The 144179-nt window shown below is 37.5% G+C and overlaps 2 protein-coding genes across 2 annotated transcripts; one reads left to right on the top strand and one right to left on the bottom strand.

The window, feature by feature from the left end:
* Nucleotides 1-50403: 50403 nt before the first annotated feature.
* Nucleotides 50404-83730, top strand: ITGA4 (integrin subunit alpha 4; the record flags this gene model as incomplete). Its single annotated transcript, XM_082285425.1, has 28 exons — nt 50404-50588; nt 50678-50799; nt 56721-56827; nt 56924-57053; nt 58394-58461; nt 59112-59241; nt 62663-62748; nt 63084-63143; nt 63237-63374; nt 64033-64144; nt 65297-65391; nt 65767-65857; nt 67230-67275; nt 67645-67799; nt 69130-69284; nt 72389-72538; nt 73815-73891; nt 76155-76305; nt 77012-77110; nt 77552-77631; nt 77977-78063; nt 78656-78746; nt 79431-79538; nt 79801-79920; nt 81406-81525; nt 82046-82144; nt 82354-82473; nt 83357-83730. The coding sequence occupies 28 exons, from the start codon at nt 50404-50406 to the stop codon at nt 83447-83449; spliced, it is 3075 nt and encodes a 1024-aa protein (XP_082141551.1). The 3' UTR covers nt 83450-83730.
* A 3221-nt stretch (nt 83731-86951) lies between these two features.
* CERKL (CERK like autophagy regulator) lies at nt 86952-137764 on the bottom strand (the record flags this gene model as incomplete). Its single annotated transcript, XM_082285476.1, has 13 exons — nt 86952-87033; nt 87866-88041; nt 89244-89340; nt 92277-92385; nt 92469-92494; nt 92834-92902; nt 93161-93338; nt 94415-94489; nt 100591-100733; nt 103581-103644; nt 108560-108691; nt 116004-116246; nt 137542-137764. 13 exons carry the CDS (start codon nt 137762-137764, stop codon nt 86952-86954), a joined length of 1617 nt encoding a protein of 538 aa, XP_082141602.1.
* Nucleotides 137765-144179: the final 6415 nt, after the last annotated feature.

Below are 144179 nucleotides of genomic sequence, written 5' to 3'. Positions count from 1 at the left end.
TTTTATTTAAGCAGGGCCAAGTTGCATGAACAGATCTGCCCTAGAGAAGTTTGCCTCTTTTAGCATGCAACCCAGCGCTAATGCTCCTTTTTCATTTAGGTTTTCAATTTGGATGAATTCCAAATTACCATTTATTCCAATAGAAATGCAACTAATTACACAAAGCATCTTAATAAAGAATGGAAACAAGATTAAAAGCCCTCCTCCTTCTGGTGTCTCAATGTGTAGAATTTATAAAATGCAGAAAGGTGCTTAATTTCAGTTGTAGTTAAGCCTCTTAAATGACCTTTTATCTGTTTTTTACTGCTAACCAAATAAAACTGTATTCAAGTTAAAGGCAAAGTATAATCACCTTGTATGCATCTATTACACAGGGTTTTCCTTACTCGCTGTTTTCTCAGACTTTGAGAAAAAAATTGAGAGGATCTTCACATATGGTGTGTTCAGAGCACCTATTCTGACCTAGAAAATTCCTTGCCCTATCTATCTTCAAGAGATAATGCCCTATCTTGCATACCTGAAGAGATAAACAAGAACACGACTGGGGTAAAAGACAGCAATAGATATTTTACAGGTCAGCTTAAGTGACTGCAATCAAAACACAAATTTATACAGCCTCTAGGAGCACTGTCCAGTTGGATAAGACAAGTTTCAAACGAGCTCTTAATGGTTACACAGGTATAATGATCCTAAGCAGAAAGGAGAATGAGGACAGTTAAATTAGAAAGGAATTATGACAGATGAAAAAGAGTAGGGAAAGAAGGGATATATAGGGAAGATAAATGTTATGTGAGTCATAAAAACAATGACACTAGTATAACTAGAGATGTGAAGATGGTGACTGAAATACCAGAGGGAATAACAGACTCTGCAAGTGAGCAGGTCTGATGACAAGTTTTTATACTTGAAGTTACCCAACGTTTACTACAAAGGTCAAAGTATTTATTTTTCCCATGTAACTATTGCCCACAGTCAAGCCTATATAATCACGGATTTGTGCTGGCAAGAACAGATTGTGAGTACAAAGGAAGGGGATATTTCCTTCTGCTACCTCCTCCGTGCCACAAAGAAACTCTGGCAGGATCCAGTGAAAACAGTCACTGTACACCACAGCAGATCGTTTACGCAATGCTGAAGAGTCAAACTCAATCTGTGCTGGAGGAACCTCTCTTAAACTCATGATGTGTTGAACAAAATACATTGTGGTGGTCAAGCAAGTAGAAAAAAATCTGATACCGACCTAAATGAGAGAGATATAACTCAAGAGAAACTGCTGGAAACATCAGAAAACATTATAGCTCGACATTAAATTAGATTAAGGATGTACTTTAAATCAGACAATCTCTCGCTCTGAACGTTCATGTATTTAAGAATTTTCCATTGATTCGAAGGCTAATTGTGAATGGGTGTTACAGAAATTTATAGAATACCACAGAAAAATTATCTGGCCACACAGCAGGATCACTGCAGCTGCTGGCCTTACTCCTCCTGCATTCAGTGTCTGTATGTCCTTTCACAAATACACAGCACAATGTTTGTTTCTTTCCTGGTCGATTATTCAGCTCATGCTTATATGCAGCTTGGTCAAAAATAGCATCTCCTGGTGCTGCAGCAAGTGGGCATGTAGGAATTTTAAAGAGGTCAAAAATGGGATGTGACCAAGGTTGTTTTGTTCCGCCTATGTTTAGCTTTCAAAGGGTTCACCATGGGAAACACATGACTATACAGAAGAGATTTCCAAATCTCACTGAAAGAGCTAGTGAGATTGAACAGGGCCTTATACAGACATACATAGACACCAGTAAGATTCATTGTATTCTCTGGTATACATCCACTTTACAGCAGTGAGCATTTGAAATAGCTAAGAGTTAGGAAGTACATAAGACAAAAACAAAGGCTTTTCAATTATTTTAGTCAATCTATTGCTTTTAAACCTTTGAAAGTGTCGATTGCATTGCCAGTTCATAGCGGGAAAGCAGTACCAAATAGACTTCAATTATTCTAGGGGAATTAGTCTTTCAATCTCAGGACAAATAAGAGGATAGCACAAACCAGTGAAAAGGATCTCTTTATCTATAGAAGGCAAAAATTGGTTAGTTTTATCTTATATTTCATAAGCATCACTTCCTCAAATTTGGGGCACTGCTAGCTGGTAAGCAGCTATTTACAAAATCAGTTCACAGTACTTTCTGGTACTAAACTCTTCACTGGTCTTTGCAGGGCTGTTAAAGATGGAACAACTAGGAAATCCCACGATCTAACAGCATAAAGGTCAATAGCTGGGAGTGAAACACAGTAGAAATATGGCAGAGGCTACAGTTAAATGGTCAACTCATTATAGAGCTTCAGCTTTAACCTTTCAGTTCCCTCGCCCCAGCAGTTTACAGAAAGCATGGCCTTTGTTTCCACAACAGCTTCCTTAAAACCTCAATATTCCCACTCTCCCCAGCAATATTATTATCACAGTAGACAGGATATAGCTACTAATAACAATGTTATGGAATTTATGCAAGTGTGGCATTTTTTATTGTAGCATAGGCTATGCCCATCTGTATTAATATTCAGTGCTAATACAGTTCTCACTAATCTCATTTATGGGAAGTAAGGCAACATCAAAACCACTGTGCACATCTGCAGCTGAGTACCCACTGAAGAACACCACCTCTGTTTTTAATAGTGTATATAGTCTGTCTTCATAAAATAGTTTTGGATTGTTTTGTAAGATCTAACACCGCAGTTGCCTGTTCCCTTTGGGCAGTTCTATATACTTTTATTTATTTTAAAGATCCAGCCAGAATGCGTAACTGACACCTCCGTCAGCCCAGTTCTGCAAACCTCTTCCAAGTGTTCCTGAGAATCTGCAGAACTAAGAACCTCCAGGGCAGGGCATGTATTCAGACCATCAGTTTTTTACTGCAGATTTTCATGCCAGTGGCTGTTTCAAAAATACCCATTCTCTGTTAATCAAGCTTCCAAGACATTGAGAACTAACAATAAAGTTTCTCTAGAGACACATAAAATGGAAACAATAAGTGCTATGAAACAGCAAATTTTAACATCGCTGTTCTTGGACCTTGAGAGCATCCTTTTAATCTCCCAGTTATTTTCAATATTGTATCAGCTGGTTTTTCCTGTCATGTTTTCATCTGAAGACACTTCAGGAAATACAAATTGTCCCAAGAGCTTCTGGACTTTTCCAGTGTGTGAATCATATGAAGGAAAATTGAACATGAACTGACTAGTGCTAATACATTATTTTCTCACAACAATTGCTCAGCTATTAATTATTTTACATGAATTAATGAATGTTTACATGATCTAATTGCATGTTAGTTCCTTTCATCTGAAAATTAATTTTAAGAAATATTTTCCATATGTGTGAAGAAGAATCACATTTATTAAAAATTTCAGAAATCTGAAATTCATATCTAGTTTTACCTTCATCTTGAGAAAATATCAAAACCTCACTACTTCATCCAATAGTGCTATAGTATTTTAATGATAAATCTACATTTTACATTGATCTTGGAATAGATTCTATTTCTTTTTCAAAGAACTAAAATTTTACTTTGGTAAAACAAATATAAAAGTGTCACATATCAAGAATCATATCACGGCTACTGAGTTCTAGTTAAATATATAGTTGTAGACTGAGTTAGCTGCAAAAATTGCATTCATAAAAGCAAGTAAGATAAAAATACATGTAAGTTTTTTGTGAAGGCAGTTTTTAAGGATGATCAATACAAATAGATGAGTCTACATGTAAGACTATTTTAACTCTGTGTGGCAAAATTATAAGAACAAAAGTTAATGAGAGTTCAAAGACAAAGAAGGGAAAGGATCCTTGGTGTTTATTTAATACTAGAAATAGTATCTCAAATTTATATAGCACAGTAAAGTCTTCCCAGCTGTTTTATGAACCAAGACATCTGTGAATGTGTTAAACTGTCCAAAGATAGTTCACTTATGCAGTGTTAATATAGCTCTGCTTATCATCTCAATAACAAGTGGAAATCCCACCTGAAGAGTTATCTCAAAGCAGAGAGAAAACTGCACTAAATGCTGATTTGACAATCAAGTAAATTATTTGATTGACACAACCATTTTCTAAAAAATAATAATTAATACTGTCAGAAAGTTTCTGAAAATCACCACTTGCTCTTTTTATACTGAAAGAGGGAAATGGCACATAGCTGGCTGACTAAAGGGTGCCCAAAAGTTGTGCTAAAGCTCTCAGGAAGTAAGAAGCAGGGAAATACACAAAGACCAAGAAGCTACCAGGTAGCGTTTGTAAATTGTCCATGTAAAGCATCATAGATTAATTTCAGTGAGGGGCTAGTTCCTGGCAGTGGGATCACAAAGGAGAAGATTATCAAAACCATTTAAAGTCTGTGAATAGAAGTAGACTGAAGCTGAAGCAGTGGGACAAGCTTGAAGGAAACAGCAGCCTCTGTGTTCTTTGAGGGAAGATAGGAACACCAGCAGCATCCCAAACACTTCTGGGACATCATTGCATGGCTGGGCACCCTCAGAAGGATGCTCAGAAGAAATATGAGCAGTGGAGATGGCAATCAAAGCAAATATTATAAAAAGAAAAGGAAAAGGCAGCAACAAGGTGACATAGCCACTCCTCAGGAGTGATCATTTTATGATCTAATAACTGTATCTCTAGTGTTTTCTTTTCACACCATCACCTATCCATGTGTAATGTAAAATAGCAGACATTTGATCCTTGTTAGAACTTTGTCCCCTACTAATTTTGTACTAAGGGATAACTCCTGTTCAATTGTTCACACAAAACAGGCAGCATGATCTCTCTTCCATACCAACTGGGGCTGCCTTGAAGACTGGCATCACAGCAACACCCTAATGGAACAGGCTGAGATGCAAAATTTTTCCTCTCATCCCTCCTGAGATGAAAATGTTAATACATAGGTTTTTTGTAGATGCCAGACCACTGAAATTTGGCCTCTTATTAAAAGGAAAAAAAAAAAAAAGAAAAAGAAAAAAAATCCAACAAAACCCAACAAAAAACCTAGAAGTTGCTGTTGACATAGGCTAATTGCCATGTGGAAGGAGCTGAGGGGGAACAGCTACAGCCAGTGCCTTCTCCAGATGTTGCCAAGAATTACTTTTGCACACTTATCAAGTACACATGCAAGGATGTATGTAGGCTGTAGGATGCTGTAAAAGATGTGGCTGGAAGTGTTAGGGTAGCACTCAAGTGTTTAGGTAAGATGTGTTTAGCTTTTCTATGATGAGCTCTTTTGAGTAAAACACCACTTGGAATGGAGTTTAAGGGCTAGATTGCCAATGGTTAAGCATGAATTAGTGATTGGTAGTATTTTTTGGAGTCCTCCTATTTTTAGAATGTCCTGTTCTCCAATGAGAACTGAGTACCTTTCTAAACCCTTTGATACCATCACTTTATTCTGCCTCCTTTTTCTGTTCACACCCCCTTTCTCTTGCTTCCCATCTCCATACTCTTTTTGTCTCCAAACAAAACCTCATTTCTTTGAGCTTTATAAAGGTACAAAAACTGTTGTGGTATTAATGTGACATCTAAGTGTCAATATTTTATCTGTTTTATCCCCTCCTACCCAAATCGTCTCTTTGTCTTACCTATTCAACTGTAAGTTCTCCTAGATGGAAAGCTCCCATACCCTATCTGACACAAGTAGTGTAATTCTCAACTGAAATTCCTTGGCACCATTGTAAATGGTAATGTTAATAAAATTATTATCTTGGACTTCCCTGAGTATAAATATGGATAAGAACATAACACCAATCCAATCTTATAATGAAAAAGTTTCTCATATTCTCTCCTTTTTCCCCTCCTGCTCATTACTTTTAAGTAATTCTAATTTAAGTAATTTAAGTAATTCTACCAAAATTATCCAATTAAGGGTTTTTTTTCAAGCACTGTAGATTTTGGAGATGTAACTTATGCAGGCATTTCTTTCATTTTTTTCTATGTATCTTTATGCTGGTTTTGCCTGCCTTTATTGCATATACCTTCTCAGATGGAAGCTGCTGTCACGTGCATTTCAAAGCACTTGACTGAGTCCTGGAGAATTCACACACAGCTATGCTGCACAATACTTCCTCATCAGTGACAGATGGCAGAATAATAAATACAAGAGATGCCAGAGGAGAGTCACTGGCACTAGGGAATGGTCCAAACCCTGTCTAAGGATTTCCAGCCTTCTGAGCTTTCAGGCAATACACCTAGAAGGTGCCACTGTGAATTTATCAGTTGCATCACTGATTCACTGTCTCCATCAGAGGACCAAGACTCTGCCAGAGCGTTGCCAAGCAACACTGTCTTGGGCTAAACACAAATATAGGTGCCACAAAGGCTTCATGATTGACTGAAGTCCATTTTCTTCACACTGAGAATCTTGCCTTCAGTTACCAAGCAGGTCCGCATTGCCCTAAAAACTTTGCTGCTCAAAGCTCTGCATGGGATGTGTGGCAATTCAGATCCCTAGCTGCAATGAGCTGTAAGTCACTGCTGCAGAGTGGTGTAAACAAAAGGCCTTTACTCAGCAATTCTTTTTTTGCTAGAACATTAATTCAAATCATCTTTTTGATGCTGCTGCCATTTGCTAATCATACAACCAGCAAAAGATCATCTCTAGGCTTTCGGCTCACATGCTGCATATAAAATTGTAATAAGATCCATCATTGCAGAGTCTCAATCTATGTCACAGAGCAGCAAAGCTAAATAGGTATTTGCATTCATTTGTTTATTTCCAGCTGTCTTGATAAATACCAGTTCTTTCCAATGCTATTCCTTAGCACCATTTTGAAAACACCATGAATGAAAAAGTCTTTTTTGGAAGGGAGAGGCTAATAAAAGAATCAGATTTTATGTACCTTTTTATTACAGAGAGCTTAGGCAATATGATTTATTTTAGCGAGGTTGCTCTTGGTAGTATTTTGGTTTTTAACGTTAGTGACTGGTTGTCCATTTTTACCCGAATTATTCACAAGGGTGTTTTGTTTAAAAATGCACAAAGGTATCTTATTAAATAATGTCACAAACATGAAGTTCATTATTATGCAAATGCCATCCTCAGAACAGATTTGTTAATTGCAACTCATTTGCATAATTAATGAACTCTCAAATGAATAATGCCTTTGCAGATTTGTGCAGCATTGTTTTAAAATAAATTATAAAATACATGTCAAATGAAGAGTGCTTCTTAGATTCCCATAGCATTGTTTGAAAATTAATTACCAAATGCTTGTCAAATTAAAATGAGTTTATAGTTTTTACAATGTTTTTTTAAAATTAATCACAAAATAAAATGCCACCATAGTAAAGCAAATAACTTGTTCTGTTTTTTCAAAAAAGAAATGTGGAGAAATAAATTTAAACTTCAGTTACATTGTTTGTTATACTGGTCCTGAGTTTTAGGCATTTTGTCAAAGTGCTATGATTTAACGAAGTTGGTAGCTGTTGGTATGTTAATGTTTTAGTAAATTGAGATTAATTTACTTATATTGTGTTGGATCTCTAATAGTACTAATGATTAATGATAGTGCATGTAAAAATATTGTGCAGGCAAGGTCATGGTATACTAATAACAAAAAAGCGTGGGCTTCCACGAACTGTAGATTCACGCTAGTTTTTATAAAGGGTTATGTACCTCCAACAGTCATTTGGTATCTGAATATTTTTTAAACAGTGCCTTGGACCAGAACTCTTATTTCTTGTCATTTAACTTATATTTCCTTTTGGTTTTTTTCATAGAGAAAAACAACTAAAAGTTCAGGAAGCTAAAATTTTCCCTGCATTCATAACCATACAGTCTAAATTAAGTCAGATCCATCCCAGGAGTTCAATGCTACAGCTTGATATCCCTTAACTTGTCTCATATTTTAAAACCCAAATTATGGATGATTTTCCACTAGGAGACACAAAACCTTAGGCAGATTCTCTCCTTTCTGTAAATAGTGTTCATTGATTCTACGGCAAGAAAAAACCTTTATGTTCTGAGTACCTGAACATCTCTGTAAATGATAGAGGATTCGAATATACTGTTAGGTGAAGCATAAAAAGGCTATGAAGGCACTTTATTGTTCTTTAAGATTATCCTTGCTAGGTAAAGAGAAAGCTTTAAACCATTTCACAACCCTCTGAGCTACGTTAAAATTCATCCCAAACAATCAGTAAGGTCCACAGCCTTTTTTTAAGGCATCCTGGAGGAGGAACCATTCCTTTTTTACATTGGCCATAATTCTTAAGAACAGTTCTTTTCTTTAGATGCTATCTTATTTATGAATTTACTAAATCCCAAGCAGTGTGTTGGTAACACAAAAACATATACATATATATATATATGTATACATATACATATATATATATTTGTGTCTGTATATGTGTAAGGAAGTATCATTTGAACTTAAGAAGTTAAGGGGAAATTTCATACATTTTTTAAAAATCCAGTTCCTGGAATTTACTCTGGGTTATTTAAGGTTGTTGATGACTGTGGTGTGACAAATGAAAACAAATGTGGAAAATAGATTGAGCCATTTCAAAGAATTCTTCAAACAGACAGTTCTTAGGATATAGCAGTAGGTTAATAGATACCAGGGTATGTGATGTGATCAAAGGGAATCATCTTTTCTGCCCTTCCAATGCAGCAGCCTTGGGATTTGTGCTTCTAAAGAACTAATAGGGGTTACCAGTAAAATAGGACGAGCCCTCTCTTGGGTTAAGTTAGTTTAAACTTGAGGCAATGAGATTTGTTTTCATACTCTGTAAAACAGACTAAAAGCACACAAAGTACACAAGAGATTGCAGTAATTTATATCAAATGAGGGAGCACCTTGTCAGAAACATTTTTCAAATATTGGAAGTAACGGAGGTCAAACGATAACCAAATGAGGGGTACAGTAATAGGCACACACACTTGGTCATGAAGACGACAGAATGTTCTGTGCCTTCAGATGACCATTGATGCTGCAGCAGTACTGCTGCTACGGGAGAAGGATCTGTAAAACACAACAAAGCTGCTGCAGAACAGGCTTCTGCAGACCTTTAGTGTGGTGTGGTGTGGTTTTGAACAGTGAATAACCAATGAAATATACTGGGGACAGTGATCAGAGGTGATCCACTGAAACTCTGAGGTGATACTGATTACATTCAAGAAACTCTTAAGGTCTTGATCTTAGCTGTCATCAAGTCAATAGCAGGTGTGAGAGCTTCTAATGAAGAATATAGCCACTATCACTTTAAGTTAATTCACTTGATTACTCAAGAGCTGACTAGTAGTGTATGAGTCATCCATCACCATGTCTGTTGCCCTGGAGATTTAAAACATTTAATGTGTTGTTGCTTCAGTGAGTTTCCTGACGTACAGGAAGTTTATGTCTTTGCATTGAGTACAAATAGAGAATACTAGTCAGATTAAATTCCTATTGCCTGTCCTTCAGACTTATCCCAGCCTCTTAACACCAGGCAGGAATACTTCCTCAGATGATACAAAGCCTGTTTGATTGCCACAGAGAACTGGTCTGCACTAAGCAGTCTGGAAAGAGCTATCAGTTTTAGAAATTTCACTGGACTAAGAGGAAATGTTTCCTCTTAGGAGTGTCATGCATATTAAAGGACCCTGGATTACTTTTTATTACAATATGCATTCAGTGGTTATAAATCCTTGTTTACAAATCCATTTTGCATTCCTTGTTTATAAAATCTTCACTTAGACAAAAGAAAAGAACAGTTTAACCTAACTTTGCAACAGTGTCTTCTTTCTTCCTCCTTTCATTTGCAAAATAGCTATAGAATTTCTGCACCATGGGGCATAAAGTTTCTGGACATCCAGAAAGAGGATATATTCTTCAAATTGTCCAAATGACTGAGAAAAAAAACCATTTAGGCTGTCATACGCTGGTGCAGGTCACACTGCATTTCTACTAATGCATACTGCCAACAATGCTGTGTTGACAGATATGCCATCCAGATCATAGGTAGCAGCCTATGTGGATTAAAATATAACCTTTATAAGAAAATCACCTCTTTACCAAAAATACGATATATTGCAACAGAAATGAAAAGAAACAAAGATGAATATGACACACTTTATGTGTACACATATGTACTGATTAGTAAAAAACAGCTTGCAAAGATTATGGACCACCTCAATCTTGACTAATCGTTGGAGAAACCGGAGAATAAAATCGTTAAGGATCTTGCCTGGAATATTAAAGGCAGTTAAAGAAATAAGATCAAGATCTTAATCAACAAGTATCTTAATCATGTGTGCTCTGTCTTGATTTTACATCTTCAGTGCAATGAGAATTCTAAGATGGTAGTTCCTTCTCAGCTAGAACTTTCTAAATTCACCAGTGGTTTTGTGTGCATTATTATAAAAAGTAAAAGTTTTTGTCTAATATTATGTAGCTGACTTTTCTGTTGGTGTAAAAATTTACATTAATTTATATGAAGTTTTAAAACACACAATTACGGCTGAAATAGAATTTTGGCTGTTAGCCATTCTGACTTCAGCTTCAAAGCAGTCAGTGAAATTGCACCAATCTGGTAAGAATGAGACATGGCACTGCTATACTGCTATTGTACAAACATTTCTATTACTCTTTATCTTCTTCTATAAATGCCAATTTTTCTTGCTTATTTAAATCTTCTTAATCCAATATAATTCAATGAGAATACCATTAACCAATCTATTATTTATTTCCCCTGAAATTTGTATGAGTGAAGGACCAGCTTTATTGCCGTTCAGCAGACTGGAGAGCAAGCCTGTGGAAGAGGCTCTGTCACCTGAGAGGAAGCAAGCTGAGCATGCGCCAGTGGTGCGTCCTAACGGCACACGTGGCCAACAGCATCCCATCCAACCCACCCGACCTGGTGCAACGTTTTGGAATCAAAACCAGACATGCAAAGGACTTCATTCTAGTAACTTATTCTTTTAACTTGCTTAGGGAAAGAAATGCAGGGAGAGATGTTGGAAAACAATTTTTTTTGTTTTTAAAAATAAACAAAAAAACCCTCGACCCTCTTCTTAAAAATAATCAAGGTGCAGATTTCTCTATGAGTTATAAACAAAGTGGAAAAGGATTTTTAAATCTCATAAGAACTGCAGTGAACTAGTTATATAAGACAATTCAGTGCTCTGGAAAATAATAAAAAAAAATCACTGAAGGAATTAAACTCTAATAGACCTGCCTTTAGAAAGTCACACATCCAATGTCAACTATAGAAGGATTACAGGGGAATTATTCTGCAGTAATCTTCAATTTATAATCACTTAGTTTCTTTTGGATTAGAGTCAGTCCATTTCATTAACCTGTAGTAAGGTTTTTTCCTTTCTTGCATTTTAATCCACTCTAGCCTGATTTACAAAGATTAACTTCAGATTGAAGTTCTTGAGATCCACATCCCTAAATCAGAATATTGGGCTTGGAAACACACAACTCATAAAATATGTTCTGAATAATGGCTCCTTTAAATTTTAGTAATTAAAAACATATCCATCTGAAAATTATTGATAAACAAGTTTGTAAGGACATCATTCCTCTCAGACATTCCAAAACCCACTGTTGAACCCAAAAACACCCACCAGATTTGAATATTAATTTAGTGACCTTGAGGATAAAAACTATTCATTCTGATCTAATGAATTAAACAATAATTAATGAAGATATAAATATACATATATATACAAGAAATAAATGAGAATTAGAATGAGAGGTGAACAGCAAGCCAGAGAGCTCCCATTAAGTAATAAAGTCTGAAAGAGACCATGATTAGCTTATCTTTCATAAATTGAATGAAAAAGTATACAACTATGTAGTAAGACAATCTCATTCTGCTTTCAATTATTGTGGTTTAAATTCAGTCAAACATTACTGAACTCCAGTAGACTGAAGCTGAGTACTTGAGAGCTCCTGATCTCATATATTTTAAATATTAAAATATACCTGAAAAGAGGAGGAAGATAGCTGCATTTTGAAAATGTAAAAAGAGTTCTGATACTTATATAATTGTTCCTATGGATGGTGATGATGGATCAATCAATATTCTAGTTCCAGATGTTATAATACATCTTCATTTGTGAAAAAAGAAAATCAAAAGGTGAGAATGCTGTTGTGCTAAGACACTGTGCATTCATTCTAGCTGTATTGTATGTAACCTTGATAGTTCAGCTTTTCTATAATGTTTGCAATGATGGATACTTCCTTCCAAAGTATTTCCATTTCACAGTAGTATTTGGATTTCTAAGTCTTTTCATACAAAATAATAAAGAAAACATAAGCCTTTAAGCCTTCTGCAAAGATGATTGACATTTTTCAATCCAACCTGCATTTTTATTCTAAAAGTCTTGTACTAGAATGTAAATGGATTACCAGTTTGCTTAATGTATTTTGTCAACTGAGATAATTAGAATTACAAAAATAAAACAGAACTCATGAACTGTCTTAGTCTACACTGTTGTCAGTGACAAACATTGTAGGCTTCAGCGGGTATTTTTATCTGAATCATTCATATCTTTGCCTAGAATGATGTGAAATGCAGCAGGATCATATTACAGAGAAAGGATGCCAGTTTACAATCACGTACATACGAAAAAAACGACTTGAAGCAGAAAATTCCCTTTATATTTTTCATTTTACATTGGGTTTTGGCTCTGCCCCTGGCTGACTCCAAAGAGGCAGCCCCACCTCTGTGTGGCTACAGCAACACCATGATCTTCTCTTCGGTGCTGGATGTTGCTGTAGGAAGCCCTCAGTCTGCTGTTGCTCTCCAAGTCTTTCATATCCAACCATCATCCTCTCTTTGGAGGCAGGCGTCAATAAAACACCTGAGTCTAGGAGGGCTGTAGAAAACCAGCTGACCTGTGTACTAATGGGGTCAATTCTTTGCCCAGGGAATGTATATCACACAACGGCACCAATGAGCAAGCTCCCCTTTCCCCTCAATGAGCAAGATGCCCTTTCCCCTCGGCTCTCAGAATCAGACAAGTGAATAGCTTGAAACACAGAGGTCCCTTTTCTGTGCTCTCTGCTCAAGGGATTCACCTTATTTTTTCCTCCATCCTTTGACTAATCAGTAAATCCTGTAGACCTACTGCCGACTTTTATCCTGGCGTGGGGGTTTCCATGCCTATGGAGACTGACTTGTCATGCAAAGCCTCTCATCAAATCTTTGCTGATCACAGCCACAGCATGTGCATCAATAGCTGTAAGAGTGCTCAGGTCACATTCTGACTGCTTTAGGGGTGTCACCAGCAACAGCTTGATGCAAGGTGCACAAGGATTTGCTTACAGTTAATGCTGTAAAATCTCAAAAGTTCCAAAAAGATAAGTCTAATGTGTTTGATCACACAGAATGTGAGTTTAATATGTGACTGTAGATGAATTGTATGGGGTTGGTGTCCGTGATGGTTTTGTATGAGGCCAACCACCTGTGTGTGAAAGTGCCTCTAATGAAAGTTAATGTATGGTCTGTTGTGTCCTGTATGTGCTGTTTAAACTGATTTTACACAAATAATATTCTATATAGAGGGGTTTTTTTCAATTAAAGATTGTCTTTTTTTTCAAAATATAACAGTTATGGCATATTTCTTTCTTCTTTGTATATGGAGACATTATAGAAAAAAACTGAAGTAAATAAATATGAATCTGACCTGACATAGGGAAAAGCATGTCTAGCAAGAGATGATTTAAATTAAAAATATTTTCCAGAGAATTACAACAAATCATTGTTTTTCCAGAAAGTTAGCTTTATATGCAAACCCTATACTACCATTAAAAAAGACTTTATTAAATCTGGGATAGATTTTATTTTTCATTTGGGAATAAAAGGTGAAAAATAAAAATACCAATTTTTCAAGGAAGAATCAAAATAAAATATTCAGACCCAAACCCCAAAATGTTTGATGGGTTTATATTTTTCATGTGAATATATAGTCATATTTATTTTCTAATTTTCTTCTATGAGACAGAAGTCAAATGAACGTATTTTCAAGAAAAAGGCTCCATATTTTATACTCGAAAAGATTATCAAATATTTCACAGTGTTTTGTCTAAAACTTCACTGTCAAAGTTGGTACATTTTCGCGTATTTTTACTTCACTAAATTCATGTACAAGTTAATTTAGTTACAAAAGAAGACTTTTGCCTGAGAAAATTCCTGACCCACCCAAACTCCTGTGAGCTCCGGGATGAGACATTACTCAGGCAAATGTCTTAGCTGCTACTGTAGATTAGGCTGAGTTGGTTTGGGATCAGGGTTGGTTTGTGGGTTTGGTTTATGTGGGGCGTTGGTTTGAACTTCTGGAATCACATCCCGTAAATTACCTGGTCGTCTTTAACAAAACACTTTTTCCATAGTAAAGGTATTTTGTTATTGGAATTTCCGCAGCTTCAGGCTAAGCTAGTGTGAAAAATAAAACAATTTGGAGCACCAGGATTCCTGATATATTGAATTCCCAATATACTGGATTCCCAAACTCATCAGGAATATGACTTATCAGGAATAAGCCTTTCTCGCATAGAGAAGATAGAGATTTTGACATGAGCCCCTACATTCTAGATGAACATATTGGCCACTTGGTTATTTGTTATTTGGATAGTTCTCAGTTATGTTGTTTAATTTTAAAAATTTGAAAGCTCAAGGTTCTGGGTTGTTTTCTTTTTCCCCAATGTAGAATGAAGGCCAAATGCTTGAAATCATTTGCAAAACAGAATTCTTGTTTTACAGCCAATCTCACAGCTGACTTCACTGGAGTTATTTACGTGAATAGGGGAAGCAGATTTTGACCACAGTAGCTGTGTCTAGACTAGTAGACTTAAAAGTGCCAGGGAAATGCTTCCAAGCACTGGAATTTGATTGTCTACACTGTTAAATTGTTAAAAGAGTCCCTGACACACTCCTGGCCTTTCCCAGATAGAGCAGTTCCAAACAATTCTCAAGAACGCTTCCCCATAGGTAACATGAACACAAACACCCTTTGCACACAGAGACAGTTTCATAGCATGGATGTGGGGCAGTTTGCGCTATATGCCAGCGAGCAGTCACAAGTAAGTTTAATTTACTGGTGTAGAAACAATCGGTGTTGATCAAAAACGAAAATCAAAATCTTGACTTTCTCTCCATGAAAGGGAAGAGAAGGGGGAAAGGGTGGGAAGGGGGTAAAAAACAATTATCTAATTTAAAGAACCAGAAATGGAGTATCACCTTCACTTATCTTCTTGATGCTAGGAAAACCTGATATTTCTTCTGACCTTGTACATGCTTTATTTTTATTTTATATATGTATATGTGTGTGTGTGTGTGTGTATGTACATATCATATTATTGTTTATTTTTATCTAATTTCTTTATTTTCCTACAGACAATTTAAAAATGCATAGGTTTAATTCATTAATAAGTTTCTCAACAAAAAGTGAAGCTATATTAATTCTGAGCAGGTCTTTGTCCAACCTAAATATTCTATTGAAGTTTCTGTGCCAAAGGGCAAAAAAGGGGGCGCTTCAAATCCTTCTCCTCCAAATAACCTATGGTCAAGAGAAAAGAGGCTTTTCAATAACAAGGATCAGCTCAGTCAGGGAACTAAAAGCTAAATTGTGTCCATGTCTTTGCAGAGATACAAGGGCAGAAGGGCACCTTCAGGCATTCAGTCTCTGCACAGGGTCGAGAACAACGGCAGAGATTGTACTCTTGGACTGACAGGACTCTGCAGGGCCAAAGCTCCTAGAAATGATGTGAGAAGTGGTACGCCCTCTCACCCGCTTTACTGCACCATGCATACGGCTGGAGTTGAAGCAGAGTTTTCTGACACCTAAGTACTTCTTTTGCATGTACTGATCATGTTCACCTTCAGGATTCCTAGGACTGCATTGACTGTGTGGCTGTGGAAAGTGTCTGAACTCTCCATTGCCGCTGCTGTTGTTCAGGTTCCTTTCAAGGACCCTTCTAGAAAAGGCAGTGTGTGCTATGCTGTTAGAAACAGATTCCTTGCAGTGGGAAGGTCTGCTAAATTCAGTTTGAAGTGGTTCACAGAACCAAGATCAAGATTCTGCTTTTCCTTTATCTTTCTTCTAATTGGAATGAGGCAGCACCCCGAGTAAATGCCCATTGATGGTTTCCCATCTGTGCACTGCAATCTATGCCACAGAACTGCTTTCTGCCTGGGTTTGGGGATGAAAAACAGTAGCCTAGAAAATATCTATCTTTTCTGAGAGCACAGGACAGCCTGAGTAAAAAGGCTGCCTTAAATAATGAAAGGTCACGTGAATTAGTTGTTTTGAGGATTTCTCCAGCATTTCAGAGGGAATTTATTTCAAATCATGTATATTAATAAAGCAAAGCCCATGGTGTTTCCAAGCATGCTTGGTGACATGTGCAGAACTGCCAAATGGTCCATTATTTCTAAAAATTATGTGTCCCAAGGCGGTAGCAAACTTGTTTTCCAGACTGTGGGCATCAGTTTATGTGCTACATTTAGCATGTCCCTTTTTCTTGCATTTTCCAAGTTAAGTTTGGTTTTAAAAATCCCATTCTTCGAGTAACATTTCTTTTTTTTCAGAATATATCCTAAAGTGCCTGCTTATTCTATGTTGTCCACTAAGCTTTAGCACAGTTCAAGATGCAGAATGAAAAAAGTGAAGTCTAAAAATTAAAGATCTGAAATGTAATGGCTGTTATAACAGTACATAAAGGTCTATATTGTAGTCAAAAAATAAGATATGGCTGCACTTTTATATGCCCCCTGTATTTTATCATGTTAATTATCTGTTCATTAATACTGGTGAGAGCAATTATTTTCTTTAGGGGTAGAGCATTACAAATAAATCATGGTGCCTGAGGATTTTTAGAGGTTTTGCTTTTGGTTTTAACATCTACTGGATTATTTTTTACTGTAGTAACAATAAGAAATTAAGAGACAACATTTCAGACCATCTACTTAGAAAAAAACAGAATTTCCTTGCCTAAGGAAAAGATTTTAAGGAAGTGCACAGCATTTAATTCAGTCAAAACTTCCAGTAATGGTATCCTGCTAAAGACAAAAATACAGCGTACCACTGACCAATGCTTATCAGGATTTTAGATTTTATACAAAAGCAGGAAAAAACCAGGCACAATAATGCAACAGGGCAAATCATTCTTCTTTTCAGATCCAGGGGCTACTTGTGAGCATGTCAGCCATGTTGGTAGTAATTCAGAAGCTAAAATGTATGCATTTTCAATTTTAACAGGCCTGCACTTTGGTGCAGCTGACCTCTACCAGGTCAACCCAATTATAAAGCACTTTCCCTCATGAATTTTGTATTCATGAAGAATCATGAAACAGATCTCAGCTGGCCCTTCAGCCTATAAACTAGAATTCAGGGGACCTTGTTTGATCAAAAACTTGATGAATAATTTACCAAATATCTACACTGTTCTCAGCATAGTGTGCTCCTTCCAGCTTTTAAACAGGTGACCTTACAGTTTTATAGAGCAGCGCTTGATGTAGCAGACATATCTCTGGCTTAATATCTGACTTCAGGAAAGCCCCTCTATCCATTTCTCTGCCTCACTGATGTTCTGTGACATGTGTGAGCACACAGACATTAACTCTGCCTCAGTTTCTTCACTTTATAGACAGAGATAAGGCTAATGACCTCTGTAAAGTTCTTTGGAAACTGCTGATATGAAAGATTATGTATAAGTGCTACTCATGCACAATTACTCCTCCTTTTCCCTTTCTGGAGATTTTAGTGCCTCAAAAATAAGGAAAAAATAAAACTTTTATATTTGTAAACCAATAATGTGGTAGAAGGATGAATGCTTGGAGTTGATCAGTTCTGCCCTCACCAGCAGAGCTGATAATAATCAGTCACTTATGTGCTATTTCACAGCTGATACCTCCTCCAAAAAAAAATTAATTGCAAAAGTTTCACAGATGTCTGCAGCAGTTGACCAGAGCTCTTGGGTTATTGCTTGTCAGACTATTAATGGGTTTGGCTAACCATGACAGTCATTACTTTCCCCCTCCTGCGAGCTACTTTCTGTGTAATTTATGCATAGGTTTTGCCAAGATTTGACAACTTTCAGGATATTAACATAAAATTAGACTGCAGAGCTGAACAATGGGTGGCATTAAAATTAGCAGCAGTGGAAACCCATCAAAGAGAATTGGTTTCTCTCCTGCTTTGCTTTTAAGTTAATATTTTTTTATTTATTTTATCTTATTATCATTTTAGAAGGAAGAGTAAAAAAATAAATGCTGAAAACTGTTTTGTTTTGCTAGGTACCTTAGGAACCTTCAGAATGTGGGAGAAATTTCAATTAGACAAGATGCCTGGCAGCATCTTAAACAACAGCTAACCTGAAATCAATCACAGAGGAAGAAAAGTTAGAAGTGTTTTTTTGAAAAAGGGACTTTAAACAGAGCAGAGTCTGCTCCACACAGATTGTTTAGTGAATGCCATTACAGAATGCGATGTGTGTGTTAATAAGTAAGGACATCTGGTAACCAGCTTTTTTCTGATTCATTAACTGACTGCTTCTGTGGCCACAGGGCTTGATAGGGAAGGCTGAAAGACTTTTGCTCATAGAAAATGGGACTTCGATGTATGCTTTGTTCTTTTGACCCAAGTGTATCCTCTAAATTTTCTCATATGCCTCCATTACAAGTATTTCAATTTGAAATCTAGGAGGAAACACTTAAAAGCTTAGAATGCTTCCTCCTATTTAATTGTACAGAAAAAGAAGTCATACTTTGTATTCCTTCATTGATCTACAATAATTCACTCCATCAACACGCATCAGTAAATGATGTTCTCTACTTGTTAGCATTTACCATGACTATGTTTAAATTCTATATTACTCCCCTCTTTCTCAGTGTTCATACGTTTTCAAATATGATTCATTACCATGGATGGAATATTTCCGAAAAAGAATTTAGAAATCATTGCTTTTTTGGAACACTCCAATTTTTGCCAACCCAGTAAGGTTGTTGCTTTTTTTTAAACCCTCCATTAACAAGCTCAGACAGAGAAAGTAAAACCATCACACTGTTCATATCAATGCTGTTTTTCTTCATATAATACAAGTGAAACAGCTCCAAATGCTCTAGAGAGAATGATTGAGCAAAAGAAATCTAACTTGATGGTACATGTTGAGGGATGAAATGGACAATGAAGTTTCCATATGTTGTTTTTACACAGTAATTAGAAACTGTCACACACCGTTTCATTTTTTAGTTTCCTTGGGCTTATTTGCATGTATGCAGCTTTCCTTAGAGCAGAATTGCAAGCATCAAACTGGCACTCAGTTGAAATCTGAGGCAGTGATACGTGGGCCTCTTCCACCTTATGGAAAAGAAGCCAGCGGCAGGTACTGTGACGGCCCAGAGCACAGCTCAGCAACAGCCAGCTGCAGCCTCACTCACCTCTGTGCCTCTGCTAAATTTTCTTTTCCAGGCTGAAGTAGTGGCCATTCCTGTAGTGTGAGTCTGTACATTCTTGGGCAGGTGGACTAGCTTTTGTTCCCAACAGAAACAAGGAATTTAATATATTATTATGCATGCACATTCAGCAGGAGTTTGGCTCCTCATTCCCTAAGGTCCCTTTGGAAATCCTTACACAGTTTCTGAAGGGCAAGACAGGCAAACAGTGCTCTGGCTCTCAGTTTTCCTCATGACTACATGATGTTGGCTATTTTTTTCCAGCTCTTTGGTAACGATTCCTTTCTATATCTTGATAAACAACTGGTTCACTTAAAGCATCTGAATCTGGCCCTCAGAATTAGACCAGAGAAGAAAGACCAATAAAACTATTTGCAATTTATCTTCTTTATCCTGCTGGTAATGACAACTGAGAAACTGGTCATACTGAATGTTTTTTTCTAAAATAAGGGAGATATATATGTACTTTTTAAGTCAGCTAAGAAACTAAGTCAGTGTGTGTGTTGTGTAAGTGGGTTAATATTTTCTGTCTCTGTTTTCCAAGACTTCGTAAAATCCCAGAAAGCTGGATGTGTATCTCTCTTGTCCATGCAAGACAGATTAGCCCTCTGGATTGTTGTTAAATCCTAACGCTTAAAGGATCTATATAACCCTGAGAAGCAGGACTGTGAAAAACATCAAAGGACATTGATTACATTCACGGTTATATCTGAGAGGCAGAATTCAAAGATCTACCACGAAACTACTGGTTTTTAAACACTGAACCAGATCCCTGATATTACTGATGCTCTTTTGTTCATTCCTGACTACAGCAAAAGTAGGGGTCTTTTGGGAAAAAAAGAAGTCTAAATAAAGTTTTTCAGCAATCAGAAATTACTTGTACTGTAATAGCACTGAAATGCTCCCCTTTGTCAGCTACTCTGCAATTTCCCAGAGATCCCCATCTTCACGCTCAGTTCAGAGATGGCTCTAACATAAATCTAATTCTTCCATACAAATGAGCCTTTGAGAAGAATAGGTCATGCTTACTCATAGTGATTTAAAACTGCATAACATAGATCTTTACTTTCATGTGTATTTTACTGGATATTTTTAGTTTTGACTTATGCTATATTCAAACTACAACTAGAAGTTTGTTTGAAACATGGAGGCACAAATTCTCAGAAAGCTATGAAGATAGGCTATTGATTTATACCAGCAAAATACATGGATATTATACTACACAGGGGCTTTCAAAGGCAGTTACAGTACCTTGCTTTATTTTTGCAATCAGTAAGACAATGAAAAAAATTCAGAAAGGAAAATTTTTAAATGGAAAATTATGCAAAGCTAGTTTGAGAGATAGCAGATATTGGTCAGTACAGTGGAAGGCATGTCATTGGTTATAGCACAGCTGCTGGAGGTGACTGTGTTGGTATCTGTAGCATGTTGATGTGAGAAGTGCAAAAATGAATCTTATTCCTCAGGAGAATCCTGCATATGTCACGTATATTGTCTCATTAAGCCAATCCATTTATCAACCCACTGAATGCCAATTAAATTGCACAGGATGGTGCAGGTATATGGTGGGCTGATGGTGCCAAACTTTATTACAGCTGAGCTTTTCTGGCTCAGTACATTCCTGCATAGCAAAATGGCAGACATATCAAAGCCAAATTAAATGTTCTTGAAATAATGCCTTTAAAGAGGAAGAAATGCCACAGTCTGGCACAAAAGAGTATGAAATGTAATGTCACTTCTTAGTGTACTTTTAGTTCCAATGAAGATGTCACGGCTCAGATCCAGCCAGTGCCAAATGTCTTCACAGCGTGCAAATTAGATCAGTGTAATTTCATCAGGATGATGATCAGACTCTGTTGCAGTTCTATGGCTGCATACACAACTTCTGCTGACTGCTGCAGTCGGATTGGCACAGCTGAGCTAATGCTGCCATCCTCAGAAAGAGACAGAAGCTGATTTTATAGCATTCTCTTGATGCCAGAGTTCAAAGGATATTCCTAAATCCTGGGAATATGTTGATTATTATTTACTCTGAAATTTTGACTCAAAGCACTCCCCTTTTTTATCTCTGACCACAGTAACATGAATATCTTTATTCAATATATTCCTGTTATACATTGTCAGATGATCAGGCTTTGACTGAAAGTATTTCAGCTGTTAAAATGTGAGCAACAATAATCTAGGCAAGAAGTACATTCTGTTCCACAGCTTCAAGGCAGTGGCTGGTAGAAGATCTATTGCTTTGAGACAGGTCTAAAGCCTGTGATGTGAACACAACCTCTTTGGCAGTATTCTTTAAGGGCCCTAACAGAGGTACTCTGTTGGATTTAGTATCAGTCACTTAGACAGTATTTTTCTGACTGTTCTCATGACTCCTTTGCTGGAGGTTATGCCCTGTATAGCAGGGATGGGAGAAACTAATATTTTTTTTCAGTTCCCAATTCACAATTCACCATATTAGCTTGCCTTGTTAATTCTGAACCCAGCATATCTGATCTTCTGAATCTTTGGATATCAACCCTCTCCTAGAGTGGCTGGTGCACACATTTTCTTCTGCTAACATGGTATGAGGCCAGTAACCCTCAGTTCTGCGGAAGGACAAACAGATGGGAAAAGTATGGGTTTAAAAAGACTCAGCCTGCCTGCTGCCTTTTTGTATGCCAGGTCTCCAGGTATGCAACATGAGCCTGGTTCTTCTCATAAATATCATTGTTGTACAGCAAGATCAAATCAATAATTTGCTGATAAATGCTTTCAGAAGCAGGAACATGGTGTTTGGTTCTAGATAACAGAGCCAGTGCCAAGACACAACTTGTATATATTGAAGGTTTGGGTTTGCTTTAGCTTTTTGCGTGGAGAATATTATACATTAAATTGCTAGATTTGGTGATTTTTCTTCCCCTAAAGCATTTGGTAAAGAGCAATTACTTACACATATAACAGCTAAAATCCCCCAGCACCATGGCACACAGCCATTTGAGGCAAGTTGCCAAGTCTGTATCTTCAATTAACCTTCACATATCCCCCCAAACTTGGAACACTATCAGAAGGCTATTATGTTCAAGCCTTACTCATGTGGTGAGCACTTAGACACTGAAGTTGAAATCAATAGCACTGGTGGATACATGATTGCTCATGTATTCAGGTTTGCACAAGCAGACTTGACTTTGTAGCAATCTTATCCAGTCTGAATCAGGGAGGTGCAGAAACTTGCAAATACACAGCGATTTCAGGATTTTGGCACAGAGATCAAGTCCATTGTCCGTCATACAGCATCTTTCCTTTACCTACTTGGTCTCAGATAGCAGCCACTGAAGGTGGGTGAAGGGAGAGGAGCACAGCAAGATTTGGATATCCCATTAAATCTTTGAAGTAGCCACTGATTCCAGTAATAGCTCTGTGTTCACCAGACGTACTGTGCAAATGGGTTGCTCTCCCTGGAGATTGAAACAGTCTCTATGCATCCCAGATGTTCCTAAGCAGTTTGCATACCCTCCCCTGTGTGCATTTAATTCTCAAGATGGATGGAGATGGAGCAGAAATGGGAAATGAAATAAAAAGTCAGTTTTGGCTCTGAAAATGTTACTTATGCTCACATGGAAAATGTAAAGCTTCAATAAAAGCAGATAAACACAGTTTTTATGTGGGGGCAGACAAAGGGCTAAATGCCCAGCTGGTACAAACTGGCATAGCTTCACACTGAAGTTGATCAAGCATAGTGCAGCTTGTGCCAGCTGAAGATCTGGCTTACAGTTACTGCTCAGTATCCCCATTGTGTGGGTGAAATCCTATCCGTCTAGGACAGAATACGGAAACCAACGATGGATATATCATGTGCAAAGGCTACAAGAAGCTCGTAAGATTCAGCCTGAAAAACTTACACAGTTTTTAAACCTCATGAATGCCATTACAAATGACTAGAAATTGAGAAAAAGTACTACTACACAGAACCTGAAGTCCAGGGGATGGGAGTGGGTGTGTGAAGAACTTCTACCAATAGAATAAAGGGAAATCAAACTTAATAAATGTACATGTTTTTATATATAGTGAGAAATGCTTAATCTGAGGCACTTTTACTCGAATATTTCACATTTGTGGTCTAGAGGATCTACACTCTGAAGCAAATTAGATCTTTCAGCTGAGACAAGAAGCAATTTGCCCCGCCTTTGTGTTTGTGCACCTACCCTAATGAGGGGGGTAGCACCCTAGGCCGCTCCTGGGGCATGCCAGGACCCAGATGCCGAGCTTGGGAAGGCTCTAGCAGCAACATCTGGCTGTGTGGCGAGGTCTAAAGGCAGTTGCGCTAACAGATCTGGAATAGCCCCTGGGTCTGGGCTCACTCATGCTCTCCTAGGACACATTTTCCTTCTGCTTACCTTTGTTTTGTCAAATGTGTGGGGTTTTCTTTTATTACACGGTAGAGCAATATGGAAAGGCTTTCTATCTCATCAGCAAGGATGTTTCCTGTATAGTACTTCTTATTTTCCCACAAATCCTTGCCTCAATAACTGCTGCCCATGTAAATTCTTGCCGCTTGATTTTTACCTCCTTCATTTATCAAAAAATGCTCTGTAAGATCTAAGTGCTGACAGAAAACTTGTGACATGAATTTTTCTTCTCAGTTTTAAACAAAAAAAATGTTTTTTGACAAATCAGTTTGCTAAAGCTGAAAAATGAAAAAGCAGTATCTTTTGATTACACTTATATTTTTGCACACATAGAGGTAGAATTAAGCAATACTGATTGTGCACTAGAATTTGCTCAGGTTGCTTCTGTTAATACAAAAACACCAACAAAAGGACATTAAGCTATGAAAGTTGCCACTACATTAGTAGTTGCTCCTACATTACGTTAGAGGTAAACTCTTTCATGCTAATCTTATGTCTGTAAGCCTTTGCTGTGCATTGTATATGCAGTACAAAACTTATGAAAAGACAGATCCTTACATCATTAATATAGAATGAAAAAGTTAAGGACTTCTGAATTCATGGGAAACATTTTTCCTGTAATTGCTCAAAATGTACATATATGACCTAAAAAATTATTCCAAGGGCACAAAGTCTGTTCCATCTACACTTGTGTGCTTCCAAAAATTCAGAGTTTTCTTTGCATCCTTTAATTTACAACAAAAATTTTATAAAAATGGCAAAACCTTTTTAAATAATATCAGTTAGGCTTAAAGGGATCATGGCTTAGGAACTCACCAGGTAGGCTAAATAAAATCTTATTGTTATTATTTTATATTATTTATCAATTATATTATTTATATATATTATTTATATATAAATATATATTAATTATATTATTATAATATATTATTAAATAATACATGAATAGGTCACTAGCTTTTGGCCCTGAGTGAGCAAGAAATATGTCATTGCACATCTAACATTCACTAATATTTAATAAATTAATGTTTACAGTATTCGACTTTTTCCACAGGCAGAGTACAAAAAGAAATATCATGGGATGGCATATGTTAGTTGTAATGTTCTATGCACTGCTAAAGGTATTCAACAAATTTTAATACAAGCTGAAATTTGCTTTCATAAGCCTCTACATAGCAAACAAAGAAATATATGATAGAAAAATAACGCTCCAAGAATTGCAGGTTTCTAACGGCAAAAAATTATTTTTCCCAGTAGTCTTGTGGGAATGAAATAACTGTGATAGTTATAGTTCTGTGGAACTAAGGAGATCTTCCTCTTCATGGATCAAAAAAAAAAAAAATTCAAGAAAGCATAAATCCAGAAAACATAATCCAAGGGAATCAGAAAGGACATGTGGATTAATATGGAGAAAAATTAATTGGAGCATTAAATGTTAAAGAAAGCATGAAATGGATAAACAAGAGATCTCTAACTTAACATGTTTTTTAGGGATTTATGTGCAGCTCTGCTTAGCTACAGGCAAATTCATGGGCTCAGGCTCAGTTTTTCTTGAATTTAGAGTTAAGCTTATGGTACATTTAAGTACCCATACTAGGGTTATGTCATGTGTGAAGTGTCAGAGAGCTGGAGCTGGGCATAGAGATGGTGCAGTGATAGCCATTGCCATGATACTGTGCTGTGTTTGAAACGGTCTCATGGAAACTGAGTTGACCATGACAACCTCATTTATACAGATTTGTAATTGAGCTAATTAATAATCTGGGGTTATCACTAAAAATAACTCAAAGAAGAGTGAGAAAGAGTTGCTATTAGTCTGTAAAATATAGTTACACAGATGAATTGGAATCTTGGGAATGTATTTACTAATAAACTGGTTAGTACAGACCCCCAGCAATTGGTCCCTTGCATCTCAAGGAGGAATGTAGCCTGCTGTTCACAATCTCCTAGTACATGATATACTAAGCTTTTCCACTTTTTTCATGCATCTGTGGGTGGGTAGATGACTGAGAGAAGCCATTTATTCTAAATGAATTCAAAATGACTGGAGCTAACTTCATAGGGAAATGAACTGTGGAAAAGAATTTTGGCACCGAAAAAATGGTAAGTATGTCTGACAGATTTTTCTTTATTGTCCAAACACAGCTGAACTATAATAGGGTAAATGATTAACTACAGTTAAGAGGTGATGTCACTAATTTTTAGCATATAGGAAAAAATACATTTACTCAATGCAAAGGAATTTATAACCAACTGTTACAGTCTTGCCAGTCCTTAGCTACACAAAAAGCATCAAAATAACTCCAAAAGAGTAAGAATAATGATCAAAGCTTCATCCTGAAGGAGATTTCACACTAGTTTCCCTTGACAAGGGAAAGCTTATCCTCATAACAAAACTTGCCTCTCTTCCAGGAAAAACAATGAAAGCCATGAGTTCAATTCCCCTTCTGTGACATATTGAAGAAGCATGGCACTAACCCCAGAGGGTGTGGGGGGCCAGCCCTAGGGAGACTAGAAGAGGCAGCCACATGACCTTATGGATCAGCTAAGAGTATTTAAATCTGCTTCTTGTCATAAGTGTCGACATCTAGGTGATATTAGACAGAGCTTTATGAAATAAAATCACCTCACTTGCTGCTCTCCATATTGTTTTTCTTAAATAATGTGCTCCTGTGACAGGAATCTGTCCAAATCTCTTTACAGAGTGGTGCCTAGTCAGTGGCCTTGCCACAAGCCCTGACAAAGCAAGTAGCAATGTTTTCTTTATAGCAAATCCAGATACAAATACATGTACATTACCTGGTCCACAGCTATTCTTCTACTTCAGAGAACCTACCTCTGCCTGATGAGCAGTGAGGGTAGGTAGGGACTTCAGGATCACCCTTAGTGATCACAAGTGTCTCACATTCTTGAGATCAGTGGACTGAACTTCATCACAGGGCACACAACAAAGTCCTACTTTCAGTACATCTGTATTGTTTAATTCCACTGTAAGGAAAGCAAAGGTCATAGTAATGTATATTCTAATCCTTGTCTATTTCTATTTATAGTTGTTCTGCTCATCTCATTCCTCTGATATTGCACCAAACAGCAGAATGCAGCCTGGGGGGCTTTTTTATGTTAAAAGAGTCTCACAAGACTATTGAAGACATGAGCAAAGCCTGTCCGACTTTGCAAACATGGATCCAACATTTCCATCTTAGGTGCACCTCCAATTTACATGACTGGAGCTAGCAGTGAGGCATTCATGACTATGATATGACCACTCAGGGCATCAAAATTCAGGTGATTTGGAGAAATTTTCACAGAATCCTTCTTCTTTCCTGGGCACACATTTTCCTGAAGGTTTATAGGGGTTTCAGATTTTATGATTTCTATTCGCCCAGAAAATAAAACAGTTAAGTATATTCTATAATATTTAGAGTAGGACTTTCTTTTTTAATTAATACGTACTATAAATTAACTTAGTCCATTGACTGACACACCACATTTCCCTTATTTACAGTGTTGCATCTGCTAACAAGAGTGGTCTCATTGATGCATCCAGCTCTTTAAGACTGTTTTGTTACATAAGTACTCTCCAAACTGAAAATTAATATGAAATGTTGTATTATGTCCATCTTTCCTAAACTAACATTCTTCAGCATGCCTCTTTGGTTAACGCAAAGAAGGCACGGATTACTGTCTTTTCCATTGGGTATAACAAGGGGAATACTCTGTCATAAAATGCTAGTTTGGAATGTATTTGGCAGATTTATGGCGATGACTCTGGAAAATGCTGGGTTAGAGAAGTAATTTCAAGCACTCTTTTCAATTCAAGCAACTTGACTGCTCTGGGGAATTTCCTCTTGTTGGTACCAATATTGACTATATAAACTACAGGGAACTTGCAGCAAATACTTGGATGTGCACAAATGAGCTTTCACAAAGGTCATATAAAATAAGCCACTGACACTTTATGATTATAAGTAACAGCATCAGATCTGCTGTTTATTAAATATGCTAGATCCAGGGGAACTTCACTTAAAACATCCTTGTGAAGGAATAAGAGCTGCAGCATGGCTCTGCTCTGTCATAACCCTGAGGCTGATTCACACAGGCTCTGTCCCTGCCACAATTTATTCTAACTTGATGGCCAAGAAGATCAGTAGTGAGACAGCAATAACATAGTTATCATTACTAAATTCTTTTTTCCCTTGGGCATTCCAGCCAGAATAGTTGAGACTTGAAGTGAAAAGCTGACTTCATAACTTTCCAATTTCTTTGATCCAGGTCAAGAAGGGAATCAGAGTAGGAGCAACAGAAAGAGTATATCAGACAGTGATCCTCTTAAACAGAAACAGCCATTCAAGCCCACTCTGGGGCTGGCCTGCAGAACCAAAAGAAAAGAAGCTAAACATGCTGGAATACCTAAGAAAAGGACTCAACTTTAAAATGTGTGATTGATTCCTGAAATTGTTGTTGAATTATGCAAAGCAAAACTATTTCATGGCCCCAGCTCTACTGGAAACAAAAACTTGCCTCTGTCTGGAATCATCTAAATTAACATTGTTGTTTCTTTAAATACTTTTATATCATTTATAGAGACTTGACTGTCATATTTGGTTACTCTAAGGTTTGAGGACAATATACAGATGCTTACCATTGTAGTCCTGTCTGAGGTTAACAGGACTCTGCATGGTTAAATATCACTCATTGCCTTGACAGTATATAATACACTTAATTCTTTACACACAGATCAAATGTTAGTAAGGAAGAACATCTGTTTCTGCTCATATACTATAGAAAAAACCCAGAAGATTAAAAATTAGTAGCAGAGTTGCAAAATTTTCTCTCAGAGCTTAAGCAATCATAATGTTAGCAATCCCTTCTTTTCTGGGTTGCCTGGGCTTTATATTTTTTTAATATTTAATTTCTGATTCATTACTTAATTCTCATTTTAAATTAAGCAGCAACAGATACTCTTGTATACTGAGTAAATATATTTTATAGTTGAACTGTTTGAAACTTGAATAGGAAAATAAGATACTTGAAGGTCCATTCAGTTCAATTTAGGAGTGTCAGCCTATTTCATTCTGTCATGGGGCACTAAGAAAACTGCAGCAGCAGTGACAGAACCACATCACTCAGTGGCACAAAATCTCCAATTAGTCTACTAAGCAAAATGGCTATAGCAGGTACATGGTGATTTCTGCTCTAAGACTTCTGTTCCACAACACGTCACACTACACAGATACACAACTGCCAAGGTCTTGTGCCATGACTCAAGTGAGCACCAACAACCAGTTGAGTGCTTGCTCCAACAACCAACACATCCACATCCACCCAGACTTCAAGGTACAGTACTCAGCCTCCGGCTCAGACTTCTGCATGGGGTTAGACTTTGAGGAGGTGTGCCCCTGTAAATTATTTTTCCGTGATTTACTGATTTCTAAGCTGAATGGTCAGGAAAAGCCACCAATGGCCTCATTAAACCACTTGACCCCCTAGCACGGTCATTAAAGTGGACAGGTGGGAATCTCTGGAGCCAGAGCCTAAGGATGAGGTGAGTACATTAAGTGGGCCTTTGTCTGCCTCTGCAGGTCACTCAGCTCTGTGGGCTTCCAGCCTTCCCACTCTGAAAGGCAGCAGCTGTGCAGTAGCCAAAGTCCCCATGGCAAAGTGGGTGAGCTCTCTCAGGGTCAAGGTCCCATCTTTGAGGCAGCCCTGGCTCCACAGTGGCTTTGCTGCATGACCAGGGAGGGATTCACAAATCCAAGGAATCATATCTCTCTTTTTTATTTCACCTGTGAAAATTATAATGAATATTCAAAATTTCAGTCCATTTGACCAAGCTAAAACTGCATGTCTCAACAGAAAAGGATTATCATGGGAATTTTCTGCCCAGATACAGTAACTTCTGTTTGTGATTGAGAGATTTTCTTTCTAGCTTTTCCATGTATCACATTTTTTTAACATATATGTCACAGATACTGATTTACTGAATTAAGGTTTTTCAACAGTAGCTAGTCTTTTTTAAATTCAACAGGAAAAACTCCAGGGTCTTGCCTCCACCATTTATCTGGATTGTTTAAACAATTTAAAATCACATTATTATGTAATACATGTTCCATTTATCACAAATGGTGGTAATTTAATTTAATATAGTAGCTCTGCAGTTTGCATTTTTTTATAAATACTTAACAAGTAACTTTACAAAAATGTTCGTGCTTTTTTTCTTCTCATTAATATTTCATTGTTGCAACATTGTTCAGTAACAAACTAAAGTTATTGTGTAGCAAGGAAGATATTAAACATTTTATAAGAGGTTTTATTTGGTGAGTTAGCCAGGTATTACCCCCTAGATAAAATTTCATCTGCAGATGAAATACCTTCCCGTGTGTCCTTCACTCCTTTTTCCACCTACTGCTACTGTACTACTGTATTATACTTATGTTAAGAAAAAATTGCTAGAGATAATGGAGAAAATACTGTATCAGCCTCAATGTTATCTCTTCTTTTTTTTCTGTATCTGCTTCCTATTCAGTACTGGAGTCGTACTTAGAGCAGACGTCATCTGGACATTTCTCATGTAGGGTAGAAGGTTATCACGTAGATAACCCCAATTAGTGTAATAATGCCTCAAATTTTTGCTTATAAAATGTTTTGTCTTCAGAGAGGAAATGGACCAGTGTAGGTAATGGGAAACATTCCTTGGATAAATAAGTTGTTTTCCTTTCTTCTTGTTCAAAACCAAGGTGGCTTGCACAGTTTTAGATTTATTCCATTTACTCAGGAAAGATGTCATCTCCCTACATTTTAGAGGGAGCTGGTGGTACTGAAGCCTTTATCTTGGGCTGCTTCCACCTGGTGCCATTTCTAACTCAGGGGTTCATGACCTACCCAAACCTTTGAGTTAGAAAACCATTCCTGTGGTTTTGGCCCATTTAACTGCATCTTCATTTCTGTTGATAGCAACCATAATCATATCTGTCAACAATTCTGAAACAACCTCTGAACATACCAAAAAAGTACTATATACCAGAGATCCTGAACTTTTTCCTTTGCCCCATTCTCCCACCCATTTTATTGTGTCCTTCAGAAATCAGCCCACTTTACCACTTACATACAATAATCTCTTTGTTCTTCACTTGAAAACATATATAACTTTCATTTATAAGCACTGCTTCTGCTCAGCAGTATTTAAAGAATTTTAAGCCTTCTTTTTCCCATATTCAGCAAGAAATAAATTCAGTACTGATTAAGAAGCATTCTCAGTATTTTTATGTGTAGTGTTTTCATGCTATGTTATAGGTCTTATCCAAGACCAGTAAATAGAGTATTGGTTACGTTTTCTTTTATTTCTCTGTGATAAGAGAATAATCCTTCAGATACACTTCGTAAAACTTTTGAAAATCTTGTATTTTCATTCTATAAACAAGTTTTTCTAGCACGTTCATTAGACTGGAGGCATAGACAAGAGGATATTAAATTAACCACGAGATTTTTTTTAAGTACTCAAGGGATACCAGGCTACATCTCTAAAAAGCTTGCAGGAGCTACAGATGTGTTGCAAAAAAGTTAAAAAATCTCATTTTATTTGTTTAACTGGAAAGTAATTGTTCTTATGAGTGGGAATATAACATAGCAGAATTTTTCCAGTGAAATGAAATAAATATTTGTGAAAAAAATATTGGGTTTTTTTCCAAAAGCTTTTGTCTGTCAGGATCCAACCATTCATATAAATGGAGACCCTTGCAAAGCTATTTTCTGTTTGGGCTTTGTTTACATCAAACTTCTGGTTACCCAAATCCCTATGGAAAGGTCTAGTGTAAAGCATGGCTGTTGGATTGTGAAAGAGCTCTGCAACTGCATTAAAGTAACACTGAAAACAAATAGAGGGGGGGACAAAAAAGAGGAAAGAACTATCTTGAATTTTCTACTTACATGAAATAGATTTTATAATTAAAATATTCTTGTGATTTTAATAAGCAAGGCAACTAAAACAAGATACACAACAGTGTTTTGTAGATTTTTCAACTCATAGGCTCATTTGAGTTTATGCTCCTGAGTTTTCTAATGAAAACTAAATTCTACTGAAGCCATTTTTTCTGTAACAAACCATCCAACCATACTGTTGTTTGTAACTAAAGTCTCTCAGTTACATCCAAGCCCCTTCACAAATTTTTAGCCACTGCCAAGGTATATAGGAAAGAAAATGCTCAGTCTTCCAAATCCCCAGGCCTTACGGAAAAATGGCCTGGAATGACTTTTCCCTGGATCTTTTCAAAAAGCATTCAGTTATGTACTCTGTAGGGCAGCAGAGTTTAGATTCTCTCAGGGCATAGTTTGAGGCAAGCCAGAAGACAGTAGGAACAAAAACCTGATAATAGGAAATAAGAAGCATTGGTAAAAACTAATCTTAAAAAAGACATTCCATCCCTTCTACTCCCTTCCCTTAAAAAATGTCACCAAAGCTGGAAATAGAATTCTCTTAATTTGTTTTAATTAAAAGTTTCAAAATAAGAGGAACAATTATGTTGTATTGTTTGAAAACAGTGAATTCTGTTGTATGAATATTGCTGTACTGAAATGGGAGTTTTAAGTTTGGGTGCTTCACAATTTTCCCTGCTTTGTACAGGCTGAGCTGATGGTTTGCCTGTACCTTCCTTAATGCATTTTATACCATTTAGTATAAGGTCTTTGCAGGACAGAAGCCTTTTTTCTAGCACATCACTGGAAACAAGCTAGCTAGTATCTGCTTATTTGAGCATGAGGAGATAGATGAAGTCAAACCACATGTTTGAAGAAAGATCTATCCAAATAGAAATAGTTCATTTTAGCTGCTGAGTCACCTCACTGCTCTCTGAGATGGTTAAAGTATTTGGCAAATTCATGTTACAAAAATTCTTGTTAAGAAGAAATTAGCTTAAGAATCTAAAATCCTAGCAGTGTGCAAGCTTTATTTTTCCATATGCCCCACAGCAAAATTGCTCTTGCTTTAATCAGTTTCACCAAGACCAAAAGACCAAAAGAAGCATGAGTATTTTGGCATTATATCCTCCTGATGGACCTGGTTTTGCTGAAGTTAGGAAATCAGACTTAATTCAGTAAGTGCCTAACTTTGGTTCTGTTGCTTCAAATATACTCTGCATAATAATAGATGAGAAAAGTATTGTACTGTACAAACAGAAGATACAAGAAGCTAAGAGACTAAGCTTAGATACAGAGTTAAGATTCTGAGTCTTTTCAGGTTTCCCCTACACATGCTATTTATTGTCGTAGCTGATACAAAAATCCAAAATGCCTTGCCTTCCTGCTGTTGCTGTGTTATGCTATATGCTATGAGAATGACTGAATTACAATATATTTCAGTTAGTAGGGGAAAATATAAATTTGCAATGAAGTGAAAAATATGCATCACAGAACATAATAAAGAGGAAACCCACTTTGTTTTCTATTTTATGCTGTACTTTCAACTCAAGAACATTCTAATCTGCATTGAAAGAAGATCACAAAACTGAGAACTGTTTTAGTACAGATGAATGCCTTAACAAAAATACCATTTACTAGCAGAAGTGGTACTTTTTCCTTCAAAGGAATTTTCCCATATTCATTCTGCTTAAAAATTTAACTGCATGAAATTTACACTAGGGTATCAAAATTAGTAAACTCCCACCATATGATATCCTGATAACTGAGATGCAGCACTGTATGGCAGTTCACCTTCAGAAGAAGATAAGAGAAACACCATTTCTGTGAAGTTGCAGTTGACACTTTTAGTATTGAAAGCTGTGACTATATGAAGAAAAATTACTCCACATGGATATCAGAGCACATGTAACCTTGAATGGTCACCCAGGAACAGGGTCCACAAAAGGAGCAGCTAAGTAACCCTACCATTCACTACATCTCTAACACAAGATGATAAAAATTATTAAGCAAAGGTTTTTCATGCAACCAAGCTTTAAGCCAAGGATGGCTGTAGAAGATCTGTGTGTGATTCAAAAGATGAAAGGGCAAACTTGTGTAGTATGGAAAAAAGGACAAACAACATCACTAGCTATTGGCTGAATATTGTATTCAGTACCCATAATAATTAAAGTATGTTAACGAATAATTTATGCTACCCTACATCTCTCAGATCCTACAATTTTCATTCTAAATTTCTGAAATTTCATGCTTAAAAGATGTCAGATAATTTGGAGTGCTCTCCAGTGTACCTTGGCTCCTGAAAACAAAAACCTTTAGGAGTTGAAAACTGGAACCACATGAAACTGACAAGAAAAGCACACATGAAAATATTATACATCTGGCATTTTTGGATTAATACTATCACCAAAGAATGTTTTATTGTACACACAGCTAGAGTTGCTCATGTTGTAAGGAGCACATTCTTGACTTGCTATCTACGCCTTATTTGCAATACAGAAATGAATGGCTGAATATGAGAATTGAAACCTCGTCATCTTTTCCCTTCTAGCAGAATTGGATGAACATTCAAAATTAACACTGTTTACCACATGTCATTTTTCCTGTTAGAACTGAACCACAAATGAATAATGATTTTACAAAATTTGCTTGCTATTCATCACTGCTCATTTGTCCAAACAAATTACTGCCTATGGATTATCTGAAATGTAAGGCTATTATTTGCACATAATTATATGTGATAGATCACTCAAGCCACATGTTATTTAGCTGTTAATTAGTTGATCTCTGTTTCATAAAAGTGAGCATACCTGAAAATCATTTACCTTTAGAATCCCTAAATCATTAGACAGATCCAATTCCTGGGTTTGGGATTGGAACTTTTTATTATTTTATATTAAAATTTTTTAACTTTGTGTTGAGGGGATAATATGACTAACTAGCGATATCTTTCCTGGTACTACATGGAGACGTCAGATTTCAAAGCTCATTCTGGTCTGAGTAAGCTGCCTAACAAAATTTTCATTTCCTTTTTCCTTGACATAGAAGTCTCAAGCATCAGGAGAGACATGTGCTTGATCCGTTCGCACACGCTGCTCACAGATCCTGATCTCACTTTGATTACCAATATGCGCATGCTGGTCTCCCTATATCCCTCCTCAATCCACACCATTTCAGACACCTGTTTCATGCTTAGCTTGAAACTTTTGGCCTTTGAAGAGTCATACCTAATATTGTTCTTACTTTGCTCATTTTCCAACTCATTACACCTGTCCTGAATAAAAAAAGCAATATGTAGTGATTTCCAGTACAGTGGGTGTAGCCCAGTAGTGGTTACTATACTAGTGGTTACTAGTTCCAAAGGCTGTAGCCCAGAGTCCTGCTGGAACCCTGGGAATCTCAAACACCCAGACTCCTCTCTTCCTGCCAATGAAAACTTGGACAGAAGGCAGAAAACGTAGATAAATGTTAGCTTTATGATTGTCTCTACAACAAAGATCCTCAAATATAATTTTACTGATGAGTGGTTGCAGACTTTGCAGTACCTATTTATGTTTTCAGCACCTAATTATTTCTTCTTTTCAGCAACTACCTTGAGAATGGGTTTTAACGTCAGATCTGCTGCATGGATCTGAAAGGGTTACACATGATTTGTACTTGGAGTTCCTCACAGTTGTTGGACATGATATTTATGTTAAAGTTACTATAAGCAGTCTGCTTCATCTGGCATTTCATCCTGGCCTCTGACTTTCTGTTCAGGCAAAACATTCTCTTCAGTCAATGATACTTTTGTGGAAGAACTAAAAGTATGAGCCCAAGACTTCCTTCCACTATGTTACAATGGTGTATCTATACTTCAGACAGAAATGAAACACGGTTTTCTTTCTTGTTAATATGAAGAAAATTGAAGCAATTTTGTAGGCTCCTTAACATAAAATCATGCAGGCCAACTACTAGTAATACTTCAAGAAAATATGCCATTTATTTCTTTTATATGGAGAGTCAATATGATATTCAAAGTATTTCTAATATGATTCAAGTTAAAACTATCTTGACACAGAGATTTCAATCTATTTCCTTAAGTAAGCACTTTAGGTGAGTATTTTCTTTAGTATTCTCTAATAGTTCTTCTTTGTTAAAGAAAAGATTCAGTGGCAACATGCTGTGGGCATTTCCTCTGATTTTTTGGAGTCATTTCCAATGCTTTATGATTATTACATTTGTATGGGACAATGATTATAGCATAAGAGATTACTGAAACACAATTATTTTTAGACATCAGGGAGTTGTACATTGTTCCTGACTGCATCTGTTAAGATCCTGTAAAAACCAAGCCAGATGCTGCGTGGTATGCAAACACTCTGAGTTGCAGAGATCATATGTGCAAAGACTACAAAAATACTCTCTAAAAAGTAACTGTGATTATGATCAACATGACAGGCAGCTAAGATTGAATTCTGTCCATTTAAATTGCATAATCCACACAGTTTTATGGGAAAACTTCAGCTGTCACTGAAACTGGTCCTACTTGTGGCAAAATTGCTCTCAAATATTTAATGTCAGCAAGGACTGCTAACAGAGGCAAGTGGAGGAAAATATTTTAGAAAGATAAAAATAAATACCTACTGCTCAAGGAGTGATTGGAAATAACTCACCATACCAGCTTCTCAGCAGGTGTAAATCAGTTTAACTCCACTGACCTCTCATCCCCAACCCTCCCTCAGGCACATACCATTTACCTTTGAGACATGGAATAAAAGTCTGCAGTCTGCCTAACAAACTGTAGTGCTGCATCTCATAGTTTTTAATATATGATCTGCATGATTTACTATGGTGTATTTCTCTACAAGTCACGGCTCACTGTAAGCTCTGCCGGCTGTTCCAGCCTTAGATGGCAAACACTTACTTACTCCTACACACATAGATTGAAGTCAGACCCTGTGCTCAACTGATTGGATCCAGAGCTGCAATTTTGATCTAAATACCAGAACCGTACATGACACTTCCTTTGTGCTTATGAATCTGTGCTTCAGATATCACCCCAGACTTAAACAAACGTTTCCCTACTTGCAAGTAGCACAGTGCTTGCTGCATTCTCTCTTTACAGTGACAACAGTCCTTGTTGAAAGACAGTTTGCCATGTTTAATATGTAATTTTAAAAGATGCATAAGCACCAATTTTAACCCTTTTAAAAGATAGTTATTTTGCCTTTCCTGGACGTATGTGTGTGTATACAACTGCATCTATAGCTACATCTGTATCTACATTCGATATCTTCCTGTATTTAAAGTGAAGGCCCCCAAGGATCGATATAGAGCATACTGCTCTTTAATATTTTCATAAATTGTCTGGATGATGGGATCAAGTGTACTCTGATGAAATTTTCTGATGATACCAAACTGATGAGGGAAGTGGGCATTTTGGAAGGGAGAGCCACCCTGCAGGAAGACCTGAATAGGCCAGAAGAGTGGGCTAACAAGAACCTTGAACCTGGGAAAACATAATACAGGAGCACAATGCAGGCTGGGATCTCCCTGAGGAGCAGCTCTGTGAAAGGGACCTGAGGATCCTGGTGGACAAGCTGCTCAGTGTGAGTGAACAGTGCTGCTGCTGCTGCTGCCACGGCAAAGAAAGCCAGCAGGAAGGACACTGAGCTGCATCAACAAGGGCATCACCAGCAGAGAGAAAGAAGTCATTATCCCACTCAGTATCCCAGCATTATGCTTCTCCTGGAGGTGCTACTTCCTGGTCACACTTGGAATACTGGACTCAGTTTTGGTCCCTGATACACAAAACAGGCTGAAGAGGGTCCAGAGAAGGGCCACAAAGATGATCCAAGGACTGGGAAGCCTGCCATATGAGGAAATGCTGCAAGAACTGGCTTTGATCAGGCTTAGGGGCAACCTTATCACTATGTTCCTGTATGTAAAGGATGGGTATAAAGAAGATGGAAATCCCCCTTTTACAAGGACTCACATGGAAAAGACAAGTGGTAATGGTTACAAGTTTATCCTGGAGAGATTCCAGTTGGACACAAGGAAAATTTTTCACAATGAGAACAATCAGCCATTGGAATAGTCTCGCCAGGGAAGTGATGGATTCCCCAACACTGCACAATTTTAAGATTCAGCTGCACAGGGTGCTGAGCCATCTTGTCTAGACTGTGCTTTTGCCAAGAAAGGTTGGACCAGATGATCCTTGAAGTCCCTTCAAATCTGGTATTCTATGATTCTATGATTCTTTGACTCATTACAGTTATAGACTCCAAACAATTCATGATTGTAAGTGAAACGTTTTTGTTTCCAGATTACTCTTTTTTTCTCTGAAATTTTAATGCCAATACTTCTTTTTGCTTTATCTTTTGTAGAAATTAATATGCAAACAAAGGAAAAGCAAAATCCCTTGTGAATAATTACCCATTGCTTATACTTGACAGCAGACATGAATAATGATTAATAGAAAAAAATTACAATAAAATAAACTTCAGGGAACACTAACATTTGCACTGAGATTTCCATAAGTCAACTTGTTCCATTTAAGCATGAAGACATTTGAAAAGCTACAATTCTCTTCTCTCGTGGAAAGCAGGCCCCTACTATTAACTTCTGGGATTGCTCTACCCTTCTCTGAAGAATAAACCTGAATTCCAGCAGTCATTGCAGCCTCTAATGATTTAAGAAGCACTGGATTGCCCTTTTTATAGAAAAGAGCAATACTTTAAAAAATATTTAGCATTTTATGGCTACATCAAACTGAGTGACTGTGACTCCAGTACCTGTTTTGGAGTAGAATTGTACTACTGGACTGACACATGTGACTAAACAGAGCTATTTGGCTTCACAGTCTTCACAAACTGTATCTAATAGCATTTTCAAGAGCTAAACCATGAAAGGAGAAGAAGCAGCCAACACAAGATGAATATTCAAAAAGCTTCTGAAAACAGAGATGATGATACAAACCTAAGTATAATTTCAAAAAAAGTAGACATTGCTGATCTTAAAAACCAGAGGTAAATAAAAGAATGGATCTAGACAAGAAGAAAGCTAGAAAAGTAATGCAGGTATTTCTGCACGTGACTCAGTTGGGTTCAGAAGGTTACTACTGTATTCATGAAGAGATATACCCAACTCGGGCTTTCCAAAATACAAAAATTTTGTCGATTATGAGATTTGCTCATTTATGCCTTATTTACTGTCTCAGATAAGCAATAATTTTGAAAATGAGTAAGTGGTAAATGGTCAAAATTATCTGGAACAGATTTCTTTTTAAACTGATAACTGCCCTTTTAACTCTATATTTTCATACATTTTATGTTTGTAAAGACCTTTAACCTCGGCTTTGAAAGATTTACTGCCAGTGCATGAATCACTGGGACATGAGAAGGGCTATTTATTGACTTGTTCCTCATAGTAACTGCAATAGATTTATAGCAGAAACAAATTTTTTTCAGAAAGAGATGTACAATATTACACTTCCTTCTACTTCAGAAGAAAAAAAATGTAACATCTTTTCACAAAACAGAATATTTATAACACTGATACCATGTAGTAAGGACATTATAACACACTGTATCATCTCAAAATAGAAATATCTTAGGAAAACTCATTTAACTTTAGAACGTATTTTTCATACATTGTGCCAAGTATTTATGTAATCATATTTTAAATAAATATGCCAGAACTTTTGTGAAGGTTTTAATTAGAAGATCAATTTTCATTAGCTAGAAAACTTACAAAAAACAACAAAATCACACTGCAAAGCACATTAATCTGATTTTATCTAATGATTATGCTTCAGTTTTCACCCAGTCCCAAATGAATACACAGATTGTGCCTGGCTGAAAACAATGGAAAAACTCCATTAGCTATTAAAAGAGGTAAAATTTCAAACCGAGTCTAAGTTTGAACAGTGAATAGTATGGGCAAATCTCTGCTTCATTAAGGGAAATGCCAAACAGCTTTAATGGCTACTGAGGGTCACAGAGACATGGCCCATTGCTGAAGATGTCCAGCCTGTGTTAGCTCTAGATCTGAGTTTGTTTTTCTGTGAAACATACAATTTTGTCTTAGTTACACAAAATACATATTCAACATCTTATTTTTATCCATCTGTGATGACACTTAAATTCTGGTTTACTTTTCTCTGAACTGCCTTCTGGGATGTCAGTAAGCAGAGTTTTATTTTAGATCAGCAACACTCATTTCTCAAAACAGATATTATGTCTTATTACCCCACAGGCATGTCTGTGGTGCAAACTGTATGCTCATTTATGGTCAGGTTTGTACATGGAATAATCCTGACTTGGAGAATAAAGAGAGAATTGTGATTCAGATATGTCACAAGAAAGAACAAGGCTAAGTTATTTTTGCTGTTTTCTTATGTGGTAGGTTAATAACAACATAATTTTTCATATAAAATGAAAAGTGCTATCACGTAGGATTTATAATGATGTTTAAATATATGTGTGGGGTTTTTATTAATAATCTTTTCACTTGCTCTAAAATCACGACCATAAAAAGATAACTGTATCTGTCTGAAAGAAGAAAATCTTTTGTTCTTAGAATTATGATGCATTTTCATATCTCTAAGCATTATGTCATAAATCCTGTTCTGTAGATTATCCACTCACCTTATCTCAAACTGATAAAATTCACATATAGAGGACAAGATCCCCAATTGTTTTTAAATTCTGCAACCCTCTGTACAGCCCCAGAAAGGATTCTCATGAGGAAAACATACTAGGAAAGGTCTACCAGAGGTGAGACCACAAGATAAAATTCTGAGATTGTAATAGCGGTAAACCCCAGTGAGATATTTGTATAACCAAGAGCTGGAACCTTTGCTTATACATCATATGAGAAATATAACATCACTTTAAAGTCTGTAAAAATCAAAAATGTGTGGTTTCTTACTGTTTAGTTATGAAAAACTAGCTTGATTCTTCTGCAGGTACTAGACCTTGATTAAGCCCTGTTTTATCATGACTCTCATGGTAAACTGCACAAAAAAAAGGGTTAAAAAAAAGTACTAAATTGTGTTTTATGTAAGAGAGTTAAATAGAGAACATAGTTGTGATATGATATAAATTAATTTACATATACCTTGAAAATTATCCTGAATATTGGTTATACCTCTAATTTTACAGCCCCAGTATCTTTACACTGAAAGCAGTATTGAGGAATTGGAAAAGGTCTGGAACTTTGTGTTGAGTTGACTTTGTCTGGCTGCCAGAGAGCCACTTAGCTGCTCTCTCACTGTCCCGCTCAAAGAGGATAAGGGGAGAAAGTATCATGAAAAAGCTTTTGGGTCAAGATAAAGACAGAAAAACCACTAGCAAGTCACTGGCATGAGGAAAAGATTGCTCAAGTTGTAGAAAAAAAAATTCTTTCCAGTTAAAATAGATTTGGAGGCAAATTAAAACATCACCTTCCCCATCAAACACTTTTGTCACCCACTCAATTTCACTCTTTCATTCCCAGGTCCCCTATATCCCCCAACCATATCCAAGAGGTGCAGAGGGGATGGGGAGTGTGAGGTTGCTATGACTACACGAGAGCCCCATCCTGCCTCTCCCTCCTTCTCACATTTTTCCCCAGCTCCACTGTGGGTCCTGTCCAGGGGCTGCAGGTTCCTGTCCATGGGCTGAAGTTCCTCTCCATGGATCCCAGTTCTTGTCAGGAGAAACTGCTCCAGTACAGCCTCCTCAGGGCCACAGTTGCTGTTACGAGAACCTGCTCCAGCATGGGTGCAATTCCTGTCACTGGCTACAATGTGTGCTCTACAGGGCCGTGGTTCCTGTCAGGGGAAACCAGCTCCAGCATGGGCAGTCCATGGCCACAGTTCTTGTCAGGAAAACACTGCACCAGCAATGAGCTCTCCAGGGCCAAAGTTCATTTCAGGAAAGCTTGCTACAGTGTGGGCACTCCACAGCCAGTAGTTCCTCCTAGCCATATTCCCTGGTTCCAGGATGGGGTTCAGGAGGAGCCGCAGCTCCAAAAATGGCGTTTTGTCCTCCCAGGCCGCAGGCGAGTCTCTGCTCTGGAACCTGCTGCGCCTTTCCCGCTCCTGCCCTGCCCCTGCTGCTCGCAGGGTTGTTCCCTCACTCTTTTCCCCTCACACATCACCACCTGAGCAGTGCTTTGCCCTTTGTCAGGGACTGTCAGAGGTGTTGCCAGCATGGCTGCCTGGCCCAGCCCTCAGGGGCCACTGAAGGAGCTGGCTGGAACCGGCTGGAGCAGGCCGGAAGCGGCCAGAACCGGCTGCGTGCAGCGCAGGGTGACCCCCGCCTGGCCCACAGGGTGCCTGCAGCCGCCCTGGTGCCACTGCCCTGCCAGGCACGGCCTAAGCGGCCTGTGGCAATCCCTCAAGGCTCAAGGAACAACGCCTTCCTTGCAAGGTGTCATGGATTCGGCCAAGCCTCTTCAGACTCGGGACAAGATTGGGCAGAGCACAGGGAACATGAGCAGGACATGGCCACCCCCTGAGCTCCCCGGCGCAGCAGCTGGGGGAAATCAAATACAGCCGGGGAATCAGCTCCCAGACAAAGCTGGGAGCTGGTACAAACTCAGTCTCTGGGTCTCTAAAGAGGAGCTCATGTACAAGCTGAACCTTCAGTTCACTAAAATTCAGGGCCATGCTACAGCTGCACGTGTGCCTGCATGATCCTCCAGGACATGAGTGATTTTCTCACTGGAGTTATTAAACAGCCAGTTCCACTGTGTTTTCTACTCCTTTATAAACGTATATGCAGAGAGTAACTGATCTGTGTATCTGTACAGATCTCCCCACAAAGACACAGATCAGCAAGTGTAGTTGGATGCAAACTACCACTATGTGCAAGACACACATATGGCCTTTCCTTAACTTTTGGAAGTACTGTTACATTAAAAGGAAAGAAAATTATTCCTTCCTTAGGAAATCACCAGTGTCTATTAATTACATTTTTTTTATAAGAAGGCTCCTTTGCCAAAATTTGTTAAAGCATCTTATTTATTGTGTTGCTGTAACACACAATTGTTTTGGGAGTGATGTATCTTAGCCAAAAAAGCTGAATATCAATATTCTTTGGTAATTGAAGAAACAATGCACTCAGGGTATTCTCTTCTCAGTATAGATTACACTGTGGTGCACCTGCTCTGAAAAGGGGGAATAACATTTTTTAAAATTGATCCCAATCTATCTAAATATTCCCAAATATCTAGAATGTGTAAACTTTTAGAATAAGTAAATGCAAAAGTATGAGTATGCTATGAATGCTCAGGTCCATTTTGCAACAGAAGACATAACCCATGGAATATGAGATTAAAATACATATGTACATAGTGTATACACGTATATTGGGCAATAAGTCTACAGATTTTACAAGTGCACAAAAGGCCACATACATTTCAAATACACCCAGCTATGATTACAACATTTCAGAAATAAACTGACAATTAAGCCATTTGATAATTAATCAAAACCAAAACCTAAAAAAGAAAATATAAAAGCTACTACATGCAGTACTCTAAAACAGAGCAAGGACAACTCAGAGAAACTTTGTCAAGTAGAACAGCAACTCACTGGGTTATTTCATTACAAGTTTTATAGCAACCTCTAACATGGTTTATGGTGTCCATTATATAGATTACTATACAGACGAAAAAAAACAGTCAAACAAACAGGCAAATAGACACAGCCTACTTTGGCAAAAAAACAGGAACCAGGACAACTAAGTTTAATTGCAAGTGGATGAACTCTTAGTAGTATATCCTCAACATACTTTGTTATCTGCCTAGTCTCAATCCTACTTCATTTTCCTTCAATGAGACTGTAACTTGAAAAAAATTCTCTTTTAAATTACATAACAATGATACAGATTTGGTCTCCTTAATGTTTAATTTGTCAGGGTCTAAACTTTTATTGGACCTGATAACTATGAAATCACAGATACACAGCTGGCAAATAACTACTTACGAATGTAATGCCAGCACTAAGGGCATTTTAAGTTGACATTTTAACAACTAGAGCTCAGATAGCTTGCCAGAAAGCTTTTGTTTTCCCTAATTTTTAAAATATTTAAAAATAAATCCATGAAGACATGGATGGGTTTTGGAATCATACTAAGAGTATCCATGAAAGGAGTACTAGAAAAATATTAATATACAAACATAAGATACACAAAAATCTAGAAAAATATTTTCTTTTCATCTCTTCCGAAAAATTCCAGAAGTGTCCTGTTTTTCATATGGCTATACAAAATCACCCAGTTTTCACTGCCTTCTACCATAATTCCTTCTTATCATATTTTTGTTCTGGATGTAGCTGTAGCTTGTCTTAGACTTTTCTCTGCAACTCTCTTGAACTCTCAGGGCTGGCTCCTGTTTTGAGATGCCTGCTTCCATCCTCACACAGATTAGGAGTTTGTGCAGTAATCATTTTGTGCACATCTAGGATTTCATGCTAGCATCAAAGAAATGACCAGTTGATGAGAAATATTTTCAATATACTCTCTCAGGAAGCAGAATCAGACATAATGATTACCATCCTTCACAAAGGTGACCTGGAGTCCATATTCAGAGGTATGATCTCATTGTGATGCTGTCTGATGAAGCACAGTATCACATCTTGAAAAATGTATGTTATGGTATACTGAAGACAAGACTGAAATTGGAATGGCATTTCCTCCAGATGTTTCCTTTCAACAGTTCTCTTCCAACAACTGTTTCAGTTTGGGTTTTTGGTGGATTGTTTTTCAAGAAATAAGGGGGTCTTGTGAGGTATTTTTCCTATCTGAAATACAGTTGTCACTGCTGAAAGAACATGGTCCACACACAACCAAAACCTTTCTAATTTGGGGGCTGTTTTCACAGCACTTACTTTTTCTATGGTCAGCATCGTTTGAGTCACAGTTTCCAAACTATTAATCGTACAACCTGCACCAATCATGGACCATGCATATTTTTTTGTTAAAAATCATTAATAAAAAACATTAAAATAAATGAGAGAGACAACAAAGAACACTCACACTCCTCTCAAAATATTCAGTCATTTAAGTGTCCTTGTATGGACACCTTTGGAAAATAACAATTAATATGTATTAATATAATAACATTGTTATATTGTATTGACATATGCACATACTCAAACTCTGACACAAATTGAAACTATCACTGATGGTAAGTGCTACATAAATTCATACCTGAGTACAGAACTGATCCTTCTTTTCAGCAAAACTAATACCTACTTTTTTAAATAACCAAAGCTTGTGCTTTTACCTCGTTCTCTGGTTTATCTTGCTTAGCAGATGCAACAGACCAATGTCTAACTTAAAATTGCTTTGCAGCTAAGAAATAAATCTAGACAAAGTTTTTTCAGATTCTGTTCCATTCCCACTGCATCCAATCTCATCAGCAGACGTGTGGAACCCATGGAAGAATATAAATATGAAAAAACCAGAAACATAATATCAAGAAATGGTCAGGATTTTTTTATATGTAGAGATGAATATGTTGAAACATTAATTATGGGAAATTAATTATAGGAAAGTGTTGATTTAAATAAATTATTAATTTTGAAAACAAAAAGAAAACTACATCATATTTTATGTTGAAATTCTCTGAACATACGTATTTCCTTTTCATCTTAAAATAACTATATCTAACTAAAATATTTGTTTTAAAAAGTGATAATAATGAAAAAATGCTACAACTGTGCTGGGCCAGACTTTTGCAAAGGAAAGCACAGAGATGGTACATGAAAACACTCTTTGTTTTAATTTCAGATGGGAAAGTTTCAAAAGCTCTGCAATTCCTTTGGGATGGAAAAGAGGTTACTGCCCAATTCTGCTCAGAACTGGTTATTTAGTTGTGTCTGATCTTGCAACTCAAGAATCTTAGACAAAATTCTGAGAAAGAATAAAGGATATGTGATGCATTAATCACACATATACATATAATTATTAATTTCCAGTCCTATCTATCTGTAAATCAAAATGCAGTTATTAGTTAAGCTGTTGTTAATGATAAAAATCTTTTTGTTTGCTTCTCCTAGTCAGATTGCCATAGTCATTGTCTGTATGACATTATTATTTGTTTAAATATTGGAAAGCTCTTTTGGGAGATCTGTCTTTACTTCAGCAGCACAATTGTTCAAGGGAAGAAAAAATCTTCTTTAAAATATTTCCTAAAAAGTTGAGTTTAAAGCTGATTAAACTAAAAGATTGTTCCTCTTTAACTGATTCTAATTGAAATTCAGATCTCTAAATAGAATATAAGCAAAATGATTAAATTAAGACCCTTGCTAACATTTGCTTCTTTTTGGTGCCTCAGACATCTGTGCTTAATTATCCTTGTCAGTGGACAATATAACCTCTTCATGCAGGCTCACATGTATCTTACAGCAGAGGGAAGATGAAGTTTCTTGAAGAGAACCTTAGAGGCAAATGTAAGAGTGTATTTATTTGCCTTCTATAATTTCTCAGATGACAGCATATGAATAATAGACTTTGTGGCCCATTGCCATTGTTGGGGAGCAGCAGGGGAGAAGCTTACAGGAAAAACAAGACATAGTTATGGTCTGACCAAACTCCTAGATTTTCCATGTTTCAGTAAATCAGAAATTAGAAATTTCAAATTTGAAATAGCACTATTTAAGTATTTAGACGATTTAAAAATTAAACTTTCAAGTCTTTCTAATTAGGAACAGGAATTCAGCCATGGATTGTTTTTATTTCTAATTCAGAGTAGATTTGGAGACACTCTTCCACAAGCAGTGATAGGCTTACATGACACACAGGAGACCAGGGACAGACACAGCTGAAAGCAGCCATATCCATGAAGATGTTTAGCAACATGTGCTTTCATGTATTTACAACACAGCAAAAGCAGCCATGTGATCAGTTACCCAATGCCAGTCCATACACAGGACTTAATTGCCTTCCAGCTTCAGGAGTCAAAAAGGGTGTAATATATGTTCCAAAGAAGAAAGCTGACATTCAGAATCAGTATGTTCTTCCTTCAGTGATTATCTTTCCCTTCTCATCAGCATGTATTACAGGTAAGCAATGATGACAGAGCGATTAAAGACTGAAACCACTGTTTTTCCTAAATTGAACAGCTATGGGGAAGACAAATTTTTTGCTTGTTTGTTTTCCAGTAACTTTCTTTCATACTCCGCCCAAATGCAAAAGCTAACAAATTAAAATCTCAACAGTAGCTACTACTTCATAATTGCATTTGAAATATTAAATCTTGAAGGACCATAAATGAACTTTTATAGAACTTGTTCATATGATGTTTGTTGACATTTAGCACCAGTAATTCTGGTTTACTCTAACATAGCTCTTTTTTAGCTGGGACTCATGCAGAAGAGTATTTCGACCAAGATCCTTGAGCTCCAGCAGGAGATCAGTGCTGGGGAAATGGATTTCTGCTTTGTTTTAAGGTAATGTGTAGGTTTTAACTTTGCAGACTTGCCACTTCTAGAAAGTTAAGGCTGTTACCTGAGAAAGTTCCTAAAGCTGCAGCATCAGTTTAAACCACCCTATAAATACAACCAATACAACTGGCCAGCCACAAAATATACAAACTACAAATCTGATCTAGGTTTGGGGGGTTTTGCTGAGTTATTTTTAACCCAGATCACTTCTCTGATGTGGTTAACTGCTCAGACTCTGAACACTATTGATGCCTTTTCCTGGTCTTAAAATCAAGAGTCAAACACGGTTAGAAGGGAAAAAGGGATTTTACCTTGGTGTTTATTTTAAGGATCCTTAGGTGCACACGTCCAGGTCGAATGCACCAAAATGCACACCGCAATGCACACCACAAATCACACCCCTAAAAGACCTGGTATAACATTACAGGTCTTACTAATTAGCATATCTATCAAAAATTCCCCAGTGAGAGGCTTGAATGAGCCCCCCTCCCCAAGCAACCTTCCCCTGGATGGTTCTATCTTGGTTTACAGAATGTGTTCTGGAGAGGACTTTGGGGTCTGGGGCACACTGATCCCTAGCTACGAAGCTTCTAAAATGTTTAGTCTCTTAGCTGAACAAACAAGTCTAAGAATGTAGGCAAAAAGCACTAAGAATACAGAAGTTGTAAAAAAGGTATAACAGGGGTATAAAAGAAAAGGCAAAAATCTTCATGGCATCGCTATCAGTGTAACAGGGGCAGCAGTATGATTCAAGAATGAGCAGCAAGAGATGAGGACAGTCAGATGAAATGCATACATCTGCTATAAAAAATGCTGCCAAACTGTGGACTAATAAAATTAACAAATCATCCCACTGGCTCCTCTGAAATTGCCTTAGACGGTGAACCAAATTCAAGCACAAGAGCAAGTCACTGCAATATTTTCCCTGTAGTGTTATTAACCCACAGAGGACTGTGGGAGATGTGCTGTTCTGATTGCATAGCAGCAATATGTTTTGGGGAGAATTTTTTTTTTAATTTCAGGATAACTGATATATAAACTGATATATAACTGATATTTGATTTGCAAATACAGGTATCTGGCTTCCAGTGCTGGTTCCACCTTTTCTGCAAATTCTCTTAATCCCTAATTAAACTCAAGTTCTCCCTCCATTACTCCATATTGTCAGTTGCACTTATTCTGCTCTCTGACTGGTCCTGCACCTGAATGGTACTGAAACCTGCAAATATTTCTCAAAATACAGATTTCTCACTCTCCAGTAATTTATATTCCACTGATTTCATTGATGCCTGGTGGATTATGATCACATCCACTCTAGCAGAGTCTAGGAGACAACACACAAATTTCTGATAGGTGAGGTACAGTTCTCAATTTCATATCATAGCTGATAAGCAGCTATTTATGTGCCAATAATTGAATCCCACGACTTAAGAATCTACCTTCTTCTGTCAACTCGGAACCCTGCCACCATCTTAACATCACAACACGGCTCCTGCATCATGGTGGTGCAACCATGTTACAATTTCTCACCAACTAAACCACAATTTAGCATTTCAGTTCTGAATCATGCTTGTTTTGCTGCTTTGAAAATGAGGGGGAAAACTCCTTGAGCAGTAGAAATGCAGATTCACAGCTGCTGTTGATTGTTTTAACTCCTTTGATGTCAGTAATTGGAAGGAAGATGAATAGCAGCTGAGGAGCTGTTTGACTCCTTTACACAAAACAGCGTCATCCAGAGAAGCCCTCTGATGGCTCTAGAGATGAGGACTTAAAAAAAGATACACTGCTGACTGACTGTCAGATCTTCCACTGTGCTGATCTCATTCCAGAAACTACACATCTGCATGCGGTCAGGATGACATGTTTCACTCTGCATTGCCTCAGTGTCCCACTCTGGTAGTTGCTCAGCATTTTGCAGAAGTGTTAAATTTTCCACATTTCCTCTAACTGAATGAAATGAAACAAGGGTTTTATCCCAACAATCTTAAAATACCATGTTCTGAATTTCCATTAGGGGATGATAGTCTGCCACCTCATGTTATTTCTAATGTGTATAATATTTGATAGTTGAAATCATACTGGATTTTATTCCAGACATACTAAGTAATCTTTGTAACTAAAATTTTCATTTTAAAGTTCTGCTGTTCTTGTTCCTCAGGTTCGAAATACCATTATACATAGGTTACCCATATACAGGGATTATTATAGCTACAGGGAAGGCCTGGTATTCAAAGGACTTCAATGAGGCAAGGTTTGCAGATAGAAGCAACAGCCTTGATTTCAGGATGAACACAACTCAGTATGAGCTTAATCAAGAGTCAGCAACTGATTGCTGAAAACATGCACAGTAAAGCTCCTTGCTAAGATCAAGGGAGCCCTTTCAAGGCCTCCTAAATACCAGATCTCTTGCACAATGCTCATTTTCCTTTGTTCCTTTGCTGTCTGGAGTCATGGCTGCTAACTTTGTCAGCAACTGAAAAACTGAACAGGAATGTGAAAAAGTTACTCCAAAATGTAAAAGAAGCCATGGGGGGTTGTTCAGACTACATCACACATGAAAGGAAGGAGACATCAGCAGCGAGCAGTCTTGCACAACATGGGCAGGCCAGGCACACTGTGCTCTGCTTCTGCAGCACTGGTTTCAGGAACCAAATACCCCCCAGCGAGGGACAGCAAGGAAGACCCCCTCAGCACAGCGACGGTGGAGAAGGCTTTCAATACAGGGGTACTGGGATTTCTTCCTAAATCTAAAAGGAAAACTCAATATTCTCCACACTTCCTTTCCCAGAACACGGTCCTACGCTTGGGTGGAGCTGCAAGCCCGGTGCTAGGCGGGAAATTTTAGGACGAGTTTGCAGTATCTCCCCCCTTTGCCGGCCCCGCCGGGCAGGTGTGTCGAGGTGAAGCGAGGGGGACGCGGCCCTCTCTGCCCCGCCGCTGTCGGGATGGCCGCGACCTAGGGGGCCGTGCTCTGCCCGGTGACACGGGGTCTCGGGGGCCATGTCCCTTCCGCAGCGTCCCCGGGGGCGCGGACGGGGCGGGGAGAAACCCGACCCCCGCCGCTTGAGAAGGGAGAGGGGCTGCAGCCGCGCGGGAGGAGGCGGCGGCGTGGCCGTGCGACTCCCCCATTCGGCGGGGACACCCCCAGCCCGGGCTGCGGGGAAGGCGACCCAGGGCGGGGCAGGGCGGGGCGCGGCGCGGCGCTGCCCTCCGCGAGAGGCGGGAAGCCGGCGTCGGTGCGCTGCCGGCCGGCCGGAGCCATGCGGAGCTGCGGGAGGGCGCGGGGCGCTGCGGGCTGGGCCGCCCCGCTGCTCCTGCTGTGGCAGTGCCTGCCGACGGCGCGGCCCTACAACCTGGACACGCAGCACGCGCTGCTCTTTCGTGGGAGCAACGGGACCCTCTTCGGGTACTCGGTTCTCCTGCACCGCCACGGCGAGGAGCGATGGTGAGTCCCCGGCCCGGCCGCCCCCGCGGGGGCCCGTCGCGCCTTGGCCCGGCCGCGGCTCCCCTCACGCTGCCGTCTCTGCCCCGCAGGCTGGTGGCGGGCGCGCCCCGGGCCAGCTGGCCCGCCAACGCCTCGGTGGTCAACCCCGGAGCCATATTCCGGTGCTGGATCGGGGGGAACTCCAGCGGGGAGTGCGAGCAGCTCCAGCTGGGTGAGTTGGCGGTGAGGCGTGGGTGGGAAGACCGCTGCGCCGGGCGGCGGCCGGGGACCGAGGGTCGGTGCCCGCCGCGTTGCGCACACCGCTGCTCCGCTCCGCTCCACTGCCTAACGGGTTGTGCTGGGCCCTTCTGGCTTAAACTGGCTTCTGCCTCTCGCTGAGGGGTGAAATCAGCGCTACTGCCCAAGGACTGTAGCGGCGGCATCAAGAGAAAACATGCACCAAAGCTTGATTTGGGGAAGTTAGGTGTGACAGCTGCCCCTTCCCACAGCCGTTTCTCACCTTTCAGCCTCCGGGTCAAAAGCCCCATGAGAGTTTCGGTCTGACTCCCGCACTGCTCTGCGAAGAGCTAGTGCAGCTTTCAGGGCAGTGGGCGAATGCAATACTCTTGGGGATGGGAGGGCGGAAGTATATGCCTAAATCTTGTTTTCTTTGGCAAAGCCTTTCTTTCGTAGAAGCCACCCTAAAGTAACTCCGAACCACAGTTGCCTTGCTGATGGGTTCTCCCTGCTTGCAGATTTATTGAAAAATTGAGTTTCAGGGGAACAAGGCTATTTTTGACAGAATCAGTTTTTACAGGTCCTGCATTTAAGGTAACTCCTCTATCTCCACAGTCTCCATACTTAGGCGATGTAACTGGCTACACTTATCCAACTTTCAAGTGTTTGACACTTGTTAAAAAGGAGAAGGTTTTGCAATGGCTTACCGTGTGAACATGTGTGAATTGCTTTGGGCTCTCTTCCTGTCCCACTCGCATACAGAGCTGTTCACTCTATTCATATACTGTGTAGAGAATCTTCCTCAACTTTTACTCTGCCACCCTCTAACCAAGAGTATCCCATCCGTTGTTATGAGCCCAGTAAGGATTAGCGCGGGAAAGGCCCTGCTATCAGAGTATTTGAAAGCAATAGTGCGCCATGAACTGGTGGGCTGTCAGGGCAGAGCTCAGCATTCTGTGATAAAAATGGTAAAACAATTATTTCTCTACATGTCTGTGTGTAAAACTTAGAACTGACAGGTTCTGTCCAATTGTTTTGCTACAAATGGATATAAGAGTTATATTTTGTAGGTGGGCTACAAAAGCCTAAGATACTTCAGTGGTGTTTTTCTTATGGTCACACAAGAAAAAGACTAGCAGTTGCCACTAGAAAGAACGGCAATTAAATTTGTACCAGCCCAAGTAGCTTTTGCGGGGTTTTTTGAGTAATTTCATTCCAATACTATATCTATTGAAAAGCTTTACATAAATAAGAGCTTTTTTTTTTTCCGACTGCTTGCTTGTGAGAGGAGGCTTGCAAAAAGTCAAAGAGGTCAACTAAAGTGAAATAGAATATGCTGAGAGTCAGTAAACCCCTATTCTTGGATTGGTGGTAAAAATAGTCCTTTACTGTGTGAGGAAAGGAAAGGAAAGGAAGGCTCGAAAGTTTCAGGTTCTTTCAAAACCACGCACATCTGCAGTGCCTCTCAATTTACTCATTTAGCCAATGGAGAAACAAAAGCTCCAAAGAAATAATATGATGGGTTTTTCCTCAATAGCTTAGGGGATTCTAAGTGAAATGATGCAACAGGCATATGAAAATGTTTATGCGGTTCCAAAGGCTTAAGTTAACATGGCCTCTATTCCCAGGTTCAGAGGCTGCAGGTTTACCCAATGTAGTTTACTGTCCTGTCCTTTTTAAAAAAGTAGTTGCACCACATGAGATTTTTGCAAACTGTAGATTTTCTTTACTGCTAGATGACATCTTTGCATCACTAAGGTTCATCTGTAGCATTTCTGAAGTTAAATAGATGCTGAAAAGAAGTGCTGTATTGTAAAACAGGTCAATGAGGTCAATGAAGAAGCCAAAGGCAGCTGTGGTGCATGGGATGTGAACGAAGTGGGGTAGTATCTGAGGTCACAGAAATACACAAGGGAACTTGCAATTACGAAGCAGAACTTAATTGTCTCTCATCTAACTCATACAAGTTTGGGTTCTGATCTCACAGAATAGGGAATTTCCTTAGAAAAATGTGTGGTGATATATTACACTGCTGAACAGGCACAATGAAAATTAAGTGTTTCTGTCTTGCTCTTAAATTATTGAAATCACATTTTGTTCTGGTAAAAGCATGTTTGAGGTGGTAAGTTTCTAATTGTAAGTCATAAAAATGTGGAGGTGATAACAGGCAATAGAAGTGACTTTCCAAATGTTGGGCTTCTGTAATAAATGGATGTGAATTACTTAGAGACGTAAATATGTTAAAATACTTTGTGTTTCCCTTTTGCTAAAGTGGCCTTGAAACTGGCATAACTAATTAATGAAGGATTCATGAACGATTAGGAAGTCTTTGATCACACAAAACTGCTGTTGTATTTTTATATGTCACAAGTTCCTATCTGCTTCCTCAGTTGCAAGAGTTGCTGGGAATAGTCTTATGCTGCAGTCACGACAGTGTCTGGGATAACTCATTCAGACATATTTTAGAGAATTTTAATGTTGTTCAAGGTGTTGCAGGCCCTGGGCTGGTTGAAGAGCTGAAAAGAGCCGTGAGTTTCACTAGCAAGTCTTTGTCTTCCTAGCCTCTTACTGGCACTTTTGTATCTCTCTCTGACTGATGAATAGAAAAGTTTTCAGTCTCTTTTCGAGTTCTAGTACCTCTGTTTATGGTATCAAGTGTTCCAGACTGCAGACTTATTTGTATTTGGAGTATTTTTAAATAATGGCTTATGTTAGATGCAGAAGCTTGTAATCAAACTTCAGGCACAAACACAAAATACAGTGCTTCAGGCTGAAGCACTAACTGTCCATCTTCTAGTCTTGAATTTCACATCCTTGCCCATGTCAGTTTGGGGTAGTCACAGATTATGGCAGAGGAACTTACACGAAGTTCTTTAGACACTTTGACCTATTGAATTTTGGACTTACAAAATGTTACAGAAATTCTTCAATAGCACTGGCTCTCAGATTTGAAACAGTGATTGACTGGCTAAAGTATATAGGAAACAATATGTGCTATTTTCCATCCAGTCTAAAGAAAGAATTAGTTTTAACTACAAATGAATGCAGGAAATTTAGTGCGTACCGTTTAACATAAGGCCAGAAAGCTCTGCCTGCAGTTTCAGTCTTTCTCCCTTCCTTTAAGTCTGTGCTACAATTAACCTGTGAACAAATTGCCCTCTAGCTCCCCCAGCTGAATCATTACAATGGTAAAGTGAGCAGTTAATGGTTTTCCCCAAAAGGCAGAGCTGTGTTTGTTCAACTTTGATTTTGGTAAGTTTGGTTTTTGGTAGTTTGGTTTTTTTATGTCACTTGCATTGCTCATACCTTGCAAGTGATCTCTTTCAAATAGCCTTACCTATTCCAAGGAATATGAGATCTTCTGGACCTAGGTCTGTTACAGAAGTATGGAAAAAGGTGTCATTTAAAAATGTTTTGGGTAGAAGTTGTTTGAGGGGTGTAAGACAGATAAAACCTGTCAGATCTGTTAAAAGAGAAAATATTACCTGGGTGAGTAAAAATAGACTCTGAGACCCTGACATCTGGAGCAGGATATCAGAAGGCTTATTGCCTTTGCAGTAGGCTTTGTAGTTTTCATCAGTTAGCAGGAGGACCAGAGGAGTTCTTGGTGGATAAAATGGATCATGAGAGGCTGTTGGGCATGGAAAACACTGGAGCAAGTTATATAAGACTGGTTTCTCAGACGACATTGCAAACCTCTGTATAATAATCCTTGAGGCCAAAACCAGAAGTGGCTTTATAAGTTGTGACCTTATTTATATGCAGTTGCATTATTTCTGTGGATGTGTTCAGTGGGGATTATAGCAGGAGTGTATCTTCCAGCTGTGTAATGTACACAGGCATGGGCAATTACTTATTTCTCAGTGACTTTATGACAGCACGTGCTTCTTTTCCCTGAGGCAACCAAGCTGCCATGTCCTCTTGAGCTTATGCAGTGCTGCTCTGTTGCTTGTGCAGAGAACTGCATTTTCTCATTTGATAAAGCTTTTATAATGTCATACCCTGAGCAGGGACTCATCAGGGTGTCTGGGATGTCAAGTTCTCACTTCTCTCTCCCACAAAGGTCTGTAATTTTCAAGGTGGTTGAATACTTGCCAGCCAGAGAAAGAGAGGAAACATAAGGCAGCAGGTCAGCAGAGGGCCAAAATAATTCTGAATCAACATATACTGGAGCAAAGGAAAAGGGGATTGCAATCCAATGAGTGTCAAGGAATGGTGGTGCTTTTTCTTTTTACAAACCTCTGAAACAGGCACAGAAATGAAGCACTAAGGCTGAACTTACTCATCTCTCACATCATCATTTTCTGGTTTTATTTGATTTACTGATAAAAAGTCTTAATCGCTTGGGATCTAAATTCATTGCCCTGGTCTTCTCTACTTCCATTTCCTGCAAATCCACATAAAAGCAAGTCCCAGGTAAGTCATTGTTATAAGAGGATGGAATGCATTGCTAGAAGGGAGTTACCAAAGTGCCTTTTGCAGTTCAAAGGAGGACTAATTCTTACATGTGGGAGTGTAATGGAGTTTTCTTTTCTGAGGAGATTTCAATCAGGTTAACATGCTCTATAATTCAGGCAAACTATGGAAATGTCTCCCTTAGGAAGTGAGGAGTTTTCCATGACATAACTCCAAAATTCAATTCCAAAACTAAATTCTAAACTTGTTTCTGAAAAGTGGTATATATTTAGTACATGGAATTTCATATCTCTGACATTAGCCAATAGGATAATCTATGTATTCATTTAAACTCTCTAATGCATTGGACAGTAATAAATGCCAGTTCTGCGGTCAGCACGGGTGTTTTGTTTGGTGGCTTAATTGTTGAAGGCTTTTTGGTGGGGCAAGGAGTGAGAAGGTGTGGGGTGTGATTTATGTTTTCCATGCAAACAATGTCCCATCAGCATTAGCACTCTGTGGTCTGTACTGGCATCCTCTTCAGGGTAACTAAACTCACCCTTAAACCTCAAATATTTTGGGTTCACCTGTAACTATTCAATCTGAGAAAGTCTTAAAAATTATGCAAAAGAATTTTTTCAAATGACATAATGTGTTTCTTTATTTTATAAGATTTTTTTTTTTTTCATGAACTGACATGCTGATGCATGGAAAATACTGATTCAATAATTTGATAAATGCTTATTCATACAAACATCTTAAAAATGAAAAGCTTGCTTTATATAACTTAGAATAAATGTGTAGCTTCTCCTTACCCTGGGGACCATTACTACTTTCCAGAAGAAAGCAAATACTTGCTAACTTAGCAATACTGTAGCCTTTTGGGGTGTGGGGGCAGAGTTAGAAGAAATTTGCATGTCTTCTCTCAAGGTTTTAAAAAATAACTCTTCTTAAGAACAAACACTAAGAGCTGCTGGTGAATAATTGTAACAGTGAAAGTAGAATGCAGAACATGCATAGGTAATGATCTGACACCCCCAGCAGAGATTGCAGATATACAACCTTTATTTGATAGCCATTTGCAATAGAGATTATTTTAAGGTCTGCTGTCAACAGATATGTAGTTGGAGAGATGTTTGCTTTAGACTAGAGTTTAGGTGGCATTCACAGGTGTTACTTGTGTTTCTTATGAACTTTTAGGCTGAAGAACACTTACAGAGACAGCCTTCACCAAAACTGAGTGTAATGTCACTTTCTATCTTAGTAATGATGGAGAAGCCAATCCTCCCTGCCAGCCTATCACATTCAGAGCCAGTATGCTCCCTTTGGCTACCCACAATCATACCTTTGCTCAAGAAGAAAGTAGGAAGTCTACATGGCCTGTGTAAGACAGAGACAGAGGTCAGATCCACCAAATCCGAATTACTGCGTTGTCCCCCCAGAGTTCTTGGGTGCTCCCGTTAGCCACCACATTGTTCTTCACTTCTCCCTCTGTTCAGAGCATTGGTCCTTGTCTCCTAGGCAACCCCAGTGGAGAGCGCTGTGGGAAGACTTGTTTGGAAGAGCGTGATAATCAGTGGCTGGGTGTCAGCTTGTCGAGGCAACCAAAGGAAAGCGGCTCTATCGTTGTATGTATTAACCACTGGATCTGCGTGTCTTGGTCAGACTGCAATGGCCTTTCGCATGCTTCCATGTCAAATGCTGTGTCTGTTTTATATCCATAGGCTTGTGGACACAGATGGAAAAATGTGTTTTACGTGAAAAATGAACACAAACTGCCACATGGTATTTGTTTCGCCATCCCTTCTGATTTTCGAACTGAGCTGAGCAGGAGAATATGCCCATGCTATATAGGTAAGCAGAATGCTTGAGTCCTTTTGTAGGGAAGGGTGAGATACACAACTGGATGGTACAGTTTGTGGAAAGCCTGTGTTGCTCTGAGCAGGTGTTCTGCAGCCAAAGGTTTGGGGGCTGAGTGCTGATTATATGAGCAGTTGTGATGTAAAGATGTTTATCAGTTTAAAGAAAAACTGCTTTCAGAAGTCAAAAATAATTTATATATAATAACAGGGCATCAGAATAGCTTTTCCCTGGACTGCATTGCTGAAGGATGTGTGCTTCTCAAAAACAGGCCAGTAGAGGACATCCTCCTTTCCTTTACTCTTGTCATTTGCTTGCTCTGCTCAGGAGAGTCACACAGCAGAGCAGCAGAAATACCTGCAAGTGATTGTTGCCATCTGTTCCTTAGCCTTTGATACAAAGGTGCGGTGGTGCCTGTCACAGCATGTGTCCTTGTCCCTTACTTGCCTTCTGCCAAGCCTGCTGCTGTGGCATGAGACTTTCAGGGGTCTTTCCTCAGAGAACTTCAGGAGCAGAATAAGAGTCAAGACCTGAAGCTAATAAATGATTCCATCCATGCTTTTCCATTCTTATCTACCACCCACCCAGGAGAGCAATCTCGTGCCCTGATCTCATGCCCTTGTGTCTTGCCACTGCAAGGATCAGCTGATAATCTGACCTTTCTGTGCAGAGAGTGATGCCATCAAACATCCCACTGCTTGCTTTGGAGAATGTTACAAGGGATGGTGAAACCATGCTTTTATCTTTAGAGACTTTAGGTGTACAAATCTATGTATGGAATGAAGGGTATCCTGATGGCAGGCAGTCAGCAAAGAATTGCAGGAAACCAGAGCTGGGACAGAGTGTTGGATTGCTGAGGATGAAAGCAGTATGTCAAAGACTGCCATAAAACGAACACTTCATGGCACCAGTGGAGCACAGGGCAAGTCCTGTCAAGATACATAATTCTGTCAGTCAGAGTGTGCCAGAATTACAAAGTGGAAGGGTATCCAGATGTGGTGCTCAGACTATTTGGGTGTTTCATTCATGGAACAATTTTGAAAGGAAAGTATAGCCTTTAAAGTCACAACATTTCAAAGGCAGGTATGATCAGGTGATACATAGTGTTTTGAGTTTGTTACAATACTATATTGCACCCAAAGGCCATAGAGTGGAAACCAGTGTTTCTAGTGTTATTACAGAACTGACAACCAACTTTTTGGGGGATGGGGGGATTGTGGTTTTTTGTTTTTTTTTTTTTCCCTAAGTTGTCTCAACTTCTGTAAAAGGCCTGGTAACAAAGCTCTGGAACTACATGCTTCTCATCCTTTTTAATATTTCTTGCGTATTCCCAGATCATGCACGAAAGTTTGGAGAAAACCATGGGTCATGTCAGGCTGGAATGTCTAGTTTTTACATTGAGGTGTGTATTAAAGATACCAAACATTGCTCTGTTTATATACTGACTTTTATGTATAATATGTGAAAGTGTATATGTAAATGCAAGCATCAACGCCGTATTTTATTGGGGGAGGGAAAAATCACTTTTCTAATTTTTTTTTTTAATTGAATCTTGCTATGACTTGCATGATAATTCCCAAGTAAGCTTTTAACTTTTATTCTCAAGAATACTTTTACACTTTACTGAATGCAAAGTTATTTTTCATCTGGAAAAAAGGCATGGATATAGCAGAGGATGAAATTTTATTATTTTATTTAATCTGCTTGATGTAACATTAGTAATGCTTACCTTCTTGCTTTACAGAGTAATATTCTATATTATTTAATCTCCATTCCACCCTAAGATTGTAATTTCTAAAAAACTCCTTTGAGAAGAGAATATCCTGTTTGTTTTTGTTCTTACAGTTCAAAGCTTTTAATAACCATATTTTTACAAAGTCTGGAAAATATTATCTGTAATCTAGTGGTAAACCACAGTGCTGAGCCAGATGCATCTCCAGTAGCATTTCATGGAATTCACAGGAGATCTAAAGAAAAGCATTTTACTTGTTTTGCTTATTTTCATGAATATTTCAATGTGAATAATATGGCTTTGTTTTACTTTTCTTTTAGGACTTAATTATAATGGGAGCCCCTGGATCATTTTATTGGACTGGTTCTGTTTTTGTATACAATACAACTGCGAATACAATCCACGCTTACACAGATTCAAATAACCAAGTAAAATTTGGCAGTTATCTAGGTACTTAAAATATTTAATACTTTACTAAAATATAAGCTAAATAGCTGGTCTTGGGATGAGTGCACAGTGTTTTTCAGTGTTTTCACTATTAACCCCAGAAGCAATGGTTTTAAAGATGTGTTCTGATTTTGTTAAATATTATTGAATTATAAGGCTTCCTCTCTGTTCTTTTTATGAGGAAACTTCTCCAACATTGGATTTCTGTTCTTATCATCTCTCCACTGACTTTTAATCATTTCTTGATTTAGAAGGTAGAGATGCTTCTGATTAGCAATGGTTTTCACTTCACTCTTAAGTCCGAAATGCTGCCAAGAGCTTTCACAGAAAAAGACAATGATTTTACATATAAGAAAAATCTGAAAAGATTGTTACAGTGAAAGCTGCAAGCAAGTCTTAATTGCATTGTCAATAAGGGGAAGTATGCTATGACCTTTAGAGACAAAGTTTCCTCCAATAGTTTTTTTTTTTTTTCTTTTTTATTCCAAACATATCTTGGTCCAGATATGTGGGAAGGCAAACCTCGTCTATGAATGTCTGCAACCAAGGCCATGAAGTTCTATTCGTGTACCTATATCCAAGTAACAAGCTGAATTTAGGGCTACAGTTTGGAAAGGTTTATTCCAGAAAACATCAGCAGCTTCAGTCATCTCACAAACACTAAGAAAAGCTCATCTTTCCTTTCTGAAGTCCTGAGCAAGAATATTTTTGCTTGTGACCATTGGTTTTTGCATTTTCCCATTCAGAGTTCCGGTTCACGTGGATAAACATTTCCTGTTTCTGATTCCACTCCTCTGACAATAGGAAGTTGGCATATGTTATGAAATAGCTGTTGTGAAACATAGGCACTAACTAACACTTCAGAATTCAGTTCTGAGCTGCAAAGGCCGCAGTGCCTCTGCGGGAAAGTCAAGCAAAAGAGAAGCTGTGTGGTAAAAGGGGATCAGGCACGCAGATCCTTAGGGTCAACCAGTAGCACTTCTAACCTTTCACAGGACAAAAGAAAAGCTTCAGAGAATGCTCCAGCTTTCCAGTAATAATCAGCAGAAAAAGTACTGCACCTGTCTGGGGAAAAAAGTTCATTCCAGATTTCTGCTTCTGCAAGTATAAGAACGAGAATTTCTGTAATGAATGAGTCAAATCATTTGACAGCCAGAAGCCAGATACAGGTAAATGGGTGAAAACCTGCATAAGGACTATGTTGGAGAGAGTGTAGGGAAGGCCTTTCCACACAGATGTGGTCTCTCTTAGTTTCCTTGGCCATCCAGAACATGAAATTAGCTGGAGTTTGCTTCCAAATACTGCTCTAGTGATCTGGAGCATGTTGGCTCAGCACAGCCATATGTCTTCTAAACTTGCCCTTCTACAGGAAAGTAAAGAAGGGCACCATTAACTCATCTGTGTGTCTTTACAGTAGCAGCTGTGATAAACCTTTAATTTTGCATTTTCACGCTATACTTTAACCTCTGCTTCCTTCCTTCATAATAATCCATAGTGTGGTTGAAAGAATTTAAAGGTACCTTTCTTCCCCTCCCTCAGCTTCTGTCCCATCTTTGTGATTGTTGAAGATAAAAACTTGTTCAGGGTTAATTCTGTTACCAAATTTTTTTTTTAGAGGTCTGAGTTTGTTTTTTCCTTAAGTAATGAATAAAATTATCCCTACCAAGTGGTGGAAGAGTGTGACCAGAGTGTAATTCAAGCACGTGATTAGATACAATTATCTATTTACTCTGTTCTTCTTCTGGTAGGGACAAAGAAGTTGGCATCTTTATTTATGTTTTTCATGACACTGTTAAAGAGTAATAATTAAGAAACTAGAGACTACAGGAAGTGCAAATGTATTGTAGCATTTTCCATATGTTGGAAGAAACAAAGCTGTTCATGTACCAGACAACTGAAAGAAAGAAGGAACTTAGAAAGACATTCGTAATACATAACTCTAGGTAATATTTTCTTCACTACTTCAGTTTCTACTCTTGGAGAATTGTAACTGACTTTTATAAAAGGAATTTTCTAAGTTATTCAGTCTTTCAAATCAGCTGGCCCTGATGAAAGAGTAACCTAGGGTAATTAACAAAGTGCCTTAAAGAAATCATAAAGTAAAAGACAGTTCCTTTTAGAAATCTGAGGATGACAAGTAACATTTCAGAAAACTGAAACTGTAGTAATGGTAAAGAGAAGAAAACTATGGAGTTGGAAATAAAACTTCGTTTCTCTATGCCTTTAAATTTAAAAAGTGTCAGTTATGTGATTTCCCCTCCCCTGCCAAACATTCTCATACCATTAAAGAAAAATGAGGACTACACGATTACTGTAATTTTTGTGTATGTTTGGCTTTTTTTTTAAGTTCTTAAGAATTTGTAATGTTTAAACTTTAGCAAAACCAAAATAACTAGAAAATAAATGACAGAGGAGGTAAATTAAGGTTTATCCTTAATTTTTTGTTGAGTAAATAAAAACTAGGTGTTGACCTTCAAGTGATAAATTTCCCTGTTCATCTCTTTTAGCTTAAAATATGAAAAGAAAAAGGTGTCTTAATGAGAACTTGAATTCTAGGCAGTTATCTTCACAGATTAAAGATTCAAGGCTTGTTCTCATCTATCCAAGATGATTTTTCCATTTTCTCTGCGTGCTGTGAACATCGGCAGTCATTCAGTAAATGCAAGAGTAGCAGAATATGTTATCTGTCTTTCCTGTTTCAGCTGAGCTGTAATGTATTCTGGAAAGAGTAAGGATGACTTGTGCAGCTACAGGTTAAGATGTTAGCCTTTGTTTTGCCATTCTGTGTCTGGATGTCTGCAGCAAAATATGATCCTGTTTAAGATCTGTCTCCACACACAGAAAGGCCTTGTAATGTTGATTTATTTACAAAAGCTACTGTAATTGTTTTTTATTACATAATCAGTCTTTTGCAATTCATTCTTGACATTTTCATGTGTTGTGTCCATGGTGCTCTGTGTGTATGTGCATATAGAAGTAGCACTGCATTTAGTTTTTCTTCAATCCACCTACAATAGTCAAAGAGTAACAATTGAATCAAGTATTACCACATTGTAGTGCATGTACTTTTGATCATTTTTATTTGTATTAATAATATGGACACCTGACCCGTTGCAGAATATGCATTAACAGAAGGTGTTTGCAATTTATTTTATTTTCTTTTGAAGTATGGCAGATAATTGAGTTCTTGGGAAGAAATTAGTGTTTCTGACACTTTTTCTTGCTTGATGGAACTTACTGTTTGTATTGACCTTTTACTTGCACTTCAAAAACTTTCTGTTCTTTTTTCATTGCTCACTTGCGTGAGGTCTGAATGTCAGACTTACAAAAATTTATGGTGTTGACAGATTTTATACAGCATGCTCCCATTCTTTCTTTGTTATGTAGCATTTCCAGTATTGAATAGTGCATTTCTAATTTGCAGGATATTCTGTTGGAGCAGGACATTTTCTGACACCATCCAGTACAGAAGTAGTTGGAGGGGCTCCCCAACAGGAGCAGACTGGTAAAGTAAGTGATTGTAATATGGTTTGAAGACTATAACCACACAAAAACACTCATGATCTTCCAATTTAGATTAATATATTAAAGACAGGTATCAGATATGACTTCTCATGGGGGGGAAAAGTTGAAGAGGGAACCAGGGTAGATAGTCTAGGTAACATTGATATGAACTATGGTGTTAAAAAAAGGTGTGCAGGTAGGAAATAGGGGATAGCTGTACTTTGTGATATTGTGCATTGTTTTGCTGATTCTATAGCACCTGCTGTAGAGAAAACACTGAGAAGTATTTCAGATTACAGTTTTCTGAATGCCACTTTTTTTTTTTGTTTTTTTCATTTTAGGCATATATTTTTAGCATTGAGAAGCAACTAAATATCCTATTTGAACTAAGGGGTAAAAAGGTAAATGTTTTGTATTACTTTTCTGCACCTTGTAACTTCTAGCACGTCTTCATCAAAATTCAAAAATAATAATGATTTCTTGTCTGCACACAGCTTGGTTCTTACTTTGGAGCTTCAGTCTGTGCTGTGGACCTGAATTCAGATGGCTTCTCAGACTTACTAGTTGGTGCTCCAATGCAAAGTACCATCAGAGAAGAAGGAAGAGTTTATGTCTATATTAATTCAGGTTCTGTAAGTATTTTCTCTGAAAAACACATGGCAACACAGCCGTTCTGGTTTAACAGGCTAAGAGGAAGAGTTTTCCTCTCTTCGTATCCAATATTTCAGGATGTGGGAAAAGCAACAGTAGAGCTGTGATGGCTACCCAGGAGGCGTGCATAACACACCCCCAAAGGCTGTGGTGTCAGCTGTAGCACAGTTACAACTGAAGACAGACTGGGTTGGTTTCCTAGGAGCTGTAGGTGGTGACAGCCTGTTGCTGCAGCCCCTTTCCAAGCTCTTCTCCACTACTGTGCTTCTCACTGAACTGCCGTGTGAAGAACAGCTTATTAAGCCCTTCAGAAACAAACAAGGAATGAAACATTTGCCTGCTGTTACTGGTACCTGTCAGGAAAGAGACGGGTACTCCTCAGCTTTGCAAATAAAGTGACTGGACAGATCATGCATTAAAATTAGCTTCTTTTTTCTGAGGTTCAGTAGTGGAAGTGCAATCACTTTAATATTCTTACACTAAATACCATAAAATGTATTTGAAAATGCTTGCTTCTACTCCAAGGAATTTGGTGGGATTATATATCTACTATCCAAGGCAGTTTTAACATTTTGAGTAATGTTCCAGGTCACCTGGAAGATGCTCTGTTAATGTGCCATTGACTCTGTTTCCCTTCAGGGAGCAAAGATGGTAGAACTGAACATAGAGCTCAGCGGGAGTGACTCCTATGCAGCGAGGTTTGGAGAGTCCATAGCCAATCTAGGAGACATAGATAATGATGGCTTTGAAGGTAAGAATACAAAGAAAACCAATTTCTCAAAAGAGAAATTGGGTAATATAAAGTATTTTTTCTGTAGTAATTAAAAAGCAGAGCAGAGCCAACTTCTTTAGTGATCTAAACCATCAGTATCAGCCCTGTAAAGATAATGGTGTGTGTGTTGGTGTAGTATCTGACCTCAAGAATGTGTGTGTAATTTTAATTGGCATGATTTTAACTTGACTGTCCCATTTTCCTCTCACCAGTAGAGAGACATAATGTGTTTTGTGTGCTTTAGTTACCACAGTATGGATTCAGTCAATGTGGATTCAATCAGGGAATTGTTCAGTAAAACCAAACAGTCAGAAGCTTTGTGTTTCTTGTGATTTTGGTTTGGTGCAGCATAAAGTATTTCTGATTTGCAGGTAGTTCAGGTTTTGCTTATTTGTAAATGCAAGTTTGCAGTTATTAATAGTGACTTTCAAGATGGTTTAATAACCTCCCCCTCCCCCCCCCCTCCCCTGGCTATTTCAACCATGGGGGGCTTTGGTAAGGGCTGTTGAGGATGGATTGGTGAGTAGGTACATTCATTCAGTTTGTTATGAGTTGCTGCACCCCTCTGGGGTTAAGTAATCTAGGCATAAAACATATCCCTTTGTACCAACCAGCTACCTTCATTTCCTCATTAAATGCCTTTTCAAGCTCATTATTGACCGTTATGGACATTTCTTAGAAAAATAAATGTTTCATTTTGGCACTTTATAATAAGAGTACTGTATTTCAGTGACCTAACCCATGTGGGAAGAGCAGGAAAACCATCACTGTTCCATGAATACAAGGCTTTTTTTTTTCTTTTTGTAAAGATCATGATAATTTTGGCTATTTGCATGGTAACCTTTTAACCTCTTAAAGGTCAAAATTAGTATTGCTAGAAATAGACTTCATCTTTAACATAATAGCTGTATTTGATTGTTGCTTTTCATACATAGTAACTAAGGTAGAATCAGATTACTGGTCTGTTTTGGTTTATATCTTTGTTTGCTTGTATCTATGTTCAACACTGCCTTTGAATTCAGGCAAGTGAATCGGGTCTGGCATTGCATGCATCAGGATTTGCATTTCTTTTAACTGTTCCTTGTTCATATTTCCTAGTGAACTGATCATTGCTAAATTTTTTTTCCACAGATGTGGCAATTGGGGCTCCACAAGAAGATAATCTGAAAGGGGCTGTTTATATATACAATGGGAGGAAAGATGGAATAACACCATCATTTTCACAGGTGTGCTTTTTTCAATGCAAGATACCCAATACAGAAAAACCCTAAGTTTAAATCTTAGAGGGTTTTTGCTTCATTTAACACTGACCATCTGAAGGACTTTAAAAGACTTCAGAAAATTTTTACATGGTCTGTGATTTCCAGTCATAACATAACCTGTAAGAGTGAAAAAAATTGTTTTGGGGGGCTTTAGACAAGGTTTAGGGGATTTTACATATTCAGTAATTGAGGAATGTTATTTTCAGGGTTATACTTTCACCGTTAAGTCCATAACTGCATTCAGCAGCAGGATTGTTGTGCTAACATTTTTCACTGGAAATTGTAACTCAGAGATTAGTTTTCCAAGAATAATTTTCTCTTTTACGTTCTTCTTCTCAGAGAATACAAGGACAAGAAGTCAGTAATTCTTTAAGCATGTTTGGACAATCCATATCAAGTGGCATTGATGTAGATAACAATGGTTATCAAGGTAAATTAAACAATTTTGTTTATTTTTCATTTTTAAAAGAATATAAATTCATAGGGAACAACCCTACTGTGCTACTTGATACTTTTAACAAAAGCAGAATCTGTTATTGAGATGACATGTCACATCTCATATTTTAGGAAGAAAAAAGAAGAGGTAAAGCTGAGGCCAAGCAGTCAGTTTTCACGGTCATCTAACTATTATTTAAGGCCTGATAACAATGTAATAGTATGATCATAGTGCACAAAGAGGAAGAGAAATGTGATTTATATTTTTAAAGTAGCTATCTCATCTGATAATGTCACAGTGAGCTGGTTTGGGCACTGGAAGCGTGTTTGTTGTCCAGACTAGTGTGCTAACCTAAATATATTGCTGGCCTTCCCAGAGTCTGGATTTTGACAGGAGTCATGGGCTCCTTGACTCTCAGAGTGAACAGCACTTTAACCTCACATAGGGCTCATGGCTGTGAATTAAGACCATTGTGGTGTTCTTGTTGCCATGACAAAGTAATGTTAATTTGGTGTAAAACAACTTCACTTTTTCCAAGTATATATTAATTGCTTTATATTTCATCAAAACATTTTGACATTTTGCAGACAAGTGTGATGTCAGGGCAGGTATGTCTGTCTGGCTCTTGTGGATGTAAAAGCACAAGGTTACCATGAATTGTGTGTCGTATATTTGGCTCTGTCCACAGAAATGTTATCCAGGTTAATTTGTAATGCTGGGCTAAAAGGTAAGTGACAAGTAGTTTGCTGTCAGGTCAGCTGTTGGTTACTAATCTGGAAGTCACATCCTCAGGCCCTTACAGTCATCTGACAATTCACTTTTGCTACCTCATTTGAGAGGTATATATACTGTCTATATTTATTTCCTTCTTGCACGATTAGGTGTCAGTCTGGAGTAAAGTAAATACTTTTTTCTGTCTCTCTCTATGTATAATTTCATACATAAATAGAGATAAGCAATTCTGTTTTTTATATATATATATATAAAACAATGTGCATGTATAGCAATATTGAATATCTGGATGGAGAAGAAGGCAAGTATCTCCTATTTAGCTGAATTGTCCTTCAGTATCAACCACTTAAACCGCTTTTCTTTGATTAAGAAATCAAATCATCACATTATCAATATCTGCAAGTCCAGGAAATTAGCATGCACCATTAATGGACAGTGGACAAGTATTTGAGGATCCATCTTTGAGTATTAGCATGCCCCTTTTAATAAAAAAAGGGAAAATGGTGTTTTAATGCTGACCAAAAGGTGAATATGCTATAACGTGCTTGTACCTGACAAGTAATTCCTGTTGACAAATTGTGCTTATTGATTTTTTTTTTTTTTTTTTTTTTTTTTTTTTTTTTTTTTTGTGCAGATGTAGCCGTTGGTGCATTTTTCTCTGATTCTGCTGTGGTGTTGAGGTGAGATTGCTCCATTTCACTGCTTTTGAAGACCATATAATTTAACTCAATTTTTTAAGTGCAATTTAATAAAACTCAGTAGTGTAATTTAACCTCATTATATTCTTGATGTCTTGAACTTCAGTCATTAGGCTCTAGAAGGCTCTACAAATGAAACATTTAAATAAACACCTTGAAAAAATGAAAATATCATTCTGAAACTTACTGAGACAACAAATAATGTACATAGAACAATTTGAAACTATCTGAAAAATGCAGATAACTTCAAAATTATAATTCTAAAATATAAAAATAGATTGTCAGAGATGGTTAGTTTTTGCAGCTATTTCTGGCCACTATTTGTGAACACTTACTCTTTTCTATTCGTAGAACAAAACCAGTGATAATTGTTGAAGCTTCTTTAAAACATTCTAATTCAATAAATCGAACTAACTTAGACTGCATGGAAAATGAGCAGCCTGCCACCTGTATGAATTTGAAGATATGCTTTACCTATAGTGGACGAGAGGTTCCTGGTTATATTGGTAAGCTACTGGAAGAAAAAGCCAGTATATGTATTCATTTTAAATGTACCTATTTACAGAATAATGCTACTGGTATTTAATAGACCATTAATCTAAGTTCAATATAAAATGAAAAGCTGAAAACTTTTTTTATGTCATGATTACCCTATAACATCAAGCCATTATGCTTCTGTTCAGTTTAGAATAACTTACAGCTACTTTGAGAGACAGCAGCATTAAAAGGGTGATATTTAGGTGTTCTCTAACAGCAGTCCTCCCAGGCATGGACTAAACCAGATGGGACTCCTGTGGGATGCTGTCTTCAACTTAGCAATAGAGAGAAGACATTCCTTCATAAACCAGCTCAAGCAGCTGATAATGCAATTGTGGGACATTATGTGAAACAGAAGGAGTTCCACCAAGATTACTGAAAAATAAATCTTGTATTATATTTTATATAATGCGTGTTTTGCTCTTGGCAAAACCAGGTATTGCTAGAGGCAATATCTATCAGAGGGGATATTCATGGAGAATTAATTTAAAATAATTTACTGTCTAAATTTGACTGTATTGCCTGAGTGATTTTAACCTACTTGTCATGTGCTATTTGTAAACTGCAAACAGCCCTGCAAGTACATGGTATATAAAATTAAATTGCTTAACTCTTCTGTGTGAGAACATTCAATAACCTTTGGGAGCATGTTACAGAGAACATATGCATTGATGACCTGTAAAGTTGTCTTTTGATCTTTATCAGATCTTTTGAAGCTCATATTCCTTTTGAAAGATGAGCAGTCAGACTGGGTCACCCTTGCTGGACTTTTACATAAGGCTTTTTAACTTAAAAAAGAACTAGTAGAAACTGTAGATAACCTAACTCTTGGCAAAAAATTTAGATGTTATAGATTTGTAATGCTCTGAAACTTGCTTGCAACTTGTTATCATAGCAATTCATACTAACTTAAATAGAAAAAACAGTGAAGTTAAACAGTATTTGTCAGTGTGTGTTGACTTAACTGTTGTAATTTACTGTCAGCCCTGTAACTAACTGAAGTGGGTTTTCTATAAACAGATTTTGGTAGAAAACTATGAATACAACCTGATAAACTATCCCTGATACGAAAGCATGTATCAGGGAACAGCCATGAAGCAATCAATTTTCAGGGTACTAGAAGTTTTTATTTCATATGGATTTATGTCAGAGCATTTTTAAGCAGAGCATTTTAAAATGGATGTTACAGAACATACTTATGGAAGTGAGTCAGAAATTGTAATTTCTACCATAAATTCATTAAAATTGTAACACTTAAAGATTTTACAACCTTTACTTTCCCTGGGTTTTATTTTGTAGTATTGCTTTATAATCTGAGTGTTGACGTGAACAGAAAAGAGGATACACAAGCAAGATTTTATTTTTCCTCCAATGGAACATATGATACAATCTCAGGAAAAGTAAAGATTTACAGCAGTATTACTGCCTGCAAAGATCATCCAGCATTTATGAGGGTAATGTAGTTTTCAGTATGTATTGTCCTGTAAATCCTTTGTTCTCTTTTGAAAAGCAGACCTGCTGTAAAAGGACCTACTCTGTTTTCAACTACATCACATCATTTTGGAAGTAAAATATTTGTATTCAGATCTTCCACAGTTAATATATTGTAATTCTGATGGTTTTTCTGGGGAAGTCAGTGGGTCTGCCATCTCTTACATTGGTGACAACATGCATTATAATAATAATAACCACAGTGATGAAGTTGGACCATGAGCATTTTTGAAATTTTTTTCATCATTTTTATGGATGACAGATCACACTTAGATTGAGGTTGGTTTGGAGCAACCAAGAAGATATGATATAACATGCATATTCTGCTGACTGTTTCTGATGGAACTTTCCTATGTACTGCTTAATGCAGTATCTTAAAACTTGTAATTTTTGTGTTTTGTCATTTGTAACTATTTCAAAGAGCACGTGTATGGTCTTGCTCCTGTTTTTATTGTGAGCAGATAAGGTAGACTTGGCTAAAAAAGAAAGAACCCACTCCTGATCTACAGGAAGTGACATGAAGACCATTGCTAGAAAAGTCTGTAGTTCAAGGTTTATAGTGTGGTGTGCTTTGTGAATTTGCTGCAAGGAGCCAAATGCTAGCAGGGTGTGAAGAGCACTTGCTTGGGCTTGCTTGATTTTTTTTCCTTCAAGGAATGCAGCCCTCACCCATAATCTGAAGGTGGAAATGGGGTAGGAAGATCCCTCATGAGAGTTCCACAAATGAATTTAGAGCTGAACAATATGAAGAATGTGCACTGTGCTGAAAAAGTGACCTCTCTACTTCTCTGCTTACAAACGTGAAACCTGCACAGACATGTCTTTCTCCTGGACCAGATTAGTAGTGAATGTGGTTACAGTTCTCCCTCTGTGATGGTGCAGAGACAACTTTGCTGTAGAAAAACTTGCTGATAGCAGTGCTTCAGAAGAGAAGCCACTGAGATAGAAGGTCTGCCAGAGCAATGGGCACAGCAGGAGGCTGTTGGAGACCTGCAGGGTGTTGGCCGGGGAGGCCTGTATCAACACCAGGAATAGATGGCACCAGCTGCTGGGTTGACTGTTGGTTTCTGCAGAAGTAGGGTTTGATCCAACAGCCACCACCCTTTGAAACTGAGCATGGTACTGACCCAGAAGTAAGTTAGTAAGAATCTAGTCAGTAAGATCTTAACTGCCAAAGTAGTCTCAAAGTCACTGTTGCCCTGGAGGGTATGAACTGTTGTGTTCATGCTTGATGTATCACTCTGAGAGATGAATGAGGGACTTGTCTTGAAAGTGGAAAAAAACCCCAATAATCAGGACAAGGATATAATATTTTTAAGGCTATTCAATGAACAAGAAAAAGCTAGTCACTTTTATTCTATCAAACATCTTAGAAGCTTGTCTTCCAAAACAAAAATTTTGGAAAAACTTCGAAGCCCTAAACCACAACTAACAATAAAAATTAGTGGACACAAAGGAACCGTATTTTATTAAACTCAGAAAAAATAGACTTATCTCCTGTCAGACCTTATTTAAGGGGGAAGAGAGAGGGAGTATTTAGATGTAAAGGGGAAATAAGGGCAATAAAATAATGGACTAGTTTGCCTAGACTTTTCTTAAAAATCCTCAAGGTAGCAATTCTGTGACCTTTTGAAGCAAACATCTATCAGGGTGAATGGTGCAGTTGATCCTGTACAAAGGCTGGAAAATAAATATAATTTTCTACAGCTACAAAAAAACCTGCAGGGAAATATTCTTGCATGTATTTTTCTTCTTCCTTGGTTTCACTTACTTTTTGTTTATGACACCATTAGAAGCAAATTCTTCATCATAAAGCTTCAGGATAGAAAGGAAAGCTTATGTTACCTACTGGAAAATTGCCCAGATGGATCTCAACTGATAGTTGCACCTAAGTGAATGTTGCTTGCAGGAGCAATGGCAAATTGCCACTTACTTTGTAAGAGTTTTGTAAACTAAGAGAGATGTGATTGACAGCTGACCTTGTACAGATTGCTGTACCAGCATTAGCAGGTATTTGTGTAGGAGGAAGGAATTGATTTGCTCCATCACTTCCTATACTCGATCATTAGTATTTTTTTCCTCCATAGAATTCAATTTTCTTTTTACTTCTTAATTAATAGCATTATAAGCATCTCCTTCCACCCACTGAGGTTTCTGTGCTTGTATGAAGCTCCTAAAGTTAAGTAACTGTGAATGTCTGTCAAGTACAGTCCTTGCAAGAGACAATATAAATTTTATGTATTTTGAGTAAAGGCTAATTAATAGCTAATTAGTATAATGGAAGTAATATAAAGCAGATGCAGAGAAGACCTTGTGGAAAATTATTGTGAGTTAGATAATATGGGATTTGGCCAGTACAAGCTTGCAGATAAGAATTAAAATAGTGGCCATGTGGAAGGACAATCAGTCTCTGTCTATGCCCTAGACTTAGGCAGTAATTTAATCAGGTTTGTTACTGTTGGTGCTTCAAGCTGTTCAGTTTTCACAAGTAGGTAGTTTGGGTTCTGGTCTGAACATTGCTATGCAGGCAAGGCTTCATGTACAAGTAGTCATTTATTGAGGAGTTCAATCTTTTTAATACAGAATGGGAAATAAAGAGGCAGAAAAATAAAATGCAGTCATGACCTGATTTAGTGGTACTGTGGGAGAACTCATATTCATAAATACCCATGGGGTTTGTCTGGCCATATTCCACTGGTTGACTTTCTCCATTTTAGCCAACTTTGCCTATTTTTCTACTTGGGCAGTGCAGCATTTCATAGGTGTGTGAGGCGGGATTATTGACAGAAGTAGGCTCACTATTCAATAAGCTTTCTCCTCTTGGAAGAATCATCTATTCTGAAATGCCTGATGCTGTCATTGAACATATTATGCTTTTATGCATTTCTGATTGCCTCCTTCAGCAACAAAGATGTCTGGAAAAGTATATGAGCCATATGGAATTATTTTACATATGAAAAATAAGCATTGCTGTTTTAGTGAGTTCTAGGCAGCCTTATAATTTTAAAACATAAGCATACATGTTTTGTCTTATATGATTAACTCATTAGGTTTCCAATTTTCATAGAAAGATGTAAGGGATATCTTGACTCCTGTACATGTTGAAGCAAGTTATCATCTGGGGCGTCATATTCTACAGAAAAGAGATGCTCAAGAATTTCCACCACTTCAACCTGTTCTTCAACGCAGGAAAGAAAAAGATGTTATAAAAAGCAAGGTTAGTGTATGAGTTCTCTAAAATAATAACCTTTGCAGAACTTGTATACAATCTGTATTATGATTTTAAAATAAAAAAGGTATGTGCAGAGAACTTGCATGTAGTATGTGTGTAGTACTATATGCCTCAGAACACACATGTATGAAATTCACTCTTTGAAATATCCATTCTTTTTCAACAGTATGAGTCTCTCTCCAATATAAAGTTATACTTTAAAATTATTTCTGTGTTAAAAACACAATAGTGTGTTGGTATTGATCTTGAAATGTTTGAAGTGTTGATGTTGCTGGAATATTAGTTCTGTGAAGGTATTGCAGGTTTTCAAACACAAAGTTTGTGAGGGAAAAGAAAGAGTGTGTTCTGTATCCTTTAGTAAGTATGAAATTAACCTGTTTTCCCCAAAAAAACCTCAGCTTATTAAGAGACTTTGACTTTAGCGAAAGTCAGAGTGTGCTGAATTTTTAATTTTTCACAAATAGTTAGCTCTCCAGGAAAGTGGTCAGAGCACCAAGCCTGTCTGAGTTCCAGAAGCATTTGGACAATGCTCTCACGTATGGGCTGTGACTCTTGGGGATTCCCTGTGCAGTGCCAGGAGCTGGACTCCGTGATCCTGATGGGTCCCTTCCAACTCAGCTTTCTCTGTGATTTGTGTAACTGAGATACAGTTGGCCATAAGAACTCCTGAGATACGTAAAAGCTTCTTTTAAAATGGCGTGCTTTGACTTCTTGTTTTCATTCAAAATTCTGTTTTAGAAACCTCAAACTTATAGAGACAGAAAGAGGGTGATGTTGAATACAGTGACATAAATGTGCTCTGTAACATATTGATAGCCAAGGCATGGACACCTGCAACTCATGGTGTCTCTACTCTCATCAAACCTTACTAACTATGATAAGTAAAGGCTGTGTAATGAAATTAGTGCAAAAATTAAGTGTGCTGTATCATAGGAGAAACTGCACAGACATCAGTTCTGGATCTTCTAAAACATTCTGCCCTCTTTATGTACTGCTGTAAAAAATTGTCTGAACATACACCCACAGGTTTAACTGTGAGAGACAGTCTGGAAAGCCTCTTCACTGTTACTCTGGATGCACAGAATGTGTTTGGAAAATGGAAAATCATAGCCTGATTGAATTGTATGTTAGGAGTAAGAGCTATTAGAGACTTCCTGATGCTTAGTTACTAGGTGATGGGTTTCTTTCTTTGGAAATACTGTTACTCACTATAGGAAGCATAAGACACTGAAGTGCCTTTTTTTTAATTTGGCTTTTACAGTTTATTTTTGCAAGATTTTGCTCCCAAGAAAATTGTTCAGCTGACTTGAGAGTTTCTGGAAAAGTTGTTTTTCCAAAGTAAGTATAACGTAGCTTTCATTTTTTTGGACAAGACCCAGTAAGATTTTATCTTAATTATTCCTTACTCTTTTGTAAATAAATAACAATAATTTGCAAAAGTAGACTATGGACTCCCTAAGAATATACAAGAAGAAAAGTTGTGCTTAATTGAAGACTATCTTTAAATCAGAAATCTTCCAGGAAATGTAGCAGAAATATATATAATTGAAGAACTGTTATTGCATAATTAGAAGATTTTACAGCTCATAAAATACATCTTCACAAAAACATCAATTTGTGCTCTACACTTCATGTATAACTGGGCTAAGATAACACTGCATAGTGCATACTCAATAGGCAGACATTGTAACTATTGGCAAATTGACAAGTTATTGGTTATTGCTGCTGCTCTTTCTGGAGATACTGTACTTGCACTGTACAAAGTCTCAATCAACAGTATAAAACTGAAGATGTCATATTCTTAAGCAGAAGAGCCATTTAACTGTTTTAAGTTGTATTTTATCATCACAACTTTTTCTTTATTTCAAAGTAAAAAATACAGGTAGTTGGTGTGCAAAAAGAGGAATTGTACCTGTTTTAAATCCCAGACACTTAGATATTTTACATGTGACCTGGATTTTCTTGTCATTCATCACTTTTAAAGTTGCTTCTACTTAAATCAAAATACTAGGTTGAACAACCTAAAATGGCATCGAAAGATGCTGACAGTCACATAATGCAGACTAATCACACCTGTATAATCCTGAGCAAAAACTTTGTCATCTTCATAGATTTCAGAGTAAGATGAGTATTTTTCTCCCTACTTTAACACCTAGCCTGTTGCACGAGTCTTAAGCCCTTTCATTTTCTTAGGCTGGATGGTTATTTTATTTAAACACTCATAAACTTTTCAGAAAGAATGATTGTGCAGAATTTTCGTTTGTGACATTAGCAATGCAGTTTTGTAAGTACTTTGAAGCTCTAAGAAAGGAAAACAGATTACAATATACCTGCTTGACATTAGGCACCAGTAGCAGATTTGCAGTGTGAATAAATAGTCTAAATATCTTGATAAAGTGTTAAGTATCACCTTTAATTACCTTGTGCCCCTGGAATCTCAATTAAAAACTAGTTAGCTGTGAAGTGATAATTTATTTTGTCTAGACAGAATGCATTCATTATCCTTGAAGAGCAAAGCAAACACCTTTGGTTTTAAAAGAATGAAATCAAATAGGAATGGCAATGCAATGCTTTATTTACTGAGTAACAAGTCTTCATGCATACACTATCATGTTTTGTTTAAATTGCTTCGATTTTGGCCTGCTCTGTAAATTTCTAGTCTGCATCATGCATTTTTTAATGAAGAATGAAATATGATTACCAGGGAAAAGCTTTAGTTCAAGCTTTGTTGTAGTCCCAGATGTGCACCTGGTACTTTTGTGTACTTGTGTGTTAAGCTGGGAGGCATCTTTGTGACAGCATATTGTTAATGAGCTTGGCTTTAATGCATGTAAGAGGAGTGAGTGGTGGGTATATAAGTAGTAAAACAACGTTCAAATTTAACCTAAAGTTGACAAGCTACCAAAATGTTAACATTGTGTTTTTCTTTAATTTGCTTTTGTCTTGGAACCTATCTGCTTAGGCAGTGCTTTTGCCTTCTGTTGCTTTTATAAGTGCCAGCTTCTTTCCCAAAGGTGTTCAGTGACTAATGCTTTGGTTTCGAGCCAGAATATCTGATAAATGTCTATTTCTAGGCACCCTTTCTACAAGTCTTAATTAAACTTTAATGTCAAGCTGAAGTTTACTTTTAGCCCCTGATAGGGTGTCTGTACTTGTAACATGATTATAGTACATTACATAGATCATAAAATAGGCATGTTTACTATGCCCCTTTTCATATTAGCTCAATCCCAGATCTGGAGTGCAAAGAGTGAATGTTGAAATAATGTGTGAAAATACTGTAGCAGTGGTACATTGCTATTCTGGCCTGTAAAGGAAAGGACTGATCTCGTAAAGGCCAAAAGCCCAACTGACTGATGACAATTTTCTTGCCCTCTCATTAAGCAGGTCAAGCTTTTAGAGGTGCAGTGCTGCAGTTGACCATCATATAACTGGTATTGTACCTTAGTTACAGAATTGAGTAAAACCTTCCCCTTACATCTCCAGCTGGGCTTTGTCAGAACCAACTGAAATTACCCAAAAGAGCAGTGGGGGAAAAGCTTTGCATACAGGCTATGTCTAGAATTACTTTCCATTTATATTATGGTAATTATTTTTATAGGCCTCATGATAAGAAAACATACCTTGGTGTTGGAAGTGTGAAGACTTTATTGTTGAACATTTCTCTGCTTAATGTTGGAGATGATGCGTATGAAACTGTCCTTCACATTCAGATCCCTAAAGGTCTTTATTACATTCGAGTTTTAGAATTGGTAAGGAAAAAAATCTCTCAAACAGTAGTCCTTTGATATTTTTATTTTTCAGCCAGGCATTTTTCAAATTATGTTTATGAGTTGTTGAGTTTCTTTAGATACTGAACCTACATCCCTTCATCAAAAGCTGCCAAAACATCCGTTTTTAAGTCCTTAAGACTTCTAGCTACCTAAATCAAGTGCAATTTGATCAATACAGGTGACTTACATAATTTCAGTAACAACTAAAATAATTTAAAAAAATGTTTTAAAATTATTTCAGGGTGTTATGGCTGGTTTTTGGCTGATGATCATGTTTTCAGTGATCACAAGGATCTCATGGAATCTGCTTTTTCCCAAATACACTGGCTTATAAAAAGTCATAAACCTAATTGGGCTCTCTTTCTGCCTTTTAAAAATAACTGTTTGCCTTGTAAAACAATCCCCCAGGTCCACCTTTGTGAGGTTGGCTTTTCATGTGGGTGGGTCGAGATCTGCTGCATGTGCCTTAGGTTCGGTAAAAGCGAGAAGCAGATGAAGTAACTGATACAACAATCAATATAATCTGTTATGTTAAAGTGGTGATGGGTGTCCTGGGTATTGGCATCAGTGAAATAACACCTGGTTCAGGAAAATACAAAGCACCCAATTTTAGTGTGTACATGTAAATTGAAATGTCCGGAAAAAAACCCTTTTCTAACCATTAGTAATTTGTCCTTTATTTTAGGAAGAAAAACAGATACACTGTGCAGTATTAGATAAAGAAATTAATGCAGTGACACTTGAGTGCAGTGTTGGCTATTTATATGTAGATCACAACTCAAAGGTAAGCTATAAATGAAGTTCCTAGACTTAAAAAAAACCCTGAATACGTTATGAGGATTTTCATGGGGGAAAAACCCCTTTTTTTCCGAATCTCTTCGTCATTCCAAACTAACATCTTTTACCGTGTTGGTATCTGTATCTCTCCTGCTCCTTTTAAAATGAGTTGCTTAAACACTCCTGCAATAATTCCTTAAGGGACAACAATGTTTGCAAGATGCATCAACTGATTGTGCTTGGCTTCTAGACAAGTGAGCTGACTAATGCTATGGACATATGTGTTAGGTCAATAGAAAGGGAGTAGAAGACACAAAAAGCAAGTATTTTCTTAGTTCTGAATTTTTTAGGGCAGGAAATTCTAAATGAGTTTAATAAGATACTTGAACTGAAACTGTGTCAAGGTGCACTATCATTTAATATATGGAAAATTTTATGTGTTCTACAGCTGGATTATAGTTTCCTCTTGGATGCAAGCTCGTTAACCAGAGCAGAGGAGGACCTCAACATCATCATTAATGCTACCTGGTAAAGTCTAATAAAAATTGAATGAATGAGAAATACTACTAGCTTTGGAAAACAAATAAAGGAACACTGGAAAGGCTTAGCAAAGCATGATTGCAAGAAAGTACATTGGTTGCAAAGCTGTAGAGACAGAGAAATTACCAAGAAAAATAGGTGATAGATATTTAAATAATGAGCAGGTTTCTGCCTGTAAAAATGTGGGGGGCTTTAGTGCCTGACATGTAGTTACCAATTAAATATTTTTATTTTAATAAGCTGAAAGGTCTGTTTAGCATTTGTTTACAGAAAGAGTGCATAGCATATGATGATACCTTCAATACAGATTTTTCTCACTTTGCATTTTTGTAGTAAAAATGAAGATGGGAACATGTTGCTGGATAACATGCTGACTTTACCTATACCTCTAAAATATGAGATTGAGTTAAATACTCATGGGTAAGTCACCTGTTGGTATACCTGCACATCCATACAACTGTTGTCTTGTTACTATTCTAAATTCACAAAGTTTTTAAGCAGAAGTGTGACACAGCTGACAAAATCCTGGGACTACTCAGCTCAGCTATCCTGCACTCTGACCCAGACACTTTGAAGAGTTTGTTTCCCCTATTGTAAGATGAGACCATTGGTATCTATGGTGCTTCATATTTGTTCCTTAACAGACTAATGTTTTTTAAAAAGTGGAATATTTTTTATAGAAAGATGTATTTAATAAGAGCATAGCAGATCCTCAGATTCCTTGCTTAACATGAACCATACTCTGGTTTTCTTGTGGGACATTCATGGAGTGTAGTTTTGGGTGAGGATTATGACTTTTTATGATTCATCTGCCTTTTTGAGAGGAAAGAATAAAAATGTGGAGGGTTTCTATTCCAAAGGCAGATGATGTCTACCCTGTGTTCCTAGATTTACTTAAAAGCAAACTTGGGTATTTTCTTACAACTAATCTTACTGGAGGCAGCTTGGAGCAGAAAGTTATGCTAATGATATATAGCAATTCTGTTTATTAACAATTTCTAAATTGTTGTAGGTTTGTGTCACCAACCTCATTTCTTTATGGAGCAGAAGGGAAAGATTCACCAGTTACATGTATGAAGGAAAATATCAACTTCACTTTCCATGTAAGAGTTTTCCTTTGTAAACCCCATCATCCTTGTTTTGAGGGTTAATGTTTAGTGTATCTAATGACAGTCTAGACAGTCAGTAAGGAAACTTTTAAGAGTACAAGGGCACCATGAGTTACTTTTGTGCATTAGTGATGGGAAGTTGCTGTTAATCCCTCTTAGAACACATTTTTTGGCCTGGAAAATCTTCCACTGAATCATCAGAGAAAAAATTCTTAACACAAGCAGGATTGAAAGTGGTAGAGCAGTCCTGACTTGCCACTTTTTCCTTTCAGAAACAATTTGAAAGGAATTATGGTAAGAAAAACGAATTAGGAGCTTCTTATAAGAGTATCTATAGCATCAAATTTGTCTCCAGTGGATTAAAAGCAGGAGTTTGGACATAGATCTCTCCTAGTTCCTTTTGCATACTCCCTGGCAGGCAGTCTGTATGACCTCAGGTACTCATCACAGATTAGCACTTCTTACTCATCAGCTTTGGAGGAGTGAAGGGTGCAGTAAGCCCACAGAATGAATGAGCAAAATGTTAACACTCCTAGCACAATCCACTTTCATGACAGCATAACAGACCAGCTGCTACCCCATTCTGTGAAGTTTTATGTATTTATAGATGTATATTTTTGTTTGTTGAATAGGTACTGTTGAAGCTTTAACTGTGTAACTCTACCTCTTCCCCACAAGGTTATCAGTGCAGGACCAAGCATGTCTCCAAACACCAGCTTAGAGATAATGATACCGAATGCTTTTCCACCCAGGGACTCCAAATTATTCAACCCACTGGATATCAAGGTAAGCAAAGGTTACTTAATGTATTACTAGCTGTATAACTCTGTGAAAAAGAGAAGCAGAACAAAGTCAGCTAGGTACTTAGTCTGTGTTTGATTTGCTAGCCATGGTGAAGCAGAGTGAACAAGGATAGGATCATCTTCAGCCCCAAGTGTTTCAGAATTCTGGAAATAAAATTTACATTTTTTTTTAACCTTTCAGAAATCTTTATTCTGATTTTAATCTGATACTTAAATTCTAATAATGACGTTATATTTATTTCCAGACAACAGCTGGACACTGCTCCTATAATAAATATCCCAGAAACTGTGACACAGCAGAAAATAATGAAAACATATTAAAGGATGTCATCACTTTCTTTTCAAAGCCTACTAAGAGGCACATGGTAAGGTCTGTCTTTTGGCATCAGTGGGAAATGACTGTATGAATGAGCCTTGTACAAGAGTGTATCTTATATAATAAGGTCACCAGAGCCATCTTCCAAGGATGTGTGGTGGGACCTGTGATAAGTTCAGGGTAGTCATAAGTGACTTCAGTGAATGGGGTGAGAACTGAGCTGAGAAAGTTGATTAATGACACATTGCTGAAGTCAGGATGGATGACAGGCACCTACAAAGAGCTGCCAAAGGGGTATGGAACTGAGTGAGTGGGCAAACAGAATGGCAGAGGAAATTCAGTAACAAATAGAAAATGATGCATCAGGGAAAAACAGGCTTTATTTTAATTACATGAAGTATGCAGATCAAATATTGATTGTCTTTTCCACATCAAAACAGTGCTATCAAATATAACTAACAGGAGCTAGGTAAAAAAACCCCAAAAGAGTACTTGTGGTGGAAGTTCTTCCTGACAGGTGTTATGAATGTTAGAAATAACTGAATTCCAAGGAAGACTATACAAGTTAATGGCACTGGAAGTCAATAAGAATTACAAAATATATGGAAACCATTTTTGGCTGGGAAGCTATTAAAAATATTTGGGAGGCTGGGAGAGTACCATACATGCCTGGCCTGCTCCAGCTCATCCCTCTGTTCCTGCTCACAGACCTTGCTGGACATCAGACCCTTGACTACACAGTCCAAACCAGAACTGCTGTTTTAGCATTGCATTGCTGAGGGTTTGTCCTCATAGAGATCTGTTTCCTGCACCTTGTCTTTGAAAAAGTACAATGTTGTTTAATCTGTCATCTTTAAAAAAAAAGCAAGAACAAAAACTAAAACAAACAAAAAACCAACAAAAAAAACCCAAACCCAAGAAAAAAACCAAAACCACCCATTTTTTTAAATATGTTAATTGGGGACTTTTAAGTAAGTGCATTACAGGGAATCAGACAATGATTGAGATACACCTTGCACTAGAATATCCAGTCAGTACATCAGCATGGTAGCCTTGAATAAAGAATAATGATAAAGATTTAATAAACATAATCATGTACAGCCTTGTGGTTTTGTCTTCTCCAAAGCTCTGTGAAGTGTGCTAGTTGTCAGTGTACAAATGTTAAGGATCAGCCAATTACACTGTTTGTACTGGATAGCATAGAGTCATTTATCATTATTGATAAAAGCTAATTTGAAATAAATGTGTAAAAATAAACCTTAAACATATAAACAAATTATGACGCTTGTTCTTTTCCAGTCTTAAAATAATCGAATTTTTGAGAAAAATGATGTGTTTTGTATAACAACTAGGCTGGTCTCTTGTTACTGTGCCTTTAACACCACAGGAATGACAGGGATGGATGACAACCTCAAGTTACACCCTGAGTTTTCAATAATAAACATGAATCTTTTTGTTTTGGTCAGTTCCTGATTGTCTTTATAATCTTAGCACTAAAGTTGATTAAGTTTTAGTCTTTCCCTCCCTTGTACAGTACTGCATGAAGAACGACAGCCTGTGCTTACAAATACACTGCAAGCTGGGAAACATGGAAAGTGGAAAAGAAGCGACTGTTCAGTTGCATCTGGAGGCTACTCCTTTACTTTTAGAAATGGTAACACATGAATTTTTCATACTTGAGGGGAATATTTCAAGGCATATTTGCAGTATTCCCTGCATATAAATTCTAGGTGTTAGTATTTGTTTTCTAGCAGTGAAACATGATTCAAACATGATTAAATCTAAATCTTTTAGGTTTTAACCTATTTTATGTTGCCAATGCTAAGGCTTAAGGTGATGTATGAAAACCAAAAATATGTATTTTAGTTTGTCACATTATGGTGTGCATTGCTTTCCCTATTCTGGCTGGGTTATATAGGATGGGGATTTAATTTCAACTCGTAATTGTATTTTTCTAAGAAAAGCAGTGTGGATGTGGACTTAAGTAAAATCCAACCTGGCTTCATTCCAGCTTCTGGAACTAATTCGTTTTGTGCTCAGAAAAAGGCACCATTGTGTGTTTGTGTGAAATTGTGGTTATGGCAGCAGCTGTGTTACCATTTTTGCTGGGCAGGAATCAATGTGTTTAAATTTTTTTTTAAAAGATAGAATTTTTTTTTTTTTTTTTTAATCAGGATGATGCATCAGTATTGAAGTTTGAAGTGAGAGCAACAGCCTGGCCAGAAAAAAATGCAAAAGTTATTGAACTACATAAGGACAAGCAAGCTGCATATGTAAGAATTCTCTTATGAATTTGTGATAAACATGTTGAAGTAGAAAAACCAACAGCGATTAAAATTGTAGAATGCTATACATACCTATACACAGGCAACGACTAGACTGTTAATTACTTGAAAATTTAATTAATTTTCATAGGTTTTTTACTATCTTTTAGGGGAAAAAAGCCCAACAGTTAACACTAAGCTTATTTTCTGTTTTTCAGGTCTATCTGGAAGGAGTGCACCACCAAAAGCCAAAATACCATGTTACTTTGCTAATTATTTCCCTAGGCTTGATAGTTGGTGTTACCTTGTTTTTGATTCTTTCATTTATATTATGGAAGGTAGGTTTTCAGTATTTCTTAGTTGCTCTCAAGTCAGGAATTCATACTATTGAAGGATTTTTGGATCTGGGTTAAAGCAGGTTAAATAATAAATAACGTTTTATTATGATCTGTCTTTTCTACAGAAAGAAATTCCTCTTGTAACTTGGGGTTTTTAAAAAGTATTTCTCTGGGTTTTTTTCGTTTCATCTTCTGCATATTCTACATTTTCTATTACTCTATTTCTATCACAGTCCCTTTACAATGTTTTATGTGGCATCTCATGTTTGCAAATGATTTATGTAATTTAATGATATCAAATGGATCATTTTTGTGGGATGGTGCTCCACATTTAATGTCACTTGACACATGATGACTGGTAGTTTAAAACATGGTTTCATACCAGTATAAAATGTTTAAGATTTCAAACTGCAACATAAATACTAAAAAAATTCTGTGCATAAGTAAAAGAGAAAACTAATAAGAATGCAGCTCCTCTGACAAGTGATTAAGAGATTGTTAACTTCTTTACCTACATGGAGACTTTCTCTATCCATCATTTTTACATGGACATGTAGAAATGAAATAAATTGAACAGGAAAGTTTTATTACCATTTTACATTTTCAAAAGTACTGAATTCTGTGGACTGTTAAAGTTCACAAGCCTAAGTCTTTACTCCATGCAGGAGAGCATTAGCCTCCCAAAAAGTAAAAGAAGAAAAAGCAAACCTGCTTTTTTGATGGATGAGTAACACTTGATTACTTGGTATGACAAAGCACTGATAAATACCATACTTCATAAATGCCACATATATGCATTTTTGTTTTAATTATTCTTTTATATGGTTTTGATTTGATAACAAAGATTTGCTGACAACAGATTATGACAAATTATGTATTTCAGATTGGCTTTTTCAAAAGGAAATACAAACCAGTCCCTCAAGACACGAACAGAAGAGACAGCTGGAGTTTTAAAAGTGGGAACAAAAATGACTAAGAAGCCAAATAAATGTTTGATTTTAAAATGAAGAAATTAAAATTCAGGTTAATTCACAGGAGAAACAATCTAGGCCTTGAGCTCACTTGCTCTTACAAAACATGCTTTATTTCCTTGAACTGTGTGGAGGATACACCTTACAGTACTGTTGTTCTAATATCAAAATAGTAAACCAGTCTGTTCTGAGGTCTCACAGTAATATTTGAAATGCCATATATATAGATCTGGTTTCAAACAGACAGAAGAACACTAAAGATAAAGAGAAGAATTACTTACCAGAAAGAAAGTAAAAATTTTTGGCCAATCCTGGAAAGTATGATCTCAAGCACATTAGCATGAGTTATTCTATTAATTTTAAAGTTTCAATAATATTTTGAGCAGGCGTTCAAGAAGAAATCCTCTCTCATCTTGCTTTGGCATTTTACCAAGGGTAGATTAGCTTAAACCAGCAGGACTGTAAGCAGAATGCACAGACATAGAAAATGGTTCTCAGAAGCTCTGGGCTTCTGCAGGTCTCTGTGTAAGCTTTGGCTTCACAGGCACAGCCACATCACTGAAGACTCAGACACCCAGGCACGACAGAACCAGGAAAGCCAAAGGTGGATTCAGAGCAGGGAATTGTGTGGGGTAGCCTGGAGATGCAGCTGTAGAAAGATTAACATATTGGAGATCATAATCTGTAGCCATCTTTAACATGGTACTTGCAAGCATGACAGAATTACTTGTTCCATCCTTTCCTCAGATAGTGCTGCCATAAGGCTTGGGACTTCTCCAGTGAATTATTTCTATGTGGGTTTTTTTTTAAAGCAAGTATTTATTTTTATTTATTTGAAGATTTTTCTATAGTACTTTTAATAGTATTTAGTGCTGGCATTCTTCCAGAACCTGAAAAAAGAGACAGGCTTCAGCTGACAAAACAGAGACACATACCCAAAAGACTCCAACTGCAATGGGCCAAATTTTGCCTTTAGCTGTGCCACCCTTTACCTGAAAGTACTTAATAAGGAAGTCACTTGGAGAGCCAGCTTGGGTTCCTGGGAAGGTGTCAGATAAATACCATCCAAACAGGCACCCTCAGCAGCCACTCGGTGGAAAGGCAAATGACTGAACAGAAACATGGATCAAACCACTGCTCTGCTACTCCAGGAAGCTTCTTCAGCTAGCTAAGTTTGCACTGCCACCTAGCTTTGGTGAAACAGCACAAGCCAGGGAAAAAAACCTTCCTTTGCTCCCCAGAAGAGCTGGAGAATGTACACCTTCTTCAAGAACTGAATCTCTTGCAGCAGAAGGACAGAGTATGGCCCTGAGGCCAGGCCTTGGATGTCTTTCTGACCTGCACAGAGAAAGGAATGTCATCTGTACAAATGCTTTGAAGCTGCACCACCCTCTGGGAATTAGCCTGAAACTCAAACCCACAGAGAGTGCCTTCAGCAAGCGCTTCTGCCAAGAGAGTGCTTGGTGCCATAAAAGCCATGTTGCCCACAGATTCCAAAGGTATTTGGGACCATTTTGTAACTTCCTTTCACTTCATTTGATGCCAAAGATGTGGATCACTCCAAAGTATGTTTTCCTCTAATAGCTACAGTGCAAGGACTGTATGAATGTGCATATATTTTTTTTAAAAGTCAAAATAAAGTATGTCAAGAATGAAATACTTTCTTGCAAGTCTATGAAACTGTACCAAAAAATGCTTACCTTCCACATGGCTTTAGTGAATTTTTGCACTTTAACCAAAAAACCTTTGAACAGAAATTAGTTTGACATTACAGCATACTGTGAAAAATATACCTCAAATACTGGAAGAAGCATTCACGTTCTTTTGAGTACAAGCAATGCAAGGAAGTGAAACCAAAGCATTTTATTTATCTTTGAAATAGTTTACATAAGTCAGTACATGTGATCATGATGCCTTGGAAATTGTACACTTTCTATTCAGATCTGATTGTTAACATGTAAATAAATGTTGGCTACCTGTTCTTAGGATACGAAGCAAAATTATGAAGCTTTTATAAACCAGGTCGACAAAAAATGAATGTACAATGTCCTGATGGTGGCAAGATTATAAAGTATTATTCGATTACATTTTATTAAAAACCCAAACAAGTTAACATGAATGCTGTTTGTTCTCCAAGTTCAATTATTTTGTTAAATTTCATTTAATAAATAACATTTAAATCTACTAAATGGTGCTGGAATGCCTTTTTAGACAGCTTTAAGATGCTTAGTTTGAATTGCCTTAGCATGTTAAAAATATTTGATGGGATAGAGTATGAATTTTAACTGGAGACTGGTCCCTGTGACTTTGACAACAGGTAACAGTTTGGGTCTAGGAGCCAAATCTTCATCTGCAGTACTTAAGGTGCAGTACTTTGTCCTGTGTATTTATCACAGATGAGAATTTTTCACAAAAAGTATTTAAAATCACCGTAGCTATAGATCTCTTGTAAAGGTTTAAGCCCTTGACTTAGCACCATCATACAAGGACTGGATTTCACATTACCCTTGACTGCTTCCTGAAGAAAGCACCTGAAACAACTCATTCTTGCCCTGAAAAAATTCAGTTTTCACACCATTATTTGTGCTCTGCCTTCTGAACGATTCCTAGATCAGTGACCAGGAGAACATTCATTATCCATGGTCCTGCAGACTGAAAAACACACTCTGCTACTTTTCAACTCAAAGGAAGCCAGTTCCCAGAAAAATATAGTCTTATTTTGCTGTCCTCTGAAATTATTGTATTCAATATTAAGTAAGTTACCAAAAAAAACAAACACTCAAAAATTGTGTTTATACCCTATAGGGAGATTATAAAAACTTAACTCCGAATTATTTATCATAACTTTAGTCTCAGCAACAACAAAAACTATGCTGAATAACATTTCAGTTCTAAGATAGAGAAAATATTAATTTTATACAAAGAGCAGTTTTTAAAATACATTTTAACAAAGGAAAGCTGTATAAGACATCAGCATATTCTCTTAGCTTATTTGACTAGAAACATTTTGAGAGCACATGTATTAAGGCAATATTAAAAATCGTAACTAGAAGTACTTGATTAAAAAAATAAATGCAAAATAAATTAATTTTTATTTTGCCACCACTCTTCAACTAGAGCTGGTGAGTAGAGGTATGGTTCTTCCCTGTGCTGAACTGAGTTACCTGACAATGGGGATAGCAGCAGCAGACTTAGAAGTATCTCATTCTAAAAAAATCTAGACTATAATGAAAACCAAACTTTTTTCTATTCTGATGGACACTTGTCTAATCCCAAATTTGTAAGAGACCAGTATAATCAATTTTGTTAAAGCCTAACAGCTCCTATACAGTTAAATACAACCCAATAAAAATATATCATTTAATAAGAATTTAAACCCAGAACTTGAACAAACATCCCAATCAAGCTTCTGCTACAACTGACATCAGTACAAGTCCAGCACATTGGAAGGCTGTGCATAGAGGTGAGAATAGGATTCTTTATTACAGAATTTCCAGTGTGTCCCTTCTATATGCAGTTGCACGTTGCTTGGGAACTCTCCAGGTCATCAGTGTTCACTCCATAGAGATCAATAAGTTGAGGATGCACACTGTGAAGCAAGGAAGTCAAACTTTATCCATCAAACTTCATCAACTTTTGCAATGGGTGTGCTGCTCTTTGAGGTTGGGGAGGAGAACAAATATGTATGAGCTTTTATATGGAAATAAATCAGAGTGAATTACATTTTGGCAATTCCTATAGGATCATCTTTAGAAGAATATATTATATATCCTACAACATGATCTACCTTTTATTTCACATACCAGACTTACTCTGATCTGTGTGCCTTCAGCTAACCCTGTGTGCATTGCAGAAAAATGAGCCAATGCCCCCTTAATTCCACGGGTAATCCTCCCATTTCCTATGTATTTGTAGTCTCGTTCTTAGATGCTGGAGACTACAGAGACTATTCTCAAGCAGCATTAAGTTTTCCTCAGTTGAAGAACTACATGTTTTTCTTAACCTTACACATGCTGCTTTTCCAAGTAGCAATCCCTGTCCCAAAAGGAGCTCCTTATGGAGACACATTATATACATCTGTTCTCCTCCAAGAATCGAAAGGGTAAAGTAACAGGAAAGAAGAAAGAAGAAGCAGTAAAGTAACAAGAAAGAAAACTGGAGTGGAAGCTGATGGAGGACCAGGATGGAAAGGCCATGTGAGTTACAACAAACCTTTCCAAAGCTGAGCACAAGGCAACCAGGCAGAGGCCCAAACAATGGCAGAAGGGCCAGACCCTGCAGTGCACAGCAGCTCTATTGTAGGAGCATTAAGAACACCTAACTTTGGTGCCATCTGTGCTCTACAGAGATGTAACACATCTAAGATTGCAGCACTACTCTGTTATGGGTATATGGTCCTTAAATGGGATATTTGACCTTACCGAATGTGAACTTCTGATGCTTCTTTCATTAAGTCTCCATCTATATTCCAAGGGTAATTTCCTTCTGCAGAGGCAGCATTCAGACGCATATTCTCCTTGGCATCAGGTCCACTTTTAAGCCTTGGTTGTACTTTTACTTCTTGAACTGTGTAGGTCTCAACAAAGGGAAAATTGAACTAAACCAAACACAGATAGACATTAAATGAAGATGAAAGATACAGGTGGCAGCTTAGAACAAAACGGGTTACTTGAAATTTAAAAACTGGCTTTTTTTTTGTTCTAAGTGGGAACATTTAACTCAAGCTTTGACCACATGAGCCATTATATATTCCAGCTAGCATTTATAGACTAATGTGGTGTTTTTTTCTAAATAGTGCCTCAGAAAAAAAACCAGTAGTGTTCCATTTGTATTCCCATATTGGACTTGATCAATCTGCAGGTAAGGGGGTATATTTTGCACATATCAAATATGTGAAAGTCCAAGCAGATTTTTTCTTGTGCTCTGTTCATTGTTACCAGTAATCTTGTCCAAAACCAGGCTACTTAGAATTCTAGTAAATGGTTGTCTTAAGCTTAAAGGACAGCCCACATCTCCTTGTCTGATTTGTAACTACAAAAGACAGAAAAGCAAGGCCTTCTTCCAAAAGCATAACTGGAAAGTTTAAACTATTTCCTCAATTCAGCCATTAGTGCTGTCACCTGGAATTGTCACCCATCTCTCCCCCAAACTCCCTGACTGGAGATGAACTCAAACCCAAACCTTCCTGATAAAATGATTTCACACAATCCCAGAACATTTGAATGAGTACCAGTGTCCTTGGGCCATGCAGTGGGTCTTTAGACAGCAATAAGGTCTGTGTTTGAATGCTTCATTTTTCTCTTCCAAGACAGAATAATGACTACAATTTAGAAAAGCAGTTCTGCAAACATTCATAACTAGATGGAATGCATCCCTGCTAAAAATCAATGTTCACAACCTACTGCTACCAGCACAGCATGCTGTGACCTGCTGAAATTAGCAACTTTACCAATTTCTGACAAAGTTACATGATGCTGCCCCAGTTGCACATTCTTGATCTCTGTACTACACAAAATTCAGACAGCATGCATTTCCTTATTGTGGTGAAAGGGCTTTACACCCATAAAACTATGGTACAACACAAACACATTTTAAACCACAACAGATGGACTGAAATAGGCTAATCTGTATTAGTCTAGTGATTTAAAAAAAGAAAAAAAAAATCAGATAAAAAGGGGCTAATGTATTCTGACAGGAAGCTAAGTCTCCTTATGAGGATGCTAACATTAACTCTTGCAGCTTGTCTACTTTCACGATTAACTGTTCTTTTTATAATCACCAGAAAGAAATTAACAGTACCTGATTTTCTACACTGGTGTATCTTTTCAGATGCTTTATAAACTCTGTTCGAGAAGTATTTTGTACAACAATAAGAGCCATGCTTCCATTATTCAACCTGAAAAGCAAACCAAAGAGATAATTCATTAATTTGGAAGTATAACAGGCTCTTCAATAGCCTAGATTAGAAAGAATAACTTTTAAAAGCCTACAAGAGTAAATTAATAGAATAGTCTCAATGGTTTTTCAAATCCTTTTGCTGACCCCCACTCCATGGATCAATACAAATTATCCAATGAAGTTATTTAGCATTGATATATTTATAACATACACTGTAATAATAAATTGTAGTCTTTTATCAATATCCATCATTTCTTGAACACAATACACATAATCCAAGAAAACTTTGCTTTTCTACTTAACAGATGGTTTTTAAACATCGGGGATCACAAATTTCTATTTTTACTCTTCTCTGCAGCAAAGTATAACAACTACCAGAAGTGCTGTGAGGCAGAGCTGTACCCAGAAGACATTGCCATGGTGCATGGAAGCCCCCCCAGCACAGACCCAGTGCAGATGGGTTGCCCACCCCCTCCACCAACACCCACACTGCCCTAACAAAGGGTGCCATCTTCAACTGTGCCACTGCTCAGGCTCTCTTAGCAGTTCTTCGTACAGTTCTATTTTTACATTTCACAGAACAAAATGAAAGTTAAGGACTAAGAATTTTGTGTGAGATAAAACAGTCGTGTACTGGAGATGAAACAAGAAGAGCCCCCACAGTGCAGATGCTCAGTGGTTCTCAGTATCTGGTCACCATGGGTATTTTAGCATCTTTGAGAATTGGGGTCAGACAGTGAGCCAGCATCAATTCCCACATTCCTTAATGGAAAGTACCTGGACACAGAAGCTAACAACTGGAACATCCATGCAACCATGCCTAAGTCCCATTTGAGTTATAGAGACAAATCAGTATTCAACAAGAGTATCTGGTGAACATGGCAATGCCTGCTGAGACTGCCTTCTGGAAAGAGATGCTCTATTTCCTGTCTCCTGCACATATATGCATACATATATTTATTTACTTATTCAGCATATATGTTTGGAAAACATCTCAAGAGTGTTTAAAAAAATTACCTCCAGCCTACCAGCACTGGTAGCAATAGTTCAGATAGCTACTGAGCAGCTGCATCAGGAATGTTCTCAGACTATGATAACAGCACTGTCTGGGAGGATAATTGTTACATAAACATTGAGCAAGTCACCTGGCACAGCAGTACTTTGCTGATTCAGAAAAGAGTGATGGTGACATTTAAAAAGTTGCCTCCTTATCTTATTTGTTTCAATGAAAGGGCACAGCAGACTATTAGGCATTCAGCACTAGGGCCTTTCATCTTCAGGAATGACAAAGAATTCTCATTAATTCTCGAGGAAGCCCCATCTGCAGTGAAGCACAACACCTATGCTGTGAAAAACACATCCCACAGGGCTCCCATAGTACAGACAGTTAAATGTATCTGGACATGTTTCTGCAAATTTAGACCAGTGTAACTTGTGTTACAGGCAGCAGCCAAAGCTTGCATCCTACTTCAAATGTCTTCATATGGCAGAAACCTCTTGGGGAAACAAGAGAGAGAAGAAACCTAGATGAGTTCCTTCCATAGTGGGTCTCGAATCTCTAACAATCAGTGCAACATTTTTGTTTCCCATATTGAAAAGACTTACAGTCAATTCACTATGACAAAGGAAGCTCCTGTTTGAGGAGTCTACCCTTCCTACACTACTAGCTGACCACACTTTAAGATTATCTTTTAAAAGAGATGAAAGAACAAAGGGTGTTCTTATATTAAAAAAAATAGGGAGATCACTGAGCAGCTACACCAGGAGAGAAACGGCTCATTCATACCTGCGATAATTGCATGAAGTTGTCACAAAATTCCCTGTCACTGAGAAATGGGGCAGAACAGATGGAAAGAGAAAGCAAAGCTAAAATTCTCATCAGAATTTTCCAACTGACTGGAATATAAAAACACTAAATGCAGAACAAAGTTCCTAAGACAGGACAGCATCAGAGCACTATCTTGAGGAGTATGAGATTAGCGGGTGGTAGCAAAGAAAACTTCTCATTAAGAGTTTAATAATAAATAATTTGGTTCTACATTGTATCCACGAAATCAAATTCTACAAGAGAAGCCAGTAATTTTGAAGAAAAATACCTCATCAAATTCTTCTCTAATTTTACCTAGAGACAATCTAATGAAACAAAAGAGACTCATTCCATAAACTTCCCTTAGTGTTGGGGGTTTTTGGTACGCATTCATGCACACACACAGGTCTCTGCATTCTTCTTTGAGGGAGCATTTTGTATTTTGCATACAACTACAAAGTTTGTACTTGCTATTCTGCTTAATTGCCAACTGGATACAACAAGTACATATATTTATCACCTAAGACCTGTTGTGGTCACCACAAAGAAGGCTCTCAACAAGGAGCTAAAGGCAAAATGAGTCAATGTCAACAATCACATTACATAGTCCTTTTTTTCCCCAAACTGTGCATGTAGAAGCTGCATTTCTCAAGTTCAAAGGAAAACAAAAGAAAAAATAACAATAACAAAAAGACAAGTGTGACTTTTAGTCCTTAATAACATGAGAAAGACTTGTATTTTATTTTTGCTGGCTGTAGAGCAGAAGACAAGGGCCACTTTTATATTTGAAAAAATAAAATAAAGTCCAAGGGTGAAGTTTCCCCATAAAGCCAAATCCTATGACAGATGACTGCTCGATGACTACTACTTAAGTCAGACTTGCCAACTAATTTAATCACAGCAATTATCCACTCATAATTCTAGTTAGACTGCTTGACCTTATTTGCCTGATCCAAAAACTGATTACAATTCCTGGGATTATCGAGTCTGCTGCAGTCTCTGCTCCCTCCCCCAGCCCAGAGGGACTAGACTACCTAAACATAGGCTCATATTCTCAGAAAAGCCAAGGTCTTAAGGTAAGATGTCAGAATTTATAGACATGACTAATTCTCTAAACCCATACTGACCTCGTATTAGGTGCCAAGCCTCTTGGTGCCATTGAACACAGACAAGGGATTGCCATAATGCTCACATTCAGGAAGTGACCCTGAATTTTCTGCCATTGATCCTTGCTACCTAAATATAACAGAGTAATTTTATATTACTCCAGTTAACTGGCCATGGTTCACTTTTAAAAAATCCTAAAAGCAGAAACTCACCTTTTTTAGTTTTCTCTTTCTTCTTTCTAAAATGGTGGAAACATGTAGGTAAAAAAATTAAAGTCATTTTTTGCACATTTAAGCAACACATACTTTAGGAAAAAAACAAGATATTAGTGGACCTGAACAAATCAATAATACTGAGTGGAAGACTACCTGGTAACAAAATCCTCTACAACAGTCCACAGGAAACACTTTACACTGTGTACAAGTTTGCAGTTGTCAAAATAAATATTTTAAGATTATATCACCTGTTGATTAAATTTGAACAAAGTAAAGAATCTTATTTTATTTTATTTTTCAAATTTTATTCTTCAAAGACACTTTTTTGTAGCTTTGGAATTGCTTGACTCAGTTTTACTTACCTGTCCTTCTCCTGACAGTCTTCCTGCGGAATTTGTAGAGGTAGAAATGATAATTCACATTCCTCTGGCCTAGAAAAGTATTGATATTTACTATGATGTAAACCAATATTCTGACTGCTAGACAGACTTTTATCGAAGTTAAGATGTTTTTAGGGAGATTCTGAATGTACAGAATTTCTCCCGTCTTTAACTTGTAAGAGGGATCCACATCACATCTGAGTTAACTGCAATTAAGATAAGCTACTGCTATCTCTTTATCACATTAATTATTGCACTTTCCTTAAGAAAATGAGAAATACTAGAAAAACATAGCATCTCTTGGCATACTTGAGATCTGCCAGTGTTTTGATAAAAGCAAAGTCCTTCCTCTGACTGGAGGGCATCCAGCGGTGCTTCTCAGCCAAAGCCAAAGTCCTCGCCCCAAACCCAAACATGGCCGAGAACCCAAAGCGCAGCAGCTTGCTTGGAGTGCTGAAAGTACACACATCTACTGCTTGAATGTGTCCTACAATTTCATAGAGAGGACAGAAAATAAAAAGGACATCTATATTTCAAATGACATACAACATAGCATTTCTTTTTCATCTACTTTAGCTGGGGGAAAAAACCCTCCAGACTCTTCTCTCTCTAGGAAATCAAGTTTTACTAACCGAAACCAGAATTAATCTGGATAAAATTAAGACTCTATGAAAGTAGTCATTTCAGGTACTTGAAAACGTTAAAGTTATGGTAAAACATTCAGCTACTCCATAAGGCTGCAAGGGCTCTGACTCTTAACTCTATGCACATTTTCAACAACTAGTATCAAAGAAAATGTAATATCACTAATATTTGCATAAATCTCTGCAACCATTTCACCAAATATATGTAATGACTGAACATTGTACTGGAGGACTTATGGGAACTCTTAAATATAGGTTTTAAATATATTCATGTTTACAGTTATAAAACATAAACATATAATTCTTTTCAAGATGGGATATATACATTATTTCTGTAATAAACCCTGGGCATTTTCCATTAGATTCAGTGCCTCTGATTTTTTAAAGAGAGACAGGTTTGGATTTTGCCTGTAAAGGGTTTTGTATTACTACTTGAGAAACAGAGCAAAGGCTCTTCCAGTGCAGACTGCAAGACCAAGAAAAGAGATACTCAAGATGGACCTTCCCCATTTCTCTCTTTTTTTAATTTAAAAAAAGTCCTAAAGAAAGACTGCTTTGAGAGTAATATTAACATTGCCTAAGTATTTGCTATTTCCTAAGAAATAAATATGTTTTTCACTAGCAACCTAGTTCTCCTTTCTAGCACAATTACATTTTCACATTCAAAACCCATTTATTGTGCAGACCCAGTGGCAAGAGATACTTTTTTTTTTTTAAATAAGAATAAAGCTTTCTTCTACAAACTGTTAGTATTTAAAAGAAATAGAACCAGGATAGAATCATTTGGGTTTAAAAGCCTTACAGTATAGTTTACACTGACAGAGCATAGTGCTATGCCTTTACTGAGCAACTGGTTATGACAAACTTCTAAATGCTGCTTTATTATTTGAAATCTGGTAATGAATGTAAAAATATTTACCCATTACAATGTGCAATGTTGCAGTCACTGCATGTTTAATACCATAGAGTGTGTGGGCCAAAATATTTGTAGTACCTGTAAAAGTGAACACAACCTGCTGTAAAAACATGAGAAATGCAGAATAACAACAACAAATATATACAGTATTTTTAATTACTGCATTTTCAAAAAAATAAAGCTTCCCATAAATTGTCTTGTTAGCAGCAGAAATGCTGAATAGTGTTAAATTACAACCTTTGAAACTTCCAGAGGTCTATAAAGTCTTATCTGCAAATTCATTCATAAGAGCCATAAAAAACAAAAGTGGCGGGAAAAATAAACTTTTCCAAAATTTGCCTTTTTGGGTTTATTTAAACCATCTCCTTAACAATCACCTCTTATATACCTAAGTGCTGTACTAAGGAACTAGAACATTATCTAATAAGATGTATTAAGGGAATATTTTTAAGTCGGTAAAATAATACCCATGACAGTGTAAAACTGTACATTTTCCAAGCCAAATGGTACGAGATCTAGTCAAAGACAGCTGCTGTGCTTCTTGCAGGCTGCTTTTTAGATTCGTAGAAGCAATAGTGAATAAAATTAATTACTGCACATCAGCTGCACAAATAAGAAATCAATGACTGAAAAACAGAGAAGGGAGGATGTGACATCTGACAGAGGTAACTTGCATTCAGTGCATCCAAACTCATCCATAGCACTTGTATTGTCGAGGAGAGGAGAGGAGAGAGGAGAGAGGAGAGAGGAGAGAGGAGAGAGGAGAGAGGAGAGAGGAGAGAGGAGAGAGGAGAGAGGAGAGAGGAGAGAGGAGAGAGGAGAGAGGAGAGAGGAGAGAGGAGAGAGGAGAGAGGAGAGAGGAGAGATTTTGAAACAAGGGCATGAGTAATTCAGGTGGCAAATAGAAGGAAAAGTCAAAACCCAGCAGTGTCAGCACAGAGTTGAAAGAGAGAGTGGAAAACCAGCTGTCAGTTTGCAAAAGAAAGAAGCAGAGTTCTGAAGGCCTGTGACTGGTGGTGATTGACATGTCAAGGCACTTTACCTGGGTAAGAAACATGGAGATATATATATGTAAATTTTGCCCTTCTGCTTTAATGCCTAGGACATAAAATACTGTGCATCAGCTGACTTTTAAACATAAATTTATTTTTAAAATCATGAAAAAGGAACAGTCGTGTATTTCCTAAATGGGTATAGTTTTAAAAAAGTTCAAATTTATTTTTCTCATTTCTGGCATTACTTTGCCAAGCAGCAGAACAAAAGAACTCACCTCCAGAAAATAAAGAAGTAGGGCCTGCCACCAAGCAGGCAGAACACTGACTTCTTCATATCACTCATAAGGAATGAATAATTCAACAATAGTTTAATTAAAAGAACAAAAGAACAGTTTAGAACCTAACATTCCCATATAAAAATGAGCTCACACAGATTTCCAAATTATTTTCTTTCGAATTATTTAAAATGCTACAGCAGCAATAGACAATTCTGGATGTTAAATTTGCCCTAAGTTTTATGGAAGAATTGCTTGTCTTTCTAAAGTAGGGTAAAGGAGAGGAAAGGGAAAGACTATCACATTTCAAACAACAGACACTCAATATTTAAATAAGCACTTTTAAAGCATCACATACCAGATTGAAAAATTTTGTTTATCCCCAAATTCTGCTATCTTTGATGTCATGCAGGTGGTAGAAAAAAAATACTGAATTTGCAAAGACTGATGTATGTAATTACAAAGCTCTAAAGGCATCATGTCATTCTTATTCAGGAATGTATTGCTGATTTTTTTCAATAATTTCTCTAAATAAAAAATTGTAGTATAACTGGGAATCCCACAGGTCACCAGTAAAGTCCTTAGAGCACCTTAGCCTCTGAAAGTAATTCAGGACTTAGTGGAAAACTGCCATAACATCAGAGAGAGGAGCTCTGAGTTTCTGCTATGTGAAGGAAGTGAGGTACATCTATTTAGGAAACAGATACCCAAAAACTACAAAAACCCCTACAGTTGACCTAAAAAGCAATTCTTCACAGAATACTACAAGTATATGCCCAACACTATTTCATGTTTGAATGACTTCAGGGATTTAGCTTCCAGATCCAACTAGTTCTGCTTTGCCAGTGAAGGTAGCTGAAGATGTAACTCAAAATACTCAAATATTTCCTTCAATCAAAATTATACAGCTCTTATCAACTGTTACAGGTATCTCTCTAAAACAAAGGAAATCACACACATAAGCAGCAGATCGTTACAAGTCAGGCAAATCACACTTACTTCCTCTATGTTGAAACAGGGAAGTTGTTATTCTGAAAAAAATGTTTCACTTCTCACTAAAGATCAAACTAATAAAAGAGCACAAGGTGGAACACAGTTTGGAAGATCAAGCTTGGTATGAGTTTAAGCTGCAATCGTCATTTAAGAGTAATTTATCAACACAGATGGCAGCAAGATACCAAATGACCACAGCTGAAGCCAGTACCAATCTTCAAACTGACTCTAATGAGACTTAAATCACATTCCTACTAAACAGGATGAACACAAGTAATTGCATCCTTCTCTTAAATCTTTGGAGCTCATTAACATTTGCAGAAGTAAACAAGGCAAAATCCCACCTTTTCACTACTCCAAGGAAGACAAAACAAGTTCTGTGCTCTAAAACGTAAGTACCACATCCACCCTTCCACAAATTGAAGAACTAGACCAAGCACAGTTTTGTGGGAGCAAGCACCATCATATACTCTAAAAACCCCACTTGGTACATGCCTACCACCATTTTTGGTCCCAATAATGACTGAATAATGTGCCTCATTAACTAAGTCCTATACAAGCAGGATGCCAGGCAAAATAACCCAAACCAAAACAAACATGCAAACCCAAAACATGCAGCCTATAAACAAAGCAAAAACTATAAAAGTTATACAAAAATTATAATACAAGCTTTTCTGATTTAAATAGTGATTCAATAATAATGGTTTTAATGCCCCTATTCACACTCCCAACTAATCTTTTTTCTCCCTGTGCAAGCTCAAGATATCATTTACTAATAACAATTGTTCCCCTGAACACTATCATATTACTTCAGAGACTAAAAACCTTTGATGCCCATGACTTGCACCCCTCACACATTAGTAAGTCACATTTTTAGTTCTCACTCCAGCTACTCAATTTAATGTGAAAAGGTTTCATCCATACAATTCCAGCATCTCTATCATCTATGTTTTTACAGAAACAAAGAAGATTTTATTACTCAAAAAATGTAATTCTGTTCAAAATATCAATCTATTTTCCTGATGTTGCAAACAACTTCCTACCACCTCCTTCCCACCAAAAGTGCAAAAGCATCTCAGTAAGGACAGAGTATCTGCAGGTCATGTAAAGCATGACTGATGTAGGTACCAAACAGAAATTGTAGAGAAAAAAAACTGTCCTTGGAAGTGCAAGCACTTCTGCAGTACAATTAACTTAATTAACCAGACGGCATGAATATTCATAAGGCTGTTAATGTCTCCCCCATCCAAACAGATAAATGTGATGTAATGACTTCCTAGTCAAGCATAGCTAAAATTCTGATGAACACTGCACCAACATTTTGGTTCTTTGCCTGAAATATCATGGAAATTAACAGTCCCTCAGTAACATTTTATTTTTTGAATTAATTGGGAATCATGAATTTATTTAAATGAACCACTTTGGACCAAAAGGTTCACAGGCATCAGATATAGATTGTCTCTTGTTCTGTAACAACTGGATAGCTTTTTTAATGTCCTTCCAGTTCCCCCTCCCCTTTCTCTGTTTCCCCCTCCGTACAGTTTCTTAGCAGTAGTTCCCATAGCAACAAACACTCTTGCTAATGGCCAGCAGTACAACTGCAGGCTTCCCCACATCTCATCCATTTGATTTGGACCATAATAAGGCAGCTCAGTAGAGTATTTCAGTAAAAACATACTCCCCTCTGGACCTCTCTCTTCAGGAGGTAAATTGTTTCAAGAGCATCTCCTTCACATCAAGATGATTGAAAGTTCAAAATGCTGTCTTAACTACTTATTATAGAGGCTAAAACCAGATTTTAAGCCACTCACATAATACTACCCTTTAATACAGTTGCTGTTTCTACTTGGCTGGAAAATCATAATAATTTTGTACAATGGATTTCTGGTGGGGGAAAGAAGTTAACTGACCAGAGTTGCATCCTCATGAGAACAAGTATCATACTTACCTGTTTCCTAACTGACTACCTCATGGAATATCAGCAATATGGAAATCGAACAAACAATAGATTATTTTTAAGAACTTATTAGGAATTCCTCACAATATCATTTTATAAATTGTTCTCATCCTCTTTTACAAAATCTATGCCATTCTGTGTAAGAAGCTGTACAGAATTCTTTTGGGTATACAAGTGCTTTCTGACCATGAGGCATTTGTCTTAAACTGAGGAGAGTAAGCACCAATGATGAGGCACAGTGACCTCCACACAACAGATTCAATGAGGTGAGATTCAATGAACTGAGATATTCAGAGTGACTGAGCTGGTAAGTGATAGCCCAACTTATGTACTCAAATTCATTAATTACCCTCATGTCTTTGAGACTGCTCTCTTTACCAAGGGTTTTTTAACCTGAGAAAAAACCTAATGTAATCTTGCTCTTTTACAAGCAACTAATGCTCTTTTTATATGTGCAAACCAAGTCAAAGCATTTAAAAATCTGCTTGCTCAGTTCAAAGTGATGTGTTCCTTTTTTTTTGTAGAAACTAAAAACAGTGATTTGCTGTTTTACTGGCTGTGGGAATTTTTTCCTTACTAGTTAAAAACATCTGAGAAACTATGACAAGTAGTCTTAGCAAACATCCACACCAGAGAGTAGTGTTCATGCAAAAATACCTCTCTTCTTTTCAAGAGAAGTGATTCATATCCTAGTCCAGAATCAACCCTGGCTGTACTGATTTGTGCTGGTTTTGGCTGGGGTAGATTTAACTTTCTTCCCAGTGGCTAATATGGAGCTGTGTTCTGGATTTGTGCTGAACACAGGGTTGATAACACAGAGATGTTTTTTTCATTGCTGAGCAGAGCTTACACAGAGCCAAGGCCCTTTCTGCTTTTTGTACTGCCACGCTAGTGAGGAAATTGGAGGTGCGTGGGAGGGTGGGAGGAAACACAGCCAGGACAGGTGATCCCAACTGACCAAAGGGATATTCCATATGACATCATGCTCAGTATATGAAATAGGGGAAGGGTGGGACATTTGAAGTGATGGCATTTGTCTTCCCAAGCCACTGTTACATGTGATGGGGCCCTGCTCTCCTGGGGATGGCTGAACACGTGTCTCTCCAAGGGAAGCAGGGAATTAATTCCTTGGTTTGCATTGCTGGTGCACACAGCTTTTTCTTTTCCTATTAAATTGTCTTTATCTCAACCCAACAGTTTTCCAGCATTTACCCTTTTGATTCTCTCCCCGATGCCACTGGTGGGGGAATGAGCGAACGGCTGCGTGGGGCTTGGCTGCTGGTTAAACCACAACAGTTCTTGCTGAAGCCTTCCTGCTGGGCAAAGTTACACTCCAAGAAGGGCAAATACAAAAACTGTGAGAAGAAGGGACACACAAATCCCCCAATACAAACAAAATCACACCACAAGACACAAGTTAATAAAAAGAGCAGACTTTTCAAGAGAAATAGATTTTCACGTCTGTAAAACTAAAGAGAGAAAGCAGCTTTGTGCGCAATTTTTTTTTTAATATAATGCACACAGTGTATTTCTGGGACACCATTTTAAAATAGACCCTAAGCATGAATCCAATTAAGATTTCTGCCAAGAAAACTGGAGATGCAAGAAAGGAAAATCTAGAAAACAAGCTTTCATTTGGTATAATTTCTGTCAGGAAATAAGGGTGAAATTCGATCTTTGTATGGATCAGATGAAAATTATTTTAGTTTTATTCCTTCTCAGCTTCTTCCTTCAGGCAAAGAGCTCATCTGTGCCATTACTAAAAATTATCATTACAATTTAAAATCAAGTCATTTGTAATCAATATAAATCACTAATTTAAGACATTTATTCGATAGCTCCCTTACGTAACTGAAGCTTTAGCACCAAGAACTGCCTTTAGTAGCCAAAACTGCAGAACATGCCAGAGGCACTTAAAACAGATGACTAACAAAACATAACAGTACCTTTCATTCTCACCTGCTGGTATTACTCCAAGAGGAACCGGTGCTCTGACAGGCTTTGATACATAGTCTGTGTCTTTCCCAGCATCTATCTGGGCTCTAAGTAGTAACCCATGAGCAACTTCGCTGACAGATCCATCTCCACCAACACAAACTACCCTATTACAAAACAAAAATGCCAAACACTTCAAAACAAACTCTTTCATAGCTGAACCCCACACCATATACATAATGAATCTTCAAAAAGCTAAAAAACATTCTTTCTTTAACAACAAGCTTGGGCTTCACTCCCGGATCAGTGAATGTTACCTGAATGTTCCTTAAGCATTCTTATTTCTGCTTTCAGTCTGAGTAGGAGTAAATATATTTAACTTACATCTAAGTTAATATATTGACTTACCAAGTTTTTCTTATCACATGAAATGCACATAAACTGATCGGGTAGAAGAAACAAACATGTTTAAGTGCCTCAGTGGAAAAGCTCTTTACATCTTTCGATGCTGACCCATACAAACATTCCAATGCCTTTTAATTGCCCTTATAATAACAACTCACCAAATATTACAATAAAATAAAAAAACCACTTGAAAACAGCTATTTTCACACACTATGCAGGCAGTTGAGGGATTTAGCAAGGTATAAAATCCTAGTGCCAGCAATCCTTTGCACAAAGGTACTTAATCACTGCTTCTGGAGCACGTAATTAAACTCCCACCTGCTGTGGCTATAGAGAAGAATGCATTTGTCTGTAAAAGCTCTGTTACAGCAAACCATTTTTTATCTTGTTTTTGTTTATTTAAGTACATATTACAGAGATTCTCCAAATTAGGAAGCATATTTTAATAGTAAGAATAGTACTAATACATTCCAAGCACTTATGACAGAAGTGTCAGAGTTACTTTAGGAGGCATTCACTTAAATTATATTATTTTGTTTTATCTCTGAATGCAGTTGGGATACCATGTCCAATAATTCAACCAGGTAAAGCTGGTCAGATCTTTATAAGAAAAAACTCATTTTAAGAGTTTAAATGTTTAAAATCGTTTACCTCATCTTCAATATTTTCTTCAGTTCCTATTACTATTTGCAAGCTGATTTTCCATCTCTAATTTTTAGGAATGTTTCTTCTATCTAGCTAAACACTGCCACATTAAATAAAAAATACAATATGTAGTTTGAAGAATAGAATACAAAAGTTTGAAGAACATTTTCTTCCTGCTCACAATCAGGAGTCATCGCCTGTCTTTTGGCTCACTTTTTGTTTATTCCCAGGCTTAAAATTTTCTGTCACAGTAGCAAAACCAGTAATCTTTGAAGTCTGATAAATTGAATACCCAGAAGGACTTGTGTGGATTGTCTTCTGGCTATTAAAACTTTTGAAAACAGATCTATTTTCCTCTGATTTTGGAGAGCTGTGTAGATGAAGAGTCCCAGGAATAACATGAAAATGCTGCTAAATTTGACTTTTATTATTTTACCATGAATCATCAAGAGTTGCCTTTTTGGCTGGAAATAAAGGTACCATCAGGCACCTGGGATTCCAATGCTAATCAGTGAGAACCTGCTATGCATAAGGAGTAAAAGTCTTGAGCAAACAAATTTTACTTAGACCTTGAAAAAGGTTTTTGAGAGGAAGAAACATTTAACCATCAGATGCAACTTTCTTAATCAACTATTCACTAAGGACTGACTAACCCGGGCTACTCTAAATATCCTTAGTATTTTAGGCTCCTAACTAGGAAAGAAATATGCATGGACACTGTCTATTTCTGTCACTGTACAATGGGAAAACCCAGCTGAGATAGCAGCATCACAAATGCAGTCTCTCTATTTGTCACCAAAGCTCAGCCATAAATCAGGGGGAAAAAGCCAAATTGACAAAGTGCCTAAATTTTCAGTGTCCCTAAAAAAGAGTGGATAGTAAAAAAGGTAGAGTATATAAAACATATGCCTATGGTCCTTCAAGACAGAATGGTAGCTGGGGAAATCAGAGAAAAGAAATTGTAACTACAAACAAACAGCTTTGAAAAAGAATTAACACATAGGAGTGCTGCTTTCAGAAAGCACTGAGATATAAACTTCCAGTTTACTACTGCAAATCATAAGCTTAAGTTTACTTCATATGCTGTTAACATGGAAGGAACCATAACTCTCCTAGAGAGAAAATCAAGCTCAGAAATTGCATGTTGCTATATTGCTTACATACTGCAATGAATTTTAAAAAAAACTGTTGTCTTGCCATTTCTCCATTTTCACTTCAATTAGGTTTCTGCCAGTCTGAAACAGGCACCACTTGACAAGCAGGTGCTGATTAGAGCAGCAGATTAATGCACCCTGGCATGGCCTTGAGTCCACACCTAACCCACCTGCAGCTGCCTCCCAGCCTGGGCAGGGCGTGCAAGGTCTGCGTGCACAAACTGCACACAAACCAACTCGCCTCCTACCACCACACACAGCGCCCGAAGGGGGCACAGAAGTGCTGCTCCAGACAGGACAGGGGCCTTTCCACCTCAGAAATCCTGGCATCATACTAAGGGTTATATTCTTCCAGCTTCTTCTGCTCCTGTTTGCCCTTAGGTGTGACTACTGGAGGGAAGCCTTACAGGGAAAGAAGTTCCCAGTGACTCTACCCAAAGATCAAAGATGAAACAATTCAAATATGACTCAGTGTAGAAGATATTTGTGAAAGAAGATATAATCCAGGCTTTTTCTTCTTTGTCTTAGTATTCTTACAGAGACTGAAACTTTCATGAAGCATATTTTGGAAAGCTTTATTTTTTTATCTACTGTTACTATTTATTTACCATTATTTATGAATCCAAGATACATTTCTATTGCCAGTAATTAATAAATACCAAAGCATTTAACAGAACTGACTTTCCCAGGTTTCATATATATGAGAAACAGAGTAACTCATGAAATACCCACTAGCATAATTTTGATTGGAATACAAACAAAAATAACATGATGAGGTTTACTAACATTCATAGTCACTAACCTACTTACCCATCAAATGCCTGCAGTTCACATTCTTTAAGTACTGAGAGAGCATGTCCTTCATACTCAGTTACTGCAAAAAACATTAATTATCAGCAGATTAGACCATTTAAAAGGGGTTTAAATTATTTTGCCCATAAGGAACAAAAGAGTAATTCAATTTAGATTATTTTTTAAATCATTAATGCATTAAAAGTATGAGAACTTATATTTTACAGTTATGCTAGCTAAAAGGCCAAACATTAACATTCAGCTGCTATCAGATACATGGCTATTTAGTGTATTTAAATTCAGATAATTCAAGAGGATGTTTGTTGCATCAAGATGCAAGTTTTAGCACTGACACAGTGGGTAAACTTCAGGAAAAGAAGCATATCCTCAGTTAAGATTGAATTACTTCAGGATCAATCAAATTTAATTGCCTTTGTGTTAGGATATGCAAATTGCTAAATCAAAAATAAGAGGAGTTAAACTCAGAAGTATGAAATCAAGCCAAATACCAGTGACAACAGAATATAACACACAGAGGAAGGTGGCACAAGTATACACCAGAGTTCATAGCCTCTGGAGGAAATGAATCTGTCACTCCACATTGATGTCTCTGTGTTTGCTGATACCCTATATAGTACTGTAAATGCCAGTGAAGACAGGATAAACTGGCATACTACAGATGGCACGAAGCATCATAACTACATTTAGCATTTTCTAGGGCAGCTTTGCCAGAAGAGACAGCCCAGCTGCAGCCACCCATCAAAGATTTTTGCTGACTGACATGACACTTGCAGATGGATTTTTTGTGTAAGAATGTGCATCATTATATGCAAAATTACATTAATCTTTCATGCTTGTCTGTCCCTGGTGCTCACATAGTTCAAGGCTTTTCTCCAGTGTTCCTAAACACTGCTAAAATTATTAGTCTTGGTGTCTAAAACAATCATTCCATATCTGTACCTGTTCCAACAGTATTTCTACAGACTACTCAAATGCTGCTTACAAGAACTGAAAACACCCCTATCTCCTCCTATACACACACACACGTTTGTGTGTATAGTGTGTGCATACACCTTTTCTCCTAAAAAATAAAAAACATCAAAACAAAATCAAAACAAAAGTGATACTATTTTTACACTTCACATTAAAAAATTGTATATATTGCCTATAACTTCAAAATCCCCCAACCAGTATGAGCAAAGTTCTAGTGCTTGGTGTTTTGAAAATTCTTAATTATAAACTAGAGTTGTTTTGATTATCTGGAAGGCAAAGATTTATCATTTTGCTGCAGAAACAGCTATCACTATAACAACTTCTGGAAACCATTTACAGAATTTACTTCCATGCAGGGTCTCTCTGGACTATCCAAGCACAATATTTAAGCTACCATATTCAGCTTTGCATTACCAATAGGAATTATGCTTTTATCAGTATCTGTAGGCTGTGTGAAAAGTGACCAATAAAAGTGTGCATCATGCAAAAACGCAGAAAGGTTCAAGTATCTTACCATTGCTTAGCTGTGAAAGAAACTCTTCCCATGAAAACATAGAGTTGGTTACCAGGTTACATGCCTTTTTAAATGAACACGATGACATTTAGAAAGTTATGAGTACAGTCTAATTAAAATGGAACAGTAAATTACATTTATTTTGTAACAGAAAACATGCTCAGTGCTTTCCTATGCTTACTATTACAGAATTAATTCACTCAAAGAACAAGGATGTGAAAATAAAGAGGGCTCATGTCTACAGAGAAATCAAGAAAGACAGTAAAAATGACTAATGTTAACCGGATTGAGAACAACTCCATCCTCTTTGCATCTAATATCTTAAGTTTGGAAATTATGTAGAAGAAATGCTCAAGGCTTAAGATTGGGGAATTCCAAGAAATTTAAAATTTGATGGGAGAATGACAGAGGATCTATTTTGACACACTGTGACAAAAAGACAGTGAAAAAATGAGGTTTTCAGGAAAAACTTTGGGAGAACATATAGAAAATCATTCAAGTAGAAAAAAAAACCTAGAAAAATCCAACACAGACATAAAAAGACCATGTCTAAAAAGTTTTCTGCAGGCTTGACAACCTCCAGAGGGACATGTATAAATCATTCTGATGGCTGGAAAAAAAGCTAAGTGTTTGAATATTTGGCACTATTCCAATTCAGGGGGAAGAACAAACAAACAAAAAAACCTACTCAATGTATTTTGGTAATAGGAGGAAAGCTTCTTTCGTTGTTTGAGAAGGATCCAGATTACATATTTGGCAAAAATATAATTGCAAAAATATAATCACAAAAGTATTACTTAATGATTTTTTGACCATTTCTAACACATAATTAAGAAACTTGGGTTTTTTTTTTCAAGAGTGTTTTGCTCTTAAATGTCAGATAACAGCATTCTGAAGGAAGGACACCAAAGGTGCACCTCCTTTGAACAGAGTCACACATACTCCAAACACTTTCAAGCCCTCTTCACATAGCAAACAAGAACTAAAGGCTTGGCCTCTACACATAGAAAAAGCAATACACAGTTAATTCAAGACTTCCAAACAGGGGATGCTTTCAAGTGATACCTAAATATACTGGCACTCATGTCACATGCTAAAATCAATGGGATTATAACTGCTAATGATAACATTTTTTTTTCATCCAGCATCAACACCAGTTATCTGTTGTTATTTATCATATGGTAAATTTAAACCAATGCTAGTTGTCCAGTTCTCAAGTATTCTTTTTCTTTGTGATTCTGCCCTAAAAATAGGGGTTTGGGAAGACTGTTATTTTTGCCTAGATGTCCAGGTTTTAAGTGTACATAAATGGAAGCAAAAAAGTCAAAAAAAGAAGTGAGACAAGCTAGGATTCAAGTCAGGGTTTCCTTCATTTATTTTTCTTTAATTATGTGTAAGATTTTGCAAGATACTAATGTATTTCTAAAATACTAGCTCCAATTATCACAATTTGCCAGTACTTGCAGGTATCTCAACAGCAGAGTGAGCTTTTGTAGAACTCAATTTTTGGAAGAGTCACTTACCCTAGCAGCCATATCCCAACTGCAGCACAAAAGATTGCCCAATTCATAAAAGAGGCCAGATTTTAACTATTATTTCACCTTAGCTACAGTTAAAAAATTGTTACAGTTTAAATTTGCTAACTCACACTTTATAGTGCACTAAGCACTTCAGAGACTTGCTTACTGCATGTAACAAAAATAACCCAAAACCCCAACAAAACACAATCCACTCCCTAAGACCTTTGGTTCTTTTTATTGAAATTAATATTGCTGCAGCACACAAAGTCATTTGGGGGGGAGGGGGAAGAAAACCCTAGAGAATTTAAAAATAATTAGAAAAAGTAAATGTTACTTCAGCACTCGCTTATTTGCATTCATGTCTTTAGATTGCTGTATGTCCTTGGGTAGGAGAGAACATTTCCACTCCAAACTTCTAAACACATAAGATGTTTGTTCCAAGAGAAGCTACAATGAAGAATAAGATTTTCTGAGAGGAAGCAACAACCAGCTACCAATGTACAAGATGGGCTGAGGAGAGCTGTGTCTTTCAGCATTCCACTGTCAATTTTTGATGGTCTGAGGTGTTTTTAGTAGCCTGCAAGCTTTGTATTTTGTATGCACTAGAAGCTACTTCAGAGGTTAAAATTTGCTATAAAATTTTTGAGTTCAATGGATTTTAGGCTTTAAATATGTCTATGTGGAAAAGTCTAAATGTAAAATATCTTCAGTGCAAAAACGGTACAAAAGCATTCACAATTTCAGTACCTAATGCCATTAGTTATGTAAATACTGGCCGTGTTCCAAAAAAGCAGGAACAGCAAGATGCACACTCCAACTTCACAAAATCCAAAACAACTGTGGGATGAAAAAAAACAGTCCTAGCTACTTGAAATAAAGCACTTAGTTTTATTAGAATATGGTACCGGTGGACAGGACTTTTACTCAGCACCCACCACCACCCTCTTTTTTCCTTTAATGCATAGTCCTTAATTATCTCTACTAGCATTGAAAACTGATGTAGTTTTCTCATTTTGCCTGTAGGAGGAGTGTTAGGCAGCTAATAAGCACAATAGTATTTCAACATTGCCAAAATAACCTTAATTAAAGGATAGGCCATTAAACATTTTTCTGGCTCAATTCCAAAGTTTCCTATTAAAATTTAAGAGGCTAATAATTAAAAAATAAACTTAAAACTGTTTTTATTCCACTAGTAAAAATGTTTTTGAAACCTCTACGAATTATATTCGCAACTTATATTAAAACTTTTTTTAAAAATTGTGACCAAACAAGGGTAAGTTCAATTTCTAACATGACAGCATTATTAGTCTGTTCACACTATGATACATGCCTTCCAGGTGGAAAAATATGTCTGTGAGAATTAAAACTTTTATAAAGCTGCTGGCATTCCCTCTCAGTTAAGTATAGTTAAGAAATTATCACTGCAGAATTATAATACAGACAATCTTTTTCACATTTCTTCTAATGTGTCCTTAATCTTCAATTGATTTTACTTTAAATGGGATAAACAGTTAAAAAAATACATAGATACAGGTAATAAAATTAGCAAGATAATTTTCATCTACCATTATTGTATTATTACATTCTCATGGCTAAATAGGATTTTCTCAGAATAATTTTTGGACTGCAACCTGAACTAGTCATCATTTCAGAAGAAGTTTAAGGAACACCTGCAAGATGAGACCTCTTCTAATTTGCTTAAGCTGAGACTGATAATTTTTCAAGTCAATTACAACAGACACAGGAAAAAGCCTAGTTACTAGTATTGACTGCTATAGGTGAAAAATACTGAATCAGTAACAGAATTACAAAAACTTTTTTTTGACAAAATAAAAATATATTGTGTTGTATTAACTAGAGTTCCAAATGCACTACTTGCAGTCAAAGGCAATAAGGTTTAGCAGTAAATTCAAACTGTGCTTAAGCATTAGTTTCACAAAGGATTCAGCTATGCTTTTGAAGCAACTTACCTGTGACATCAGTTTTTATGTCAGCAAGTTTAAAAAGAGGTGCAACTTTTTCAAAATAAACATGGGTGGCTTCCCTTTTGTGGCTGCTTGGATTAACAAACACTTTCAAGGATTTTGGTCTGTTTTGAAACCCTAGAAAGAGAACACAAAACATTTCAGATTACACATAACCTGACTATTTTTACAGCTTAAATGAATTTCTAATGTCAGAACTGTTCCAATAGTTTAACAGGATAAGTAAATTATAGTTTTAAAAAGTCTAAATTTCTTCTTGCATGCCCACTACTTATCTTTAAATTACAGTATTGATTAATTTTGTGTGTACAGCTAATAAACAGTTGTAGGAACCAGAACAAAAGTACATATGTTACAGCCTAGTTAAACCCTGATTCAGGAGCAGGATGAGTGTGAAGTTAAAAGTTTGGGCATCAAAAAAGAAAAGAAACCCAAACATAAAAATGTATCCTTGTTGAAATTTAATGCGACTCAATTTCAGCAGGCATACAAAAGTAACACCCAACAAAACTGACACCACAGTCCAACACTTTTCTGAGAGTGCAAATCAAACAATCCAAGGGAAATTTCCTTGTTGTGAAAGAGGTACAAAAATATAAAGAAATGGAAAACGTGGCAGTATCATTTGGAAATCTGACAATTATTACTCATTTAGGTCTTTGGAGTAACAACATCCAAGGAAACAACACTGAGAAATACTGCTATGCAAAGCTGAAGCTTGTCTTGCACATTGATCCCATGAAGTAATTTTATTATTTGAAATATGGCATTTTTGTTGAAGAGTAAGTAACTCACACTAAACCAGTAACATTACTTTTCAAGTTCTTTTTTCTAGAATTCCTACAATTGCCATGTTTCAGTGAGATTGCTTTACTACAAAAAGCAAGCAGTAGTGTGCAATAATGCTCTTCTTTTGGTATTTACTTAAAACACACAATTTGAACAATTCTAAATTTTGTTTTAGTATCAGGGTAGACTATCACTTTCTTAGTCAAATAAAAGCTAGACTATCTGGCAAGTGTACTGCTTTCAACATTCAAGAACAAAATTACTAGTAGGCCACAACTCCAAAAGGGAGTCAAGAATGAAAGCACACTTTCCTGCCCCATGAAGAACATTAGTTCAATTTTTACAGCCACATGTACCTTCAGAGTGTCAGCAAGGACTCATTCCACTCACTCTACCTCAAAAACTGAACAGGAACTCAAAGAAATTATAACTAAATACTATTTCAGCATTAAAGAGGAAAGTATTCCTAAGATCAAAACATAATTATAAAAGTCACGGAGATTATTTTTTCATATATTTAAACACACCAAAGAATCTCAAAATGAAAACTAGCACTTTAGCCAGTTTGTGTCAAAAAATTCAGAAGATTTCTTAAAGATACTGAAGGAAATTATTGGATCAGCTTGCTGCTATAACCTCAAAAGCATACACAAAAAATTGTATAACCATATGTATGTCAAAATGTTACACAGGGTGCCAAGTCATGGCACAGCCAAATAATCCTGGAGAATCCTGCATGTCCTCAGTAACAAACACCTGTGTTCATAATCATCTCTTTCAAAAGGAGAAAAAAGAAAATAGGGAACTTGGTGAGGGACTGCAGTTGTGTTGGAGGAAAGAGTTGCTGTTCATGAGGACCTGCTTAGCTACAAGAAAGGTCTGAGAAAAGCCTGAAAATGTTCAATAAAGACAAACACAAAGCCCAGTACTTGAGCCAGCAAAACCTCAGAGCATGGGCTGGGGCTGGGCCAAGCAGGCAGCACCTCTTAGAGAGCACTGGCAGCTCCTGATGGGCAGGAGCTGGACACAAGGGAACAGGGCCACTGCAGCCAGGAAGGGCAAGGGCTCACTGGGCTGCAGCAAGAGGACAGCCAGCAGTGCAAAGGATATCCCTATACCCTTGCTCTCAACATCTTTGGAGCCTGAAGCTAAAAAATTGCATCCACATTCAGGCCCCCCAACACAAGACAGATGAAGTGGAGCAAGTCCAACAGCGGACTGTGAATACAACGAGGGGCCGGAACAGGCCACAGGGGAGTCACTGGCAGCCACCTTGGACAGCCTCAAGGACAAAATCTACCTGAAGGTTTTCCTTAAGCATCTACTGTGGGAGTAACAGGCCACCAAGCCAGGCTTCCTACAGGTGCAAGGACAAAGAGGCAGTGGACACAAGTGCAACAAGGAATATCCCAATGTGAAATAAAGAAAATCGCCCTTCACAATGAGGGCAGCTAAGCCATGGATGACATTGTCCATCCTTAGAGATTTTCAAAACTTTTCTGGACATGGCTCTTAGCAACGTGATCTTTATTAGAAGCTCACCTGTCCTGAGCAGGAAGCTAGAACAGATAACCTCCAGAGGTCCATTCCAACCTAAATTCTTCCTGATTCTCTGGAAACAGCAACAAGGACTGCAGGTATGTACTACAGTGGAATTTCTTATTACAGGAATTACAACATAAACAAGGAAGACTAAACAAAAGCTCCCAAAGACTATTATTACATATAAATAATCATCATAAACACATAATAATGCCTTAATTGAAATCTACTAACTGGTATTGCTGCAGTCTTTTAGAAGTCAGAAAAATATTAAGACCAAAAAATAATTTCTGTGACTCTATCCTTTGCCTAAAGCATCACTAAAAATTAAATGGAAAATTGTAAGAATAAGGATTCCTGCTTCAAAAGAGAAAAGATTTAACCAAATCCATTAATGTGCTGTCATGTTTCTTATTTACAAGAACCTGTGATCAGCTGCTCCTCCTAATACTCAACCCCCCACCAACACCCAGAGCTAAAAAACTGTAAAAAATGACTTCAGTCATGGATATCTAAGTATACCTTGAAACTTACAAAAAACAAACCAGAAACACCGCCCCAAACATACAAATATAAGAATATAATACATAAAGCAGTGGGAAAGAATAGGAAACAGTTTGTAGAAGAAGAGAAAGCAGCTGAAGTATCAAAAATTCTGTTACCCAGACAGTGTGAGTTACAGTACTGTGAAACAGACATCAGGAGAAAACTGAAGGGGATAAAAGCAAACATCACTACCTCACTTCAATGTTTTTGAGTACTACATGTAAAAATTTAACCCTAGGTGGTAGTATAAAGTTTCAGAAGAAATTCTAAGTAGGCAAAAGAAAATAGACTTTTCAGTTGGTGGGGGGAAAAAAATCCTAGATTTTTGAGGAAATGGTTGAATTTAATTTCTTTTTAAAGAAAAAAATCATTCATTAAACAATTCTAAACCAGAAACTGTATTTATGATTATGTATATTCGGCTATGGCTGAAAAGTTGATCAGAGCTAAGACATAAATCCTAGCAAGATTTTCAAGAACCAAATGCATTCACAGGATGAAAGTATTACAATATTCTCTTTATGACTATTTGAATATCAATTTACTTTTTTAGAGAGATAAAATATTTCATTCACAGACTTTTTTTCAAACAAGGCTTTTGAGCAGAGATGGTACACTATTGAAGTGATTTTTTTTGTGACAAATAATTGCCAACTGACATGAAAGGATGATCACGACAAAATTTATTACTTTATCATTCCTGGTGTGCTCTAGACACATTAAAACACACCAAACAACTGAGTTTAATGAAAGCATATCCAGTAACAGCCACAGATTAAACTTTCACACAATATTATTGTGAAGCTTCTTTAAAGTGTTTTTAAATAATAATCTTTTAATTGTCTTTAAACAGCATCTATATGAATGAATCAATGTCATTGACTACCGTGTGCAACTGATCCCAGTCTGCCAGCCTTTTGGGGCTCTCCTAACTGGTATTCTGTTATTGTTTTCTGTGGCTGCTCCATTTGAAACGAGCCAGCAGCCCAAAGCAGGAAGGCCAACTGTTCCCCCAGTACTAACAAATGTGCTAATATGCACTAGTTTAAACTTGATCTATCAAGTGAATCAGTGAACCATGAAGGGTGGTGGGTCAATCAGGGTGTTCTGAAAACAAAGGCTCCTAGGGCAGCAGAGACGCTGTGCTCAGACATACATCTGTGCTGCTTTCAGGCCTCGGCCTTAGGAAAATGGGTTTATGTTACAAAAGTTAAGAGCCTGGAATCATGTCATTACCACCTACATTTATAAATACTTTATACAACATTAGGAATATTATACATGAGAAAAACTAACAATATGAGACAGAGTTGTTAGCGTAACTATGGAGACACCACTGTTAATATTAACTAACCTAAGTTAATGTTTAACATTAATGGTTTAATTAAAACTTCATGCATGAAGTTTCAGGCATTCATATCGAATCCCAGTGTGATAGATACTGCAGAGCAGTAGATAAAAATAAAATGCACTTCATGCTTTTTTTGCTATTTTACCATATATTCTTAACCACATTTACTGTCTTTTGTTAGTTTACAGTTTTTAAGTAAAGCTTTTTCAAATCAACTGTAAGTCTTATCTTGTTAAAAAAAATGGATGATCATTGAAAACGGTACATTTTCTCTCATTTTTGAGCCTGTCTCAACCCTTTAAGAACCACTGTGTATTTGAATGTGCAGAGGATTTTAGATGAAACAGTGAATTCTACTGACACAGTGTGTCCCCACATGCCATGCCCGTAAGTCCTTTACAAAAAGTTGTGTATAAATGGAAATCACTGAGAGTGGGCTGTGCACCAGGGCTGACATGAGATAACAGCACACTAGACCCTGTCTAAGCTGCCCTTTGGGGCCTTCCAGGAGCCAGCCCAGAGCCAAAGCTCCATAGGTGCATCAAGATGGCAGTGGTTATCTTACATCAGTTTAACAAACATGATGTGCAGAAGATCAGGTTTCAGGAACACCACATCAGTGAGCAAGCTCTTCATATCTAGCTGGCATGCACTGGAACAGCAGCAACATTAGGCAGAAAATAAGAACTTCTTTAAGTATGGGAAGATGGCAGTACATCTATTTAGTTACCCTGACACGCACACAAAAACATAATAGCAGTCACTGTAACTAAATTCTAAACAGTTATGTCTCTGTGTGCTCACCTATATGATAACAGGCTTCATAAAAAATTATAGCCCAGTTTAAACTGAAGTACTCTGAACACAAATTTAAAGCAACAGAGGACACTCACGATGAATATAATAGAAATGAACAGGGAAAAACCATGTATGAAACATTCATGACAGACACAGATCACACAGTAAAAAGGAAAGTGTACATAAAATTTCAGAAAAAATAAAATCCTCATTAGAAGATTAGAAATTCAGATAAACTTTGGCTCATATCATCACTGATAAAATTGCTATTGTTGTTCCTTAATTAATGTATATGTATAAAAATCTAAAAACTTGTCAAAGGGTAAGATAAACAAGTAGAAATTGCATTTATCTGCAGAGGAAACACACCTGTCAGTAACATGTACTCCCATTTGTCAGAATGTCTAAATATTACTGACCAAATATATATATATTCTACTTTGATAAATCACCTGCTTTTAATTTGCTCCAGCCCAAAAAAAAAAAAAAAAAAATCCTTCCAGTAAATAATGCAGCAGTTAATGAAAAATTACTTTGTGATCAGATAGACTGGGGGAGGAAGGAGGGCAGGGAAGTAATTTTCACTATTTTAGAAGGATAAAACCAGAAGCAGCCAATTTGAGTTTATTAACAATGATGAGTCCAGCACTAGGACAAAAAGAAAAAAAAGCTGCAGCAAAAACTACGAAAATCCATTACTGTTTCACACAGAAATACCAGTCACTGAGAAATCAACAGAAGTCAACTGCATTGTATACTTTTAGTTCAAACATAGAAGAATATAGACATTAGCAACTGGTATTAGGAGGGGTTTGTGCGGTTATTTTTATCACTCTGAGTCCTGTTTATTCCTGAAGTGGAAGGCAAGGAGAAAAAATGTACTGATCAGAGATCAAAAAATCTGTACAAGGTCTGAGCTTATGGAGAAAGACTGAAGCAGAAACTTGAAACAGCATTACACAGAATACTTTTTTTTCAGGTTCAGGTGGCTTCCAATTACAAGGCTATAAAACAGAGACTGCACCTCGAGGTCAAGGCAACCTGAGCTAGAGATACTGCAGCTTTTTTTTCTGTGAACATATGGTATCACTGCTCCTGATAGATGGAGGGTAATCTGGGAACAAAACAGACATTTGCTCCTTATGCAAATGTCCTTGCCTTTATGGGTAGCTGGAGATCTACAGGAATCCTGGCACTTCTGCAGATTGAGATATTTCATGATAAAGTCTTTCAAAAGGGGAAAAGGGAAGGGAAAATCCAAAGCATACTGTAAACAAACAGTGTAAGAATGCACCATTAATAACTCATGTTGTTTCTCTAATACCTGCTTGTGAAACTTTACTAGAAGCACACTATAAATTGTTATTCAAAGTGTTGTTACAAACACTACAGATGTACAAGATTTGAATTCCGTAACCCAGCTCAGTCTTAACAATTCAGCTGGAGTTCTAATAGTCTGTTACAAGAGAGACTGCTTTTCTTCTGTAACAAACAAACTCATTTGCTAAAATCTGTAAACAGAGGCACATTTTGGAGCTAAATCAGAGAGTTTAGTATTGGGAAAGAGGCGTCATTTTGTTTTTTTAAATCAAAAGTGTGCTATATTCTGTGTCTTTCAAATATAAACTACAGTGAAAGGCTTGGATTTCTCAGGGCTCTTTTCCCTATATGGTTAATATTTTTTTCTTAATTTTGATGGAGCTTCCATAAAATAAAAAATAAAAGAAACCCCAACCAAGCAACCAACCTTATAACTGGTTAAGCAAAGCATCCTGAAAATGGCATTAGCCTAAGCAAACACAGAAAGATATTTTTAAAGTAAAGAATTGCCTTCCATCACTAGTGTCAATAAATTTTGTATCAAATTAGACAACAAGAGTCCTACAGAACCTTAAGAGCACTGCCCCCTGTGAATTTATGAAGATGAGGAAAGTATCTCCCATTAGTCTCCTAAAGAATCTGGAGGTCTCAAGTGGGATTTCCTAAATTGTCACCAAAAGGTTCCTGAAGAGCTCCCAGAAGTGCAACTACTGTAGTACCATCATGTGTGATGCAATTTCAAATGAAATTTTGTTGAAAATATCAACAAAATATATGATTTCTTTCAGAAACAGATTTCCCAGAAGACTCTTCAGTCAGAATAAACTACTTATTTTCAGTAGCTTCCAAAACTCTTCCAAAAATAACATCAATTTGTTTCAGTTTTACAGATACATTAGTCAATTATTGTCACTTTCCTAAATTTTACACTTCACCACGTAAAACTTCAGTAGTAAACATTTGGCAGAAATAATATTCATATCTGTGTCTTAATTTCTACAGGCAAAACGTTTCTAAGCTTCACTCAACCTCACGTATTGCCAATAGAAATAAATATGACATCAACCTCAATTAAATGCTTACCATTCAGAATTTCCTTCAGATGTCTAAACCATGACTGACAATGATCTTCACTTAAGTTATTTAAATGGATAGCACGGTCTGTAAGCTTATTCTCTTCTTTATTCAAGCATTTAAAAATTGTGATACCCAACAAAGTACCACCTTTTTTCTGCCCTGCAAAACGACGACGTTTCAGTTTTACTGAAAATACATCTTTCATTTCAATAATCTCCTCTTGAGCCTGTAAGGCCACACGGGAATCACCTGTAAGAGAAAAAAAAGAAAAAAAAAAAAAAAAGAAAAGCATTACCAATATGTTTGGGAGTAACAACTAAAAAAAACATTGTTACAGCTTCATCTCTAGCTTCACTTCTTGCATCTGTTCATGCTTGCATTGAAACTTACTGCATATAATTTCCTTCAATCACTGGTCTTTTATTTTACCAACTTAGTTATGTATCCAGCTGTACAAACAAAACAATTTCAAAGAGGTTATTTACTCAGCTTTCTGGTGTTCAAAAAAATTAACAAAATTTCACACTCTAAGAAATACTTTTTTTTGCATTTGCATTCAAAAAGCAAATTATTTATGGTATTCACCTAAATCATAGCAATCACAGCAGTTGTACACTCCTAAATCATAGATCAGAAAGTGTGCTATGACCCAAGCTGACTATATGCTCACTATATTTTTTATTTGATACAACCATTGCCTTTTGTGCTTATATAGAAATAAATCAGAAAATATTTAAGCAAAAATAGACAAATAAAGCAAAACTCTGTTACTCTGCTTTCATTTTTGATGTATGAATTTAGTTTAGAAGACAAGAAAAACAGTTTCAAAAAAGTTCTTGGGACAGTTCAAGATCCTCATTCCAAGGGAGATTTGTGTTAGGCAAAGTGAAGGTTTTGTTATCTTGGGGCTGTTATTTACAGGGATGCTGTGGCTGCAGATGCTCTCACTTCATTTCCAAGTGCATTTTGGAAATGTATCAACTGAGCCACTGTGGTACAGGCTTCTCCCTTTTCTGCTCTCTTGAGCTGCATTCCGATTCCTCAAAAACAAAGTCAAATACACAAACTGAAGGAAAAGTGTCACCATTTCTGTAGGTATCAGATTCTCTGGACACAGAAAGAAAAGTTTCCCTGATTTCTTCGTAATTACAGCAGATCTGATACAGCAGGCCAATAAAGGTCCCTTTGCTGCCCAAGGAAAGGGACTCTAGAAACCAGAAAACTTCCCCAAATCCAGCAACAGCTCTGTCAACTGGTTGCTCAATAGCAAAAACCATAACAGATTCTGTTTGATGAATAGTTGATACATGCTGAACTGAAGTGCTGGGAAAAGTCTATTTTAATTGTCATCCTGGGAAAGGTGGGCAGCACCACCACCTTCATTATACCACATGAATCTGAGGGTTTCAGAAAGTCATACTTCCTCTGGGCAGGAGAAAGACAACTTTGTCAATTCTTGTAACAGTTTGATGCTGGCATCTCTCAACATCATTTCTGGAAGGAGACTATGCAGTGATCATCTCTCTGTCCAGGAATCTTGGATGACTTCTCCTCAGCCATGCTAACACAGCTAAAGCTCAAAACAATATTACCTCTCCTCACAACTCTCAACCAATTCGTTTTTTCCTGTTCCATACCAAATAACCTGCTACAAATAGAAGCATGATCTTGCTATACTTCCCACATATTTTTCCCAACTTTTTATGTTTTACCATCCTAATTTCTGTGTAAATCAGCTACTAAGGTGTAAAACTGGACTGAAATAATTCCGTTCTTAGCAGGAATACTGTGACAAGTAAATGTTGGTGTGCACTGAGATAGTACACAGGAAACTGTCTGTAGTGCAGATTTTCAGAAGTATACAGCAAATAAACAGGAGGAAACTCACCTAAATAGTTTTTTTAAAACCCCAACATAAATCTTAAAAGTACTGTAATGACTGCTGTAAAAGTATTTTCATTCAATGTATCCTGTAGAAATGAGGGAGCTGAGGGGGGAAAAATACTGTATGATTCCATTTGAACTATGATTTTACACAGACTCCAAGTGGACATTGTACAAACAAACTTGATACAAACATTACCAAACCCAAGACCTTCATTTTTGTCAAACTTTGTACTGCTCTTCTAAAACATTTAGGGGTAAATAGTCTCTGTAAGTCTGAAATGAAAAACTGACTGGTTATGTCCCATATCACTTATCTAGAACTACATAGTTTAATACCTATATTAAAGATTTGTTTTTATTTTTAAAACAGATTTTTTGAGGGGTCTGCTTATTTTTTTTCACGAAGTCTCACTGTGAGACACACAGTACACTGAACATGCCGACACACAACCTCAATGCTTTAGGAAAACGAGTGAACAAAGACACGTGATATATAACCACAACCATTATGCAGCCATAACTGAACTGCAGCATTCATTTCCCCAGACCAACACAAATATTCTAAGTGGGCTTGCTTTTTAAATACTTTTAAATAAATCACACTTTTTAATAAATCATATTTTGGATTTAACTCTTAGTTCTGCTGAGGATATCACAAACTCTATTATGCCAATGTTATGAATGTACACCACAAATAAGTTACAAACATTAGTCTACTTGACAGGCACAAGTCAAGGAAAATGAAGGCCTGTTAAAATACATTTTTATTCCCCACTAGCTTTCATAGAATGACATTTAGTCATAAACCAGGTAAGGCCTGCCTTTTCTTTTCATGACTATTTAAGCAGGTTATTTATTTGCTCGTGCATCTTCCTCTTACTCTGTATTTATCAAATTCTTACGTTGCTCAGATGCATATCAAAACTTTTGATATTTAAAATAAAACATTCTTACTAGGCAGCACCAGACTTTCAAAACCACTATTTGACTTTGGTTGTTTTACAGGAATACATTTCTAGATGCAACTTGGAGAAGGATTTAAACTCTAGGAATGCTGAACTATAAAAAGCTATCATCCTCAGGTTTTAATTTGTAGAGGAAATGTTGAAGTAGCTAGTAGGATTAGGACAGCCAATTTTTACTAAAGTTGTAAAGAAATCTGCATAAAATCCAAGGCAAATTCCATAATTTTCATCTTCTCTGCTTACTGAAAATAAGACCATCCCAAATGCAGTAAAATTTTATAAAACAACTCAGATAAAGAAAATTTAAGTCAAGAGCTGTATTTATAAAATACTTCTAGTATGAGACAACAACCAGGCTAATAAAATATTAGTATAAAGTATATAAGTAAATAAAGTATATATTGGATTAGACACTTTTTTTAAACTTCAAAAACCGTATTGGCTCATTAGTATCGTATTGGTTATTGTGAGCAGTTTCAGGACATTAACTGTCCTCTCACATTACTTAGAAAGATATTGGGTACCATCTGTTCTTGCAAGAGATTTAAGTATACATCTATTAGATATCATGCTATTTATTTAATTCAGTACCCACTTCCCATTGTTGTATCTTCTGAAAAAAAAGAAGTCAATTTAATTACAAGGAATAAAGATAATCTCTTCTACCGGGCTGCCCTGTCATCATGAAAGCACAGAGGGAACCTGTATAAAGTAGGTTACAGGCGTTAGGGAAGAGCAAAACGAACAGCACTTAACATTTAACAAAGATCTAACAAAACCACAATATATGGCACTTAAAAAAAAAGTTACTATAAGCCAAGGGCTTGTCTAAATCAATCTCAGCACATCTGTCTGATGTAGAGCGTAAACAGGATTAGAGTTGGATTTATCTGCTTGACGCTAATTGTACTCACAGTTTCTGCACATGTCCACTTTTTTTTTTTCCAAATACAGCATGAAAAAAAGAAAAATCTGCCTGGATAGATGAATTTCTAGGAAGTTTTATGCCCCTATTTATCATCTCACTAATTTCAAGCAATGAGACTATCCTACATTTTTCCTACTTATGGTAGTCCAATCTCTTATTTAACAAAAATTATGTCTAAATCAACCTTACTGAGCTAAATCAAAAGATGAGGGACTAATACACTCAAATAGAGTTTAACTGTTAATAGCAAGCCAAATTTTAATTGTTAAGAGTTTTAAACTAGGCTTTAAACATACTACCTCATGTTTACAGCAAAATTGATGAAAATACATGCAAAGAAAAAAAGCAGTACTATGAAAAATAGAACAGTTTTAGAGAAAATGTGGTATTTCAATATAAACACCAACAGTTCAACAAGGAAACACTTTTTGGACTGTTATCTTACCACAGAGGCCCAACATCTAGAAGTGGTACTTAAGGACTTGATTTCCATAACAAATATCTGGAGTACATGGAAAATATCAGAAAACACACATGAAATGTGACTATAATTCAAGAACAAGAGTTGGACACAAAGTAAAGTGTGTTATACTCCCTTGGTCACAAATGCTTCCTCTGACCTTTGGCAAGACACCTAGTCCCCCCTGACTATAATGAATAGATAAATCTTTTACACATTTTAGGCTCTCTGTCCCACTACATTCTCAAAGTTTACTTCCTTAATAGTTAATTGATATAGCTGAGTGCAGCATAACTTAACAGAAATAATTAGAAATTGAAAAAAAATCATCAAGACTATACCAAAGCAAATATAGCAATCAGTACTTATTAAAGTGGTTCATGATAAAAACACTTCTTTATTATTAAATTGATTACAGATCATCCTACACTGTATGAACACTACTTTTAAAATAACCATTCAAGACATACAATAAAACATAACTGTATTAATATAAAACCGAAAATAAAATAAATAGAATTAAAAATTAAACTAGTTTTGACAGTATGTCTATAAATCTATGTTTAGGAATATTTAATATGATAATGTCTAATGCATATAAACCAGCACCTATTAGCCCATCAATTATTAAGCCCATTTTTCCCTCACTGTAAATCAGCAAAGCACGACAAGCAGCATGCAGCTGATTCATAAAACCCCTATAGCTTTCAGCTACTTATTGATTAAAAAGGGCTGGAAAAGCAGGTATGATCATTCTTGCCAGAAAAGCCAAGAAACACTGTAAAGCTTGTCTGGCTCTTTAGCACTTATTTAAATACTCTAAACATGAGACAGAAAAGCTATTTCAAAACACATGAATTTTGAATGATTTTTTATTTCAAAAATACAGGTCATGCAACACTTCTGGCAAAATTTGATGCTATGCCTCTTACTTTCTGAAAGCAGAGAAAGCAAAATTCCACTTTCTGCTTGCCAAAAGTATCAAACAGTAAGCTGAGGAGAAGGTGGTACAGCAAAGGCCAGGTTGGGGAGGGGCTGGTTTTCGTTTGAAGATTAGCTTTATGTTACTCTAGTCCTTCTAAAAGGTGGTGTAGAAGTTTAACACAAGCAAGGCCCTAACCTAGAAACACATTTCTCAGACTGTGTACAATGACCTGCCTGGGAGCAGCAAGGAGTTCAGAAACTACTACAAGGGACTGAAGAGATGCATCTCAGTTTCTCCAGAGCTGGAGAGTAAAAGCAGGGTGCAACTACTAACTTCACCTTTTAATGGCAGCTATCCACTTGCAGCAGCAGCTGTATTCCTTCAGGGCAGAAAACTGAGCTTAAAAACATCTGACAGGGATACAACCCATTTTCATTCTCCTTTTCTAGAGAATCTTAGTGTGATGTATTTTGCCAAGCAAATGCAATACCTTGCTGCTAATCCCTCTCTCAACACAAGACACCCACCCTTGACTCACCTGCCATGACTGTGCAGTCCAGCCCTTCTCCTGAAGTCTGCCTCTGCTTAGTCAAATCAACCCCCTAAAGTAACAGATTGCCCACTTTTTCTTTTCCCCCTGCCTAGTCTTCTGACAAGTTGTTTAGTATAAGCAGCTCAACACCAGTCTTATAGAACTAGAGATGCTACAAATTGATAAGAAAATTCACAGCAGGGAAGAAGGAAGAACTGGGACTGTCTCCTTTCATCAGCAGGAAGTCAACATGCCTTGAGCCAATCTGCTGTGCATTTTCACTTCCAACTGCTAACTCCCCAACGATCACTGAGATCAATAAGAGTCAGCAAGAACTGGAAAAGATGAACAATGGCTTCTCTTAATTCTTTAGCGTTCTAGTGACATCTTATACATTAAAAGAAAATTGTAAGTCTCAGAACTAAACTCCACTTTACAAAACTATAATGACACATTCAGTTACATTTCATTGGACAAGGAGTTATCCACTCTTCCAGCTTAAAGAAGTCATCTTGTTTTAAACTATCATCACAGATAGCTACCTCTAAAAAGAATATTTTTATGAAGAAAAACTGACATAATAAAAAAATAAAATTCTGGAACAAATTCGTACTTCAGATTTCAATTTTTCAACGCAATACTAGCAAAAAACCCAATAAACCCAGTATTTTCCAATGCAAACCTCAGTCATGGGATAAAGGCTTACATTACATAATAGAATAATTTCACTTATTTTTAAACAATTTTACTATATTCACAGCATGGGTAAATCCATCTAAAACTGTAACCTCCTACCTTTCATCTTCCCCTTGTCTCTTACCACTTTTCAAATGGCTCTTTCCCCCAAGACACCACAACCAGCTGATTCCAATTCCTGTTCTCCACCATACCTGTTAAAAACTAATCCTCAAGCTTCTGAGTATCCCCATCAAATCAAGAGGGCTGTTTCACACACAGCCCCTGTGCACAGTATCATGTCACAGCAACTGGAGGAAGAGCAGCTTTAGGGAACATTTGGAGTAGTCCTTGAAGTCTTGAGTTCGACCATACTCAAGCACTTAAAATTCGGTTAACTTTCACTACAGCTTTAAAAGAGGGCAATAGGCAAACTTCTGAAAAAGAGCAACTATCACCAAGCTACTTAGTTCTGGCTGAACCAAAAGAAAAGAGGATTTTGGCTACTGGCAGAGCAAATATGGGAACAGCTCAATTGATCCCATGCTGTAAGAGCGTAGTTTAGTACAGCTCAGAGGCTGGTTTTGCTGGAGCTGATACCTTATGGAGAAAGGCCAGGTTTGGGGACTTTCCCTCTGAGCATGACCAGATCTCAGAGTGACACTTGTACACAGCACTGGGGGTCTGCTTGATGCCCAGCAGGCCACAGGAAAGGCCTTTCCTCTTGAAATGAGGCTCATTAGACATCTATCCATCAAGCTTTCATTAGTGTCTTGATTCAGCTCTCAGAGCAGTGAAGTACCTTGCTTACTAATTACAAGCTAATGGCAGAATTTCATTAGAAAAGCATACTGAAACTGGCAGTTTGAAAAGAAATCAAATAGCTTATTGAAAAAATACCTCTGCAGAAAAGTGTGACTGAAGCTTTGGCAGAAGTACTAATGCTGTTCCAGAAAAAAACTTCGCCCTAAGGAAGAGTTTCTCCTTCGTTCTACAAGAAAAGATTTGAGGGAGATGATGAATTTAAAAATAACAAGATCTATTGGGAATAATATTAGAACAACAAGGTAAGCTGAAAGGAAGTAAGGCAGACAATGACTGATTCCCATCCTGAAGCATTTGAGAGGATGGATGAAGCAAAGGTTTTGCTTTTAATAATTACATTTTATTATTAACACCACAGCAAGAGAGAGGTCACTGGAAATATACTATAGAAAGCTCTACATTTTATGTTAAGAATATGGCCCACATATTGCCTAATTTCATAACACGATTTGAAAAGCAGCTGTAAACCTTTCATTTAGTGGCTGAAACTTTGAGGCTTTTCATTTAGTGAGAGGAGTTATGTAAGAAACTTTAGAGTAACAACAGGGTAAAAAGCGCCACTGATTTCCATCATTTTCCAAAACCTCTGCAAACCTCTGCATCAGATTAAATGACTGGTCTTACGCAGACCAACCATAAAGCCATCATAAAATGGAATTTATTTTGAGAGAGATTTCCGAAAGAAACAGAAGACTGGGATCTAATAGCCTACATGATTTAACAGAATGGGTTAGCAGAGCTGAAATATACTAAAGAATCCCCAAAGACGAAACATGAGCTTAATTTTACATTTCCTCGAAAACATCTCACACATACACAGTGTTATGTACCTACTAATTTATGTTACAATCATGCAATTACTTCTGTCATTTCAGAAAATAAGGGGAAGTGGGGAAACAAATGACCTATTATGGCCACACGACATTACTGAGTTTGATTAAGTACAAGTTAATAATTACTTCTGCTTGGAGCCTTACTTGCACCAGATCTGCCTCAGCCTCAAATACAGATTTAGAAATCATCCATACTGCTAAATACCAGTGTTTCAGGGAACTCAATATGCCTCAAATATTGGAATCTTAGTCTTTTCTGGAAAAGATTTTCAAGAAATATTTTCTTCAGGAAAAAAGAACAAGCAGCCCATTCTAAACATGTGTCAATGTCCTTCTGTAAACTACTGATAATTCATGTACCCTAGTAAGTCATACTTTTATTTATTAAAGCATAGCTATCAGCTGCTAGATGAGCTTATCCAGGAACTTCTACATGTTTGGCTTTATCCTCATTGATCTCTGATCTTTTCTTTTTTTCAGAGATTTATGAAGGAAACTCTGCCATCCTTTGTATCATTGTATCTGCATCTCCTACAGTTGCCCAAGGGCAAGAGATGGCAATAGCACCACCAGAATCCTCTGACAAGCATAAAACCCTTCCCTCACTCCAACACTCAGTTGCCACTTAGGAACAGGAAGAATGCAGGCTACACCACTTTGCCTGCAGGGTGAATGAATCCTATTTTGTTCATGTACATCACACTTGTAACAAACTTAAAAGAAAGCACCAAAAAACCCCAGAATTTTGTTAGATGATCTTTTTAATATAGATTTTTTTTTTTTCCCCCTTCTCCTTATGGACACTGTTCATATTTCTCTAACTTTGTAAAATATTTTGTCATATTAAAAATATAATTTATATTACATTATAGATGTACAATACAAAAATTACTTAGAACACAACACCAAATTTAAGGTATTCTTAGTCAATTGTGCAGTATACAAATTAGCACTTCATATAAAGAGAAAGCTTAAAAAATGCAACACTCCAGAAGCTTTCTGGTATTACAATTATTTTTATTATATAGAATTGACTCCATTTGCAATGATGCATAATTCTGTGACTGAGGAAATTACATTCTCAGACTTTCATCAATTTTAAATTTTTTTTGTAGCTTACCACTATGACAAATCTCTCACAAAAGATTTGATACCAATATGAAGTGACACAACTGAACCAAACCTTAATTTCACTCACAGTAAGAAATCACAGGATTAAGTAACACTGTGCAGTCTTTTAGAAAAGTTTATTGCTTCCAGATGGATGCAAGTTTCCTTTCAGCACTGATTGTATCTTCTGTACACAGGGTGCCAGTGTTACTACAAATACAGTCAAAAGTAGTTATAAAGATAAATTGTTAAAATATTGACATAAACAAGCTCATACAATAGTGTGTCTGAACAAAGTAAGGACAACTACATTAGAGTGCTGCCTGTCACAAATGTTCAATACAAAAACATGCACACCCTTTTTAGAAATTACAACCCGTATACGAACAAGCACAAATTTCCAAGGTATTCATAAAATGATTTCTAATTCCAACTGCGTGCTCTTTGCCCCATGTTGTGTAGTGCCATGTGTTTCCCTGCATGGTGCACACCACCAAGACGCCCACCTGTGCCCATGTATCTGCACCAAGCTCAGGATACACTCACTTCATTTAGCAGCAGAACTGCTGCATACACACTGCAACACACGTCAAACGATAACTGTAAATAATAAATATCTTTAAGCTAATTTAAATTTCAGTCCATGTGCATCAAACACTGCAGATGTAGCAACAGGTCTACAAAATGTTTAGCAGAAAGAGTAATTCTAGGAAATATCTATAAAAAAATCTATAAAAAAAATCATATACAATGCTATTTTGAAAATCAAAATACACTCAAAATTATCAGGTGAAGCCATTAATTTGAGTTGTTTTGATATTTTATGTTGTTACACTGTTCACAAGTTATACGAATAAATGGTAATGAGTCATTTAAAACATTATTTGAGATTTTCATGATATTCTCAAAAATCTGGAGATCTCCATGTTGAATTGTGACATAACCTGTGCATAAAGGAGGATAAGTTAATGCATTTCAGAGAACATGCAGAATTCGTAAAATGGTTTATGAATAAAATGTCAACATTAAGTTCCATGAAATTCAAAATTAAGTATAGAGATAATTTTCACTTTTATATCAAACTACATTAGTATATTAATTTATATACAGAAACCTACTTATTTTCTGACAGGCTGATCAACAGCTTTAAAACAGAGACACTTGTCAAAAAAACCCCCCAAAAAAACCCACCCCAAAATGCTCCACAATGTATGCTTTGCATCCTGGCATGCACCGACAACTTCAAACAAGAATCTCCTCTGCACTTTAAGCAAGTTCTTTGACATCTACCACCAACTTCTCTCCAGTATGGTAACTGCACCTACACGTGACATTTACATATCCATTCCTAATCCCAGTACTAAGTACTAAAATCAAACAGAGAGATTACTGATCGACATATCAAAAAATACCCCAAAAAACCAAAACACAAACAAGCCAGTTTCTGATCAGATTTCACTGTTGAATAATCACGTAAGATGACAAAGATGCACTTCAAATCTCCCATAATACACACAAATTTTTACTCCCCAAAACCTTTTGAACGCTAGCATTACACCCATATGTACAGGTATTACCACTATGAGGTTGAAGTAAATAACTTACTTGTAGATCCTATGAATTTTATTCACAGCATCAAGTTCCTGCATATGGTTCCAGGGTCAGAGAACAATTCCAATTCAGAGCACCCACACAGCAACAAAGAGAGATGCATCTTCAAACTCTCCAGCATGCACTTGCTCAGTGTGTTATTGTTACTATTGCATGCAAATTTTCCTCTATCACAGTATTAAACCTATTTTGCTCATTTAAAAGTAAATTTAACAAATGTGAGTTTCCATATCCAGCTACACATTACAAATCATACAATAATCTTTGACTTAGCCATAAAGTGAATTAGTGCCAGAAAATTATCACCACCTGTGTTCAAGAAATAATCAGTATTGATACCTTGGCACACATCTTTAAGCTGCTGACATAAAAAATGGAAATGGATGTTTCATATTAAGGTTGTCTTCTGTGAACATCAGAAATCTTCTCAAATATATTTATGGAAAAATACCAGCAAAGCATATTGAAGCTACACTTTTTCCTTATTTTGAGGCTGATCAAACTAAATCATTCTCAATGGCTTCAGACTCTTATCCTATACAAGCCTAACTATGTCTTTGGAATTTAACTTCCTTTCTCCACAACAAAAATAAATATATTAAAAAACCCCAAGATTATAATAATTATAAGCATTCATATGAACAATATTTTCAAGGGAATTATGGCTAAGAAATTCAGGTTTCCTATACAGTCTCCTACTGCACTGTAATTCTTAACCAACATTTAATAAAATCAACCCCTTGGTAATTTTTCAGGCAAAGAACATGCATTCTTTAAACTGTATTGTTCCACCAATAAAAATAAGTACCTTGGTGATGGAAGGCTAGACAAACTGAAGTTCAGATTTTATCATTAAATCTTGCTTGGCACTGCAGACACAGGTGGAATTACAGACTAGTGATGTGTGTGCTTTTACTCAAAATATCATTTAAATATAATTTAACTGGTTTCTGGTATGTAAGACCAGCAATACCAGGACAGAGCAAGCATCCATCTGTCCCAGTATCTTATATCAAACCATAGCCATAAGCAGATGCTAAGAGAAGAGAAGGATAAAGGAAGCATTTATTCTCTTTCCCACTAGTACTTTTCCATTCCCCACCTGTTTTCATTTGGGACACCCTGAACTGACTGTGGTTTCTACACATTTAACAGCACTCAAATGATGCCTTCCATCTCCATTTGAATCCACAAAACCTTTTAGCACTAACAATTTTTGGCTGCAAGTTTTACAATTCTCTTAGCTATTCATTTGGTTTTCAGCCTGGTTCTTCTTAGCTTATTAGAAGCATCTTATTTCTTATGTTGCAAAACTGCCACTTTGTCCAGGCCACATGTCAAGAACCTTCCTTTTAGACCAAGTGCCAGCCTAGTCCACCACCCTCATCCAGAAGCCATTATGTACCTTTAACCACAGTCACCCCTTGAACCTTCTCCAGTCCCACATCACCTTTGCTGAGGACACCAGAACTGCACACAATATTCAAGACACTGTTAAATAACTGCTGGTTTATAGAGCATACAAACATCTGCTTTAGTCTCTACTTACGTTCTAATTATCCTTAACATAATAATCCTAACAACTGTTTAAGTGACAGATGACATTTTCCACATGATAAACCTATAATTATACACATTAGGAATGGTATAGCTACAGCTCCTGATCTTTATTCCAAGCTGATGGCATTCAAATAAAAGATCAATACATTACACTATGTGTAATTATTCCAACTCTCAGACTCACTGTCCCGTTGCCTGGTCAAATCCGTAAAACTGCCATAGCTCTGAATTTGTGCTGTAGGAAAGAACTTGCTTTATTACTCTGCTCCCACATAAAATCAATATTGCTAAATGCTAATGAAAAAAGCAGTATCTCCCTTAAGCAAGACAAACATTTATATACATATAAATCATTATAAGTTCAGTACTGAATTCCTGTGTGTACCTTCCCCAAATGGTTTCCATAAAACAAGTGAGACCTAGGAACAAAATTTCAAAATCACCACCTGCTTGTTTCCCTCATATTTTAAGTAATTAACTACTCAACAAATGTAAATGCTAAAAAAAAAAAAATGCTCTTATTTAATTTTCATTTGTACTACAGTTAAAAAAACCCAAACATTGATCAGGTACTCTTTTTTTCTGCTAAGCATTGTTTTCCAAACCAACTCTAGTTGCTACTAGCCTTGTTTAATGAGCATGTTGCAGTCAAGTGACCAAGAAACATTGCATTTGACATGAAATACTCAGAGTATTCTTTTTCCTTTAATAAAAACAATACAAAATTAAAACCAGACATCTAGATACAATCTTTTCCCGATCATGGTAACATACAATACACATAGGTTTACCCGAGAATGTGTCAGCTGCAGAATTCACTGAATGAAACCACAAATCCGTTCAAAGTTTGATGTTGACATCAGTTACCACCATCTATAGCCATTTAACTGTTAGGGTATTATAGGTTGGCACTATGATAATTTTGATCCCTAGCTAATCACCTCACTCCAAGTTAAATTACATAGATGTGACAGAGCAGACCTTTGGGAAACCCAAAACCATCCAAGTGTAAAATCTTTCAGTACCTTTCTTGACAGAGCTGTTTGACAAGTCTCCAAAAGGCCATGCAACAAACAGGAGAGCAGGGAGAGGACTTGGACAGGAGCAATCTCATTTTGAACCATCTTCGGAACAGTCAACAGATCAGCCAAGCAAAGACGTGCTATTTTCATACCAAAACCCAGCAAGTTATCTGGAATTTTTTCCTATTTATTGTTAGCAATTTATTTACAAGAATTTTCACTCCTTAGAATTACACAGGCTTTTTTTAGAAGTCATTTTCATATGTCATTTTTAAGTGAGACTATTTATTCTATTTCTACTATGCTGTACTAAAACAACGCAGAAAAATATAACTACAAGATAATTTTTAAACTTCTGTCAAATGACAGGAGGGTAATATAACAATGAGCATTTAATTACCCAAACTCAGATCAGTACATGCAAAACAGCATTATATTTAGTGGTAAGGATTTATTGCTGTTACCCTTAACTTGATCATTCACGTGTCAAATTTTGTTTTTCCAAGACTGCCTGCACTGTGTAAAGATCTGTTTCCAGGATACCTACAATTGTGCAGTACATAACATCTGTTGCTTTGCATTTTCAGAGCCTCACAAAGAATACTTTCCTATATTCACTTGAGTGTATGGACTGACAGAACAGATATATTGTCACAGTTCAAATAAACTGACAACTACAGCAACGATTCAGTACTGAAAAGCATCCAACTAACTACCATCTGACGTTGCTCAAACAGGCAAAAGCCTGGAACTTCAGAGTTCAGCACTGAATTCTGTTAATGAACTGACCATTTATTTAAACTTGCAACACACAGGCAAGAAATAGCCACACTCCAGACTAGAGAACTGTGACTTAAACCAACTCACTGAAAAAATTGTTGTCAGTGATTTAATATATTCCTATGACAACTAAGTGAGAAGTCGGGGAAGGAGGAAGTTGCAGATCTTAAACATAAGAAGTGAATTGTCTTTCATCAAATCCCTTACAGGTAAGCTACCAGACATCAAGGCTCACATGAATATTCAGGCCTAAAATTTCCATGTTTTTTTTATAACACCTGGTTTCACTGTTCAAATCTGCTTTTCAGCTAAAGGGGGAAGGGTTCCTAAATTGCAAAAGAGCTCCGAAACATCTTCCCTAGTGAAATAGTTTGAGATGTACCGTCCACACCTTTAGCCCACAGACACCTGTATTTTTGAAACAACCTGAACAATTGAAAGGAAGATATTCTAGTCACTTATTTCAAGTCAGCAGTTAAAAAAATTTTAAAAATTTAAAAATCACAACCCAAAAAATTGACAGTTCATGTCTATGAGACAGGAATCAATTTAGAAGAGGATCCCGGTAAAACACAATTCTATCGCAGTCACAGTACTACATGACAAAAAGGTCAAACTTTGAAAGGAAACAGCAGATACCACCACAAAACTAGCAGATGTTCCTAAAGGATCATCTGTACAAAAACATAAGCATATGTGAGAGAAATCCAACACTATCATGAAATCAGTTGGTGTCTAACATAATAGCAGTTCCTTATGGCAATATGGTAATACATGTATCAGATACTCAACACATTATGGTCTTTTGTCTGCACATACTGTTACAACACAAGTCATAAAAACCAGGACCACTGATTTCCTTGAAAGGAAAACATTAGTTCCACAGCCCACTAATGTTAAGTTCCACAGACTACTCAGTTCTTCAGGTTACATTCTCAGATTTTCATCCACTTAAGCTTTTTCATAAATTGTCTTAGTAGGATAAAAATATCTTCGGAGTACTGCACGTATTGAAGAAAAACTTCCTTCTAAAGACAGTGCATAATATAGCCAGACATACCTAAATGAAACAGCAAACAACAAGGGATTTCTTCTATCCAATACCTATTTGTTTGGGTTTTGCATAATTGCAACAGTATCTATTATTTACCTGCTGCTTCTGTAACATACATAGTTAACAAGACATTTACAACCAGAAGAAAATTGTTTTTCTAAGTTTATTTTTATTGACTCCAACAAGAGCAGATGACAGATTGTCCGGCTTTTATTTCTATTTTGCAAGTGTAAAAAAAAAACCTATGCATTTTCCAATTAACTACACTTAAAGTCAAGATAAGCTGGCAACACTTGATGCAATAGGAAAAGACAACAGCGCATAACAGAGGGATACAGATTCAGGGATGATATGGTAAAATGACAATCAAAGAAAGAATATAACCATATCTAGAATCTGAAAGAGGAGTTAAAAAATTAGCATTCCTCAAGGGCCAAAAACCAGGATAATTAAGAAACTGAGATAGGAGATTTCTACATAGATAAGGAATTTGCATACTCTTTAATGATTTTAAAAGAACATTAATTTACACTGAGAAAGGGACTCAGTGTTACAGCACTATTGTGGATATGAAAATACCACTAGCATGGGCATCAAAGATTGGTTGCATATCAACGTTTTCTTAATATACACCTTTGGATTCTCTCCATCATGCTATATAAGGAAGACCATCAACTGACTCTTGCACACCTTTGCCCAAAAGGCACAGTCAAGAGCTGTCAATTACTGTGTGAACAAGAAAATTATGGAACCTTGATAACTTTTTTTTTAAACAAATTTGGATTCTACTCTTCATCCCCTTACTACGTCTCCTGTGACTCTCCAGTGATTCTCCCACCCTTTATCACACACACCCCACGCTACAGCATCACCCTGCATGTCTCCCTGTCTGCCCAGCAACAGCTCCATTCCATCCAGTGTCCCCTCCATTCACTCACATCCCTCTCCACAGTACCCACAGATCCCTCCCATACCCACAGGGCACTGCACCAAAACCCTTACGCTCCCATACTGTATCAGTTCACCCCCACCACAGCGCGCTTGATTGCCCCCTGATTCCCACCCATCTTTCTTCAATCCACCTGCTCAGCAGCCAAAAACCAGCACCAGCTACGCCTGGCTTGTTCCTGGTGTGCCAGCTGCTCAGTGATGCATAATGTGCCAAGCACCCAGCCAGACACCATCCTCACTCCCCAGGAAGGAACAGGAGAGGAATAAAGCAAAACATTGCCTTATCTATAATATCAGAACATCGAAAAGACTGAATTATTACACAGTGCAACAGGAGCAGCAAAGAAAAAAAACTCCACCACAAAAACAAAACGCATCACCTTTACCCAAGTCAAAAAACTTGCTGAGTTTATGGCCTACAACAACTTTAAGATAACACAAACCACAGTATCATCAACAGAAAGTTTTGCATTAAAAAGAAAAGGCCATGAAGAAGGGCTACTTTCTACGAAAGCTAAATAAATCCTGTTATTTCAAATTCCCATAGCATCAGAATCCAACTCACTAACATAGGCAGCACTTAACGTGTATGGAAACCTGAACACACAAATATAATTTGCAAGATCTAGCATAGAAACCTTTTTTTCTGGAACAAAGATTTAAATATCTGATCTCTCTCTTTGGAGGTAGATAATTAAAGTGCATAGAAAAGGCCATATATTAGATATCCAGGTTATGTTAGCCCCTTTCAGTGTAAGCAAAGAGATACATAAATGTGTGAAACACAAGGAAAAACAGAAAGCATGAAACAATGAAAGTTGCCACAAACACATGAACTGATCTTCTGATAAATGAAAATAACCACACGGACAGTCAAGATATTCTGTTTTAAAGTTCCCTGAAAAAAAGAACAAGTTTTAAGACTCCTTTAATCAGTGTATCCTAGTTCCATAAACATTTTTCAGTTTCCACAATAAATTGCAGCTTAATAAATTATTTTGCAGCTTCATGCAGCATTTTTCTAAAAAACATTAATTTTACGGACTCCCTGGAAAAAGATTTGAGTGTCTTATAAGTTCAGACCTAAGTTCAGAGAGTTTAAAACTGCATGCTTTCCTCCTTCAATTCACATCTTAAAGCCATATATTAATGTGGCACATGAACACCTCACTTTCAGTTACACTTCATAATATTTATTTTTATGTCTCTTCCTTAAAAACAGTTTTTCTGTTTGGACACTAGATAAGCCACTTAGAGAAAGTATGTTCTCTACATGTCAGAAGTAGAATCAAAAGCTTCGAATTTGGTCCTCTTGGAACTTCAGTAATTCACATTTTGTAACAGCCAGTTTCCATTTCCATTATTCCTGACTGACCGATAGACTGACAGATGTCTTACTTTAGAGATCCCAAACAGACTATTGGTATCTATTTCAGCCACATCTGTTCCTAAATAGCCTTGGCAACAGGCCACTATGCACTCGGAATTAATTTTAAGTCCTTTACTGCTGACTCTCTCACTGTTGAAATACATCAGTGATTCCTTTTCCTTATTGCTGCACTTACATAGCAAATCTATAAATCTATATTTTAGATGAATATCAACAAGAACTACAGCATACTATAGATAAGAATAGTATACTTAAACAATAATGATTTGTTTTACTTCATTATGAAAATATATATTTGTTATTTTTATTTTATTCATTATGAAATATATAGTCAATATTACATTAACCTCTGGATTGCTCCAAGATCTTATTTTCTTGTTGGATAATTAATTTAGAAATTATGTTCAATTACCTATACTTAAAAAGCAAGCTTATCCAAATTATTACTATTATTATCCCAATAGTCAGTCCAGCTTGCAAGCTGTCAGTCAGGGAATAACTTCATATACCACTCAGTTTAGTACACTACACACACAAGAAACTACACTTACCAAGTTTTTCATAATGATCAAAATCCTCCAGACTTCACATACTGATAAAGCACTGGGCAAGTGCCATTTTCGTTACACTTCCTACCTGACAGAAATCTGCTGAAAAACTGCAATTATTGTTAATTGGGAAACTCTGTGGCAATCTTTAAAAACATGCTGGAGGCTTTAAAAAAATCAGATTTAAAGTCTTTATTTAACAACAAAAAAAGCCATATGCATAAAGACAATACAAATGATCTTCTGGGAACTTGTAAAAAACACGTATAATTTTCAAATCTGTACTTAAGATAGCTTTCTCTGCTATAGTTTTGAAGCAGCACTCAAAACAAGAATCTCCACAGTTCAGGGCTGGATTATTAGTAGAGAGAGAAGTCTTGCCTTTTTGCTAATTTCCATGATTATATTTATAGCATAGGAAAGCCACATAGAAAGAAGCTAGAGAAAAAACTAGCAACTACTGACTGTGAGCTCTGCTTCTCGTTGAGGCACCAAGTGCACTGTTACAAGCAAGCAAGCAGCTATGGGTCAGAGGGGTTCTGCCTCCATGAGGAGAAAAGGCTCAGCTGAGCTGCACACCCAGGCTGTAGCTGCAGCCTTTCCAAGGGGCCAGCTGAGCCGTGCCTCACACTTTCCCTTACTCCCACCTGACACATTCAGTCCCCCAGGCTCCACATTCAGTTGCCTGCCCAAGCCTCACTTCTGCCATAAGCTTTGTTATATAAAGAACACACAAAATTCGTAATGGGTCATGCTTATTTGAGAGGGAAGAACTTTGCTGGAGAGTGAAGAACAAAAGAAGCCATCAAAAATCATCAGCAAGCATGGGCAGCCAAAAACTGCTTGGGGAGAGAAGCTGCAGAAATCCAGGATAAGGTAAAGAAGGAAGTCCTCCTGATAATCAGGCTGCCTAGAGCCCCACAGGAACAGTGCAATGGGGCAGAACTCCACATACGTCACTGTGACACAACTGGGCCCACGCACAGCAGATGTCACCTGCTTGGGAACTTTGAGCTGGGATTTGGAGCTCTGGCAGAATCTGGAGAAGCCAAGGCTGCACAAACTACCATGTGTAAGAACAAACAATTGGAACCACAGAGCTGTGGGTGACAAATGACAGCTTCAGCAAAACAGGAATTCATTTGGAGAACTATAGGGGATGGGAGGTTAGGAAAAAGGGAAGAAAGCAACTACCTTCAAGTTCTCTGATTTTAACAGACTGTAGCAACTGCCGAGAAGAAAGACCTTTTCCTAAAACAGGAAGAATTGCCACATACAAGTCCAAGCAAGAGACACTCAGCAGCACTTGCAAAGCGTGAAGACCTGGCTTGACCTCTTAGAGCCTAAGGCAAACTGCGTTATGAAGCTTTTGGGTTGGAGAAAGCATGCATAAGCCAAATCCCAGTGGAAAGACTTGTCCAGAGAGCCGTTAGCCATCTCTGAACACTGCACTGCTGTACTTATCCAGGAACGAGACCCTGCCACAGATGGCTCCTCCCAGCACCAGTACAGAACACCCCAGGGTAAATGCTGCTGGGGGCCAAGAATGAGAGAGAGAAAAACATTCAAGTTCCAGAATCCACATTTGACTGCCACAACTACAGCATCTCAAAAATGAAGCTATTCAGCAGCTCAATGCCACACAGTATAAAACCAAATTGTCAGAGAAAGAAGTTTCAGCATATATTTAATACATGTGCAGTAAAAGCCCAAATCCTGATACAATTGGCAGCAGCTTGTCAGTGCTGCTTTCCATAGGACTCCTGAAGTCCTGCCATCTGCTACAGGTCTGACTTTAGGCACTGCATACTTCATTACCTTTCAAGAACTACGAAAAGTTTCTGATGTCTGTATGAGTAACATGAAGATGAAAAACTTACACGAAGTAGCAACTGAGGGGGGTGAATTTTTCCTAGGAAAATAAACAAACCAAACCAGCCAAAGAAAACAAAAAAAACCAAACACACACATACAAAAATCCCAAACCACAGCATATACTCCCATCTCTGGAAGCATGGACCAATATACACCAAAATTCCTGTCTGCACTTAAAATCCTTCACTGATGACAATTACAGGACAATCATAGACCCTAATTCCTGATATACGGCAATTCAACCTACATTAAAGGAGGCAGAACATTAAGTGGCACTCAGAGCCCCACACAGAGAACTAAATAATTAATAAATCACATTACAGATCACATACACAAAGACGTGTAGTTAATCCCAAATGGGAAGGAAGAGAACCTTCAGCACCGAGTAACAGCATTATACTTAAGGCACCCAGACTAGCTCCCCAAGAGGAAGGACTGTGCATCCTCCCTGGGTGCAGGGGTGATCAGAACTCAGCGGTCCTGCTGAAAAGCAGGTATTTAAGTCTGAGACAGCACTATTAACATGGTTATGCTATTCAGAGGAGAGGAGTCAATAGCAGGGCATGACTGTGTATTTATTCAATTTCAGTAGCTCCGGTATCCCAACACTGTTACATGAAATGAACCATAATGGCTTCATCTGTGAGCATCTGACTACTTCTTTGCTTCTCTCAATGCTGACTCTACAGCTATGAGATCTTACCAGTGTGAACTTCTACATTCTGTCCAATACACTTATAAAATAAACCTGGTAGTTTAAACCTGAACAAGCTAACCATGTTGTCCTAGAAGGCAAACATGCTGCCTGGAAACTGCATTCCTGAACACAACTTTGATTTCTTCTTCATGTAAACACTGGGAGGTCACGGAAATAAACAAGCACCTTTAGGAGTGTGTACACAGTTTTAAAACTACGAATATGTTTACACAGTTTCTAGGAGAAAAATATCTATGTGGATACGTTCAAGCAGCATTCCTTGGCTTCTTAAACTTTTGTGTATAATTTGTTTCACTCGATCAAATCCTTTAACCACACTTTCTCAGCATGTTTCCATGTGAACACCACAGAGCAACGGCGACCTGCAACAGAAGCCTCATCACAAAACTCAGGTGCATCCCGCAAAACTACACTCTCCTCTCTGTGCTCTGGTTTATGTACCTGCCAAAGAACATATGCCAGAAAAAGTTGATGCCGCAGAAACAAAATCAAATCCTCTTACTGCTCTGCCTGGGGCTAAGAGGCCCGAAAAACATCCTCTCTACCTTCTGTCTTTTTCGTATGACCCACCAAGAAGACAAGGCTCTTGCCAGAGAGAGGTGGTTCAGGTACAAGACACTCAATGCGTCCTGAACAATTTCTTTTTCTTTTCAGTCAGCAAAGTACCCTCTAAGGGAACAGATGTGCCTGACAGCACTGCCCTTAAGCACTTTACTGCAATCCCGGTTTAGGGTGACTCAGCCCGCGCTGCCCGGAGAGCCCCCGGCCGCCTCTCCCCGCACGCCGCGGGCAGCCCAGCTCGCCCTGGGCCCCGCCGCCCGCTCCCGGCGGCAGCGGCCTCAGCCTGGGCCCGGCCCGGGGCGGACACCCCCTGCCCCGCCCTGCCCCGTCCCACCTGTGGGGCTCTCGGGCAGGATGGGGCTCCAGCGGAGCCGCCGGGCGCTCAGCACCACGTCGCAGCTCCTCTTGCCGATCTCGAAGATGCCCCTGAGGAGCGGCTCGTCCCCCGCCCGGGCCGGCGGAGCCGCGGCCAGCGGGGCCACTCTCCGCCGCCGCTCCTGGGGCGCGGCCCGGGCGCGGCCCTGCGGGCGGGGGAGCGGGGCAGCGGCGCCCGGCATGGCGGCGGCACCCCCACACCCACACCCGCACCGCCCGCGGCCCGCCGGGTCGAGCAGCGCCCGCCCCGCCCCGCAGGCGGGGCCGCGGCCGCCCGGGGGCCGGCGGGAGGGAGCCCGTCCCGGACCGGAGCCGCAGCCGCGTCCTCGGTCGGCACCGAGGGACTGCCCGTGCCCTCGCCGGCAGCGGCGGGACAGAGGGGCCCAGCTGCCGGGGCCGCGCGTCCCTCCCGGCGCCGGGCAGAGCGGCACCCGGCCGGACCCCGCGTCAGGTGCGCTGCCCACGGGGCGCAGCGGCCAGAAGGCAACTCGGGCGTCTCAGCGCTCTGCTCTCCTCAGTTACTGCCTCAAGGAGAACAACGAAGGAACGCTCCAGCTGCAGAAATTCATTTTCCTTGTCAGAGTCCCACGTCTTCCACTTGTCTGTTATCGTTAACAATATTGCTGTTTCTTAGCTTTAGAAAACTACCCCATGAAGTTCGAATAGACCTTCCATACTAAAAAGGCTGAGTCTTTCTCAAGCTGTGACTCTGACATAACCTTCATGTAAATACCATGTCGACATTCGTGCTGCAAAACAGATTATTGCCATAAACCAGGGTGGGGGCATCACCCAGTTATACCCTTCCTTCATAACAACCGAGCAACACCGTGACTCGGAGTCTGACGCTGGCTCGTACAACGACAGATCTGGTATCAAGTGGACCAGCGCAGAAAGAATACCCAGAAGGATTGCGTAGTCATCCCTCACCCTCAAAGCTTGAATGCAGGGGAGGAAGACCACTTTACTCCTGCTCTATAAATTATAGACTTTACTGCTTGGAGGTATGACAGTTTTACTCACAGGGGCTGTAAGATTCACTGATGACAATCACCTTAGAGTGCAGGGCCAACTCCCATTTATAAGGTACTCCTGAGCCTGTAAGGGCTAAATTTGTACATTTTATAATGTCACGGTGGCTTGCTAGTGCATGAAAAGGATATTTTTAAACGAGAAGTTCAGTAATTTTATCTTTATTGTTTCCCTTTCTGGTGTGTCTCCTTACACACCAAATGTAAATGTCCTGAGAAATAAAGCAATGCATTGAAAATATCACCTTTTGCTGATGGATACAAGTTACAGTTCAAACCACATGTTAGAGTATCCAATGCTCTTCCTGTGTTTAGTACCGTAGAAGAGAAATGTTGTTATGGGTAAGGAAATCTGATTGCAATCAAACCAGCCAAGAGCACGAGCATGAGATGATACATGTTCTCAAGACATGTTGCCTTTCTTCACAGTTCCATAAAAACAAGCTGCTAACTATGTAGCTGACAAGACGGCTTTAACACACATTTTAAAAGTCACCGTGGTACAACTTTTTGATACTTTGCCATGTTTAAAGTATATTCCAAATATTTGTTAAATGTGCAACCTGTAAGTGCTTTTCAATTTGCATCAAGCCATTAATACAGCTTGTACTGAAATGCAGACCTCACCAATTTGCCTTTCTGAATCACAACATGACCACATAAGGTTTTTGCTAGCTTAAAGCTTGTAATAATTATCTCTTTTTTTTTTTTTTTTTTTTTTTTTTTTTTTTGCCCCTTAGGTTTTCTTTGTTGGGATATGAATATCTCAACTGCAGAGTAATCAAATAGAATAAGGTGTAAATAATTGAAATTATGTGTGGACTGTGCAAGTTTTGTGCCAAATATCTTTAAGCAAAAAAAAAAAAAATGAGTGACGAGGCAGGAAAAACTACGAGCCAAACAAACAAGCTTGCCTTAAGATTTATCATTCTGGTACAGCAGTAGATGAACCAATTCAACTTGTGTCTGTTATTTGGTGTCAGTGATCTTTAATGTGTTTGCATTGATGTCATTCAAAAGGAAAGCTAAATCATTAACTGGAAGATAAAGCATAACATGAAGCTAGAAGATATAGTCAAATCACTTTTGAGACTGTATGCCCTATATAAACCCCCGCAGTCATTTGTATTTGTTTCTAGGACAATTTATTAGCCTATATCACCTGGTGTATACTATATATTATCACCAGATAATTTCTCATAAGGTACAGGAAAGGATAAGCTGCTAACTGTCTTGGAACCATAAAATAGTACTGTTTTCAACAGAACAGGTTTTTTAGTTTTTTAGTGGAAAAACTATTGTGGTTCCTAAGAGACTTATAACATCCTTCAACTGATGTAATTAAAACTTCTAACACCCTCTTATAGACATTACTTGAAACGTCTATTAAATCAGTAGCAGTTAAGATACTAAATGCATTAGATAAAAACATAAAATAGTAAGAGAACTGTATATAGTAACAAAAACCATACTAGTCTGTTCACTCTGTTTTGCTACTCTTCACAACTCCTCAGTCCCCACAATTCTTTGCAAATCTGAGACAAACACTTTTTTCTTGGGGGGAAAAGTTCTGAGCAAGTCTACTCTAACAGACTTTTTTTTTTTAGGTATCACAACTTTCAGATTTGCACATTGAATTTGGAAATGCATGGAATAGCCCAGCAATATAATTTTATCCATTTTTCTACACTATGTCTGGAACTCTCACGCACAGAACTTTCTTGTGCTTTCTTGTAAGAATATGGTTGTGTGTATCAGTGATCTAATGTAGTATCTTCTGTGATGTTCTCGTATCAGAGAAAGAAAAGGAAGATGCAAGACAATCCGTAGGATTTGTATAGTAGGCATTCAAGCAGCATAGAGTACCAAGCCTACATGCCACAGTCTTGATTTCTTCCACATCTTTGATCATGGCCAATTTTGGAAACGGAGCATATCAGTACCTGTGACAGCAGAATGATCAAGGGACTTCTAGAAGTACAGTGTGCTGCATGAGGAAGTGGCATGATGTAGAAGACATTGCAGGTCAGCCAAAGCAGCTAAAGTGTGTTTTACTTTCCTGTTCTCTCACATGCATTTTGGTTCCGTTACCTGAAGGCAGCTTACAAGAAAGATGGAAAGAGACTTTTTAAAAGAGCATGTTGTGACAGACAAGGGGAAATGGTTTCCAGCTGAGAGTAGGTTCAGCTTAGGTATTAGGAACAAGTTCTTTATTGTGAGGGTGGTGAGGCATTTGAACAGGCTGCTCAGACAAGTTCTGGATGCCCCACCCCCGGAAGTCTTTAAGGCCAGGTTGGATGGAGCTCTGAGCAACCTGGTCTAGTGAAAGGTGACTGTGGTGATAGCAGGGATGTTGGTACGAGATAATCTTTAAGGTCATTTCCAACCCAGTCCATCCTATGATTCCATACCAGTAGATACAAGAAAACAGAGAAGCCTTGTTCACCACTTAATAAAGAGTAAGTTGAATAACACTTTTTATAATAAGCCTTCAAATTAAAGTTTTCCAAATCAAGTTTTGAAACTTTTCAGGTAGTTCCGGAGAGGTTGTGGAGCTGCCTTGGAAATGGTCTTAACATTTTTATTTGGTTGGGTTTTTTTAGACAAATACCTCAAGTAAAGTCAGAACAAAAAAAAAAGAGGGCAGAGGGGAAGGAGACCCACCAGAAAGAGAAGCAAAGCCATTGTCAAGAACAGCAAGGGCCAGTTGCTCCCTAAGAAACAGGGAGCCAAGGAAAATGCCAGGGCTAACAAGGCAGAGACCTTTCTGGCCAGGACCCACCTGGAAGCACCTGAGCAAGGAAGTCTGGGGAGTGTACTAGAATCCATCGAAGCCCCAGATCATCAGCCAAGTTTATAATGATGAGGCAGGTCTGGATCAGAAGGGTTCAGAGCCAGATCAGGGTTGTGGCTGAGCTGCAGACCAGCATCACACAACATCTGTAAATGAAAAAGTTGTCATCCCAGACGGAGCTTGAATAAAGCTCCAGGCTCATGGGTAGGGTCAGTGAGAGGGTTTGCAGGTGGAGCTGCTCAAGGTTTTTAAGGCTCAGTAGTGGCCTCATGGCCCTTGCAGCCAGAAGGGCAAGAGGAGGAATTCTGAGGAATAGTAGAAGTAGGCTGCTTTGTAAAGGAAGTGAGGTTTAGAGTGATTACAAGTCAGGTAGGATCCCTACCTGACCAAGGTAAGCAGAACTGTGTGTAGCTAAGTTCAACAGGAGTCCAGATAGCTGGACAAACCCCTTGTATCAAGGTAGGTCCAACATCAAGCTGAAAAGCAGAGTCATTAGGTTAGGTCAGATGACAGTAGCCAGTGCCAGTGCTAGCCCAGCAGCCACCAGGGAAGTTTGTATTACCAAGGCAGGTCCAAGGTCAGGGAAGAATATCAAGTTTATGGGTGAGGACCTGGATGTGGCACACACATGACTGCAATAACACAAAGGCAGACACCATGCATAAGATCTTCTTTTAAATCATAGATCTTGCATGGGGGGGAGGGGACAGACATCTCCCTTGCGGTCTCTTCGAGCTAGTTCTCAGCAGTCTGGACCCAGGGGAGGTTTTGCCCTAGGTCAGGGTGATGGTCTTGAGCACAACCAGATAGCCTAGGAGAGGGAAGCAGCCTCTGGACCAAGAGAAGAAGTAGTAGGAAACAAAGAGAGGAGCTAAACTCTCCTTAACTAACGGTATTTCTTTCTGGAAATCATCCCTTTCTCTCTAGATGCTAAGAAATAGTGAGAGCCTCCCAACTCTTTTCCAGAAGAACTTTGTGAAGTGAAGAAAGAGGTAGGACAACCTGTGACAGAAATAGCAAGTGAGGGAAGTACAGCTAGTGTTTACTGAAGGACAGAAAGCAGGTAAAGCTTGCTATTGGAAAATATGTTCTCCCACCTCAAGAAAAATGTCTGTAAAAATGCAATGAGGTAAGTAGGCCAGTTTTTGATTCATGAGCAATGTGATGCTCAAGTTAAGGAACAGGAATTTAGACAAGAAAAGATGAGGGGACACTCTGGGGAAATATACCTTATCCCCATTCTGAAGGTTTCAACTGAACATTTCAGGTAGCTGACTTGTTTTCAGTAGCTAATGGAGATTTCCTTCTGGAGAAACCTGAATTTTGAAGTTGGCAGCATACCCTTGGCTTGTATGTTTTTCTGGCTACAGTGTGCATTTATACAGTGAGGGTTTAGTGTATAGTCAGTTACACTTCAGCAGTTCATTCACAGATATTAGCTCTCCTAACTATGCTCCCTTCTTACATTTCTACTTTAGAAAAGAATCCTTTGTAACTCTCAATATTAATTCAGCTCTGTTGAGCTGGTTTACCATGAAGAAGTGACGTTAAGCAGAACATATTTTTTTTGCATGATAAGCAAAGCCATAAAGTATTCGGAAGGAAAATGGCATCAATGATCCGTAGAAGAGAGCATTACTATTGCTATACATCTTTATCTTTTCAAAAGAAGGAAAGCATTGAAGAACAGAAAAGGAAATGTAGGTAAGGAAATGGACAAACCTTTGCAAGGAGAACAACAAGAACAAGTGAAATTACTATGCAGGTATAAGAAGCTGCAGGAACACAGTCTGAAGTTGAAGCCATTCCTGATACCCCATGAATTGAAACTAATCTTAATCAGAGAAAAATGCGGTAATGGCAAGAATATAAAATGAGAACGTGTTAGTCAGAGCATGTTGTCTATTCTTTGCATTAAGGTCGGTATGCTATCTTTTTAGGATGATTTTTTTTTCTCTAAATCTTATTTTCTACTGCTCTGTCAGAGGGTTGGTAAATGTGTAAATATTAGTTGCTTCTATTTTATTTCATGCAAAATGCAGTTAACTCTATGCTACACACTACTATAAGCAAGGGAACCGAAAACTAGGGCTGATATTCTATGTTTTACATACCCTGTAGGCAACCTAAATGCTTAAGAGAATGCTTTGAGAGCATTGTCAGTTTTAATTTTGTATTGCATAGCTTCTGACAGTTTGTTAAATACATATATGAATTATTTAAAAAACACTTATGTAGATATCTAAATAACAGTGTATTTGCAGATCTTCAGCTCACTGTTTCAACATGTATTTATGTACTATGTTTTTCAAGGTTTTTTTGTAATATGGGATTTTCAGCTAAGGAAAGAGTGTAGACCATTTATAATTTCTGAAATAATTACCATGCAACCCATCTTAGTCAATAAAAACAAAGACCAGTTTCTGCATATTTTCCCTGATACAGCACCAGGCAGAATTCCAAGTTTCATTTCTGTTCTTCCTCAATAGGAATGAGTGAGAAATGAATGAGGTTTTTCTGATTCTTTTATCTTTAGTTACCTTATATATATGTAAGATATATATGGAATATATATATATATATATATATGGAATTTAACTCTGTAATTTCTAAAACTATTTGACAAGATGGTTCTCTGAAGAGAAGTATTGTATTTTTTTTAAAAGAGATTCATGATTTTAATATGTCAAAAGCAATTGATAAGGTCATGGTGGATCTAGTTCTAATCAGTTACAATATTGAAATAATTACAAGACTTTTTACTCTTACAGA

The sequence above is a fragment of the Coloeus monedula genome (genome assembly GCF_965178545.1).
Source record: "Coloeus monedula genome assembly, chromosome: 7".
NCBI lineage: Eukaryota > Metazoa > Chordata > Aves > Passeriformes > Corvidae > Coloeus > Coloeus monedula.
The sequence above is the reverse complement of the archived record's forward strand: the minus strand, read 5'-3'. Positions and strand labels throughout refer to the sequence as shown.